At 37.1% G+C, this 144,179-nt stretch overlaps 1 protein-coding gene and 1 non-coding gene across 2 annotated transcripts; both read left to right on the top strand.

Annotated features, from left to right (window-relative positions):
- The first annotated feature begins 58,330 nt into the window (after window positions 1-58,330).
- On the top strand, window positions 58,331-140,186 carry LOC131034290 (uncharacterized). The gene is made up of 9 exons (XM_057965740.2): window positions 58,331-58,584; window positions 58,672-58,741; window positions 99,149-99,216; window positions 137,801-137,862; window positions 138,558-138,639; window positions 138,754-138,987; window positions 139,079-139,207; window positions 139,336-139,397; window positions 139,784-140,186. Exons 1-9 carry the CDS (start codon window positions 58,480-58,482, stop codon window positions 139,902-139,904), a joined length of 933 nt encoding a protein of 310 aa, XP_057821723.2. The 5' UTR covers window positions 58,331-58,479; the 3' UTR covers window positions 139,905-140,186.
- TRNAV-AAC (transfer RNA valine (anticodon AAC)) lies at window positions 113,176-113,247 on the top strand. Its single transcript has one exon. It is a non-coding gene; the product is annotated as a tRNA-Val (tRNA).
- Window positions 140,187-144,179: the final 3,993 nt, after the last annotated feature.

Genomic DNA, 144,179 nt, shown 5'->3' with positions numbered 1-144,179 from the left:
AACTATAAGATATGGAGTGATAGAATGAAAATTTATATCAAGTCTTGGAAATCAATACTGAGAACATGTTAATACTCAATATGTTGCACCTACTAGGATTATGATTGATGATCAGAAGAAAGAGAAACAAGAAAATAATTAGCACTGGAGGCTATTATCAGTTCTTTATCTGATGCTAAATATGTTGATGTTCATAGTCTGGAGACTGCACATGAAGTATGGAAGAAACTTGAAGAGATTTATAGCAATGATGAACATGTGAAGATTGCCAAGGAAGAGATTCTAAGAGGGAAGTTTGATGAAATGCAGATGGTTGAAAGTGAGAATGTCCAATAGTATGGTCAGAGGATAAAATAGATAGTTGGTGAGATTAAGAGTGTTGGTGGTAAAATGGATGATGCCACAGTAGTTAGTAAGGTATTGAGAACCTTGCTACTAGTCTCGCTATCCAAGTAGCAGCCACTCAGGAGTTGAAATCTATTGACAAAACCAAGGTAACCCTTGACTCCATCATTGGTAAGCTTACTGCTTTTGAATTAAATGGTTATGATGGTAATATTCAGAAATTTGAATTAGCATTTAGAGCTTTTTTCTAACTCATCTATAAGAAACATTAGAGATGTCAGTCACAGCTATGAATCTAGATCCAGCAGAGAAGTTGATGATGAAGACAGTTTAGTTGAGCTTGAAGCTTTGTTGGCAAAGCGGTTGCCCAGAGGTACTGGCAAATATAGAGACAAATTACCTTTGAAATGTTTTGCATCCAACAAGATTGGAAACATAGCTACTAATTGTCCTAATGGTGATAATGAGCACAAGCGAGACAAGTTCAAGAAGTAGAAAGGAAAAGGAAAGAGAGATTGTCTTATTGTAGTTGATGGTGGTATCACTGATGAGGAATCTGATGGTGATGCTAATGAAGACATTGTGTTTGTATCTATTAAAGAAGAATCATCTGATCAGAAAGCTTTAGTTTCACAAATGGATAATTCTGATGATTGGATCATTGATAGTGGTTGTTCACATCACATGACCGGTGACCAGAGCAAATTTCTTTCTTTAAAGAAATTTGATGTTGGCATTGTAAGATTTGGTAATGACTCACCCTGCATGGTTAAAGGTAAGGGAACAATTTCTCTTAATGAAAAGAGCAATGTAGATGATGTCTACTCGGTTGTTGGTCTTAAGCACAATCGTTTGAGTGTTGCCCAACTCAATGACAGAGGATATCCATTGGATTTTAAAAATGGTATGTGCAAAATCTATGAGAGCAAAGGTGAACTTATTGCAACTGTGAAGCAGACTAAAGGTAACCTATTTCACCTGAATCCTAAAGTCAGCAACTATTTAATTGCTAAAGTAGATGAAAGTTGGCTTTAGCATAGGAGATTTTGTCATTTGAATTTTGATAACATTGTTAAAGTGAGTAAGTCAAAGACAGTGAGAGATTTGCCTCAATTGAACAAACTGGTCAATGCTCTTTGTAAGGAATGTCAGTTGGGAAAGATGACATCCTCAACTTTCAAGAACAAGTCTTTTTCAGCAAAGCATCTGTTAGATTTGGTTCATACAGACCTATGTGGACCAATAAGGACTAAAAGTATTCAAGGTGGTAGATATTTCATGATCTTCACTGATGATTGCCCAAGGATGATGTGGGTCACATTCTTGAAGGATAAAATAGATGCATTTGGTAAGTTCAAGGCATTCAAGGCCTTAGCTGAAAAGGAGAGTGGAAAGAAGATAAAGTGTCTAAGGATAAATCAAGTCGAAGAATTCACTTCTGAGGAATTCGCTAGATATTGTGAAGAGAATGGTATCAAATGACAACTTTCTACATAGAGGACACCACAACAGAATGGTATTGCAGAAAAAAACAATCGGTCAGTTGTTGAAGCTGCTAAGATGATGTTGATACAAGGAGGTGTAGCAAAAACTTTTTGGAGAGAAGCTATCAGCACAACTGTCTACACAATGAACAAGATTTTGGTAAAAAGAGGTAAGGACAAGACTCCTTATGAATAATGGTATGGTAGATCACCTAATGTTGGTTATTTCAAGATATTTGGTAGAAAATGTTTTATTAAGAGAGGTGACTATATTAGCAAATTTGAGGCTAAAAGTGATGAAGGTATATTTCTTGGTTGTTCCACCAAGAGTAAGGCCTACAAGTGTTTTAACAACTGGACATAGAGAATCATAGAGAGTGTTGATGTTCAAGTGGATGAGTATCCTGAAGTCTCAGGGGAAACCAGTGTGGAGAAAAAGGATGAAGACCCTTGCATTTTGTTTTTGGGACCTAAAACTGGTAAAGAGAATATTGATGTACCAGTTCAACCGAAACAGGTAAATTCAGAAGAAGATGATGATAGTGAAGATGAACCTAAAGATAATGATCATGTTATTCTGAGGTATGTAAGACTCAATCACAATCTTGAATAGATTATTGAAGATAAGGATGTTGGATTGCTAACCAAAAGAAGAATCGGAGAGAATTCTTGCATGATCTCCACTATTGAGCCTAGAACTGCTAAGGAAGCATTTGTTAAGGATCATTTGGTTAAAGCTATGGAGGAGGAGTTTGAACAAATTCAGAAAAACAAAACATGGACTCTAGTACCCCAACCGGTAAATAAAAATGTGATAGGAACTAAGTGGGCTTTTCGGAACAAATTGAAAGAAGATGGTGTTGTAGTTTGCAACAAAGCTAGATTAGTGTGCAAAGGTTATGCACAAGAAGAAGGAGAAGATTATGGTGAGACTTTTGCACCAGTGTCCAGACTGGAAGGTGTCAAAACTTTACTGGCTTTTGCAGCTCATAAAGGATTCAAAGTATATTAGATGGATGTGAAATCTACGTTTTTGAATGGAATACAGGAAGAAGAAGTATACATTGAGCAACTAGATGGTTATGCTTTAATTGACAAGAAGGACATGGTATGTAAGTTTCACATGGCACTATATAGATTAAAGAAAGCATCGAGAGCATGGTATGAAAGGCTTCATTCACACCTGATGAAGATAGGATTTCAAAGAACTGATGAATAATGATGAACAAATAATACCCTAACTGGTACTAAGAGGGGGGGAGGGTGAATCAGTGTAGACAAAAACTTTCTCAACACTTTATCATATTAAAACAATGTTGACCGATTGTCTTCACCATTGAACTTAACCATGGGTATACCGGTTAAACATAGATACTTCAAACAACATTTGATAGATCTTAAATATTGATGACTACTTTTTGATATAATCAAGCATGAGTTGTATCAACAATACCACAATCATTTAGCACTGCATGCATAACTAACTTAATCAACAACTACTCAATCATCACATGAGAACTCACAACCCATAACACACAGATTTTTTCATGTGGAAACCCAAATGGGAAAAACCACGGTGGGGATGAATACCCACAAGCTTGTTTTGAACTCTTTTGAAGTCCACTCTGTTAGGAGCCTAGTCCGGTTAAAGACTTTATAATAAGGTTCTATCAGGAACTGATCCTATTAGGGATCACCCGATTAAGGGATGGCCATAAACCCTTTTAAGGGTTACCTCACTAGAGGATTTAAGGAACTCAATGAACTTAAGTCACCAGGTTAGAGGATTTGCAACAAGCCTGTTAAAGCTACCCGGTGAAGGGATTTTCCTTCTATTGAAATGGTTAGAACTCAACAGGTAAAGCTTTGATTTGATAACAACACTACTTGCTAAGGCAGATCCTTTTCAAATCCTTTCCTCTGCAATCACACTCTGCAAATTCCACACTCTAGTTTGGCAAGTGTCTCAACACACAAACACATCATTTTCCAACACAAACATTAACAAACATCATCAACCTTATAAAAAACAATTAGTTTGGTAGCATAAACCCTAAACCCTAAACATTTTAGGTTTACAATTACAAGCGGTGTAATCTTGACCGTTAGATCCATTGCATAGAATGAAGTGATCTAAAATAGATCTTAAGTCATTTTGCATTGTCCATTCTTCACCACATTTGGAAATCAGTAACCCATCACGTGCACTTCATACATCGCTCAGAACATCGCACATTCTCGAGGTAGACATTCAATGCATTTGATCTTCGCATGCAAGATCCTTAAAGAAATCCTTCATAAACACATAACTGACATGGCACCACGATCTCATCCTTATCTCTTAACTAACTCACAATAGAATGTCATCGGTTGCACCGCATAGGCAAAACCAGAAGCCCTAGAGCTGAACAAAGACTGCCAACTGATAGTCACACTTAGTGAACCCCGACACCGGTCAACTCCATCCCGATTGACCATAACCACTTCCAATCTTCATACCAGTTCATACTGATTCACCTATTGACATCAATGACAACATACATTTTCACCACTTCATCATATACCAACAATCTCCCCCTTTGGCATTGATGGCAATACTCAGTGTATCATTGCTCAACATATACCGGTTCAATGTCAAATAATCACTTCCACCACCACCTACACTGGTCAGTGTGTACATGCTCAATATCTTCTCCTCAAAAAATATATCTTCTTCATCAGATATCTTCTCCCCCTTTGATAGAAATGCCAAAGTGAAGGTACAAGCTTCCAAGCTCCACTACATTGCTCCCCCTGTGGAGTAGCATCCTTCAACACATCAACCCTGTAAGATCTCACATGGTATTACCTAGGTGATGTGGAGCACATAACTTTAGTTTACTTCATGAAGGGGCAGAACCCCTAATTCACCTCTCAAATAGGTAAATGTAGTCTTCGGTAAGGGCTTAGTGAATATGTCTGCTAGTTCCTCCTTATTGGAAACATGTTCTAGTACAACCTCTTTATTCTAAACCTTCTCTCTCAAGAAATGATACTTGAGTTCAATGTGTTTTTTCCTAGCATGCAATACCAGATTTTTGGAAATATTTATTGCACTATTATTATCACAGAAAATACTCACCGGTTCAGATATAGGTGCTTTGAAGCCATTTAGTACATGCTTCATCCAGATTGCCTGAGTGCAATTCATAAAATAGCCACATACTCTGCTTCAGTTGTAGACTAGGAAATACAACTCTACTTCTTTCTCGTCCATGAGACTAGTCTTCCACCAAGGAAGAACGCTCCACCAGTTGTTCTCTTCCGGACGTCCACATTACCTACCCAATCTACATTGGTAAACACTTTGAGACAAAATTTGCCATTGTATGAATACCACAATCTATAATCAACTGTCCCTTTCAGGTATCTAAGAATCCTCTTTACCACTACCAAGTGGGATTCTCTTGGATTCTTCTAAAAAATGAGCTACTATGCCCACTGCATGAGCAATATTCAATTTGTTGTGCACCGCATAGTGCAGCTTACCGATCATCAACCGGTACTCCTTCTCATCCACCAACGTTGTATCATCCTCCTTTGTCAGTTTGTAATCAGTCACCATCAGTGCTCCAACCGGTTTTCTCTCCTCCATGCCAAAGGTCTTCAATACCTCTTTGATATACTTGGACTGGGTAATGAAGATACCCTCCTTCATCTGTTAAATCTGTAGATCAAGGAAGAACTTTATCTCTCAAATCAAAGACATCTCAAACTCTTTCTTCATTTCATCTCCAAATGCATGGCTCATTTCATCATCTCCTCCGAAGATTATGTTATCTACAAATACTTCGCAGGTCAGAACATGATCACCTTCAGATTTCAGGTAGATGTTGTTGTCCTCACTTGTTCTCTGAAATTGTGTCTTCACAAGATGAGAGTGTAACCATTCATACCATGCCCTTGGTGCTTGTTTCAATCCATACAAGGCCTTGTGTAATCTACACACCATGTTACCATCTTCTAACAAAGCAAACCCATCTGGTTGCTCAATATACACTTCTTCTTCTAGGATTCCATTCAGGAATGCAAACTTTACATCCATCTGGTATACCTTAAATCCCTTGAATGTTGCAAATGCAAGTAGCATTCAGACACCTTCTAGTCTAGGAAGGTTTCTCCATAGTCTTCTCCCTCTTCCTGAGCATATCCCTTGCATACTCGTCTTGCCTTGTTCCTTACCATTGTGCCTAATTCATTCAGCTTATTCCTGAAGACCCATTTGGTACCTATTACATTCTTGTGTTTTGGTTTGGGTACCAAGGACCATGTTGCATTCTTTTCTATCTGGTCCATCTCTTCTTCCATTTCATTTATCCAATCTTCATCGATAAGTGCCTCTCTAGTGGTCTTAGGCTCAAATTTTGAAATCATGCAAGAGTTTTCTTTCACCTTTATCCTTGTGAGTATCCCTGCATCTTTATCTCCTATGATCTTCTTCAGATCATGATGTAGTTTCACATACCTAGGAATGACCCTAGTTGGTTCTGCTTATTTTTTCTCTTCTTCCTCCACTTCATCTTCTTCTTCACCTATTGTAGCTTCTACCGGTATAGGAACACTAAGGTCTTTCTGGTGTTTGTGACTTGTTTCCTTCTTAACTAGTTCCCAGAAGGCTACACCCATTTCATCTTCTGCTTGCTTGTTACAGGTTTCCTCAAGCTCCTCAGGGGATTCATAAACCTTGATAGTCATACTCTCAACAATTTTCTAAGTCTTGTTGTTGTAGAATTTGAGAGCTTTACTTTTAGTGGAATATCCCATAAATATTCCTTTGTCACATTTAACATCAAACTTACTCAGATTCTCACCTCTCCTGATATAGCACTTACTGCCAAACACTTTGAAATAACTCACATTAGGAGTTCTCCCCTTCCAGTTCTTATTGGTGGTTTTGTCTTTACCTTTATTGATAAGTACCTGGTTCATGGTATAGACTGTAGTACTCACTGCTTCTCTCCAAAAAGTGTGAGCAACCTTTCCTTGGATCAACATAGTTCTGGCCGCTTCAACTACAGCCCTGTTATTCCTTTCTGCTATGTCATTCTGATGTGGTGTCCTTGGGGCAGACAACTGCCTCTTGATACTTTTCTCTTCACAGTACTTGTTGAATTCATCAGAAGTGAATTCACCTCCTTGATCAGTTCTTAGGCATTTTATTCTCCTATCGCTCTCCTTTTCCACCAATGCTCTGAAGGCTTTGAACTTTCCCAACACCTCAAACTTGTCTTTCAAGAATGTGACCCACATCATTCTTGAGAAATCATCAATAATAATCATGAAGTACCAATCTCCCTGAATGCTTCTAGTTTTCATTGGACCTCACAAATCGGTGTGCACTAGATCAAGTAGGTTCTCTGCTAAAAAATACTTACCTTTGAATGTTGAGGAAGACATCTTCCCAAGTTGACATTCTCTACATAAAACATTCTTTGGTTTGTTCAGCAAAGGCAATCCTCTTACTACCTTGATCTTACTCACCTTTACAATATTATCAAAATTCATATGACAAAGTCTCCTATGCCATATCCAACTGTCATCAAACTTTTCCATCAAGCACTGACTAATCTTGGCATTTAGCTGAAACAAGTTTCCTCTGGTCTGCTAACCGGTGGTAATGAGTTCGCCACTCTTTCCAATTATTCTACAGACTCCACCTTTGAACTCCAAAATGATTCCTTTGTCATTCAACTAAGCAACACTCAAAAGGTTGTGCTTAAGGCCTTCCACCCAGTAGACATCATCCGCACTTCTTTTTCCATTCAGTGAGATGGATCCTTTTCCTTTCACCATGCAAGGTGCATCATTGCCAAACCTGACAACACCTCCATCATATTCTTCCAAAGACAAAAAATTTCTCTGGTCACCAGTCATGTGGTGAGAACACCCACTATCGATGATCCACTCATTAGAGTTGTCAATGCAAGAGACAAGGGCTTTTTTATCAGACACCTCTTCCTTTACAACTACAAACACTATGTCCTCATTCTCTTCATCCTTAGATTCTTCATCGGTAACACCTTCATCTACTACAACAAGAAAATTTCTCCTAACTCCTCCTTTATACTTTCTAAACCTTTCTGATTTATCCTTATTGTCATTGTTAGGACAGCTAACAGCTATATGTCTTATCTTATTGCAGGAAAAACATTTTAGAGTAAGCTTACCTCTGTATTTTCCGGTGCCTTTTGGAAGTCTCTTGGCAAGAAGAGCTTCAAACTCCATCAGAATCTCCTCATCATCCATGTCTCTGTTTGGCCTAGATTCATAACTGGTGCTGACTTCTTTTCCTTTTCTGGTTGGTGCAAAGGAAACAGATGCTCTAAAGGCTGACTCTGTCTTCTAAACACTACCATCATATCTATTCAATTCATATGAAGTCAACTTTGCAATGATAGTCTAGAGATACCTTTTTCTTGTCGATAGACCTTAACTCCTGAATAGCAGCAACCTTGAATGCATAGAATGGTAACAATGATCTCAGAACTTTACTGACAACAATGGCATCATAAATTATTCCACTAGTGCTCTTGATATCTCCAACCACAGTCTTGATTCTTATGCCATATTGTTCAATGGTCTCACCTTCAACCATCCTCATTTCTTCAAATTTTCCTCTAAGGCTTTCTTCCTTAGCCTGCTTGACATGCTCATCACCGCCATAAATGGTTTCCAGTGTGTCCCATACATCCTTAGGATTGTCCTTATCTTTTACATCAATGAACTCAATATCAAATAGGCTACTAATAAGGGCTTCCATGACTTGCCCATTTTCTTGAATCTCTCTTTTATGATCATCAGTTAGAGTGCTAGTGGGGATTACATAGGCATTCTCAACATAGCTCCAGTGTTGAGAACCCAAACTCTTGATATAAATCTTCATTTTTTCCTTCCATATTTTCAATTTATACCTATTGAACTTAGGACCTTCCCTCTTCATCATTAAAGCAGGATCTTTTGCCTCAAGCGGTTAAGCTTACATCACCGAGGACCTGGAGTCGCTATGATACCAATTGATGAATAATGATGAACAAATAATACCCCAACTAGTACTAAGAAGGGGGGTGAATCAGTATAGAAAAAAACTTTCTCAACACTTTATCATATTAAAACAATGCTGACCAGTTGTCTTCACCACTGAACTTAACCATGGGTATATCGGTTAAACACAGATACTTCAGACAACATTTGATAGATCTTAAATCTTGATGACTACTTCCTGATATAATCAAGCATGAGTTGTATCAACAATACCACAATCATTTAGCATGGCATGCATAACTAACTTAATCAACAACTACTCAATCATCACATGAAAACTCACAACCCATAACACAGATTTTTTCATGTGGAAACCCAAATGGGAAAGACCACGGTGGGGATGAATACCCACAAGCTTGTTTTGAACTCTTTTGAAGTCCGCTCTATTAGGAGCCTAGTCCGGTTAAAAACTTTACAATAAGGTTCTGTCAGGAACCGATCTTGTTAGGGATCACCCGGTTAAGGGATGGCTATAAACCCTGTTAAAGGTTAAAACCCTGTTAAAGGTTACCTCGCTAGAGGATTTAAGGAACTCAATGAACTTGATTCACCTGGTTAGAGGATTTGCAACAAGCTTGTTAAAGCTACCTGGTCAAGGGATTTTCCTTTTTTTGAAATGGTTAGAATTCAACAGGTAAAGCTTTGATCTAATAACAACACTACTTGCTAAGGTAGATCATTTTCAGCTCCTTTCCTCTGCAATCACACTCTGCAGATTCCAAACTCTGGTTTGGCAAGTATCTCAACACACAAACACATCATCGACCTTATAGACAACAATTAGGTTGGTAGCATAAACCCTAAACCTTGAACATTTTAGGTTTACAATTACAAGCGATCCAATCCTAACCGTTAGATCCATTGCATAGAATGAAGTTGTAATGACACTTTTTTCAAGACTTAACTAATTATTTGTAGTGGAATCAATAGATTAAATATTAATGTTAAGTTCCTTTATTAAAGGTAATTATAATTAAATTAGATGTAAATAACTAATGTAACTATAAAACGTAATAATTTGATAATAACTATAAAGTAAATTAACAACACAATAAATAGAATAACATAACCAATTAATTCAACCATAATATTGGCAAATCATATATAAAGCATTCTCAATATCTTATAGCATCAAGGTTTTCCAATACTTATCTTTATCTTGAGTACTTGGAATAGTCATTCTCACTCCAAGAAGATTCTAGTGGCCTTGGGTCCTTTATGGCTATGGCACCCCACGGAGGAAACCGGTTCTTACACAAAACCAACCATATTATCTATAATTCAAAGGAATAGTCATAGGTCTAGGCTCTTTTACGACAAGTAAGCACTCCAGGAGGACAGGTTCTTACATAGAACCTCGGCATGCCTTTACGACATGAAATAAACACAACCCTAGTCAGGACACTCCCGAGTGTACACTGTACCCCGAGTTGGACACACGTTGTGTGCTCCTTCTCCAATGCCCATGCCAACCAATGACCTTAACCTTCATTCCTTTGTGCCCTCTACATTCCTATATTTCCTCCCATGCCCATCTCCCACCAAACCACCTTCTTCTTCTTCTTCCTTGAGTGATCTCCATGCCCCTCCCAAGTCTCACATAAATGACTTATATAACCTTTTCAAGGGTAGTTTACAAACCATCACACCCTTTCAAAAAGGTCACCTTTAGTTGTCCTTTAATTATTATAATTATTCCTCTCTCTTAAGAGAGTTTGTCATAAACATTATTTATTAATATTTATTTAAACCAAAGGATTATAATATCCTTTATTTTTATCTCCCTTTTTAATTTTAAAAGGGTTATTTCATTCATTTATCTTCTCTTGGATAAATAGTCACATAACAGAAGCAATCTAAAATAGATCTTAAGTCATTTAGCATCGTCCATTCTTCACCGCATTTGGAAATCAGTAACCCATCACACGCACTTCATACACCATTCAGAACATCATGCATTCCCGAGGTAGACATTCAATACATTCGATCTTCACGCGCAAGATCCTCAAATAAATCCTTCACAAGCACATAACTGACATGGCACCACAATCTCATCCTTATCTCTTAACTAACTCATCACAGAATGTCATCGGTTGCACTGCATAGGCTAAACCGGAAGCCCTAGAGCTAAACAAAGACTACCAACCAGTAGTCACACTTAGTGAACCCCAACACTAGTCCACTCCATTCCAGTTGACCATAACCGCTTCTAATATTCATACCAGTTCATACCAGTTCACCTATTTACATCAATGAAAACACATTGTCACCGCTTCATCATATGCCAACAAGAACCAGTGAAGATGGCAACATATATCTCAAATCTGAAAGAGATAAAATATTGGTTAGTGAAGTGTTTGTAGATGATATCATATTTGGAGGAAATGATGACATGAGCAATGACTTTGCAAATGAAATGAAAAGTGAGTTTGAAATGTCTCTGGTGGGAGAGATAAAAAAAATTCATAGGTTTTCAAATATAAAAAATGAAGAGTGGTATTTTCATCACATAGTCTAAGTATGTGAAGGAGGTATTAAAGACATTTGGTATGAGTGACTATAAACCAGTTGGGACACCAATGGTTACAGGTTGTAAGTTGTCTAAGGAAGATGAGGCCACATCTTTTGATGAGAAAGAGTACATGTCAATGATTGGAAAATTGCACTATGTTGTTCATAGCAGACCGGATATAGCTCATGCAGTTGGTCTAGTTGCAAGATTTTAGAAGAATCCGAAGGAAACACATTTGATAGCAACCAAGAGGATTTTCAGATATTTGAAAGGTACTGTTGACTATGGATTATGGTATCCATATGAAGGAAAATTTGATTTGAAGGTGTAACAGATGCAGATTGGACACGTAATGTTGATGACCTGAAAAGCACAACCGGTGGAGCATTCTTTCTGGGAGGAAGACTTGATTCATGGAGTAGCAAGAAGTAGAGTTGTATTTCACAGTTTACTATAGAAGCTGAGTATGTTGCAACTTATATGGATTTTACCCAAGCTATCTGGATGAGGCACACTTTGGAAGGTTTTAAGATGAAGTTTACAGAACCTGTAAAGATCTTATGTGACAATACCAATGCCATAAATATTTCAAAGAACTCTATCTTGCACGCACGAACCAAGCACATTGAATTGAAGTATCATTTGTTGAGGGAAAAAGTGCATAGTATAGATGTAATCTTAGAGTATGTTTCTACCAAGGAGAAGCTTGCAAATATGTTTATTGACTCTCTGCCTAAGACTACTTTTGAGTATCTTAGAAGTCAGCTAGGGGTTGTACCCCTTCATGAGGTAAATTGAGTATGATGTAGATTACATCAGTCCCAAAGCTACTTGCAGAATTTTACAGCAGGATTAGTGTAGAAGTGGAGTTATTCCATAGGGGGAGCATCAAGTTGCAGGTTGTTGATGCTGCATAGTGAAGTTTTACATTGCAGTTTTACTTTCTATTTGGCATTGTTGTCAAAGGGGGAGAAGAACTATGTGATCATTATGAGCAGAATTGTATGATTGAAAAAGGCAAGATGTACAGCCAGCTAGTAACTAAAGACAAGGAGAGTACTTGGTAAAATGTAAGCCAAGATTCCTATTCACAATCACAGTAATCAATGGTATTGATATTTGTATTGCCATCAATGCCAAAGGGGGAGATTGTTGGATTTGCATGAATATTGCATTAATGATTTGTTATATTGTCATTGATGTCAATTAATCGGTAATGATGTTGTTGTAATATTATTTTGTAACTAGTAAGAAGAGCTAGTGAAAGGAAACTATAATCGGTAGGTTAGTTTGTGGAGTGAACTGGTATTGCTAAGTATTGGAGAGTTGAATAGGTAAACCCTACCTGTTGTTTTGATAAACCCTAACCGATTAAGTTTGGTGAATTGGTTATATTGGTTTATGATCTGATGATGAGCGGTAATGATTATGACACGCATGCATATTGTATGAAGAGAATTTTAAAGTGATTTTGGCACGTTGAGGTAATGATTTTTTTGTCTTGGGAATGAGAAAGTATACTTCATATAATGAAAAGCGCATGATGAGTTACTAAGTTCGATGAAGCGGTGATCAAGGAGCGGCCAAGGCTTTCTTGAATGATGTGTAGAGATTGTTATGTAATCCAATGGTCATACTTGAACCGACTTGTTTGTAATCTCTATGAGAATTAGGTTTTTTTTGTGTTACCGACCTAGTTGATTTGTTTATAAGGTCAATGAGTTGTTTTAGTTTGAGTGTGTTGGAAAAGTTGAATTGAGTGTGTGGTTGTCAAACTAGATGTTGTGTCTACAGTTTGAGTAAAGGCAGATAGGAGCATGAAAAGGATCTGAACAAGCAAGTGAAGTGTTATTCAAACATATAAGAAAACTCATGTTGTTTTCTAATAATTACAGTAGTTAAATACCCTAACCGAGTAAGCTCTAACAAGCTTGGTGTTATTCAAATCCTCTAACAAGGTGATTCATTAGCTTGGATTCTAAATCCTTTACAAAGGTTACTCCTCACAGGGTATTTCTTCTAACAAGGCGTTATAGTCAATCCCTTAACCGAGTGATTCCTAACAAGATCAGTTCTTAATAGGAATTTTTGTAAAAGCTTTAACAGGCTTGGCCCCTAACAGGGCGAACTTCAAAAGAGTTCAAATAGTTATTTTGTGAGTCTCATCTCACTGTAGCTTTTCCCATTTGGGTTTCCACGTCAAAAATATTATGTCAAGTGGTGAATGTTTTTGTGGTTATGTTTCATTATGATTGATTTGCTTAACTACTTAATCCACTTTGATAAGTCATTATAACCAGCAGCAATATGAAGTTTTACTTATATCAGTAAAAGTATTTGGATGTTTGTAAGTTATAAATTGATTACTGTTATATGTTGTAACAGTCAACCGGTTTAGCTTGACAGTTTTTATCTTGATAGAGATATTGCAATGATAGTTCTAAGTTTACTTTGAGAGATTGATTTTGAGATTGGTGAAGTTTTATCAATTTTTCTATCTACTGATTCACCCCCCCACCTCTCAGTAATTGACCGGATCCTTTTTCTTTCATCATACCATCATAACCTAACTGGACTGACTTAAATACCCTTCCCAAAGACAAACATAAATGCCTTATGTCGACTTACAATGATGTTAAAATTTATTTACATGTCGGCCTAACAAAAAATAAATTCATTAAACTTCAAGACCGATGCCTTTGATATTTGCCATGTAGACCTATCAGATCAATCTCCCATGTCGGCCTCATATATCGGTTCCTAGTTTGTTGGTTTCCTTTGCCTGTCGGTGTCAGTTCCTTGTGTACCGGATGACTTGAATGTTAGTTGCCAAATAATGTATACCGATGAGTATCGGTTAAGTAACCAACCCAAAATAGATGTGTGTTGCCAACAATGACAACATAACTAAGCCGGATGAGTGTCAATTGCCAACAATCTCCCCCTTTGGTATTGATGGCAACACTCATGTGAAAAATGGATCGCTGAAGTATTGTTTTGGCTCTCTACCAAAAAACTCCAAAATTGATCTAAAAAACTGTTGGAAGACTAATCCCTCTGAGTTATACATTACTTCTTATGTCCCAATCATTTTTCACATCAACCTCTCCCCCTTTGACAACAATGCCAAAGACCAAGGCAAAAGGAATAAAAAATTAAATTCTGTACAAACCAAAATGTGATTATAGGATCTAGATATACTTGAAAATATCTGGGTAAGCATTCTTCAAAAATCCTAAGTATGTATTCCAACCTGTCTTCAATGTGCTCAAAATGGATACAAAACCATTAAGAATATATGCATGAATCTCTTCTTCTAATAGGTATGTCGTGGTAGGTTTATTCATTAACTCTATGCTTTCCCTCTTGTGAAGTAACAAAGTGTTCAAGCAGGGACTCACCAAACCTCTTAATTCCCTTACACGTTGGATTATCCTATCCATGTCCTTCTCTAATCCATAAATCTTAGACTCGGTTATCAAAATTTGACCATCAATGGTACTGGCCAGTGTCTAAGTACCATCAAAATTATTAGACAAATGTTCTAATCAGGCCTTTGCTACCTTCAATTTCACCTCAAGGTCCACTGTTAGTTTGTCGATGTTAGTACAGGACCTATATATAGTGCTACACTCATTTAGAGCCACACCAATCTTTGTTATCTCATCTGTCAGCTTAGCCTTATCAGATGAAATCATGTTGTCACAAGTGACCTTCCCGACTGCATTATATCACTCAATCAACTACTTGTTTGATACCACTTGAAGAGTTTTAAACTCTTTGGAAATATGCTCTGTCAAACCTTTTCATTTTCCGGATGGGCTTCCAATCTGATCTACCTTATATTCATGTGAAAGTTGTTGCAAAACCAAAATGGCCTGCTCAATAACCTGCTTGTCTTCAGTCCCTTCCTTCCTTAACTTCTGAGCTAGAACATACATCAATTCAAAACTGCTCAGCTACTTAATATTCTTCTATGCAAAATCAACTTGACTGGATGAGTCAAGTGCCAACAATGAATGACTATCCAAAATCTTCCTGGAGGATTCAACCTTATGACTTGCACTAGTGGCTTTGCCACTTGGTACAATAACCTTTTCAGCCTTAACCTCTTCAGTATGTACATTTGGTGTCAGAGGTTCAATATCCTCAACCTACTTATTTTTTGTATCCACATCAATAACCTCTATATCCGGAATGATCTATTCTGGTGTACCATGCGTACCTTGTATAGTTTCAATGTTGTCTACCGGTGTCTCTATATTAGGTACAAGTGGTTCTACCGAAGGAATATCCTCTGTTAGTTTCTATTCAAAAACCGGTGTATCCATTCCCAATATACCTTCCCCTTATCATCTACTGGGCTATCTGGATTTTTACACTTTTGAAGTACTTTCGGTGATGTAAATAATCTTGGTTTGACTACAAATAATTTTACCCAAGCCTCATGAGTCTCCTTAACTATCTCATTTACTCTACCTATCATGAAACTCACATGCTAGTGTTTTCTCCAAAAAATTGATTTATTTGCAAGCTCTAAACATTCTTGCATCTCTTCATCAGTTATGGCACCACAAACAGTTAACAATTCATGTATGTTTATATGTCTATCCTCTTCAACCGCAGATAACCTTCTAGAATCTAGTTTACTATACAAATCTGTCAGTGTCTATTTTTCAATCTCTAAAAGTGCTTTCTTATACATGTTTAAGTATAAAAAAATTGCTTCCTCAATCTCCATTTTCTCCTTATCATCCATATGTACATAGTAATTTTGTATATTACTCAAGATTCTATCTTTAGTTATTTGATCTATTAACTCAGCAACTGAGAGAGGAGGAATGAATTCAATACTCTTACCAGATTCAAGAGCTATATGTACATCTGATTTCTTCTTCTTGTCGGGAGTAGAAGTAGGCTCCTTAACCAATTTCCTCTTCTCTATGGGCTTCCTCTCCTTCGAAATTTTCTTAGGTGTTGTTGGAGGGGTAACCTTTACTTTCTACTTCTTTGATTCCTCAGCCTTCTTCCTTGGTATCCTGATGAAAATTTTGGGAATCTGTGAGGGCACAACATTAGTATCAGAATCGGATGTAACGGGGGCAATATAAGTATCTGGTTTCTTCCTCTTTACTACACCCTTGCCAGTTGTTGCTATCGGAGATGACCCTTTACCTAGTCCAATAATCTGCTTTATCTCAAAGGACATCTTTTGTACAACTTCCCCAACCTTCTTGATCTTTCCTTCCCTTTTCTTCTTACTGAATCCAATTTCAACTTCAGTTTCTTTTTGCTTTGTAGTCCCAAAGGCTTTCTCTTCTTCATCAACCAAGGCATCAATAAGAGTCTTGGCATACAAGTCCAAGATCTCAACATCTACCTCATAGCCCATTTTTGTGATCCAGATCTTCCTAGGTTGCACTTCCTCCATTAGTGTTTCATCCTTCTTTACCATAAAACATATTGCAGTTGAATATTTATCTACAATATGCTTTGGAACCCTTTCTCTCTTCTTCATTTCTTTCTGGAATGATTTAAAATAACCTTGAAGAATGGAGTCCCTATCCTATCCCATATTCCTTATAGCATCTTTGATTTGTTTTCTACTGGTATATCAAAATCCCATAGGGTTTTACCGGTTTTGGGTAACTCATTCAAAAAGAAAAGCATTAAACAGACAACAAGGTTGCCATACCAGAAAATACCCTTTTTCTCACCCTTAATCTTCCCTAGGTTTATTATCAATTCATCACACATCCATTGACATAGATCTAGCTTTTCATTCTCATTAATAATTTTGTGAGCACAGTAAATGCATGAACTGGAAAGAGAGTTCAACCGATTTGATTGGGTTACCTTGTAACCGATTATCACGCTTGCAAATTGAACTACTTTGTCTTTGATAGTGCTAATTCTCATTGACCAGTTGTCAGATGTTATACCAGTTAACTTCTCCACCTCATTGTTAGATATATTCTTCCTTCCAGGGGTTGGATCAGTTTGGGTAAACCGGTGATCGCACAAATTATCTCCTTGGTGATCTTGTGGGGTTGGTCTAGCCATATGAATTCACCATGGACTTGGCTCAGTGCATACCTTCATCTTCAAGTTTTGGCATCTCCAAAATGTCAGTAAAACAATGATCCTTCATAATTTGAAATTATGGTTTCATTGACCCATCCTAGTTCAGAAAGGTGCCAATATACATGTTCTTGATCTTAGCAGAACCCAGAACCTCCAAAGTGCATTGAATGTATGCACGAACATCTTTGATATACAAAACTCCTGCAGGAACCCTAGAAAATGAGTCAATTGAATCATTGACCTTCGCAATCTGAGGGAATTGCTTGAAAACATGGCGTGGACAGTCCTTGATATCGATAACAATAGGGGTAGCCACACCTGTCAGAGTGGAAGATAATCTAGAAGCCATTACAAATAAAAGATAGCTTGAAAATTGATAGAATACCTCAAAACCTTTGCTGGTGAAAGCTTTTGAAAATCCACTCTAAATGCACTGGAATTCGCTTGAAATGCTTTTGATCACTTTGAATTGCCTTGAACTCACTCTATTTTGCTCTGAATGTTGTATGATCAAAAATGAAACAACATTTCCCTTTTATTCTGTGAAAACCCTAATTTCTCATTGACATTAATGCATGTTAGTATATCATATGGGATATGAAATCCATTATCTCAATGCCGATGAATCTGTAGAATGACTTCTCCAAGATCTGAAACAAGCTTTCAGACCTCTACTAGGGGTAATGCAAGATTAATAATTAATTTGCCTCCCCCTAAGGCTAATGCTTTAGTTACCAGATAAGTTTCCTGTCGGTGCAAGACTATTCTGCTTTGTCAGTTGAGTAACCGGATTGATTGTCTTAGCCGGTTGATCTTCATATTTCCTAACTCATTTCTTCTCATACTCCTTCTAGATATCATCAACTTTATGCTTTTCATTTTCATCATTTCCTATCAGATTGTTCTTGCTTCTACAATATTTGGCAATATGTCATATTTTGTTGCATGAATAGCAAGTAACATTGTTCTTCTGAATTTCCTTTATGAGTCCTTGACCATTCTTTGACCTACATTGATTATCCATATGTCCAAACTTACCACATGCATGACATCTCACATTCATTCTACAATATTTTATCCTATGACCATACTTATTGCACTTTGAACATTGACCGGGAACAACATTATTATTTTTGATTTGCTCTGTTTCTGCATTGGCTTTCTCTATGACCAAACTTATTACAAACAAAGCATATACCATTAGATTTATGTACATTTGAATGCCTTACCGACGATTTCTAATTCCAGTTGTCTGGTGGATTCTCCTGATTTGCAGTACCAGTTGATTTGCAGTGCATAACTATGAGTCGGTGGCTATTTCTCAAGAGTGTGGGAACCCATTGATTTGAGTACCAACACTCAGTTTATTGAAGATCAATAAAAGATATCATTTTCTATTCTGATCTCATTTTGTTGTCCATCTATTATATGAGTTTCTTATGCTTACAATATTTTCAACTTGTCTTTTCAAATGAAATTGTATGTGTATTGATGGGTTTCATTTGCAGCAAAGGAACTAAAGTTTGTCAATAACATAGTAACATAATGTGTATGAATAAATGTAACATAATGTGTATGAGTTAATTGATCATTCTATTGATAAATTGAATTGTATTAACACTTACTTGTTGTTGAAATATCAATTGTATAAGAAAATGATTATTACTTCTATATTTAATGAAATTTTCCTTCTCTATGTATGAGTTTAATGTTCCTTTGTCTGAAACCCAATATCCTCCTAAGAACAAGTCATGGTCTTATGGATTCATAAATGTAACATCTAACCTTTTCAATGAATTTTGTTATGGCTACAATGAACGTACTTTGCAAGTCAGTGGGCATTCAAATTTTTAAGAACATGGCATTCTCATTTCTATTAATTAATAAGCATTAGTAATGGCATTGTATCACATACATAAAATCTTATTTTAAGGATATCAATGTCACATCGAGTTTGTTAACGACACCACACTTCATCAAAATTTTCATTATAACATGTTGTTGAAAAGGAAAGATAGAAAAAAATAATATAACATGTCACGTTATTGTGATTTATGTAATTTAACGTATCATATTAGTGTAATGTATGTAATATAGCATATCGTGTTACTTTGATGTATGCAATATAGGGACCAGTGGTGTGGTCTCTCAATTGATATTATTTTTTTTATACATGGAGTAATTTTTAAATTCTTATTAATAATGTAGGAAACATTGAAGTTTGACATGTAGGTTGTACATGTAAGAAAATAAAATAAAAATGGACCAATCTCACTATAAATAAATATTCATTCACAAAAATTGTAGGAGAATACCAAAAATATAAATTTTGTCCATGACAATATACCATCATGTCCCCCTATAAACATAAATTTCAATGGTTTTATTAAAAACCATAGTCATACAGCCAAGAAAGATAATACAATTTTATGGGAGAGACCTCCTCTGTGATGATAATCTTCTTTCAATCCTCACAAACCTCATCAATGAGCGGGGACTATTATGTCCCATGAAGAGTTGTGTATAATCTAGAACCACCAAATTGGTGGGAAAAAGGGCACTAGCGACATCAACGTGATCATCTGAGTGTGGCAGTTGGACCCACCCCCTCCATGGATCTAAATCTTGGCTGATGGTGCATATTATATGCCCCCTCAGGAGAGCCACATGCTGGTGGTCAAAGGGTCTGAAAAATGGGCCATAGCACCCTATATATTTCAGTCCGTCTCCAAAGATGGAACAAAAAGAAGAGTTATGTTATGTGGACAGTACAGTATGTTTGGCCACTATAATTTTTATGTACATTGACCCACCATCCAATGCTAAGGTGAGCATGCATCCTCAGCCATGCAGTCTCTTGGTTGTGCTCTTCCATATGTTGGTGTAACTTGCACATTCATCCAACAAGAGTGCTTGTTATTTAACAATGACAATCAATAAATGCAACAAATATTCCTACAATAAGCATGTCAGTTATTTAACTAAACCATTCAATAATTGTAAGACATTCATACAATAAGAGTCTTACATATTTAACTATAGCATTCAATAAATGTGATACATAAAGGCGCAATACTAAAAAATAAAGTGGCTGAATCAAAATTACAACCTCCTCCTGTCATCGCTGGTGTACGTGGTTGGCATTGCTTTCTAGAAGGCAAATAAATATCTAAAAGGCACTTGCTGAGAAAGATACAGTGTATAAAAACATTGGGGACAATAATATTACAACAAACAAATCCAGTCCATGTTACTAAACACGTTGAAAGATAAAAAGTTGAACATGGAGCTAAGAAAAATGTAGTACGAAGGTAATGAATGACACATGGTTTAAAATACGATACAGATAAAATAGCGATCACCACCTCCCATGCAAAACGAAACAAAAAAGTTTCAAGGTCAAAGAAACATAATGCGACGTGTTACTCATTGCAAAAAAATATACCAAGTGACCTCTATAGCACATCTTAGTTGTTGACACAAATATGAAAACGTCATGTAGTCATCCGTAGATATGAAAGGTATACATAAACAACGTATATCCAAATCTAAACCAATAATACCAATGTTGTATTAGCGAGGGACATTCTGTGATCCTTGTCTGGATTGAGAAAAGTCAAAATCCAATTGTCGGTGAGGACTCCTCTGCCTAGATGTTGAGGGTGTAGTGAACATTGTCATGCCTGTTTGTGGTCCACTTTCACCAACTACGAAATAGAACTACTAAGTAAGCACATGCACCATTGACATGTTTGGAAACCACTTAAATGTGACACACTTGTGTACCAACCTGTATTGACCATTTTGTCTTAAACATGGTAGATTATTGACCATTTTGTCTTTAAAATAGTAGATTATTGAACTTTTTTGTCTTAAATATGGCAGATTATTGACCATTTTGTGGCAAATTATTGACCATTTTCATATTAAACATGGTAGATTATTGACCATTTTCATATTAAACATGGTAGATTATTGACCTTTTTCATCTTCAACATGGCAGTTTATTTACCATTTTGTCTTACACATGGAATATTATTAACATGTTTGGAAACCACTTAAACGTGACACAATTGTGTACCAACCTATATTAGATACTACAATAGAACCTATGGCAAGGACGTGCAATTTCGGTGCTTTATCGAATAGCCTGTTGCCCTTATGTCTCCTAGTAGTCTCTGAGGGGAACTCAAAGGCCTCAGGGTGCATAACATCATCAAAGATCTCAGTGCTCATATTCTGCCTAGGTTGCCTCTGAATCCGACCACAATCCCTACTTGCATTGAACGAAGGCAGCATTTGAACGGTGCTTGTAGCAGCTGGATTGATATGGGGACTGAAATAAAATGCCATGGCACCTGAATTGTCAAGATCAAACATAAACCTCTCCACACAACCTACAAATGCCATTATTTTTTTGAGTGACTGTGGCATTGTTCGCGGCACCATCTTCAACTTTGAGCTCGCTTCATTCCATGTCATGATGTCAGCATCCTCTATATGTGCTTCTGCATTGGAAATGGTATCGACAACCGAAAGAGGTTTTGGGTGTTCATTAACGTTATTAGATGTTGGAGCTGACATGGGAATAGGTTCTGCACGAAACAGTATCTTAGAGTGAAGTGCAGATCTTTTAAATCACCATACATAAACATTGACAAACCAAACAAGTTGAGTTGCACTTGACATCGACTTACCCAAGAGACACAAATCATTAAATGAGTTGTCCACCATTGCAACAACCTTCAAATCATGCTTGCATGTGTTTCCTTGCAAACTCCACAGACAGTCACATATGTACAAGTGATCACCGCATTTCGTAACCACGTACTAATTGCAAGAGGACTGAATTTTCACCTGGTACGAACTAGGATTCGTGTCATCTAGAACAAAATCGACATCAAGAATTTCCTTTTCCCTCTCCATGCTAGTTTTTAAATGTGACAACCTATAGTTTCTAGTAATCCAAAATGTTGCAAAAATCACTTTTTCTTGTAGAATGGTTCCACTTTATAGGCAAGCTTGTGATAAAGATTGTCCATCCTCCTTGTGCACATCTTCTTATTGTCTCTTAGGTGCAGCACCTTCAATTTTCCATGGTATGATTCGTTGGCATTATTTGTGTCCTGGTTAGCGTGAGGGAAATTCCTAAAGTTTTTTACCCACAATGCTATCCAAAAGACAAAAAAAAAAGGAAGATGTGAATGAACAAATGAATGCGACAACTATCGCAATGAAAGACTTAACAAGATAAAGAGGGCAAATCTAAGGTAACGCAAAAATCACCAATGCGACCATCTCGACACCATGTGTTATAGAAGTACTCTAGAAAACGTTGTTGATTAGTGAATTCAACAAAGAAATTGTGCACTTGCTAAGTAGTGCACTCTTCACTTTCATGCATTGCCATCATTATCTGCCCTAAACAATGAAAAATGTCCATTGCTCTTCCCTTTGTCACATACTTGTAGAAATTCTCCAACCATCCTCGCCGCACGTACCAGATACAAAGTATCACACGACATTGAAAAATGGTCTTGTTTCAAAGTCAACGATTAATCATGCCTAATGAATATTAAAAAAATGGTACAACAACATATTTTACTGTTTGATCTGAAGTAGACTAACAATTGAAACATGCACATACTATATCGATTGAATCTCTGCACTCGCATCATTTGTGATAATGCATTGATCCTCCAATCAATCCTCTTTTCCTTTGCTCGTCTCTGCAACTCCACCAACCACACCTCAAGGTCCTCAATCTTGTTCCTCGATGGCATTGCCCATGCAACATGCACCCCCAATTGCTCCTCATCAAACACGAGCAATGAATATAATTGGTAAATGCAAAAATTATTTTCATCTACAATTAAATGCAATGGACAACTTTAAATATGAGGAAGACTCATTACAAGGAGTTTAAGGAGACTTGCCCTGTATTTATTCATTGCAAATATGGAATCCATCGAGATGATTGACTCATGTGAGTATCGAACCATCATGTCAAGCATCCAACATATTTGTATTCCCATAATGAAAGGTGTGGCAACACCTTCTGGTTGCTGAAAAAAAGAAATTGCTCTCATCTTGTTTTTTCCATCAAGATGCTCGTGGCATCGTTTGCATGCTTTCGTGATGGAATGGAGCGGACCCTTTCCACCATGTTCATAAAATTCTTCTATGTTAGGAATGATTCTCTTTTCCTCAACATGCTACAAAAAATAGGATCATAAAGTTGTATGTCCATTATAGCGTCAACACTGACGTCCATCGCCAACAAGCTCTCTATATACGCTTTACATTCATTGGACAAATTTGGTGCAAATTGTGAGTGCAACTCATTGTTGGTATCATGCACACCATGAAAAAATGCACCATTGTTGTCTACATGCAAGGTTGCTTGTATATCAAGATGGCCACATTTTCCCTACCATATAACACCTTGACAATGAAATTGCATGTACAACCTCATTTTTTTGGATACACACAATTTCATTTCAGAGGGGGAAGCTTATTCCTATTGTCTTTTGGTTTGTAAGAACACCAATACCTTAAACATAGAAAATTGTCATATTTTCAACAAGAGTCGATATGTCATTAAACATAGACAAAGCATACCAAAGAATGTGACTACTAACCAACTGTACATCTTTGTCATATAGTCATCGTGCACACTACTATTATCATCTTTAGTATGCCTCTTTCAGACAAACTTGGTTTTAAAACCTTCAACCAATGATTCCCCCTTGAGGAATGCATCCAATCTAGCAAGTGGAATCGCTGCACAAAATCCTTTAGTTGAATCATTGTCAACGCAAATTTTGGTCCACCAAATATCCCATGAAGAGAAGTGATGGAGACCTTCACCACCATCTTGCACTTCCAATCCCAACATTTGTTGCCATTTTCGGTGAATCGACATCCAAGTGAACTACATATCAGCCAATATTGCTGAATTACACACCAATTTCCAAACAATTGCAAGTACACAGAGCATACAAATAGTCGGTTCATACTCAGAGTCATTGATGCAGGAGCATCAGTCTAATTCTTACCGATTGAGCAGTTTTCAGTGGAATTGCTTGAGAGCTTGGCATTTCATCATATTTGAGTGTTTAGCATTATGGTTTTGGGTTTATCCCCTTGTGTTCATGGTCATTATCATGTTTGAGTTTCATAGTTTTTGGCTTTGTTACCAATAGTAAGCAAATTCTAGTATTGTCCTGGATGGTGTGTTCTTACCAGTTAGCTTGCAGTGTGTTGAGTGAAGATGATTTCGGGTTGCAGTTGATCTCCATGACTTATAGATCATTGGAGATGTTGTTTCGGGCCTTGGCTGGTATTCCTGGAGGTTTCTGCATCGTTTGGAGATTGTTCTTACTGATTGAGCTAACATGTTACCGTTACACGTTTCTTGAACCAATTGGTCTTTTGGTCGACTTGATTAAGTTGTAATTATTTGTGGGTGGTATATATATGAAGGTTTGTGAATCATTTGAGGGACAACCAAGGAAGTCACATCAGAGGAGTCCGATCATAGAGGACACATCATAGAAGTTAGATCAGTAAAGTTAGAAGATTGAAGACAAAGCCTTGAGACTGAGAGAAGATGTAGATCTGACAGGATTCTGATCCGGTAGGACTGAGGCTGGAAGGCTGAGGTTTGAGTTAGGGTAGAACTGGTAGAATGTTATTGGAAGTTGATTTTATTTATAGGATGGTCTACGGATCCTGTAATTGCATTGTAGCATTGCTTGTATCCTGGACTGTGATCCAGCACGTGACATGTATAATTTTCCAGATTGTAATAAGATTTATTCACATTGTTTACCGGTTATGTGTTCTGTGTTATTACCAGTTGTTCTATTTGTTGTTTCTAGCATCTTGTTACCGGTTACCAATATGTTTTGCATTGTTTATGTGTTTGGTTGCAAGGTTGGTCTGTCCTTCATTGGATCTCCCTGCCTTGACTGTGTCAAATGGTATCAGAGCTGGTTCGTGAACCTGTTGTTGGACAGAGTGTTGTTTGTGCTCCGGTTGTTTGGAAATGAAGTTGAGGCAACTTTTGGACTTGTTCAAATTGTCGAACGTGAGGCAGAGCAAGGTTTGCAGGTAGACCGTCGATCCTAAAACTTGATCTTGAGGTAGTTAGTGGGTGTCAACTTGAACATGTCACCAATTAAGGCAGGCTGCAGTTTGTATCAGTAGATCATCGTAGAGAGGCCGAAAGTTGTGGTTAGATCACCAAATCCCCTGAGGCAGTTGCAAGTACCTATTGACCAATCACTAAACCAGATCAAGTGATGGGACTCACTTTTCAATTAACCCCGAGAGTCTGATGCAGGAGAATCGGTCTAGTTCTTACTGATTGCGCAGTTTTCAGTGGAATTGCTTGAGAGCTTGGCATTTTATCATATTCAAGTGTTTAGCATTGTGCTTTTGGGTTTATTCCCTTATGTTCATGGTCGTTATCATGTTTGAGTTTCATAGCTTTTGGCTTTGTTACCGGTAGTAAGCAAATTTTGGTATTGTCTCGGTTAGTGTGTTCTTACCAGTTAGCTTGCAGTGTGTTGAGCGAAGATGATTTCAAGTTGCAGTTGATCTCCGTGACTTACAGATCATTGGAGATGTTGTTTCAGGCCTTGGTTGGTATTCCCAGAGGTCTGTGCATCATTTGGAGATTGTTCTTACTGATTGAGGTGACATGTTACCGTTACACATTTCCTGAACCGGTCGGTCTTTCAGCCGACTTGATTAAGTTGTAATTAGTTGTGGGCGTTATATATATGAAGGTTTGTGAATCATTTGAGGGACAACCAAGGAAGTCACATAAGAGGAGTCCGATCATAGAGGACACATCATAGAAGTCAGATTAGCAAAGTTAGAAGATTGAAGATAGAGCCTTGAGACTGAGCGAAGATGTAGATCCGACAGGATTCTGATCCGGTAGGACTAAGGCCAAAAGGTTGAGGTTTGGGTTAGGGTAGAACTGGTAGACTATTACCGAAAGCCGATATGATCTGAGGATGATCTACAGATCTTATAATTTCATTGTAGCATTGTTTGTATCCTAAACTGCGATCCAGCATGTGGCATGTATAATTTTCCAGATTGTAATAAGATTTATTCACATTGTTTACCAGTTATGTGTTTTGTGTTGTTACCGGTTATTCTATATGATGTTTCTACCATCTTGTTACTGGTTACCGGTATGTTTTGCATCGTTTATGTGTTTAGCTGCAAGGTTGGGCCATCCTTCATTGGATCTCCTTGCCTTGACTGCGTCAGTCATAGACACCGTAACAACTATAAAGAGCCAAATTTGGTCCATGGTTGGTCCATGGCAACATACAACAAGGATGCACATACAATGGAAACAAAAACTTCTCAAAATAATATTGAATCTTGATGTCGACATCATTGTGTTTGTGACTAATCACAAACCATTTATACACAAATAATTCATGTAAAGTCTTTCAATTTATAAGAGGCTTGGGGGATAAAGAACGATGGACAATATAGTAAAAAAAAGCACAATTTTCTCCAGATTTATGCTTCTATCGACATAACTCTAAATGAGATAATTGGAATTTGTTGAATTTTAGGATCAGATTAGGGTAATAATATAATTTAAATTTTTTATTTCACTATTTGCACTTAGATATAAGTTAGATATTAATTCAATTATGAGAGGTATGGATTCAATCTGCAATGTGTATATTGAATTCACAGTGAGAGTATATAATGAATTGTTGTATGTTTATTCAACATGTCACAGAATACATAGATGATCCAATCTGCAGAGTTCATGTATGTCCATGACTTCTTCATTAAGACAAACCATTGTATTTAATTGACTTCCTCCAAATTCGTGGTAATCAACTAACTATTATATGTGCATGGACTGTAGTATATTTTTCTCTATCTTATTATATCTATCGACTGATGTATATACTTGCCAATCCCTCCTAGTTCGTAATAATTATGGATTTCTTATACACATATTTCTATATATAAATTTCCTATATTATCACTATTACTTATCAACCTTCCAAGGGAAATGTACATTGCTAATATACAACAACCAATAGCAAAGTATACAACGTGACTCTAGATAACTGAAAGGTGTCTTATAACCTTAATCGGTCACAAATCAATTCATAACACAAATTCTATTATAAGCAAAACAAAAACATAATGATCAGTTATGTAGAACTGATAAACTAAATCAATCATGCCATAATAATCAATGATTAATGCAATCAGTTTCATATCCGATATTAACAAATCATATTTAGTTGTTCATGAATCGACTTGAATATAAATGAATGAACCGAAAAGCAAATTCTATCGATTATGTATAATCGATGATAACAAACAAACATTAACATATCAGAATGTAGATGTTGACATTGGGTATAAAAAATGTTATGATCAATAATCACGATAAGTACTCCGCTTCAATTTCGGTCAATAACATGCAATCCAAAAAGGTGTTATAAAACATGTGTTATTGAGTTTTCCAAAATTTTCAAAAAATCACATCTGCAGCTAAATCTGGGTTGTAGATAAGTGGTTCCCAAAAGGTGTGTCAATAACACGCAAAGTCAATAACATGAAATTTTTCAAAAATTACAGATCGTTGATCATGACCATCATATTTAGATGTGGCTTTGATTTTTATCACCATCTATAATTTTTTAAAAAAATTCATGTTATTGACTTTGCATTTATTTCGTGTTACTGGCATACCTTTTTGGAGCCACTTTGCATGTTATTTCGTGTTATTGACTTTGCATGTATTTCATGTTATTGACTTTGCGTGTTATTTCATGTTATTGAGTTTGCGTGTATTTCGTGTTATTGCATTTGTTTCTCTATTGACATCTTCTTGTTTTTTTTCAATAATGCCATTAACCAAATGGAAGACGCGAATTTGGTTAATGGCAACTGGTGCTCTAGTTCTGGTAGTCGTTCATTTGTTTCAATGATCCAAACACATTCCTTGCAAGTATTGTGTGATGACAGGCTTTTGAAATCAACGATCATTCAATTCTTTTATGTTAATACCAACCTATTAACTTAATTTTAACAGATTATAAGATAAATATGTCAAAACACACACTGTCTAATCCAAGTTGTATGCGGCATAAACAATGCCTATTAATCGTGGACGCGTCTAAACTGGCTCCAAAATAGGGTTATGAAACTTGTTTTATTGACTTTTGAAAGTCAATAACATGAGTTTCGTAACCCCATTTTGGAGCGAGTTTAACCGCAACTATGGAAAGAAATTTGAACGGTCATGAAGAAGCTAATCACATCACTTTAATTTCTTTATATTTATCACCGAAACTTGCTCCATATCAAACTTTGAAAGATATGGCCTCATTAAATTAACTTGAGGTTTATTAGGGTGGGGTAAAACTATTTCCTATAGGTCGAGATGGGGAATTTGGACTTTTGGCTAGTATTAATGGTATTTTTTAAAAGTATATCCACCACGTAATGATACATGTTATAGGAAAATTCTCTAGGTAAAAGATAATAGTGTTACTATTGTAGTAGTGCGGACAATAGGAGTATGGAAATTTAGCCATTTTTCTACCAAAATTCAACCAAGAATAGATAAAAACCAGAGTTGACCATGAGAACGCATACCTTTCACAAATCCAACATAACCCTAGCTCGTGTTGTTGTTGCCGCTCCTATAATCAACGTTTTTAACTTCCTCTTCAAACCCTACCCCCCTGTGCATCTCTCGTCGCTCCTATAACACGCGTCTAATCTTTGATTTCCAACCCTCTGTAAGAAAAAGCCAAAGGAAAAATTCCTGAACATAAGTTGTAAAGGAAAATCGTATGAACACATAAGGAAAAGGAAAATCCTATGAACAATTCTCTTAGCATACCTGGCAGCTTCGACAACATCCAAGCCCTCAGCCACGCTGTTGCTGCTAATCAGGATCGTATAATGCATGTTTAACCTTCCCAGATATCTGCTTTGCTCCTATTTTTCTCTTCATTGCCTTGCAAGTTAATGGCTTTGCATGTTATTGACCACAAATATATGATTGCTCTTTCTTGTGTTCCAAGTTAATGGCTTGGCATGTTATTGACCACAACATATGAAGAGATATATTAAATGTGTTTTTATTGACCCGACCTAACTCTCTAAGTTAATTACCTGTGTGTTATAGTACGATATCAGCTGTGGGAGACAATTGTCTCCCACTACTTTCTTGCCCGCCCAACAAAGCACTCTGCGGTCTCCTTGCGGTTTGACCGATTGCATGTTATACGCCCCTCCAAAGCCAGCAACATGACGTGCTCTGTGGACGTCCTTTCCACCAAGTCCATGTCATCACAACCCCGACCCACATGATGTCTCGTTATGTCCACATCATCACAGTGCATGCGGGGCCCTACCTGCAACTGGGCATGGGTATGCATGCCATCTATACGACGCTAACATTTTGGAGCCACAATAATTGCATCTCCCCCTTGCGGACCCCACCCTGCGTGCGTGGGGCCTGAACCCCTCCCTCATAAATTATTTAAATCTTTAAAAAAAAAAAGGTAATAACAATAAATTAAAAAAATTAATAAATAAATAATAGTTAATTTAATAAATATGAAATTAATAAATTTAAAATTATTTTTAAATAAATTTAAAATTATTTTATTAAAATATAATTTAGAGTTTATAATTAAAATTTATTTATTGTATTAAGTTGTTTAATTTGAAATTTATTTGTATTATTAAGTACATTGGATAAATAAAAGTCATTAGAAATTAATTTGTAATTTTAACTATTATAAATAAGTTATTACGTTATTAAAATTTATTTATAAGCACCTATCAATTTTTTTAATTTATAATCTAAAATTTAATTAAAAGGGGTATTATTTTAAATAAAATGTTTTCTTAGTGTATAGTATAATGGATCATTAAAATATTAAAGAAAAATTAAAGTGGTAATTAATCTTATAGGGAGAAGTCTAACTCAAGTTAAAGACCACCTTCATGGAGTTTTAATATGAGAATTCAAGTTTTAAAATTTGGACTTTCCTTCCAACCAATATTTTATTTCTAAAGAGTTTATTTGGGTTTTTAAATGATAAAGTTTGCATGAGGCAAAAATGGGCAATTAACACATGAAATTCAAATGGATAATCGAACATTAAGGGATTGGTTATCTTGAATTAATCTTTCTTGGGATGTAGATATAACAGTTAAATCTTCTTATAAAATAAATTAATTTGATTTAAGAAAATAAAAGGAAAGGGAAATGATATCACTGTTGGCAAATACACACTCCAATGAGAAATTGTAGGTGATTGAAGGTATTGTCATTGATGGCAACCTTGCAATCCTATGACACTGAAAGGCACCGACACCGACAAATTCTACACCGGCAGATAGTTTACCAGCAGTGACAAAGATGGTTACCGACACCCCAGCCGATAGGATTTTATTTATTACATTTTGTATTTAATTATAATATATTTTTGTAAGCGGACAAGGCGAATTATATTAGGACTCATATATAAGTATGAGATCTTGTAGATGATTTAAGATATGTGGATATGGTCAGATTATTGCAGAAGTATTATGCGAATATTAAGGCAGATTTTGGAGTAAGGTTTATGGTTATTTTGTGAGCTTAAACTGATACTGAACCTGGCATAGAAGATGCTGAACCGAAGCAGTACATGATATTGGATTTGCATAATCCATTTTTGTAAGTCAGTGAGACTTCCCTTTTTGTAATTAAGCAGTGAGCTTTAGGCAGTTGGCCTTCCTACATGTGCAGGCCCCTATTGTAAGTAATATTCATTTACTGGCCAGTGAGTGAATATTGTGGGTCACAAATCCCACCGAGGTTTTTCCCACACCGGGTTTCCTCGTTAAAAATATTGTGTTATGGTGTGCTTTCTATGTTGTGGTTATTGTTCTTATTTACTGCATTAATTCTGGTTTACCGATACATTGTTTTGGAATGCAATTTGTTTAATAAGATTAGAAAATATGTAAATCGACAAGATACTGATTCACCCCCCCCCCCCTAGGTATCTTTGGGAATCCTAAAAATTGGTATCAGAGCCTAGTCCTCTATTTTCAAAAGCCTAACAACTTGAGGAAGATTCTGACACTGGTACAGATGGAAAACTTGAGAAAGTAATTGGAAATGGCTCTTGCAGATTATGATGCAGAAAAGTTGAAAAATATGAAACTTGAAGATGATCTGAAGGCTGCACAGGAAATCATTCAAGGACTTCAAGAAAATCTCACTATTGCTAGGAACAAAAGAAGAGAACTTCATGAGAAGATATAGAGTGATGATGATGAAAAAGAAACTCTTAATGATCTTGTAAGCAAGATGAAGCAAGAAAACATAACCTTGAGAAATGAGATGCAAGATATGACTATGAGGTTTTGTAAAGATATTGAAGACTGAAAGAAGAATGAAGATGACTTGGCTAGGAGAATCAATGATGTTGGAAATGAAAATCTAAGACTCAGTCATGCAAATGATATGTTGAAGATAGATCTGATTCACTTGGAACGTGATAAAACTGAACTCATGAGACAAAAAGATTTCTTAGAAAATGAGTTGGCTACTACAAATCAACATAAGGAGAAATTCAAGAAAAGCTTAGAAGAACTTGATGACATGCTGAAAAATCAGAAACCTAATGGAGATACTAATGGTCTTGGCTTTGAAGTTGGTGAAAGCTACGGTACTGCAAACAATCATGATCACAGTAAACCGGTAAGACAACCTAATGCCTACAAATTTAATGGGAAATGCTTTAACTGTAACAAGTATGGTCATAGTGAAAATCAATGTAGATCTAGAAATTATCAGAACACTAATGCACCCACCGGTCAATGTTCTAAATGCAACAAAATTGGTCATAATTTAGAAAACTGTAGAATGAATGTAAGATGCTATGTTTGTGGAAGATTTGGACACTTATCTAATCAATGCAGAACACATACCGGTATAGGATATGGAAAAGCCATTCAGAAAAATAATGTGACTTGTTATGCTTGTAATAAGATTGGACATATTGCAAAATTTTGTAGAAGTAAGGCATCACCGACAAATAACAAAGGACCCAGTTTGAAAGGTAAAGAGAAGGTTGATGAGGTAAAACAAGAATTTTCAAAACAATGGATTAGAAAGTCAGATCAGAATGGTAATGAAGTTATTCCTTCACCGGTGGAACAGAGTATCACTCCACTGGCAGGAGATTCTTCATTTAACTGAAAAGAAATCCCTTGGGGGTATAGCAACAAATTGAAAACATGCTAGTTTACCCTCAGTTGATGGTAAGAAGATGAAATGCTTCTTTACCGGCAGATGAGTTAAGTTTTCATTTAACCAGTAGGCATTTATTATGGTAGTTGAAGGAAATGACATTATAAAGCAAGTGTTTTTCACTCTTTTTCACTCACCGAGCATTCAAATTTCCTAAGAGCGTGAAAAACCTGAGCGAAGGCATCCACAACGAGAAGTGAAGAAAATCATTCAAGCATTCAAACCTAAAGGCAGATTAAGGTATTTATACAATGGCTTCCTCCTCTGCACCTGAATTCATTGCAAACCCTACTGTAATTGAAGTGGTTAAATGCCCTAGGCCTGTATTTAAAATCATTCCCGAAGTAGCGAAGCAGGATGATACCCTAAGAGCATTCTCTAAAATACCCAAAGGAGTTTCTTATGCTGAAGACCCTAGGATTTATATACATTGTCATATTGAGGAACTTGGTGCTAATGAGATTATGAACATGTATAGGACTGTAATCTGTGATGAGAATGGTAATGTTAAACCAAAACACAAGATAATTGCAACCCTAGGTTTTGTGGAGATACTTAGCATTCTTGATTTTCCCAAGGAAGTTATAAGGATTGTACTTAGCAGAGTTCATGGGGAGTTCTTTTGGCTAGATTCCATCCACAAGATAACAAAAGAAGCAGTTGGGGCAGTGACTAACTTACCTTCCACCGGTAGCAGACCAGAAAAAGGAAAGAAGTTCTCTAACGAGACTATGATGACCCTAACTGTTGCAACATATGACAACAGATCCTTGAGAGTCAATGATATGAAGGATATTAATGTAAGATTCATAAGCCTGATTCTAGGATACAAAACTACACATGCCAACAGACTAAACTATGTTTCTAGTTTATGTATCAAAAGTGCTTATGACATGGTAAATAGTTATGCAAAAATTGACATATGTGAATGGCTGAAGGATGAACTAATTGACAATCTGAAGAAAATTAAGGGTGATAAGAAAGGCACATTCAGATTTGGTAACTTACTTGTATGTCTATTGCTATACATCACTAAGGAAGTACCCGATATAGGTAGAAAAGAATTTGGTTTTGACATACCGATAGAAAAACAACTTTTGGATATCTTTAACAACATGGGAGATGACAAGGAGAAGAACATAATTCATCACTTTCAGGCACTAAAGGCTAGAATGAAGATTAGGGAAAGACTATCTCAATCCATAGTTGACAAATACCAAAAGAAAATATGCTTTGATATAAAGAAGGATGAAATCTGGATGGAGGCAGTGATTCTAAGAACAATTTGGGTAACTGAAATGGGTTATGAGGCAAATGAGAACATAATAGAAACATATGCAAAAGCCCTCCTTGAAGCCTCTAAAGAACCAAAAGAAGAAATATTTGGAAATGCAGAAACTATTGAAAGCAAAGTTCAATCACAAAAACAAATAAAGAAAACAGAAAAAACAATTAGAAAAGCAACAAGACAGGCAAAAGTAATCAAGGAAAATTTGTTGAATATTACTGGTATTAAGGAGAGTGACTTGGAAGGGTTACAACTAGAAGCACATATTTCACTGGTTGCTACCTCCTCTGACAGTGAAATATCGGCAGAATTCAAAAGGGTAGAAAGAAAAAGAAAACCTTCACTGGTACCCACTGCTACACCAAAGAGAACAAAACGGAAACAACAAGCAGTAAGGCCTTCGACAAAGAAAATAACACCAAGGAAGAAAAAGGAAAAACAAGTTATCCCTCCACTTGACAATCTTCTAAATTAAATAACTGAAGATGGAAACTTGTCAAATGTTAGCAAGTTGTATAGAAAACAGTGTTATTTTGCACTTAGATATTTACAAGAAATTTTTGATAGAAGTTGTAGATGATTTACCAAGTGACTTGTACAAAAGATTAGATGCAAGAAGATTAGCAATTGTAGAATTATACAAGAAGATAAAGGTAGAAAAATTACTTGCAGTTCACCTAGTAAAATCAGTAGAAGAAATTGATGAACTCATAAGTGAGGCAAACCAGACTATATTTTCCACCGGTCACCAGCATGTAGCTTTAATGGCAGGCAAAGTGAATGAGATCACTAAAGAAACTGATGAATACTAAGAGGGGGGGTGAATTAGTATGCCAAAAAATACTGTAAACAAACTTTTAAACAATTTAGCAAACAACCGGTACAACATATTCACTAATAAACCAGTTAAGATAAATGCAAACCAAATAGCAAACAAAGCATTCGCCCACAAGAGCACAATCACCATAACACAAGATGTTTGACGTGGAAACCCAAATGGGAAAAACCACGGTGAGCAGAAACTCACAAGTAACTATCTGTAGAATAGAAACCAAACTGGCTAAGGTCAGACTAGTTAAGGTCAGACCGGTTAAGGTGAGACCAGTTACGGTCAAACCGGTTAAGTTCATACAATGTTCTTCACCATAACAGATCCTGTTAGGAATCTAGATCTTTGTTAGGAGATAAGTCCTATTAAAGACTACCTTGTTAAAGGATTTCTGTAAGTCCTGTTAAAGACTACCTTGTGAGAGGATTTCATATCCACAGTTGTGAACCACCTTGTTAGAGGATTTACAAAGGCTTTGCTGGGCCTACTTGGTTAAGGGTTTCAGACTTGTCAAAGATGTGAGTAATCAACAAGTGACTGATCTAGCTAATAGCATAGTTTGCTTAATTAGATCCTTGATAGCTCTTTGTTAATGCATTTCAACATTACTTCAGTCTTCAATATCACCACACTCTACACAGACCTAATTTGCTCTACAATGATCGCACATAACCTTTTCTATCACATCTCTTACACATCATACATGCAAACCTTAGACATGATGTCCTTATAAAGGAAACCGATTTCATGTCGATCCAATAGGATTAGACCACAAGTTCCTAGGTTCGGTGCATCTAGACACATTTGGTAACATGACACAAAATCATTGCCAAAGTGTCAGTGGATGATAACTCATCACACATTACAACAATACTGGTTGGTAACTCATCATAGAGTAATACCGGTTAATACAATATACCGATTACCAGTTGACAAAAATGAAGACTGGTAGATCATAGTGTTCCGATCAAAAGTTAACTACTGCTTGGGTCCTTCGTACCGCTTGCTATCCTCGAACCGCTTGGGATCTCCATACCGCTTGAGCTCTTCAGTCAATCCATGACCGGTAAACATCTTCTGCAAAATACTGATAGTCTAAAGACTATACATTCAATAATACATAATACCGGTTGGAACAATTACCGGTTGAGCATAATTAATACATCAAGAAAGTGTGTGTCCATCAATGACAATCAAAACATCATCAAAATGCCAATAGAAAAAATAGACAAATGGGATATTTTCTTCGTGGAAAAGGAAAAGCAAGAAGATCTTAAAAGACCAAAGACTTTCAGAGTCTATCAAAAGGAAAAGGATAAAGGTAAAGACAAGGTAGGTTGCCCTCCGAGCATAAAAGTAACAGATAACTTGCCCCCACCTCCTTCTGATACTCCATCAATTGAAACTATTAATACACCACCGACAACAGATAATGTTAAGAGTATGGAGACAATGCATGAAGACACCAATCCTGATTCAGAGGTGTTATATACTATGAACATTGATACACAAGGAGTAAACATGGTGGTTGATAAGGAAACCATTGAGAAGAAAGATGTGGCAACTGAGCCACCGACTGAGGATATTACTGTTGAAACACATGTTGAGGATACAGTTCGAAATGTTGAGATTGGGATTGAAACACACACCGAACAATCAACTGATCCCCTAGATACTAGAAAGACAGATACCATTGATGAACACATGGAAACACCTACTGAGGTAGAAATGGATAGTTTAGAGGTACACATAGAGAAACCAGTAGATAACACTGAGACACAATCAGAGAAACCGACAATGGAAGGCTCAGGGAAACCGACAGAGGTACCTTCTAAGAAGCATGAAAGGAAAAAGGTTGAGACAAAGATAGTGCCACCGACAACAGTTGAGAAACCCAAACCTTTGCCAGTAAAAATGTAGACTCAAAATGACCTACTAGAGGTCAACATAAGTAAAGAGGTTACTCACACTGGCGGATTGCAGATTGTTAAGGCAGTTGGACAGTCATCTAGTTCCTCCTTAATAGAATTCAGACCGACAAATGTAATAGGGGTATTACTGGATTCCATCAAGAAAATCACAAAGTGTAATGCACGGGCATATAAGGCAAATGATGACACCATCCCAATTTTGAAATTGATTGCACCCAAGTGCAATGTGGAAAATAAAGATTCTTTGAGTCAATTAGACATATTGTCTAAGTATATCACCGACAATATATTGACTGTGGAACAAATAAATGAAGAGACATTTAAAGAGAAAATGGACAAAGAAAAGGAGAAATTCTTTGATGAGACAATAAAGAAGTGCATGAAACACATTGGCACCCTCTTACTGGCACTTAACACTACAATAATGTAATTTAAGGAACTGTACAGAGACACCTGCAAGACTAATCTTCTGACAGTGGATATTGACAAGGAAATAAAAAAAGTACAAAAAGAAATAAATGATATAGATGACAATATCATTGGTTCATCAGAACCAATATCAGTTATAGAATAGGAGATAGCTGGATTTGAGGAGAAACTTGAGAAATTGGAGAAGGAGAAGGAAAGAATAAAACGCAAGGCAAAAGAGCTAAAATGCAGAATTGGTCCAAAGCTTGATAACCTCATCTCTTTAAGAAAAGAGATTTCTGAGGCACTTGTTCCAGGACTTAAGACACAGGAAGAACAAATGCACATACTCACCGGTACCATCCAAAAAATGGAAGCAACATTAAAGGATAGTGAAAGGTTCACTAACAACCTAAATTTTGCACTAGCAGATCTATATCAGATTGTAACCCACCAGTTACAAGGATCCAACTGAGAACTACACTCAGTTGACATTTTTGACAACCTTTGTCATTGATGTCAAAGGGGGAGTAGTGGAGATGAGAAAAATAAATGACAGAAGAGATCATATGCTCAGGGGGAGCACACAATTTTGGAACAGACACTTTTGGTAAGATTTTTTTGACAACACATTTTGGATACAATTTTGACTTTTTCTCACGAGTGTTGCCATCAATGCCAAAGGGGGAGATTGTTGGAAAATGCACACTCCAATGACAAATTGTAGGTGATTGAAGGTATTGTCATTGATGGCAACCTTGCAATCCTATGACACCGGTAGGCACCGACACCGACAGATTCTACACTGGTAGATAGTTTACCGACAGCGGCAAAGATGGTTACCGACACCCCAGCCAACAGAATTTTGTTTATTACATTTTGTATTTATTTATAATATCTTTTTGTAAGCCGACAAGGCAAATTGTAATAGGACTCATATATAAGTATGAGATCTTGTAGATCATTTAGGATATGTGGATATGGTCAGATTATTGCAGAAGTATTATGCGAATATCAAGGTAGATTTTGGAGTAAGGTTTATGGTTATTTTGTGAGCTTAAACTGATATTGAACCTGGCATAGCAGATGCTGAACTGAAGCAGTACATGATATTGGATTTGCATAATCCATCTTTGTAAGTCAGTGAGACTTCCCTTTTTGTAATTAAGCAGTGATCTTTAGGCAGTTGACCTTCTTGCATGTGCAGGCCCCTATTGTAAGTAATATTCATTTATTGGCCAGTGAGTGAATATTGTGGGTCACAAATCCCACCTAGATTTTTTCCACACTGGGTTTCCTCATTATAAATATTGTGTTATGGTGTGCTTTCTATGTTGTGGTTATTGTTCTTATTTACTGCATTAATTCTGGTTTACCAGTACACTGTTTTGGAATGCAATTTGTTTAATAATATTATAAAATCTGTAAATTGGCAAGATACTAATTCACCCCCCCCCCCCCCTCTCAATATCTTTGGGAATCCTAACAATCACACCTTGTAAAGTTTTGCACAAGTTAAGATAAATAAAATCATTCCAAAGTTTTTGTTCTTTTCACCAAGTATCGCTAGTTAGTCTCAATAAATTCGAATAGTAAATAGATTTCCTCCAAGACATTCAATACATTTCAAATATTTAAGTTCTTCCATTATTGGACATAAAATACCTTTTTATGTATACTTCAATTAGTGTAAAGTATTAAAGGTTAAAAGAATTTACTTCCCAAGTAATTTATGATTAGATTCATATTTACCCTTTTTATGTATTTCAAGCAATATGAAATAATGTTTAGTTAAAGTTTCCCTCAATTTACGAAGTTGGATTTTGATTGTTCTTTACCCAAAATTGGTTTTCAAGATATGGAATATACAAGGTATTTTAGAGTAAGTCAAAAACTAATAATAGCAAAAAATTATCTTCTAGCTTTAAAGAAACATAAAACTAGTAAAAGGAGAGCTTACTTTTTATTAGTATAGATGAATCTATTAGCATTTAAACTTGGTGATGAATTGCATAAGTTAAAGTTTCCACAAAGATATAATCTATTTTGTAGGAACTAGTATTAGTTAGGATGCTAAGAAAGTTTATTTGAAAACCAAAATAGTTTAAGGAAATGAAAATGAACAAAAATTGAGATCCTTCTTCATGAGGATATTAAACTCGAATTATCTGGCCAAACTCAATACTCATCTTTTGTTTGTAATGAAACTTAGTTGGGAAGTCAAATAAAAGTTCGATTTGGTTGTTGTATATTTCCGAATCCTATCTTAATCAAGCAAATGAGTTTTCAAGAATCTTATCTAATGCAGGAGCATCCCTAATTCATAGCAACCTTGCATCAACCAAAAACAATTTTCCTTTTTGTTTTTCTTTTCATTTGCAATTTCAGTTTTCCTTTTTGTGTGTCCTGGTTTTGGCTCACCGGATCCTATGGAGTTGGATTCTACTTGAAGACTTGATCATCTTTCTTGCTTCCATACCGCATCGCATTTGGATCATTTTCCAGCAAGATATCGCTACCAGTTTCCATGACAGTTTCCTGTTATTGGTTGTTCCTTTGTTATCGGTTGCCTGGACCTATTCTGGTGATCTACTGGAACCCATTCCAAAGCTTGTGGAGCCTTGGGAATTTATTTCGATGTTCCTTGGCATGTGGCCGACCTTTTCCTGTGATCTACATTTCATCCTTTGGATTTTCTGGAGGAATCTCTTGGCGGAGGCCGACCTTGATTATTTTGCACGTTAGGTCTTGTTCTTAGGGTTTTTATCCCTTTCGGGCCTTCTGGATCCTTTGGATCGATATATGTATTTCTAATTACACATTATAATATAACAAAGGAGAGAATCAAGTAGCTAGACTATGCATAGAAGATAGATCATAAGATTCAAGGTCCCGGTTATGACCTATTCTACCAAGCCTGTGAGCCAGTATGTTGTAACCCGGTTGTTACTGGTTGGATGTAATCAATTTAATGAAATAAGTCAATCTGTTTTGCATTGCCTCCATCGTATCTTTATGTTTATGTTGTGTTTACTCTTGCTGACCGGTTCAGATTGATCCCTTTAAGGTCTCTCATCACCGATGACTGCTTCAAGTGGTATCAGAGCGAAGTTTTGTTCTGGAGGTTGCATGCCCTAAAATTTTGTTGTAGGGTGGCAGATTGCGGATCTGACTTGCAGTTGCAGAGGACTAGCGTGAACGATGGCACGAAGAGGAGTTAGGAATGGTGGAGTGCGTGGGAATGCATACCCTATTGTGATGGAGATGTGGTGAGGAATAGAAGCCAGGTTAGAAGCTGTTGAGACATCCCAAAGAAGAGGCCAACATATTGAATATGTAAGTGAAGATGAAGGAGAAGAAGCCCTGATAGAACAAGCAAACCTACCAACGGTTGATCCGAACGAGGAAAGGTTTTTGACGGTTTTGAGTAGGGAGAACACTAAACCTCATTTTACTCCACCAAAATATGATGGGAAGCTAGATTCAAATGAATTGATGGATTGGATCTAGGAGATGGAGAAGTATTTTGATTTTTGAAAACATTACAGAAGAGAGGAAGGTGAAATATGTATGTACCTAGTTGAAAGGTCATGCATCAATTTGATGAGAGAATTTGCAAGTTGATAGACAGAGAAGAGGTAAAGAGAAGATTAATACATGGGATCAGATGATTGCTAAGTTGAAGTCAAAGTTTGTGCCGATGAATTTTCAAGTGGATTTGTTCCGAAAGTTGCAGAATTTGAGACAGAAGGAAACTAGTGTGAAGGAGAACATCGAAGCATTTTACAAGTTGAATATCAAATCTGGACATGTTGATGATGAAGTTGAACAAGTTACAAGGTATTTGAATGGATTGTGGATGTCTATATAAGATGAACTCAGTATGATCAAATTGGAGAGTGTTGAAGAGGCTTACCAGTATGCCCTAAAGGCAGAAGAGAAGTTAAACAAAAGACATGAACAAAGACAGAGAGGTAGAGGTGGAAGGTTTACTGGAGGAAGATTTCAAGGAGGAAGAGGAACCAGTATAGATCAGAGCAAGGACAAGGAAGTGAGCAAAGAAGGTAATTCATATCAGAAGGATGATAGAAATTTCTATCGAAGGAGAGAACCAGACGGTTACCAGAATGAGAATTTTGGAAGACAAGACAAGAGGACATTTAGAAAAACCTTCTTTAAGTGTGGAGGAGAAGGACATCATGCATTTGAGTGTAAGAAGACATAAATTACTGGAAGAGCAACAATGGTGGAAGAAAACCCCACCAGATTAAATAATAAACCGGAAGATGGATAATTGTTGATGATGAGGAGAGCTTTGTGTCATACCAGAGGAGATGAAGAGCCCTTGCAGAGGAAAAATCTGTTCAAGACTAGATGTAAGGTATCCGATAAGTGTTGTAAAGTTGTTATTGATAATGGTAGTTCATATAATCTTGTTTCAGAGGAGATGGTGAATAAGTTGAAATTGGAGAGATTGAAACACCCTAAACCTTATTAGATAGCATGGATTTAGGATGAACATAAGTTGTTAGTAAGCGAACAATGTTTGGTGAAATTAAAAATTGGGAATTATCATGATGAAGTCTTGTGTGATATTATGCCTATGGATATTTGTCATCTTTTGTTGGGAAGACCTTGGCAGTTTGATAGATAGGTAGTAAATGATGGGAGGAAGAATACATACACCATTGTGGCCAATGGGATGAAGCAAACCTTGTTGCCTTTCAAAGACCCTTTGAAGAATGAAGTCTATACAAATGCTAGAATCTGTTTTGCATTAATTCCTAAGAAGATTGAGAGACCAGAATCAAAAAGAGAACACCCAGAAGAGATAAGAGATTTGCTGACCAAATATGAGGACATCATTTCAGATAATGTACCTGATGGATTGCCACTTGTGAGAAGTATTAGTCATTGCATGGACTTGGTTCCCAGAGCTAGTTTTCTTAACAAAGTCACACACCAGTGACACCAACATATAATGAAGAACTGAATAGACAAGTGCAGGAACTATTGAAGAAATGTTTGATCAGGGAAAGTCTGAGCCCTTATGCAGTACCAATAGTATTAGCACCTAAGAAGAATGGAGAGTGGAGAATGTGTACTGATTCAAGAGAAATAAACAAGATCACAGTGAAATATTGGTTTCCTTTGCCTAGGATGGATGACATAATGGACTATTTGAGTGGAGCCAGATACTTTAAAAAGATAGATTTGAAGAGTGGATATGATCATATCGGGATCAAATAAGGTGATGAGTGGAAGACAACCTTTAAGACAAATGAAGTAATGTATGAATAGTTGGTTCAATGCCTTTTGGATTGACTAGTGCACCAAATACTTTTGTGAGGCTAATGAATGAGGTATTGAATAAATTATTGGGTAAGTTTGTTATTGTGTATTTGGATGATATTCTGATTTTTTGTAAAACAAAAGAGGATAATTTGTTGCAGTTAAGACAAGTTTTGCAGAGGTTGAGAGAAGAGAAGTTGCTGATCAATATAAAGAAGTGTACTTTAATGAAGGATGAGTTAGTCTATTTGTGATATGTGATATCTGAGGATGGTTTGAAGATGGACCTTGAAAAAGTAAAAGTAATTGTCGAATGGCCTAAACTGGAAAGCATTAAAGAGGTAAGTTCATTTCATGGATTGGCTAGTTTTTATCAAAAGTTTATCATAAATTTCAGTTCAGTTTGTAACCCTATTACTGAGACCATGAGAGGAGATTAGAAGGAATTCAAGTGGACCACCGGAGCAAACAAAATTTTTGAACTATTGAAACAGAATGTGACTGAGCAACCTGTGTTAGCTTTATTGGATTTCAATAAAGTATTTCAAGTGGATTGTGATGCAAGTGGAATAACAATATGAGAAGTCTTGAGTAAAGAAGGAGAGAAACAAGTAGCTAGACTGTGCGTAGAAGATAGTTCAAGCCTTGAAAAAGTGGAGACATTACTTGTTGCCTAAGGAGTTTGTGTTGTATATATATCATCAAACTTTACAGTATTTGAATAGTCAGAGTAAGCTGAATCAGAGACATATGAGATGGGTAGAATTCTTGCAGAGTTACACCTTTGTGTTAAAGCATAGAAGCGGGAAATGTAAAAAAGTTGTTGATGCATTGAGTAGGAGAAGAAATTTGCTGACAAAGATGAGAGTGACAGTATTGGGATTTGAAGATTTGAAGACCTCATATGATGATGACCTGAATTTTGCAGAACCTTGGAAAGAATGTAGAGAACCGGTTATAGTAGACATACGCAAATGGTTGGATTATTTCATTCAGGATGGGATGTTATTAAGAGGAGTTCAGTTGTGCATACCTAAGAGTTATATGAGAGAGAATCTGATAAAGGAGAAACACAGTGGAGGACTAGCTGGACATTTTGGCATTGACAAAATAGTGCATTGGTGAGTGAGCAACACTTTTTGCCCTAGATTCATAAGGATATTAAGAGATATGTGCAGATTTGTAGAGTTTGTCAAGTTGCAAAAGGTAGTAGTTAGAATGTGGGATTGTATAAACCTTTGACAATACCGATAAGACCTTGGAAGGATATAAGCATGGATTTTGTACTTGGATTGCCTAAGACACTGAGAGGGAATGATTCTATATTTGTGGTAGTGGATAGATTCTCAAAGATGGCTCATTTCATACCTTGTAAGAAGGCATCAGATGCATTGCATGTAGCAGACCTATTTTTCAAGGAAGTGGTGAGATTGGATGCATTACCTAAGAACATAGTTTTAGACAAAGACACTAAGTTTGTTGGCTATTTTTGGAGAACACTTTGGAAGAAGATGAAGACAGATTTGAAGTTCAGTTCTACTTTTCATCCATAGACTGATGGATACACATAAGTTGTTAACCAAAGTTTGGGAAACTTGTTGAGATGTTTAGTGCGAGATAAAATCGGAAGTTGGGATTCGATCCTTACACAAGTAGAGTTTGCCTACAATAATTCAGTGAATAGAAGTACCGAAAAAACAACTTTTGAGATTGTTACCAGAGTACATCTTAGAGGTATTTTAGAATTGAGAGACATTGGTAGTGAAGACCGGAGGAGTTTAGAAGCAAAAGACATTGCAAATCACATGGCAACATTGCATATTCAGGTTAAACAACATTTGGAAGATATGAACAACAAGTATAAGGAGAAGGCAGATGAGAAGAGGATACATAAGGAATTTGAAGTTGGCAATGAAGTGATGGAATATCTGAGAAGAGAAAGATTCCTAGTTGGAACTTATAACAAGTTGCAGATGAAGAAGTTTGGACCTTGCAAGATTTTGAGGAAGTTCAGTTCTGGAAATGCATATGAAGTGGAGTTATCGGATAGTCTAAGTATTTCACCTATATTCAATATTGCAGATCTTCATGAGTATGATGAACCAGAATTCAGTGAGAATAGTGTTGCAGACTTGGAGAAATAGCTACCCCGAAAGGAACCAGATTAGATTGAAGAGATTTTGGATAGTAGGATTGGGTGTAGTACCCAGAACAGTGAGTATAAGGAATATCTTGTGAAGTGGAAGGACATACCAGTTGAAGATTCATCTTGGATTTCTCAGGCAGAGGTAGACTGCCTTGGTTTCCCTTTGACCTCGACAAAGTGAGAGGCTCACTTTTTCAATAACCTCGGATGTCTGATGCAGGAGCATCCCTGATTCATAGCAATCTTGCATCAACCAAAAACATTTTCCTTTATGTTTTGCTTTTCGTTTGCAGTTTCAGTTTTCCTTTCTGTGTGTCCTGGTTTTGGCTCACCAGATCCTATGGAGTTGGATTCTACTTGAAGACTTGATCATATTTCTTGCTTCCAGATCGCATCGCATTTGGATCATTTTTTGGCAAGATATTGCTACCGGTTTCCATGACAGTTTCCTGTTATCAGTTGTTCCTTTGTTACCGGTTGCCTGGACCTATTCTCATGATCTACCGGAACCCATTCTGAATCTTATGGAGCCTTGGGCATTGATTCCGATGTTCCTTGGCATGTGGCCAACCTTTTCCCACGATCTACGTTTCATCCTTTGGATTTTTCAGAGGAATCTCTTGGCAGAGGCCGACCTTATTTATTTTGCACGTTAGGTCTTGTTCTTCGGGTTTTGATCCCTTTTGGGACGAATGGATCCTTTGGATCGATATATATATATATATATATATATATATATATATATATATATATATATATATATATATATATATATATATATATATATATATATATAATTACGCATTAAAATGTAACGAAGGAGAGAATCAAGTAACTAGACTATGCGTAGAAGATAGATCATAAGATTCAAGGTCCCGGTTGTGACCTATTCTACCAGGCCTGTGAGCCGGTATGTTGTAACCCAGTTGTTACTGGTTGGACATAATCAATTTCATGTAATAAAACAATCTGTTCTGCATTGCATCCATCATATCTTTGTGTTTCCATTGTGTTTGTTCTTGCTGACCGGTTCGGATTGATCTCTTTGAGGCCCCTCCTCACCGATGTGTACTTCACTATCCCATGTTCACTTAGAAAAATCAACAATAATTTTGGTTGTAGGAAATTTTGGAAACAAACATTAGCTCTCTTCTAGGAATTTGGAAATTTATATAGTTATCATTTGTAGGAAGTACCTAAAATAAAGTCAATGTTACATCCCATGGAAGGAATAGTTAGTTTATCTCCTCATAATTTTGTAAAGGATTTGGCAATAACCCAAGAACAAATAGAAGTAGATTGATTAGAATTGTTTATCAGGGGACTAAGTATTATTTACATTGGTTAAATAGCAAGTGTATAGACTCTTTTCAAATCTCCTTTTCAAACAATTAGTAATTAAAAAAAATTATTGTTATTTTGAAGCTTATTATTCCCTACGAAAAGTAAGTGTTAAGTTCATTTCCAAGTCTTGCTATTTAATCATTTAATTTTTCTTTCAAGCAATTTAGTACCTTTCAAGTATCAAGATTCATACTTAAGTGTAATGGTTTTGTTCCCAAACATTTATGTCTTGCAAGTAATTCAAATCATTTTCATAAGCTATCTCTTACAAGTATTATAGTTTTCAAGCGAATAGTACTTCATATATTTAGTTCAAGTTTTGGGATTTTAATTATTATCATAGTTTTCTTTCAAGAAATTACTATTTCCAAAGTGGTTAATTTGTTTATTTCCATTATCATCAAGCATGTAAAACTTATATCTTAGTTTTTAATTTCAAGTCGTGTTCCTTGCATATAAGAGTTTCTTTTTCATAGTTGTTTTAGTGTAATGTTTATTTAAGATTTTATGAATTCAAGGTTAATTCCTAGATAGAAAAACTAAACAAGAGGAGTTGGAAACAAAAACCCTAGCAACGTTCGGTATCTATGTTGCCTCTGGGTCACGCTTACGGGTAATGTCGTCGTGTTGAATTACTGCACTTAATGCCTAATAAAGCTGCAACAATGACATTTGTGGCATCGTCCCTCTAAATTGCCGGGGAGAAATAAGGGTCATTTGGAAGTTAAAATCCAAGGGGGCAGGTAATCCCCCTTGGATCGATAATCTAAAAAGATAAATCTTAAATGAATTTACATCCGCTTAGTTAAACCTTAGAAAACCCCATTAGGGTTTGGTTGTGTGATATGATTTTGGAAATTTATTTTATCTCAAGGCGATTTCAGTGGATGATAATAGGTCAAGGGTGACGTATTTAATAGGAAATAGGACTTAGTTGTTTTAGGCCACAAGCAGAAGGCCACCTTGAGCCTTTTTCTATAGAGCTACCATCGTGGGTAGCAACCGCAGAGAAACTGTCTGGGATATAGACCCTAGAAAGGGTTGCATACCCACCAAATAGTTTACATTAAACTATAGCTAGAAACCAGAACTACATACTTTACGCCTTGATCCCATGCCGAAATGGGTATGTAAGCAGTCTAGGGACAGAGTTGTCCCTTGTACTCAAACATTCAAGGATGGGGATTAGGATTTGGTTAAGGGTGAGTTGATCAAGGTTTTTGAAGCTCCTTAAGCCCCTCAATCAAAGGGTAAAGATTATGTCAACTGGAAGATAAGATTAATTTAATGCATACTCAGAAGGAATCCCGCATGGATTCACTTGACTTCCCGAGGCTTTAGGCCGAATTCTGAGGCGGAACTCAAGCATGTTTATGTAATTATTTTTATACTACTAAGGACGGCGACCTCGGTGCACTCGTAGTAGGGGAGTGTAGTCTTTAGCGAGTGACTCAGGACCCGGATGGTCCTGATGAGTCTAAAGTCTCTGTCCAAAGCATTTCCTATTCTTATGAATAGATGCCTACTTCGTTTGGGTAGATGCTTATCCCAGATTGGATAGATGAAACCTCCTGTCCCGTATGGATAGATGCCTAACCTATATGGTTAGATGCCTAACCCGTATGGTTAGATGCCTAGTCCTGTATGTATATGCCTAACCTATATGGTTTGATTCCTAACTTGTATGGTTAGATGCCCATCCCGGTTGGATGAATTCCTATCCCATTTGGATAGATGTACTCGAGTATGCAATTGAATCAAACACAAGTAAGAATAAATACATAAATAAAATCAGTTGAAATTTTGGGTTAAGTTAAGTGGGTTATTACAGATATTGTGGGCTCACAAGCCTAAATGTTTTCTTTCTATTTTACAAAACAACTATATTTGTCTATCATGCGCTAAAAAAAGAGACTTATGTGCTAGAAGATGGAGTTTATGCACTATTATGCATCACCTAAGCGCTACACTGATACTTGAATGTGCTATTATGAAACTCGTATGCGCTAAAGAAACAAAACAAAGGATGCGTTGGACTTGGACTTCTATGCACTAATTTAACTTTTAGATGCTCTAAACAGTGAGACAGATGCACTAGAAGATGGAGTTTATGCACTAAAGTTCCCTACAGATGCGCTATTTTGATATTCTAGCGTGAATTTGTCTTCAACCTACGTGTAAAATGATTTCAAATTTGGGGATGTGCCCCACGGTGGGTGCCAAAAATGTATGCAAGATTTAGTGTAATCAATCAATCAATTTAAAAACTAGAAACTAATGTACCAATGAAACTTTTGGATATAAAGACTAACTAAGCTAAACTAGTTAAACAAGATACTCTTCCAAAGTGTGCCTCATTGATCTCTATCTCATAGGATTCCTCAAGTCAATGGTTGCTCTCAGATCATTGAGCAACTGACCTTTGGAATGACAACTCCAAGAACGAGTGATAATGGATGAAAATGATCTTATATGCAAGATGCACGTAAGATCTATATGAAAATGGTAAGCTTATTAGGATTAAGATTAATTATGATGAAAATGATGCTATGATAAAGAAACTAACAAGCTATGCTAACATGATATATGCTAAACATGATAAAATGCTATATTAATATGCTTCTAAATGATTAAGATGATGATTAACAAAGAGAGACAATGCTTGATAAAGTAGACTATAATCTGGATGTATGAAACTTGGATATCAATAGTGAGAGAAATGAGACCTATTTATAGAGGAAATGGGCAATTGGATGGTTAAGATTGAGTAATATTAACAAGGGTTAGGATTGAAGGATACTCAATCCATGTTTACAATTTTCACCAATGAAATGGTGACAATTGTCAACATGAGATGGCTTGAGAGGAGAGAGAAGAGGCATTAAATGCCTAAGAAGACATGGTGGTTACCCTAGGGGGCAAGGTTAGGGTTGAGTTATTGGATAATTCTTTTGTCCAAAGGATAAAACCTTGTGCAAGGGTTAATGGATAACCATGGTCAAAGCAATGAATGCTTGAAGAGACCCGTCGGTTAAAGAAGGGTTAAGTTAGAGAGAAAGTCTCTAACCAAGGGTCAAGTTTGAGTTAACCATTAATGGTTATTGAAGACTTTGGAGGTTAGCTTATTGAACACATAAAGCCTTTAATGGTTTATGAAGACTTTGAGGGTTTTTGAGAAGTGACTCTTTTCTTAAGGATTATGCAAATGCTTAGGAGGGGACTAGGCTTAATTAGAATGGATTAGAAGAATCTAGAAGGGGGATTAGACATGCAAGTGGATTTTATTAGGAAGATGCAAGTGGCAGGATTTTTGGATTTAATTTGAAATAAAATGATTAATTTCAAAAAGATGGATTACAACTTGCATTGGAAGGATATTTAAATAAATATTGATTTATTTAACTGGGAGAGAGATTTTAATTAAATTTATAAATGGGAAAGGGGGCTTTTAATTAAAAAAATATGATTTATTTAATTAGAGGTTAGAATGTGGTCAAATGAATTAATTGAATATGATTTAATTAATAGAAGAATTATTTTAATGGATTAAATAAATATTAAGTATTTATTTAATCAGATGGTTAAATTTATACGTCTACACTTACAAAGGAAAACTTGCTCAAATTTGTGCTTGTCTTTAGTGGATTAAAGATGGTGACCGTAGGTCCAAATTTTTCTTTCATTATCTTAATAACAAGCATAAAGTGGAGCGCATCTCTGCAATTAAGTATGCCAATGGTTCCCTACAAAAGAGTCACATTGACATTATGAATACCTTCTATGAACACTTCAGAAACCTTTTTACTGATGATTTGGTTATTGACATTCTCCTCCCCATCCTTGAAGAGAGTGTTGTTGGTTGTATTCCCCATAAAATAGACCTTGAGTATAGAAAGTTTCTTGACCACCTTCTTTCAATTAAAGAAATTGATACCACCCTTCAATGCATGGTCTACCTGGTGGAATTTTATAGATCTCTTTAGCCTTACATTTGAGAGTATTTCTACAATGTCTACCTTGAGGGAATTGAAACTGACTCGCTAGGAAATGTGATTAATCAAGGTCTAATTAAACTTATTCCCAAAGGCAAATAAGGATACATTGTTAATGGATAGTGGTCAATTACCCTTCTTAATACTTCATACAAAGTAATAGCTCAAGCGCTAGCACGAAGAATCAAACACATCTCCCAAATGATTGTGCGCCCATAACAAAATGGTTTGTTGGGAGGAAGATTTATCTTAGATAATTTAGTTCTTATGTGAGAAACGATTGAATGGGCTCACCAATTTGCTCAAGATGCATTAATTATTAATCTTGTTTTTGATAAAGCTTATGACCTCATCCACTGACCTTTCATCCTTAAAATGCTTTAATGGCTCAAGTTTGGACCTAAAATATGTAAACAAATCAATATGTTATTCATGGGTGCATTTGCTAGAGTGGCTATTAATGGTGTGCTTTCTCCTTCATTTTCCTTACAAAAACCCATTTGACACGGTTGTCCCCTTGTCCATTTCTTTATGTCCTTGCGACTGATGCACTTGGATATTTGTTTCAACATGCTCTTTCAAAAAAAGCTTATTCATGGCATCTCACTGCCAAGCAATGCTACAACACTTAATTCTCATTTTGTAGATGACAATATTTTTTTCATACAAAATTTTTGCAGAGGAAGTGACTAATATTTTGGACATTTTGGAGATTTTTGTCAAATTTTAGGCTCTAAGTTGCCAATTCGTAAAACTAAATTCATAATTACTCACCCCAATCCTTGACCATCTTGGATTCCTAGTGAATGACATGAGGTGAAGCATGACACTATCACGAGATACCTTGGTATCCCTTTTGGTATTATAATCTCACTTAAGAGATGTGGAGATGGTTCCTAGGTAAAATAAAAAACAGACTTCTGAACCAACAAGTTCCTTTCCATGGCTAGTAGAATCCAAGTCACCAATAAAATACTTTTAGCCAATCATGTTTACATCTCTTCTTATTGGCTTCCCTCTAAAACCTGCTATAATCAATTGACTTAGCTTATTAGTAGTTTCCTTCAGGCTAAATGTGGAAGTACAAAATGCCTACCAACTACCTCATGGATTCATTGCATCCAACCAAAAGACAAAGAAGGATTGAGAATTATACCCCTATACTCAGGGCATTTGCCTCACTATGAAATGTATTATGAGAGATTTGAATGGAGATGCTCCTTGAAAACATCTTGTTTGACACCGCATTCAAATGACTACTGCTGGACAATCTTGGAATTTGCTTAGTTGGAAAGACAAGCTCCTTCTTGCTCCTTATTTTAAAACCCATGTTTCAACCCCCTTCAACTCCATTTGAATAGCTTGACAAACTGCATAAAAAAAAAACTAACTTGGTATGATTAGACCTTGAGTCATGGTTCAACTCAGTGATTTTGAGGCAAAGAATAAAGTGTAAGACATCTAGATTGACAATAAGAGTGCTCAAAATGGAGTTCCTTGAAGTTCACTGTACTATGCTATGACTGGTTAGTTTTCTTTCTCTACTGAACATGTTGTTCCAACTATTATAGACTACTTTGTGACCATGTGTACTAAGCTGAAGAAGTATAAATAACAACCATATAATTTCACCAGTTCAAATTTATAATTTCTTTCTCAAAATGTTTGTGTACTTTATTTTTTTCATTTATGTGGTGGACAACATTCTAATCTTTTTTGTAACACTATTTTTCTCTTACTACTTGTTGGGTGAATATTTTGTCACCAGCGTACTAATGACAAAACATAAAATTCACACAACGCTATGCTAAGAAATTAATCTCTCCTCTCATCAAGGGGAGGTTCCCTATGAAATTTCTCCTCTAATTAATCAAGAAATTAAAATGGTGGGTTGGCGTTGGGCATATAACTCTCTTTTTTCAGAGTTTATGTATTCTCCCTTCGCCTAGTTATAGTTTCTCTACCTCTTCAGATATTCAAAGAAAAGAACTATTAATCTAATAAACTATACTAAGAGTTACTTTTAAGTAGCACAAAGTCTCCTTTATGGTAACATTGATTTACACCGATCGTTACAAATTAAACAAGTAGAAAATTAGCTTAAAGCTCAAAGTCTTTAAGTAAAGTCTTTAAGTGTAAATTTCTAATCAATTAAACTACTAATAACCGCGGCAATACAAAGCTTGCTACAAGTTACTTCCTTTATCAACAAATTTCTCAAGCATGCTAAGAGCACAAAGTCTATTGGCAAGATTTGAGAGCTCTTTAACCATGTAGCAATACCTTAAGATAATATGTATTCAATGGACATAGGAACATTAAATAATATAAACAAATTTATTGATACAACACAAAGTGTGCAATCAACAAAACCATTTTCTTTATTTGTTTGATTGAATTCTCATCACAAAAGCTCAAAGTCTTTATTGGGATAAAAATCCAGCAGAGTTTTGCTAAGCATTAAAAAGATAAAAATATTTACAAAAAGGTCCTCCTTATATAGGAAAAGAAGTTGAGAAAAAGGTGGGCATAGTTGACTTATTCAACCGCACAGTCCCACTTTACTACAACTACTACATAAAGAAAACGTGTAGCTGCACAAAAATTTACAACATCTATTGGTGTAGTTGCATGTAGGAAGAGTGTCAAAAGGGGGAACTTCATTCTTGAGATTTCTGAAAACCTTCGAACTTGGCGAGGATAGCTTTGACCTCTTCTTCATTTGGCATCAAGGTAGAACTCGTGATGATTTGAACGTGGGATATCACATCTTGGATCTTCACTTGCTTCTTCTTAACATCCTTTAGCATGGATGCGAGTACTTCAAAGCTGACTTGAATTTCCAACAATTTGTCAAATGTATCAAGGGAGAAATCTTGTCCCGTGCACTGGTCCATCAAGGAAAGAAATTCTTGGGTGACGACCTCAACAGTGACGAGATTTTGATCACCATCATACAAATAGCAAGGGAGATCGCCTACTTTAGCAAAAATAAGGTCAACCTCATCATCACCTTCTTTCTTTTCACGATCCAGTTCTGCAATCATTAATTTCATCGTCTCTTGTTTATGAGACAATAATGACAAGATCTGAATATACTTCTCTCTTATGGGAATTACCTTGTTTTCAACCATGACATCTATCCTGAAATCCTCCATTTTGCTCCAAAGGGTAGTGCTTTTCACAACTTCCTCAATTTCCTGGGATAAAGAGGTTTTGAGTCCTTGCATCCGACTCTGGATCACTTCATAATCAGACAATAACTCCACCATTGAACTCAGGAGATGAGAGCCTTTTGACCTTAGCCGCAAGATCCATTCGTCCATTACTCGGCCCTTAGCTCCTACCTGCTCAATCTTTTTAATAGCTTCAGTGTCTATTGATGATCCTATAGGTTCAACCTCTTGAGAAGATTGTGTTACCTTTAGGAGGACGTTGGTCAACTGCTCACACTTCTGCTTGAGGATATTTTTCTCGTCCCTTTCCTGATCCAGTCTTCTTAACAAAGAATTAAGGGTTGTTTGAGAATCTAATTTCACACTTTCATGTGTCTCTACTCCGAGCTCCACAACCTGCATGGTATAATCTTCTGATCGTATGCTACCTTTGTCCTTATCTGACGATGGCACCATAACTTTAGCATATTTTCTTTTGGAAGCCGAGTCTACTACCACCCGAGATACTGTCTTTGGCTTCTTTGTTCCCTTAGGCTTTGGAGGAACCAAAAGTTCAAAATCAAATTCATCAGGAGATATTACCTGTTTCTTTCTTTTAGGGGCCACTACTTCCATCCAAAGGGGTAGTTCTGGATTGGATGATGGAGTAGTGGCTCCTTGCTAACTTGGGGTCGAAGATTCTGGAATAGGTTGACTAGAACTTGGAGCAGTTGCAAGTGTAACTGATGGTGCTGATATTGAAGCATCTAATGGAACATCTGCTACTGGTACCTCTTCAATTATTGGTGGAAGGGTTGAGGGTGCCGTCAGGGTAACTTCAGAGCTCACCAATGAAGGGATGGTTGTGACAGTGGTAGTAATGACTGGTAAATCTACCGACACCTATTCTACAAGTGCATCTTGCAAAGTTTCATTAAAATCCATCATGGTAGATTCAAAAGTAGATGAAGGGATATCATCTAAAGTAGAGAAGTTGGTTATTGTAAAAAATTGACCAGCAGTCTCTAATTGCAGCATGCCCATACTTAGATCTCCATCTTCATGAACATCTTCATCTTCTTGATCAGAATCAGAGTCAGAATCAATAGAGTGAATGACTACTTGTGAAGTAGTTGTCATATCTACCTCAACTGAATGTGGTACTTCTTCTACCTGAACTTCCTCTTGTTGAGGAATTTCGCCTTCTTCAACCTCTTTACCCTTTCCAGCTTCACTGATAGGTGGTTGTTCTGGCTCTTTTGCCGCTGCCTCCTGTGACACTGATGATGATTTGCCTTGTTTTGACCCTTTAACTGTAAATTTGATTTTAGGCCCTTTACCTTTTGATTGTACCACTGGAGCTGAAGATAGTGCTTGTGAGTTTGCCCTATTCTTGGTTCTAGTTTCAGCTGTCGCTGTCTTGCCCAATGGACCATCACTATTGTCATCATCTCTCGAAATGGTGGGAAACTGTTTCATCCTGAGATGATTCTTTAGCAACCGAGCATTGGTGTTTGTTATAATAGGAGAGATCCTTTGAGTAATGGACTTGCTTTCCTTCTTCGACCATTGCACAAGTGGGAGTGGGGAGTCAGCAATCTTCTTCTCATAGTAAATAGGATCCACTATGTCATATGTGTCTTCCATAGTCATTGGGATCTTAGCTAGATCTAGATTCTCAATTTGTTCCAGAGTAAGGCGGCTGAAGTCCATCCTCCTTATATCCTCCTCATCATGACAGTCTGCCCAAACATCTTCAAACCTATAGACATGAGTGTATGTCCTTTTGAGCTTGCTCTTTATGCCCCAAAAATCAAAATCAGTTCAGGCTTTGAATCTTCGCATGGTATTCCACTGCATCTCCTCCTCCAAATTTTTGGCTTTGGGGTTAGTTAGCACGGAATACCTACCAATTGACTCTGGGAATTTCAGCCCAGTCTTGTGTGCTTGTGATTGTTTCTCATGTACACTAATCAGTTGTTTGCACAGCTCCATAAGGATAATTTTATCTGAAGGAAACCTTGGAAGAGTAAAGGGCTCACCTGAGAAGCATCCAATCCGGATATAGGTGAATGTGGGGAATTGAAGGAAGACACAACCAAAGTGGAAACCCTGTTGTAAGCGGCCTCTGATATTCTTCTCTTATATAGGCCTTTATAAAAAATGCACTTCCAAACAACAAAGAAAGCATCATTAACCCTCCTGTAATGATTACCTTGATTTTTGGTAGTGAGTTGATCACAGTATTCCCAAACAGGCACTATTCTTCTGTCACCCTTAGTTGACAAACCTGGATATTGCCTCATAGAGGCAGCTGCGTAAACCAGGTATGAGGTCATATAAAACTTTAGTGTTACCTTGACCTCTTTTAGTTGAGCGTAAAGCGCATCACTGATTTGTTCTCCCCAATCAATTCTTGTAGCTCCCTTTCTGATTATATTCATATAGTAAATCATCCAGCTTTGGAAATAATGAGAGTCTTTTAGTCCTCTCACTCTGGATAACATGGTGACCATGTCATTATATTCTTTATTAAAATCACTCTTGTGAAAAGACTTAGGCCATCGGGAAGTGAGGGAGGATCTAGCAGTTGAAAGATAAACAATATTGATCACCTTTTGCATTTATCTTCGTGTTTCTCGTAGTACTTTTGAGCACTCTCTTGAGAAATATTAGCCACTTCTTCTGCCAATGAGCCTTTGAAAATACTATTGAAGAATATGCTGTCTAGAGTCATTATGACCTTCTGATCATCATCCCTTACCTGTGTTGTGCTTGGATCGAAATGATCAGCCACTGCTAGTACAAATTCAGGATCTTGAGCCGCAACTGGGAAAGATGCATACTTATGCAGCTTAGATTTGATCAAACTGGTCAGGTGTGCAGGAGCCTTCTGAACCCGATCAAGAAATTCTTGCATGTCAATGTGGCCAATTTCAGTGTGCCTGATCTCTTTAATGTTAGAATCCATTGAACTTTCAGGGTACATATTCAAGTACCTATCATACTTGTATTTCATCTTTTTTGATGATGCCTTACTCGAAGAAGGTTGTCCTAAAGAAGACTTGGGCTTGCTATGGGAGAGCTTTGACATTCGTGCACAATGACTGCATTCAACACTGATGATTAGCTATTCATCATTATCAAAAATCATTTTTTTCTTAAACGGATCAAAAAACGGGACTCAAAACAGGCCAAGGAGTAAAAACTACTAAAACAACAGGTCGGAGGAAAAAGTCCGACCTACTTCTTTACCAACAAAAATTTGCACATCGGACTTTAAAGTTCGAAGTGCAAGTTTGTGAAAGGATATCAACACATCGGACTTTAAAGTCCAAAGTGCAACTTTGGGGAAAAACATTTACATATTGGACTTTAAAAGTCCGAAGTGCAAATTTGTGAAAGGATATCAACACATCGGACTTTAAAGTCCAAAGTGCAACTTTGGGGAAAAACATTTACATATCGGACTTTAAAGTCCGAAATGTAAAGGAAAAGACTTCACACAAGCACATCGGACTTTAAAGTCCGATTTGCTGACTAGAAAAAATTAGGGGCACATCGGACTTTAAAGTCCGATGTGCTTCTTAGGGGAAGGATAGCTGATTTGCATGTCGGGTTTTAAAACCCGACATGCCAACCTATACCTCTTCGCATATCGGACTTTAAAGTCCGATATGTGAAGGTTAATAGGTCGCATATCAGACTTTAAAGTCCGATATGCGGAGGATACAACTGTTCAGCCGTATATCGGAGTTTAAACTCCGATATGTAGCTTAGAATAGGGGAGGTTTTGGAGAATGATCGGGTTTTGAAATCCGATTGTTTCTCCAAAAGCGAAAACCGAAAACAAACAAACAAGGGGAAAAAATGAAAGTAAAAACATTAAACAATAAAAACCCGAAAATGAGCACATACCTATTCCGCTGTGGAGATTGTGAAATCCGGATATGGGCAATTTGATCGAGCAACGAAGAGGAAAAATCTGGGTTGCAACAAGGAAAAAGGAGGTGGAGGCGCGCGATAAAAACCAGGAATGTGGATTAAAAAGCAAGATTATCATTTAAAAACAACTTTAAACAAAAAACCCTAATTAGCAATAAATGCTAATTAATACAACTTGTAGTTGCATGTCGGGTTTTAAAGTTCGACATGCGACCTAGGGGTACTTGCATGTCGGACTTTAAAACCCGACATGCAACTAACATAAAAATCAAATGTAGTTCGAAGAAAAAAGTCCGAACTGCAATCCAAAACAAATTGCAGTTTGGACTTTTAAGTCCGAACTGCAGTCTTAAGCAAACAGCAGTTCAGACTTTAAAGTCCGAACTGTGGTCAAAACCAAATGTAGTTCGGACTTTAAAGTCCGAATTGCTGACTACAACAAAACTCAAATACACTTCGGACTTTAAAGTCCGAAGTGTAATTATTTACAAAGACCCTTGCAGTTCGGACTTTAAAGTCCGAACTGCAGGTTAAAATGCAAACTTAAAAAGCAAAGAAAAATAACAAAATTGAAAGGTGAAGAACAAAAAGAACTAACCGACCAAGTCGATTAAGCTCTCTTGGAGACCATAAGGTATGAAACGGACCAGTTTCGTAGGATTGCCTCACGATTTTGGCCAAATTGAAATCGAGGACAACACTACTTAAAACATTTTAATCTAATTTGTTTGTTATAATTGCTTTCTCTTGATATCCATACAACACCCGCCTCAAGGGCGAGTGTGGTATTATTAGCCAACCAACCCTTTTTTTTAATAAGTGCTTTCTCTTAATTCAATAACTATATATTTTAAGCTATGTAAATAGCATTATTAGATTAAAAAACATCATATAAAACTTAAGCTGAATTTTCTTTTTGACATATTTAAAGATCACCGACATTCACTTTTTAAATAGCCTCTCCATAGACCTAACATATCATCCTTACACCTGGCAGGCAAAATAAACCCAGACGTTTGATGACAAGAAAAGGTCAAACTCTTATAAATTATTATTAGTTAAATTATTGTTTGCTCATCGAAGTTATAAATTAAATTATTATTAGTTAAATTATTGTTTTCTCATCGAAGTTATAAAATATATTATCTCGTGGCTGAATTTGAAGTTTTCGAACTAGAGGCAGGCAAATGAACTCGTAGCTTGTTTTCTCGCCGATAGCTCGGTCAGCAGTTCGAATCTCACATTCTCATGTTACTTGACAAGAAAAGACAAGAGTCAGAATCTCTCACTCATATTAATTAAACGAAAAGACAATGGAATTAACAAGTGAATTTGTTATTGTGAATGCCCGCCTTTGCGCGCAGAAAATTATGGCGATTTTGGACGACAAGTTTCTTGCCATCACTGCAATCGTTACTGTAAGTAAGAATTTTAATTTGTCAATTGCATTCTGGTATTAATAATTTAACCTGTAAATGTTTTAAGCGGCTTAAATTTTTTTTCAGGTTGCATATCAATTGGTGTTCTTCATAATAACTGCTGCCTTCAGATTCGACAAGTTAACAGACTTTGCAGGTTGGTTTACTGTAAATTTAGCTTTCAACACACCTTTCGAATAAATGAAATCTAGGCCGTCGGATTCTAAAATCGTTATTTAATGATATACTTTTCACAAAAAATGCAAGAATTTTAACTTGTTTGAATAATGTTTGGCAAAAGAGAATTGAGAGACTTTTTATGGACTTCGTCAAAAAACTACATTTGTTTCTTTTGTGCTTTGTACATTTTTAAAAAGCCGAGAAATGTTTAATGCAATATTTCCAGCTTGCCTTAAACACTCCTTGAACAATTGGCGTTCTTGAACATATAAGAGTCCATGAAATCTCCTTCCTAGTTCTTCCACGGCCCATGAACACAGTTTTTCCATGAATTTTTATCAAAAGCAGGGAAAAACTTTTCCAAAACTAAGTGTCCCTTTAAAAATTGCATAAAAGTTGAAAGGTAAAAGAGCATTCTAGAAAGCCCTCTGAGAATCAGTATGAACCTTTAGTATCTTTTGTTTCCTATTAATTAAATGTTTAATATCATGATATAAGAACATACTACTATAGCTTTGAAGTGGAAACAGACATAATCAATTTCCATTGCATTAGCCCTTTGAGGAAAGATTATGTAAATTTCAGCAGTATAAGGATATGCAAATTAATACTTTAAAAGATGAAAGAAAGAAGAATTACACACAAGAGAAGAAACACCAATATACATAGGAAAAGCTTTTCAGGTAAAAAACCCTTTGCAACAAATAAATTACAATACACTAGCTTTTCAGGTTAAAAACCCTTTGCGTTAAATAAGTTACAATACACTTGCAGGTTCATAGCCTTAACATGGAGACTTACATCTTGCTCTTCTTTGGAGAAACACAAACATCATAACAGTAGCATTGAATTCTTCAAACTATCATCCAATGGTGAAATACAACTGGCTAGGTGTCAAAAAAAGCAACTCCATCTTCAACAAAGAAACAAGTTGAATAAATCACATCATCAATGGCTCTAACTTCATCCTGCATATCCAAACAAAGCTATCCTCTTCCTTGGGTGTAAATCTTCAAAGAAAGCTTCCTCCAAGAAAAGATAAAAGCAAAAAATTGCTTTCTTTGCTTTTCCTATTCAGGAATATAAACTTGCACAGCAAGTCTTTCTTCTAAACATAGGAGTTTGTCAAATTTGTTTTTATCTTTAACATGAAATATTTGACTTCAATCCTCTAAATCATAGGAACTCCAAAGTGGGCACCCATTTTCTAAAAGATAGGGATTACACCATATTTGTTTTCTTACACAATAGGAAACATGCCATTGACTTCACCTGCCATGTAGGATATGAACTCTCCAAGAGGACCCACAAAGTGAATGGAAAACTTAGGAAATAATCAACTTAGGATAAATAAATATGCACCAAAATAATCAATTAAATTAATTATCAATGTTAAGACTCAAAGGTTGAGACACCTTAATCTCAACATTCTCCCACTTGTCGAAGACTTGTCAAGAGTCTAATGCAAACCACAGAATACTGCCACAACTTTATTGTGCTCATGATCTTTACGGAAGCATCAATATAACTTCAAACTCATTATCAAAACACAACCTTGAAGTCTAAAAATTCTCCAAGAACAAGATCAAACACGAATGTTCAAAAAAATCTTCGGAAACAACAACCATAATTGATTTCTCACATCCAAATTGAATAAAAAACCATTTGATTGGAAAAAACAACAATAACAAATACTAAACCATCCAATTATCCATGCCTCTAAGGTATCAACAACATTAGTAAACTCATGCCAACAAAATGAAATCCAACCCATAAACCACAATTAAACTCCATGTGCAAACCTGTCAATGAAGAACATACATATCTAGGAACTCCCACTACATGGGTAATGCAAGTCTAAAAATAACCAAGGTGTGATGCCCCCTACTAGGAGGCTGCCAGTTTACCAATAATTAACATATATCATTAAATATTATTATGCCTTAAATTAAGTGTTTGAGATTAGAGAACAACTAACTCTTCATAATCAATAACCAATTATATTTAGGGTTTATCCTGTTGACGATTGTAGCGGCAAGAGTCTCCTTGGCTGACTACATCCAAATATGCAATTAGCCATTGGCTTTGCATATTTGTTTAAGCCGACCCTAAAATCCCGACCTTGCAAAACTCCGCCACCCTTGTGTAAAGTTGGCTTGTTTCAAAGGAGGCCGACCCTTGGTGAAAGGGTGTCTTCAATTGGATATAAATGAGGATCGGATCTCTTCCCATAAGCATCGAATGAAATCAAGAACAGTTCGCATACCTAGAGCAAATAGTGGACTCTCAAGATCAGATCAAGTTATCTATCTTTCTTCAAGGAGTGAAGTGATTCATATTGGTCCTTGTATTTGACCATTGTATAAGCATCTTGCTGTTCTTATTTGATAATTATAATAGAGATATTTGTTGCTGGGTTTTTCTCCCTCATGTTGGAGGGTTCTCCTTGGGTACATGCAGTGCAAATTTGATTAAATTGTCTTACATCTGCTTACCCTAAAATCTGATCATAAAATAACATGGTATCAGATTGGGTTTAAGAAGATCTTGATCAGATTTCTCTAAAGCAGTGAAGTTCTCTACTCTTCTCATCCTAAGGAGTAATTCTTAGCAATCGAAAATGGTGAACGGACTCAAGATTGAGGATAGGATTGAAGGTGCATCAAACTTCACTTCGTGGAAATATAGAGTCCTTATTGCACCAGAAGAAAATAATCTTCTTGAGTTCTTAGAAAAGGATGAAATATCTGAACCAGCCAATGAAGCTGAGAAACAAATCAAAATGGCAAAAGGAGAATCAGTCATATCATTCTTCATGAAGATTATTGAGTTGAGGGATCAATTATGTGCCATTGGAGATCAAGTTGTAGATAAAGATCTAGTCATGTTGGCATTGAATGGTCTCCCTCAATCTGGGGAACCATTTATTCAAAGTATTAGTGGGAGATCCAAATTGCCCAAGTTTGATCGTCTTCGTGCAGATTGTGTCCAAGAAGAATCTAGGTTGGCTGCAAGAGGAAATGGCCGAAGCTCTCACAATGAAGACAATCATGCTCTAGCCACTCAAACTACAAAGAAGAAAGGAAGAGATGGGAGAAAAGGCAACTTCAAGAGAAACAGAGATAGAAGATCAGATTCTGCACCTAATTCTAAGAAGAAGAAAGACCTCTCCCACATCCAGTGTTTCAGGTGTGACAAGTATGGCTACTATGCAAGAGATTGTTTGACAAGGCCAAAGCAACATGCTTCTATGGCGGATGTTGGTGAAGTATCTCCTCAAAAGGAATCTAGAACCAACAAGGAAGAGTTTCTATTCATCTCTACTCTATCAAGCAATGTTCCAACCAACAACAACACTTGGTTGATTGATAGTGGTGCTTCTCGACACATCATGGGTTATAGGGAACATCTTTCAGATTTGATGGAAAGGAAGACCAATCTTCAAGTGATAACTGGAGATGATGCATGCTACTCCGTGGAAGGTTCTGGAGCCATCTCTCTCAACTTAGAATCTGGCATCCCCCTCCATCTAAGTGATGTCTTGTTCATGCCAGGAATCAAGAGGAAACTTGTATCCATTTCAGCCTTGGAAGACAAAGGTTATCAAGTTGCATTTTTAGAAGGGAAAGTTCTTGCTTGGCCGAAGAACTCCAACATCAAACAACATGTGTGATTGACAACCGGCATGAGAGTCTGTACAAGCTGTCCATCTGTCCAGTTCAGGCACTTCTACATAACTCTTCTAGTTCCAGTGAGCTATGGCATAGAAGACTTGTTCATTTGCACTTTAGGGCCCTTCCATCATTGAGAAAATGGTTAAAGGCATACCTAAGCTCAGCCATGAGCATGATGGCACTTGTAAAAGTTGTGCCATGGGTAAAAATACTAAAAAAGTAGGTCAAAAGAAATTTTAGATCTTGTACATTCTGATTTATGCGGTCCAATGTCAATGGCATCCCTAAGTGGATTTTTGTATTATGTAATTTTGATAGATGATTACTCTAGGAAGACTTGGATTTACATTTTGAGGTCTAAAGAGTCTGAAGAAGTCTTATATAGATATAAAGAGTTTAAGGCCCAAGTAGAAAACTTGTTTGGAAAAAGGATCAAAGTCTTAAGGTTTGATAATGGAGGTGAATACACTTCTGCAAGCTTTCATAATTTCTGCATTGAGGTAGGAATTAAGAGGGAGTTTTGTGTTCCTTACAATTCACAACAAAGTGGGGTTGCAGAAAGAAAGAATAGGTACATAGTTGAAGCAGCTAAAGCCATGATTCATGACCAAGACCTACAAACCTTTTTTTGGGTAGAAGCTTCTAGAACAACAATATATGTTCAAAATAGGCGTCCCCATCGAATATTGTAGAATATGACTCCAGAAGAAGCCTTTACAAGGGTTAAACCTGAAGTTAGTCATTTAAGAATCTTTGGTTGTCTAGTGCATGTTCATGTTCCTAAAGATAAAAGAACCAAGTTAGAATCTTTTGGGAATAGAGGAATATTTGTGGGCTACAATGAAACTTCAAAAGCCTACAAGATTTACATTCTAGGTCAGAAACAGATAGAGGTTAGCAAAGATGTTACATTTGAAGAAGATGGTGCATTTAGGAGATCTAAAGGTTCATGCATGGAGATAGATAATGAAGATTAGGAGACTCCTCAAGATATGGATGTTGATCATACTCTTGAGATTCAAAGGGAGTCTACTGAACCAATAGAGCCCTTGGAACCTATTGATGGTTCAAGAGACATTGTCATAAGTCGGAAGAGACCTCTTTGGGATAGGAAAACTACGTAGGAGGCATAAAATTGCAGCTCCTAGAGGCACATTCTGAGAAAGCAAAAGACCTCAGAAGTTTTCAAGCTATGTTGCATTAATGAGTGATATCATTGAATCTGAACCTTCCAGTGTTGAGGAAGCTTCAAGTCAGCATGTATGGAGGGATGCTATGGATGAAAGATATCAATCTATTATCAAGAATGATGTCTGGGACATTGTTTCGAGACCTGAAGGAAAACCGTTGTGTCTTCCAAATGGTTGTTCAAGATCAAGCATGCAGCTGATGGAAGTATTGAAAAGTACAAAGAAAGATTTGTGGCTAGAGGATTCTCTCAGAAAGAGGGAATAGATTATGAGGAGACATTTGCTCCGGTTGCTCGCTATACATCCATCAGAACTATCATTGCCATTGCAATAGCAAAGGGATGGAAGCTACATTAGATGGATGTGAAGACAACATTCCTTAATGGTGTGATCGAAGTGGAAGTTTACATTGAGCAACTTGATGGTTTTGTGATTCATGGGAAGGAGTCTCATGTTTGCAGTCTAAAGAAGGCTTTGTATGGCCGTAAGAAGGCTCCTCATGCTTGGTATGAGAGGATTGATCGATGGGCTTGGGGTTCTTCAAGAATGATGCAGATCCAAATCTCTACTTCAAGGTAATTGATGGCGAGGCTCTTATTTTGGTTCTTTATGTTGATGATTTATTTATTACTGAAGAAGATCATCTCATTGACAAATGTAGGGAGTTAGCTTCTGAGTTTGAAATGAAGGACCTAGGTCTTATGCATTACTTTCTAGGATTGGAGGTATGGCAAAGATCCAATGAGATTATTCTAAGTCAAGGGAAATATACCATAGATATCTTGAAGAGATTTGGAATGATGGACTGCAAGTCCATGTCTACACCCATGGAGTCAAATTTGAAGAAGTTGAGTGAGTCTGCAGCTAGTTCAAATTTGGTAGATCCTACCATGTACAAACAACGGATTGGTTCATTGATGTATCTAGTCAATACTAGACCTGATATCTGCTATGCAATGAGTGCTCTTAGTCAGTTTATGTGTGAACCAAGACATATTCATCTAGTTGTAGCAAAACATATATTGAGGTACTTGCGTGGCACTATAGGATATGGGTTGAGATATACTTCCAGTGCAGATTTGAATCTACAAGGTTACACTGATTCTGACTAGGCCGGTAGTGTAACTGACAGAAAGAGCACATTTGGTTGTTGCTTCAGTTTGGGGTCTGCTATGATTTCTTGGTGTAGCAAGAAGCAGTCTTTAGTGGCACTGAGCACCACAGAGGCAGAGTATATTGCAGCATGTGTGGCAGCTCGAGAAGCAGTGTGGCTTCGGAAGCTCCTTGCAGGATTGTTTGGACAATCAATAGAGGTCATTCATTGTGACAATCAAAGTTGTGTGAAGCTTTTTGTCAATCCCGTGTTTCATGACAAAACGAAACATGTGGAGATCAAATATCACTAGTGACTTCAATTAGACATTTGCTGATGGTTGTTCTCTTGCGGATAAGGTTGACAGTTGGATTGATATGTCTCTTGCCAATGTTCGTCGTCTCAATGTTTCTTAAAGGACGTCGGGGAGACTTGGACTATCGATTTGAGATCCCAGATGTTCGCCGATAATGTTCCTCTTGGCGATGAACTTGAAGGTGGACAGTGGTTGAACGGGCGCTGACTTGGCTGGATTGCTGATGTGTACGATAGACGTTGGAGGATTGTACCGAGTTGGTAGTGACTGTTCATGATAGGATGATGAACAGGGGTGATCGATAGATTGTATGGACGTGGAATACGGTTTGTCCATGGTGAACTCTGTTCCACCCTCTGGGAGTAGCCATGGTGGATGTCATTCCATGACACAGATATCAGGAAGGATTCCTCCCTAGCTAAGAGGGAGTGTTGACGATTGTAGCGGCGTGAGTCTCCTTGGTCGACTAAATCCAAATATGCAATTAGCCGTTAGCTTTGCATATTTGTTTAAGCCAACTCTAAAATCTCGACCTTGCAAAACTCTGCCACCCTTGTGTAAAGTTGCCTTGTTTCAAAGGAGGCCGAACCTTGGTGAAAGGGTGTCTTCAATTGGATATAAATGAGGATCCGATCTCTTCCCATAAGCATCGAATGACATCAAGAACAAACTGCATAACTTCAAAAATAGTTCGTATACCTAGAGAAGATAGTGGACTCTCAAGATCAGATCAAGTTATCTATATTGCTTGAAGGAGTGAAGCGATTCATATTGGTCCTTGTATTTGACCATTGTATAAGCATCTTTCTGTTCTTATTTGATAATTATAATAGAGATATTTGTTGCTGGGTTTTTCTCCCTCATGTTGGAGGGTTTTCCTAGGGTACATGCAGTGCAAATTTGATTAAATTGTCTTACATCTGCTTACCCTAAAATCTGATCATAAAATAACATATCCTTATTACATCCCTAATCCTAATGGAGGACGGGGAATAACTATGCTAGGGCGCTTGGAAACCAATCTATAAGTAGGCTCCCTCAAGGTTTCAGGAACACAGGTCCATACCTCATTTTGGGACTTCTCCCTCAAGGTTTTAGGAACACAGGTCCATACCCCATCTTGGGAATTTTCCCCCAAGGTTTTAGAACACAGGTCCATACCCTATCTTGGGCCTTCTCCCTCAAGGTTTCAGGAACACAGGTCCATACCCCATCTTGGGAATTCTCCCTCAAGGTTTCAAGAACACTTGTCCATACCCCATTTTGGGACTTACCCGTCTTGTGAGGAATTACTCTGCCTCTCCCTACACAAACCAACCTATCCTCGCAAAGGCATTAGCGAAAAATCAAGGACTAGATTGTTTAATATATTGGTATTTCATGTACTATGAATGCATATGAAATTAATTATCACTGTCATACATATTGCAGTCTATATTAATATTACTATTAAATTCTGCATAAGAACATTATTAGGCATCATATATTAAGCACATCCCCATGCGTACCACCAAGAACAAGGACGTTACTGCCTGTAATTTAATAAAAGTTCTGATCTGATTTGATCGATGGTGATGTCATTGGATGCTATTGATTCCTTTCCTTTATATCTCTCAGTGTGAGGGAGAGGTCACAACTCTTCATCATGTATATCAGGCATGAACCAAACACGGAGCAGACACATGGATATATGCAAACACGGAGCATACACATGGATATATGCAAACACAGAGCATACACACAAATACATGTATTGTTACATTCCTTCTTATTGACTAGAATGAGTCCTTGATTTGTCTTTACCCTGTAGGATGGTAGGATCAAAGCTCTGATACCATTTGTAATGTCCCCTACTAGGAGGCTGCCAGTTTACCAATAATTAACATATATTATTAAATATTATTATGCCTTAAATTAAGCTTTTGAGATTAGAGAACAACTAATTCTTCATAATCAATAACCAATTATATTTATAGGTTATCCTTATTATTTCCCCAATTCTAATGGAGGATGGGTAATTACTATGCTAGGGTGCTTGGAAACCAATCTACAAGCAGGCTCCCTCAAGGTTTTAGGAACACAGGTCCATACCCCATTTTGGGACTTCTCGCTCAAGGTTTTAGGAAAACCTGTCCGTACCCCATCTTGGGACTTACCTGTCTTGTGAGGAATTACTTCGCCTCTCCCTACACAAACCAATCTATCCTCACAAAGGCATTGGTGAAAGATCAAGGACTAGACTATTTAATATATTGGTCTTTCATGTACTATGAATGTATATGAAATTAAGTATCACTGTCATACATATTGTAGTCTATATTAATATTACTATTAAATTCTGCATAAGAACATTATCAGGCTTCATATATTAAGCATACATATTAAGCACATCCCCATGCATACCACTGAGAACAAGGATGTTACTGCTTGTAACTTAATAATAGTTTTGATCTGATCTGATCGATGTTGATGTCACTGGATGCTTTTGATTGCTTTCCTTTATATCTTTCAATGTGTGGGAGAGGTCACACCTCTTGATCATCTTTTCCCTTTGGCAAGAGACACACCCTTTCACCATCATCATCCTTTGAAAGAGTGCAACTCTTCATTATTTCTGCCCTTTGAACGGGACACAACCTTTCACAATCGAATATGCACTTCTTATTTAAATTAGATCTACACTTCTAATTCCCCAAGTTATCCCCCCTACAAATGAGTTCTCTTCTCCCTTTTATACCTCATATTTGGGGGAGTCACAACTTATCATTTCATGCCTTTTGACCATTCATTAACTTTAATCAAATTTTAAATTAATTTTTTATTTATTTTATTTTAATTTTATTATTATTATTATTAAAATATATTTAAAAGTGGGGACATTACACAAGGCATATCAGGTCTACCAATAGCATCACATTGAAGGTGCTTACCAAAATCATGTAGTACAAAGGAACATTCACAACGATATGTAAAGCTTGCAAACAAAACCACTGCAAAAACATCTCTCACAACAAGTCTCCAAAGCTCTCCCAAGTTCTTCACACCCAACAATGGAAAGAGATAATAAAAACCTTTATGTAATTACCAAACGAACAAGTGACAACACATGACCAAAAACTAGTGATCACCATGGCTCCAATTAAACCTCAAAACCAATGTCATGTGAATCCAAACATCTAGGATCACAACCAATACCAAAGAGAGAAACACTATAAATCAATACTTGTAGAATCTTTCTACATACACCTCTAAATGCAAACTATGTCAGTTATGATCTTCATAACTCCCCAACAGAAAAAGACATAACAACATCCAACTTTTTCAATCACCAAGATCAAACATAATATATGTATCATGTAACCAACATGGATGAAAGGCTCTCAAACCAAGAAGATCAAACTCAAACTAACCATAATAAGGAAAGAGCTTCTGGATTTGATTGTGTAATATTTTTAACATCAACATTTCAGATCACACTCTGTGATCCATCATCATGATAAATGAGAATTCAAGGAGATGAAAGATAGCAGGTTGCAGACTTGGGTAAGATATAAAGAGAGATGAGAGGGTGGGTTGGCACGAAGACCAAAGAAAGAAGGGGCAACGAAAAGAAGAAAGGAAAAAATAATAAATAAATCAATGAAAATCCAAAGGAGAAGACAAGAAAGAACAAAAACAAACAAAAAGCAAAGTAAGAGAGATGTAAAATGAAAACTAAAAATAAAAAAAATAAAACTAAAATAAGAGATAAAAATAAATAAAAACCAATAAAGATAAAAATATAAAAATGAAAGGAAAAAAGAAAAACAAAAGACAAAGGAAAGAAGAGAAACTAATTGATGCACGCTAAAAAGGATGCACAAGACAAGTTCAAATCGTTAGTATGTTAGTGACAAAAACGAAATACAAATGAACCTATGATCCTAAACATGCATATCAAGAGAGGTATAAAACAAACAATAAGAAGCATACAAAAATGGAAAAGGGAAAGGAAACTCCCCAAGATGCTCATCACAATGCTCATAGTTACTCCTCCCTTGTTCCTCTCCTCTCCAAGTTCCACATGAGTGTAGCTCTCATCTTTTTGCACTATTCATGGATGTCTTATGAAGATTCAAGATTATGAAACTAAGAACAAATGCCTATGCAAGTGTAAATAAGCTATTATGAGAAAGCACCTAATTAGTCTATGTTAATTTTAGCAAAATAACAAAACAAATGCTCCTAAATGTTCTCTCAAAATAACTATAAGTTTGATGCATAAAGATTTCTGGATCTTTTTGAAAAAGGAATGAGCTCTATTTATAGGAAAAATGGAGAAATGGATGGTTGAGATTGAGTAATCTCAACAAGGGCCAAGATTGATGGGTTTGTGATCCATGTGATGGCTTTCAACCCAATCCCACAATGACAAGTGTCAACATGAGATGGCTTGAGAGGAGAAGGAAGAAGCATTAAATGTTTGAGATGACATGAAGGTTACCTTGGGAGGGTTTGGTTAGGCTTGAGTTAGTGAATAAAGCTTTTATCCAATGAATAATGCCTTTATCCAATGGACAAACTCTAGTGCAAAAGTTAGTGGGGATAACCATGGTCAAAGCAATGAATACTTGAAGAGACCTATGAGTTAAATGAGGGTTGAGTTAAATGGAAAACCTCTAACCATGTGGGTGAGTTGAATTTAACCATTAATGGTTATGTAAGAGCCATAAATGATTATGTAAGAACCATTAATGGATTGGAAGACTTTAGGGGTTAACTTGTTGGAGAATAAAAACCTTTAATGATTTTCAAAGACTTTGGAGGTTTTGAGAAGTGACATCTCTTTACTTAGGAATGTGACAATAATTAGGGGGGGGATTAGGCTAATTTGGAATGGATTATAAGAATCTAGAATGGGTTTAGGATGCAAGTGGGTTTGGTGGGTGAGAGAAAATAAGATTTTAATTAAAATAAAATTCATTTATTTCAACTAAAATTATGCAAGTTGCATTTGTACGAGAATGCAAGTGGGGGGGGGGAGTTTTAGAGATTTTAAATAAATATTTATTTATTTATTTAATATGAGGAAAGAGGTTAAATTAAACAAATATGCTTTATTCATTTAATTAATTGTTAGTGTGGTTTAATGAATTAATTTAAATAAATTGAATAATTTATTTAGTTAATAGGAGAAGAGGTTGAGGATGAATTAATTAATGGTTAAATAATCATATAAATACTAAATATTCATTTAATTAAGTGGACAGATTTATGTGTTTACACTAACCATTCTCATGTCAAGAATTCAACCCAATACACCATCTCCTATGATCCTCATAATCAATGAATTCCATCATAAATGAATCACAATGCATTAGTAGATGAACTATCCATCTTTCAAAATGAATCCTCCAAAACCATCTACTTGTAGCTCAAGATGAAAAAAAACTCATTTGAACTAGAATGGGCTAGTACCTTTTTAGATGACAAATTGCTTGAGAAGGCCAAGAGTGGGAATGAGAATACTCCTCCAGGATAACCAAGTCAACATGAATCACTCCAAGAACAATCTCCTCTCAAGTCCATACCAAGTGAAAGCTCTTTGCTCTTTTTATCGAAACCACCAACTATCTCAAATAAGTGTCTCCAAACACAAGAACATTAACCTCACTTTAGTCTCCAAGTATCCATGAGCACTTGTATCAGATCAACCCATGTCAAACTCCAAAATGCAACATAGCATCATCATGAAGTAATCAAGCAAGTGATCATGTACACAGTACCAAGAGAACCACACAAGATCAACTATCATTGTTCCAACTACACATCTCTAGAATGAAAACATGAACATAACCATGACTTCATGATCTAAACATTTCCTCCTAGGAGATCATATGTAATAGTGCAATCATCTTGGTCACAAGAAAAACTATATTATGTCGAAACTCAAATCTAGAATCAAGAGTGTACCATGACACAATACGAGGCATACTATAAATCGATAAACATCTCCAATCACATGAAGGTAACTATCTTCACATGGGGAGCATGCAAATGTGAAAGAAGCCTTTTGCAACAACAGGTTCTAAGATCCCCTCCAAAACATTTGCAACGCTAAAGAAGATCATGCATCACCAATGATGCATTCACAATCACTACTAACACTCCCATTGAACCGCGATATTGAGCTCTCCAAGCATCATGATAAAAGCTCCTCCTAATTTGAAGATCATCCAGGTCTACACACATACAATTGAAATTTCAATAACACCAATGTAAGACCAAGATTTCCAAGCTAGGAAGATAAACCATCACTATCAAAAGCTCCCATTGAAAAGTATAACCAATGAAATGAAACCAAGCTAACATGACATCGTGATAAATATGCTTCTGATCCCAACAATTGACTATCCAAGTACTAAAAAATTATCCATCCTCTCATCCCAAAATACCATACCAATATGAAAATGACCACAAACAAGGCCAACTACCTGAATCTACATTAAAAATGTTAAAAGATCTGTGGATATAGGCAATCCATATCGACCAATGCTAAAGACAATCCACTAAACTGCACAACTCATAGATCCCAAATAGTACAACATGCAAACTCACCATCACATTAGTAACATGTAAAATTGAGATATTAAAGAAGATAACATGTAGATTTCAAGACTCAAACACCAAAGCACCAGTAGACTTGATTTGCTAAACAAATCAACAATTGAGCATCATAATCAAGTAATAAAAAGCATTCTTGCAAATTTGAAATTGTTTCCATCCAAAAATCTCTAAGAGTTAGAACATAACAAGTTTCCATAGATCTACAAACCGCAAATTTTTGTTAACATGCAAAACTTGCAAAACCATCTCTGTGCAAATTTGAATCCACCAAGAATATTCCAAATCTACACAAACCTGCAACTATTAGTAGAATAGGGAAATTGTAGAACCTTCAAAGGAAATAGGTTGTCCAAAAACTTTTAAAATATAAAGAACAAATCAACTTCACAACCTATATACAAACATCTTGTCATTGAGAAAGCAACAAACCTCCTCACACCATGCAAAAAAGCATACATGCAAATCTGCAACTATTTTGCATCCAAAATTACCACAAGGGAAATATAGATAGCTTATATGCAGGTCTACAAAACCATAAGTTTTGATTAATCGTGTAAAACCTATAAAACCACCATGTTCGTGAACACATGCAAATCCATATCCACTTATCATTTGGAAGACTCACAAGTCTGAAAAACACCAAAATAGTTAAACAAAACAATGGAATAGCATAGATAAGCATAACCATAGATTTTGAATGGAAAATCTATAAAACCCTCAGATCCATCCAACATGAAGCTAAGACATGCAAGTACAATCAATCAAAAAAGGAAGAGGTTTAGGAATTCCAGGCCCATTTGTAGGCCAACTCCATAACCACCATCATGTACATGCATACAAAGGAGCGAGGCTATTAGAAAAGCTTTTAGATCATCCAATGATCTTCATAACCTACATGCATTCGGGGCTAATGAAACAATGCCTTCCAATGCCAAGAACTTAATCCAAGCACCCAACATAAGTACATCACACCATAGTCATGACAACCCAAGTTTCTCCATATTGCCAAGGAGCCTAGAACAGACACCCAACATGAATACTCTGTTGCATACAAACATAGAATGTAAGAAAACCACCATGCATCAAGATTATTACACATTGTCAAATAGGAGCTCCAGATCAATATCACATTAAATGAATGCACATGATCAACACCATGAAACTCCATCTTCTCCATCCTTCAAATGTCTAGTGCAACCCAAAAACAAGATCAACTGCAAGACTTCCACTCCAACAAGGATTAATAATTAGTCAATTCCTTCACAATAGATTCCCTCAAGCTAGCTAGGATAAGAAATCTTAATAGAAGAATTACCCAAAACCTTAAACACCATGAAACCTTCACATCCAATACGTGAAAGCAAAAACAGAAAGCACTTGAAAACCATGGAATTGGAGCTCTAATACCAATTGAAAGGAAAAAGTACATCCCAAAAAGACCTCTGAGAATTAATATGAACCTTCAATATCTTTTGTTTTCTTAATTAAATGTTTAATATCACAATACAAGAACATACTAGTACAGCTTTAAAGTGAAAACAAACATAGTTAATTTTCCATTGCATTAACCCTTTGAGGAAAGATAATTCAGCTCACAGCTCTATGTTAATTGCAACAGCATAACTGTATGTAAATTTTTACTTATGAAAGAAGAATTAGATAGAAGAGAAGAAACACCAATATACGTTGGGAAAAGCTTTTCAGTTAAAAAACCCCACTCTTCAAAGCATCAAACCAATGTATTAATCTGCAACAAATAAGTTACAATTCACTTGTAGGTTCATAGCCTTAACATGGAGAGTTACATCTTGCCCTTCTCTAGAGAAATATAGAGAGCATAATAGTATCACCAAATTCTTCAAATTGTCATCCAATAATGAAATACAGCTCAAGCATATAATGCTTTACAAGCTAGGTGCCAAAGAAAGCAACTCCATTTTCAACAAAGCAAAAAAGTTGAATAAAGCACATCATCAATGGCTCTAACTTCATCCTACATATCCAAACAAATCTATCCTCTTCCTTGGTTGTGAATCGTGAAGCAAAGCATTTCAATCCTTAACTTAGCCCCCAAGAAAAAATAAAAGCAAAAAACTGCTTTCTTTGCTTTTCCTATTCAGGAATAAAAATTGTATCAGGAATAAAAACTGTACAACTTGTTTTCCAAAACCTGCAAACAGATTCACTAAAAAAAAATGTTGAGAATTGCAAAAAATATAAATAAATTTTGCCTTTGAAATTGAAATTTTTCATACAGAAATGGATTTTTGTATAGGGTACAACTGTACAATAGAAGGTACAAGCACATTTTTTTTTTTTGGCAAAAAGTCGAAGTTACTGATTTTGATGAAACAAAATGCTATTTTTTTGCTTGAGCTTTTCAAACTCAATGGTGATGTTCATTTGGGTTCACAATGCTCTATTGATAGGGCTGAGTATTGAATTCACCAAAATGTAAGAAGAAACTTGCAATTCATGGCTCTAATACAATGTTGGAACAATAGAGATCTAAATGTAAAATTCAATGATATCTTCCACAAGTGAATAATGAGAAAAAAAGCATTTCTATCAAATAAAAATGAGAGTATGTGTTTACAATGAGAGCCTTGCATATAAAGGAAACAAAGAGGAGATAGGAAGGTAGGATTGAATGTTTGACTACCCCTCCAATTGTGCAACACATGTTAGCTCACATGAGATCAATGTGAGGACATGTGTGAAGTCCACATGCTATAAGACAAATGAATTGATAATCTCTAAGTAAACTTAAGCTATGTGTGAATGGGCCAACCTAAAAAAGGTGATGTAATGGTGAAAATATTAGGGTTTCCACCATTAGATGTATGAAAACCGCTGATATTTATACTTAGGGTCCACCACATTAAAAGAGGGGTAAACCCAATAGGTCTATCCACAAATCAGCAAGGATAGGGCTAAGAATCCTTTTTTGATTTACTGGATTTGAATTGATTGCCCTCTTTTAAGTTGAATTGTAAAATGCTGAAATTAGGGTAAATGTGCAGAAATTGAAGTAATTATGCGTGAATAGTGAACTACAGCCGTCGGATCGAGCCACAAAACTGGATTTGAGGAATGTAAGTGTATTCAGATTTGTTCCCAGAAGGAGCTCCTGAAATGTTAGTACTAGTATGCCCATCGCACCGGTCCTCTGCACTTTTCGCCGTCCAAAGGGAAACCTGTTTGTCACTGTAAATAAAGTCAATTTTGAAGATCGTAGCTCTGTACCTGCTTCCTACACACAGAAAGAAGGGGAAATAGGTTGGGAATAGAGGTTTGCCTAAGTCAAACCCCGGTTTAGGAATTAACCTTGAATGAAATATTACAAATATTGAAATAAACAATGGAAAATAAACAATGGAAAGATATACCTCAAATTTGCAATGATTGATAATGATGCTTTTCTTTTTGAATGTAATTAGATATGTTGTATGAAATGGCATGAACATGACAAAACCCTAATCACACACACATGCTTGCATATGAATGGTGTAAGTTTCCTCCATAATGGTTGAATGAAGAGTATGCAGCCTTGAAGATCTTTGAAAATGTTTGATGATGAGTGCTTCAATGCTTGAATGCTTGAATATGGAGACTTAGCATGAATAGGATGAAATTAGGTTGATCAAATGCTTTTATATAGGGGATCCTAGGTCAATTAACCGATTAGGTAGACCTCCAATGGTCATATAGAGCCACCAATTTCATTTCCTGTCGGAGAGATAGGTCCCATCCTCCTCTTGAAAATTGGGCCCCATTGAGGGGACCAGGGTGCCTTGGTCCTCCTCAATCAGGGACCAAAATTTAGACCCAGAGTGGAGGATACCCCTCGAAAGAGTCATTTGGTAAGTGAATATGGCATCAAAACTGGAGTTAAGGCATTGAACGGACCCGAATAGGAGATGAGGGGGAGGCGTGCTAAAGTAGGGGCACAAACATGAGGTGTAAATTGGGCTGGTGACAATTTATGACACTACAGGTGATAAACTAACTAGATGATAATGACCTTATTTACACGAACAAACCTGTCTTGTGATGTGTCCTAACTTTCTTTCTTTGTACAGTCCAATGTATCATTTTTCCTTCTTCCAATCTGATAGCCCGAGGGTCGGTGGTATTCAAAAATAGCTTAAGCGAGTCATCATTAGGTTGCAAAGGAGTTCACATAGATCAACCCCTAGAAAAAGCAACAATACTTAGTTATGCGAATTCTCCTAGGAATGCTCATGCTATGCTAGATTCCTTTTAGTTCACCAATTGAAGTGTGAACAATCAAGTGATATGTGAATAAGCTCTCAGATCTTGGAGTCCTTGATGTTTCAGAATGAAAGCATTGAATGCATTTAAATACAATGACATAACAATGTACCACAAAAATTTGTGTTTAGTCAACATTATGTAGGAAGTGACAAGGTAGGAGTTGGCCAAAACTTGAATTTTTGAAATGGGGTGGGATGAGTATGTTATTGTGGGGATGGCCCCACAATTGCAAACTTGTCCTAAGATAACTAAGGGGCCTAATTGAGGTGGAAAGTGTGCATAGAAAGGTGTGACTAGGTCATGAATAAAGCAAATGTATAGGGGTATGCAAACATACGAATGTGATAAGGGGTAAGATTGACAAGAATAATGCTGAAAATAGGTGCACAAGAATGAGTGTAACTATTGGTAGGTCTGGATGACTTGCATTTTATGGAGCCAATGCACCACACATGAACCACCAACAATAGTAATTTTCCATGTTCCAACAACATTCATGCAAAACGTAACCCCCCTTTGTGATTCCAGCAATATCACATCAAACCATTGAGTTATCCACACATCAAGACCTGATAGTAGAAGTCTTGGAGTAACCTCATATGATCACATAGCTTAGCATTCAAGAGGATTTTGTTCAAGAGAGGATAAAATACTTTGTATTTTATTCTGTGTATGAAGTGCTAAAAAAACACATCAACAACAACTATGTTGATTCCATTATAGGCAGTGATTGACTTGGTGAAAATGTGCAATTAAAATATGATCAAGCAGTGGTGAAGTCAGAACAAACAACAATACTGCATAGCCCGATCTTATATTAGATGCAGCGATATGTATATCATTAAGAAGTATATAGTCCAAACATAAGCAGCAATTTATAAAACAAAGATAAAAGATGCGATTACAGGATGAATTGGTGCGAATTGATTGCAAGATGAAAACAAACAAACAGCAATTAAACTAATAAGCAGCAATCTCCTACAAGTTCAGATTTGTTTGACAATGGACAGCGACTTCAACCAATTTGTTAACGTGCAAACAATGACTAAGAGCAATGTTTGTGTGAAAGATATAATTCCTTAATTATAGACTATGGAAGTGACTTTATGTGCAGCGACTTGATTAGTAATGGTTGATTTTATTATCTACAGCCTATGGTCTACTGAGACAGACGATTCAAGAAAAACGACTATGATAGCAAACCCATTTCATAAATCTAAATCAGAAACCTTCGATTATGATAGAAACAAAGTCATACATCATAAAGAAGTTTGTTTTGGAGATGGCGGGTTAATGAAGCAAGCGATCCATATATGCAATCTCAGTGATCTTCCATTATGAGCAGTGATCGGTTTGATAAAGAGTCATTAACAAAAAGGCATGAAAATGTTTAAAGTCAAAGCAACGAACTGTCACTTAAAAGCAGCAAATGATCAAAGGATGTGATTAGAAAGTGATTACAAAGTAGTGCTTGGTAAATGGTGTGATTCTATGTTTGAAGGATGCGATTAGCAAGTGATGAGGTGCAGTTGTAAAAAGTTTAAAATAGAAATTATTTTAATTAAGAAAAGTCGCTACCAGTGGTTGTCTTCACATTAAAAAGTCACAGCCTTTCTATGAAAGGTCATATGAAAGATATAAAAGGGAGATGCGATTCATTGTCTGATGTGTGCTAAAAGTGTGTGGTGTGTATGAAATGCTCAGACATATCTGCAGGCAGATTTGTAAAAGAAGAATAAATGCTAGATAAATGAGAAGTCGTGAATAAATGAAGTATGCAGATTTAAAAAGAGGATTAAGAAGGGCAGATTGGGAAACCAATCTTTGTTAAAGTTAAAGAGTGTATAGTTGAAAGGATGTGTTGTTTTATATGAACATCCCATTTGAAGATTACATATATTTGCATTGAGAGATGAGAGTTTTATAGAGAAAGAAGATCTTTAGGAGTCTGTGAAGTATGTGAATGAAAAGAAGACAAACCAAGTACATACACCAGTTTGAGAGAGAGTTTCCGTGGCAGATTTATGACCAGGTTATAGCAGATTTGGGAAGGAGATTATGACAGTTTGAAGAAGTGAGCTATAGCAAACTTGTGAAGAATAGGATCATCCATCATTCGTTAAAAGGTGGAAATTTGAATGAGGGCTTGGTGCCTCTAGTGGGTTGATACCTACAAATTTGTAAAAGAAGTTTTCTATATATAGGGAACCTATTTTATAGTGGTTTTCTCCTATAAAGGTTTCCATGCATATAGCTCGTGTTACATAATAGTAAGATTCATGTTAATGTTAATATAATTTGAATATGTTAATGAGATCAAGTTAGATGCTTATAATATAAAGTTGAAAATGTAAAAGTTTGCTGCTATATTGTTTCACCCTCCACCCCCCCTCTCAGTATAATTGTGTTCTCAACAAAGGAGTGGTTATATGAGCTCTTTTACAATATAGGAGACCTAAGTCCTATAAATAAGTATTATGTCTCTTTGGAACAAGATTATAGAATTGTAGCATTTTTGAAAACCAATATGGTATCAGAGTTGTGTGTGATTGTTTGGTAAATGCTATTAAATTTGCTACAAATCTTCCTCCTATGGATGGATAGACTGCCACAAGAGTATCCTCTGCTATCACATTTGAGGAGGAGAATGAGATTTGAGAACTTTGCAATTATCATCATATATTTCATAGGTATTGTACATGTCATAGCACTATCTGTGGGAACTTGCTAAGCATTGTTACTATCGTACTACGGTTTGCTCTTGCATTAGTTGAGATCTATCCTCATTTCCCTTTCAACTTTTGTCTAAGTTTGGATCTATTTGAGAAGGAAAAAAGTGGTACCCATTGTGCTTGACATTTTGCTACCATTGTTGATTGTTATGTGCACATTGTGCATTACCAAAACTACATAAACAAACTGGTTGATATCCCTAATGATATTGCAATGCTAAAGAAGTAATCTCAAATGATATTGCAGTGCCAAAGAAGCAATCCCAAATGATATAGCAGTACTAAAGAAGTAATCCCAAATGATATTCCAGTGCTAAAGAAATATGTTATTATCTATAGTGATCTAGAGAGTGATAAAGCGGTGAGAAATATGTGGAATGGCATTCATATATGGGTATGAAGGAGTTCGTATGATACCATTGATGAGATTGAAGCATATACCATTCAGGCTGAGAAAAAGAGGGCCATGGAATCAACAACATTAGAAAAAGGAGGACTGTGTTATTTCTCAAGTTATTATAGACATTAATCCTCAAGTGGACATCATGAGAAATACTATCATATCCAAAGATAGTTTCACATATATGCAGATGAGTTGGCAAGGGCATCTGAATTGGAGTCATCCAAACAAACCTCAAAAGATATCTATGTGGGGGGGAAAACACTATTCCAAGTTGGCAATTCAGGGAATTCAGCCTTTGTAGCAGCAATCACATGGTGAATGTGTTGTGCACCCCAAGTGAGTGCTCAACACACAATTGTTAAAAGAATAAATAATGAAAAGAACAAGAATAATTAAATTATTTATTAACAAACAAAGAAAAATTGTAATATTAATTGACAATGGTAAAAATAGTACCATAGTTGTTATAGCTAATACTAATGATACTTGTTGTATTATGTACTTTGAGTGCATGATTGGTGGTACTCAACACTTACATGGTTTGTTGAAGAGAAGTTCACATCAAGGGGAGAGGTTATTCTTTCCTCACATAATGTGCAAAAATGCTTCAAGTTGTCACAAGTGACTAGAGAAAATGAAGATTTGGTCTATAATTGATGGTAGTGAACCTTGTAAGCGGTGATCTACTCTATTACACCTAGCATTTGCAATGATTGGTGATCCATGCAATTTGGTAGGGGATGAAAATATTACCATAAGTATTCCCTTGGTTGAAAAAGAAAGCTCAAGGATTTGTATGAGTAAATGAAGACCTATACCCCACTTTGTGTGAATAGATGTGTTTGTTCCCAATAATAAGAAGAAATGATGCAATTGGATGTGTTTGTCTCCAATCACAATTGTTGTGAACGAATGTGTTTGTCCCTATTCATAATTTCACTTTGGATGTGTTCGTCTCCAATCACAATTGTTGTGAATGAATGTGTGTGTCCCTATTCATAAACTCACCTAGCCAAAAACATCATTCTTTGTGATTGTTTACACCCGTGACACTCAATCTCGTCACAGTTTTCTAGGTATTTTCACATGGGTGTTTCATATTGGTGTTTATATCACAAATTGCTAGTTTATAGAATGATTATGCATTCAAAATTTTGTAACAGCAGTTGAAGGTACATGGATTATTTATATCAAAACTTTATGACAGCAGTGTAACACTAATTCGCATGTTCATGTTGATGATTATCATTAGCAAAATTAAAATAAAAAAGTCTAGGGTGGTTAGAACAATCCTTCCTCTACTATACAAAAAACCTCAACCAATGTAGATACATTAAATGCACCTACAAGAAATATCAAGAAAAGCCAAGCCCCCCCCTTCTCCATGAATGGACATAATGTGAAATGGTGCTTCTCATGCAACGAATCATCTCTGAATGAGAAGCTATCTTGAGATGATAAAAGTCCTCCATCCTCTAATGCCTCCAACCTCCAATATGATCTTGCTTTACACTTTATCTATTTGCATTAGATTATCCAAAAGCACAAGCATGGTGAGAAGGTTCTAGAAGATTGAGCATTCAAGTGCCTAGGGTTTTTGTGACTAGGTGTATTTGTGGAAGCGTTGGCCCTCCTCCATTAAGGTTTGGTGGCTTCCTCTATATGGTATCCTCCTTGTCCCTATTGTTTTTCCTCATGATTTCTGTGTTTATGTTTTGAAAGTTAATGTTTTGTTGTTCAGTTGTGCTCTCCATTTCTTGCGTCCATTTATTGTGGGATTGTTTACTCTGCATTTACGCTAGTGGGTGTATTTAAGGCTGCAATACAAAGCCTTTATGGAAGTGGGTACTAGCATATCTAGTGACCCACTTGATGGCTCGGAAAGGGCATTTGGTATTAAAGATAAAGGGCATTTGGTATTAAAGATAATGGAAAAACGTTTTGTGATGTGGTTGTGGAGGAAAATACCAAGGTTTCAGCCTTTGCAAAATTTGTCACAAGGATTGATGGCAAAGGCATCGAGGATGGGCTAGAGGGAGGATGAGAAGGTGAGTGTCCTCCCACTGGCCCTTGGCTCTTTACTCTAATAAGATGCTTGTTGCGTTAAATAATGAAAAGACTAGATTAAAAAACATTGCCATTTTTCTTGCAGTGGTGGATTTTAATAACATCCATGTGTAGAAATTTTTAGATGAATGGCTAAAGAGTGTTTGGGCTAAAAAATTGGGGGTTCAAATATTATTTTGTAGAATGATTCAACGAGGTCTCTTTTTAATATTTTTTAAGGAACATAAAATGTAAGAAATTTTTGTTGGCAAACACTATTGGAACATTGGGAATTGTATGTTCTATGCCCTAACCTGATTGCCAAATTCCCTAAATGAATAAATGATTGCATTAACTTGCCCTCATTGGGCAACAGTTAAAAATGTACCCCCTCTGTTGTGGGATTTTTTACCCTAGATGCTATCCCCTTTTGGGAATGTCCTTAGAATCGATGAATCTAAAACCATTCTCCCATATATGGATGCTAGGGCACTTATTTCTTTGTTGCCCAGTGTCGAAATCTATGAGGTTATAGATATGAACATTGAAGGAACAACCTTTTCCTGCAGTATTGAAGTTTTGGAAGGGCTAAATGCTTGCTATCTTTACAGAAGAGAAGGGCATATTAGGAAAAAATGCACAATTTTAATTAAACAGACCTGACAACTTTGGTACTAAACAAAATCAAATACCAATGTTCCCTTGACTAATTTAGCTGACAAATATTTGCCCACAAATATTGTGGGGTCTAACCCTAATCTAGAATCTCCTGATAATAGTGCTATTAACATAAATGATCACATTCCTGAGGCTCAGGTCACAGACTTGGAGCTTGTTTCAAAAGATAGCTCCATGGATAATAATGGTGGTGTGCTACTCATTGGTTGCCCTAGCCACCCAATTGATTCTAAATGTGACTCTCTTGACAACCCTGCCTCAACTACCCCTACTAAATTGGGTAGGGTTGATAAATCTAAAATTGATATTCACCTAGACAAAGTTGTATGCGGACTTGCACTAATGTTTCTTTGAAACCAGCTACCTCAATAACCCTAGAATCTAGTATACCTTCTTTGAAAGCTAATATGAATTGTACTTTGACTGACTCCTTGGATGCTGTAGACACTAGTACCTCGGTCCCTCATAGTCTTGTTGAGAATGTGCCTAAGAAATTGGATCAAAACCCTCAGAGGGAGATTGAAAATGATAGAGATTTGGAATCTACCTTAAAGTTATAGAAGAAGAATGCACAACAATTCGCCTTGGACAAAATTAGGCATAATATGACCTTAAACAATAGTAACAATAAGAAAAATGTTGATAGTGAAGAAGCTGTTTTTGGTAAATTTGAATTCTTTTCCCCAATTGAGCCTAACTTGAATAAGGACAATAGTAAAAGAAGTAACAAACCTTCGTTGAATAGTGGTTCATCCTTAGTGGTCAAGAACATTGTTTAGGAAATTGAAACCAAGAATCAAGTTACTTGGAATCTACTAAATTCTAGTGGTTTGTCAATTTCCTTTAAATCCAAAGTTGACAACAGACAAAAGGAGTGTTCAACACTTTTAGGTGGCCCCAAAACCATTGATGGTTGAAGTATGAGTCCCATGATGTTTTTAGACGAGTCTACAAATAGACCCCAAAATTATTGAAAACACTAGCTTGAACAAAGAGGGTTATGGTACTGAACAAATTCATAAAACCTTGTAGACTTCAAGTAGCCCGATAAAGGATAACAATGATAATGCTCTCTATCTGAACTTTGCGAATATACCCAAGCATGGGCATAATATTGCATGTCTTGGATGTAGGTGGAGAGTTGCAAATAGACCCCAAACTTGTACCAAAGTTGTATAAAGTCTCATTGAAATGGAAAAAGATGATCAAGATCTACTAGCTAATATAATGATATCAAATTTGCAAAAAAATAGGAAATAGTACAGAGATCCTTGCAAGAACTATTGAGTCACTGCATAGTAAGGAAGCCACATAAAGGAAACTAGTTCCTTTTTCTATATCTCCCTCTATTATTGAAATGGCATTGAAAATAAGGTCATTCCAACTAGAAATGGTAGGTTGAATATTTCAAAACATAAGAGGAAGAAGAGGACTAAGGACTCCCCAACACCTTCCTCCAATAGGAAAGAGACTGAAGAAAGCATTCCTAAACTGGCATTGAAGGATAAGGTCATTCCCACTGGAAATGACAGGTTAAATATTTCCAAACATAAGAGGAAGAAGAGGACTAAGGAATCCCCAACACCTTCCTCCAAGAGGAAAGAGAATGAAGAAAGCATTCCTAAATGCTTTCACGACTTTAGGAAACAAATGGACACCTTGTAAGGATTGTTTGAATGGACTTTCGTTTGACCTCTTGGAATGTCAAGTCCCCTGATAGGAAATATATTGTTAGGAGATTCTTAAACCTAGATAGACATAAGGATGTAGTCCTTTTACAAGAGGTGAAGGCTGCTAATTTTGCCTTGGAAACAAACCTTAAATTTATTTGGAAGGGTTCTTTTCATTATTCCACTATTCATGAAAAAGTTAAAGGTCGCTCTATTATATTGCATTCCAATAACAGTGCACAACATGTGATTGATTATGGAGCTTCTCCATGCAATAGAGCTGTGTGGATTGCCATTGATAAAGGAGATATCAATTTTGGCCTTTGTTCTATTTATGCCCCAAATGAATATAGAGATGGACTTGAATTATGGAAATGGATGTGTAAACTCCGAGACATCCCATGGCTAATTGGAGGAGATTTTAACATGGTCGAAAACGATGAGGATAAATTTGGAGGTATGGAAATGGGCTGGAAGGGTAATGAAAAGTATATCTGGTTCCAAATGAAATCCAAACTCAGCCTACTTGACCCCCTAGAAGTTCAGAAGAAGGAAAATAAGAATGTATGGTATACATGGTGTAACTCTCAAAAAGGTAATAGAAGAATTTATTGTAGACTTGATAGGTGTTATGTCAACAGAGGTTTCTTTAAGTTTGACAAAAATGGTGATGGTGGTAGGGTAAGTGTCTACACCTACTCGCTATCAGACCATCATCCAATCAAAGGCAAATGTGTTGATTAATAAAAGTGGAAGTAATAAGAACAAAGAGAAAGGCATTTTTATGCTCAATGCTAATCTGTTAAGGGACGATGAGTGTAATGATGCTATCTTCACCCTTAGGGAGATTAATAGATGGATGCTAAGAGACAAAATAACCATAGAGAGATGGGAACATAATCTAAATGGGTGGAAAACAATTTTCCAAACTATTGGGAAAAAAAGAGCCATGGATAGAAGAGAAATTGAAAACAATTTCAATGAGAAACTTCTAAAAGCTTAAACTCATCTGTAGAATGATCCCACAAATGTTGAGTTGAATGAAGAACTGACCAATGCTAAGGACTCTACAGGCTTATAAGATTCAAGGCCTTAGAGCGAGGGCTAAGTTGAACTGGTTAAGTAATGGTGATAAAGGTTCTAAGTTCTCATTTAGATTTATAAAAGATAAAGGAATCAGAGAGAAAGTTGATAAAATTTGGGTCAGAGATAACATTATAAATGTTCCCGAAGAGGTTAAAAAGCAATTTTTTGCTTTTATAAAAATCTTTTCACCTCTGAAGGTAATAACCTACAAAATCAGAATGCTGGAGATTATTGCAAGCAACTCATTCCAAAAGAATCTCCAAGGACAGTGCTAAGGGGTTAAACAAAGAGGTTTCCCATGAGGAAATGAGGAAGGCAATCAAAAATACTAAACAATGATAAACAAAGTTTTAACGGGTTAAACAAAGTGTTGAAGATATTATAGCTACGGTCGGATTCCTCTGATCAACGTAGCTAATACAAATGTCTCATTGGCCTATTGGCCTTAGACATTTGTATATTTGATTTACTTGCTCCTTTTATAATTTTCGTACTTAAGTTGCAGATCAGTTAGACTGTTTGTGTTTATAGATTTATCATATTAGATTATTGAATTGCATTGCATAATCGATATTTGTTAGTATCGGTTCTACATAACCGATTCCATTTGTTAACATATTGTCTAATGTTGGTTATATTTGAATCGATTTGATTCCAATGGTCATCGGGTCTATTAGTGAAGAGTCATGACCTCTTTGAAAGTCATGAGGCATCATATATTAGTATTATTCATTTGGAGCGTGACAGAGATAAGATGGATAGATGGAAAAAGTTGATAATATCCATACAATGATAAATAAGATATTATTATACAGCAGTCCATGATAACACAGTTCGTGTTTATTGTCAACTTGGAGTAAGCCGATAACCTACAGCACTTAGTGAACACAGCAGCTTGTGATTATCGTCAACCTGTAGGAGGTCAATAATATACTGCAATTCATCATCACTAAAGATCGTGGCTATATATATATAAACCCTGAAGATCGTTTATATATTGTGACAGATTGAATTGATACCTTACATAGTTTGAATTAACATCAAACTGAGATTAAAGATTCAAATAAAAGTTAAAAACTACCTGCTTATTAAATCTGATCAAAACTAACAGATTATTGCAAGCAACTCATTCCAAAAGAATCTCCAAGGAGAGTGCTAACGGGTTAAACAAAGAGGTTTCCCATGAGGAAATGAGGAAGGTAATCAACATACTAAACAATGATAAATCTCTGGAGGCAGATGGTCTGCCTGTAGAATTTTATAATAAGAATATTGCTGGGTGAGGATCTGCTTCAAATCTATAAGGAAGCCATTGATAGAGGATGCTTCGGTAGCAACATCAATAAGGGGTTTATCAAACTGCTTCCCAAAGATGGAGACGAGTCTCTTATAAAAAACTGGTATCCTATCACCTTACTCAGTGTCTCCTATTAAGTCCTTGCTAAGGTTTTAGCCTTGAGATCAGGTGATATCCTTTCAACATTCATAAGCAGTACACAAATTGGTTTTATTAAAGGAAGATATATTCTGGAGAACCTCCTAACTAGTTGGGAGGCTATGGAACGGACTAGGCAGTCCAATCAAAACTCTCCCATGTTCTTATTAGACTGTGAGAAAGCTTACAACAAAGTGGAATGGTCTTTCTTGCAAATGACTCTTGAGGCCTTTGGATTCCCTGACAACTTCTGCCATATGGTTAGCATACTGCTAAAAGATTTAGTAGCTTAGATTGAGGTTAATGGATCTTTATATGAGGTCTTCACCTTGGAGAGGTCCATAAGGCAGGGATGCTCTCTTGCTAAATCGATTATGCTCAGATAGAAGGATACCCCCCAATTGGTTTGCCAAATATGATTTCCAGTGGGGAGGGACCGACAAACAAGTTAGGTATCTGGGGATCTCTTTTGCAATTAATCCTTGTTTAAAGTATATGTGGATGTGGATCAAAGGTAAGATTGATAAAAAACTGTATAACTAGAATAGACAATTTTTATCCTTGGCTGGTAGGATCCAGATATGCTAATTTTTTTAATCTTCATACAGTCTGTACTACTCTTCTGTTTGGCTCTTTAATAATTATCAAAATAATGAAATACAAAAGAAAATTAGGAACTTTCTATAGTCTGATGGCAAAGGTAAGGGGAAAAAACACTCCGACAAACGAGAATGGTGTTGTCTTGACAAGATTCAAATTGGTTTAGGATTGAAAGATTTAATGAAGCATGAAATAGATCTTGCTGTTAAATGGATCATTAAAGATTTGGAAGGTGATTAACCATGGAAGGTCCTTGTTAGGAATAATATTCAACTTGCTGTTCCTAAACAAGCAAAAGCCTGGAATGCTTCTTTTTTGTGACTTGTTGACTTGCAAACATTCAGTAGTTTCTGCAGGCTCTAATGTTTAGAAGTATTTGAAAGGCCTGGGAATTGGTAAAAGATAATGTTGGAAATGGTGATATTCTTGACTGTAGTAATAATTATCTGCATTCTTATAGATCTATTTAGTGGAATCTCAATTATGAAGGAAAACATTTAGTATTTCTATAGGTCTGCTCAGCTAAAAATTGGTCCTCTAAAGGGATCAAATTTTTTAACGATATCCTTAATGAGGGTCATTAAAAACTTGGGCCTCATTAAGTTATGAATATGATTTGCCTCCAAATCGGAGGACATATTCTACTCTTAGGGAGGCTTGTAGAGTTCTTTAGTTGCCCACAGGCTGTATACAAGAAATTGACAATTTTAATGGACTTAAATTGGTTGATGTTACTGTCATTCAAAAAGTGAATACTTGGATTGTGTATAAAACATTATGCAACAATGTTTCTACTATTGACAATATTAATAAAAGTTGGAATTTGAAATTATTTGATAAATAGTGGCAAAAAATATTTAAAAATCTGTGGTCTAATACTCTTGAGTCCAAAAAGGCATGCTTTAAGTGGTTATTTATCCTTTAGAGGCTGCCCAATAATATTAACTCTGCTGATATTGCTGTTTGTAGCATTTGCTGGAAACCTGAAACCATAAGGCATATTTTTTTTTTCTTTGCTGAAGAAATATGGAATTTGTTTTGTGCCGATTTAAAGGGTTTGGGGGACAAAGGTGTTATTAATTGGAAAAAAATTCTTATTGGTACTGTTAGTCATTTGAATAAAGAATGTAGTTTCTTTTGGCTTATTTTCTCTACTGAAATTTTGTGGGTAATATGGAAAGCAAGAAATAAAGAAAAATTTTAAGGCACAAAGAGGACATTTACTGAGTCTATAAAAAGACTCACGCTTCAAAATGTTTCAATGCAAGTTACACTAACTATGGAGGTGTCCAAATTCAAGTTCATGAAGCTGCTAAATGAGGGCACCATGAGAGTGAACAAATCTGAGATAAAGTATGGACAGATGTGGTCCTTTAATAAATCTGAAAACACTCCTTTCTTGAAAGGGTACTTGAATTTCTAGTTGACAATGACACTGTCCCTCTTCAGAAGCTAAAAAAGGATCAAGGATCACAAGCTGGAGCAAAATTTTATGTCAATCAAGGAGAAGAATCTGTAGAGGTGGTGAGATCAAGTGATCAAATATTTTCTATAGATCCTCCTATTGGGTGGAGGGATATGGATCAGTATAGTGATAGCACGATTTGCTAAATCATAGTTTAGATATGTGATTAGGGTTGTATGTTTTTTTGTATATCTCGCCTATATATATGGCTCTATATGTTTTGTACCAGCTGCAACAGACTGCCATACTTAGCCGGCTGTTTTGGTTTATCTCTGTCCTTCATAGTTTGATCAGAGACCATGTGTGGTCTGGCATTTGATACTTAGTCTATGTTAAAATGATTTTGTAAACTATCTTTAATATATATAAAAAGCAAAAGCATGTTAACTTTTGAAATCTCTGTTAGGCATAACATGGATGACTTCACAAGTACAAGCATATGGTGAAATATTCATTTTAAAGTGTTGAACTCAAATGAAATTGCATCTTTATATATATATATGAATTTTAATGTAAAAAACACAAATACTATGAATAAGTCTTTGTTATATGCACACACTTAATGTCAACCTTATGTGGCAAGTCGATTCTGAAATCTGAAAAAAACTTATGTGGCAATCTCCAAACAGCATTAGAATTCAAATCCTTCCAATCATGCACTGTTTAAATGCCTAGCAATGATTTTAGATGCTTGAAAGTTTACATTCCTGGAAACAATCTTGAAATTGGAATGGCTGGTTCACCTTTTGGTGTATTTCTTCAAACAAAATCTTCAAATATTATGTTTGAATTGCATGCCCAACAAATTCCATCCTAGGCACACAAGAAGATATCCTCACATCAATTATACTCTGCAGCAGTGATGGACTTGTCTGCTCTTCGTAGCAGTGATGTACTTGTATGCACTATGAGTTCTCCTTTGAATGCAAATCCCATGATTTTGATAGGAAATAGTTGTTGTCTATCATCCCCTAGATGTGAGATGGCATTCTACACAATTCAATCTACCTTTAGTTGGTTGGGATGGTAGCGATAGATTGAGTCAGTCTTATATACTATCGATCTTGGATTGGATGTGCATGTAATTATAATATTTACTCTACCATTTCGATAAAGTCCACTAAGAACAATTCAAATTCGGAATGGTCAAGGAACATGATCCTACTATCTGGCAGGAGTGCTGCTCCGCTCTCTCACTCTTGTTTCTAGATTGTTGAGTGAGATTCATAGAGCAGATTTTAGATCCCATGACCACTATGCTTTTTCACAATAATGGAAATCACATATATTTCATTCTCTGAAATGAATCATGTCATGTCCCTTTTGTAGATTGGGTGTGGGGGTTGGGATGCAGCTTGATACGTACCTAGAAATTGCAGGACAGGAACTAGGGTGCAGGTTGATGTGTCCTCTTTGCAAATCAGGCATCGGGGATTAGGGTTGTAGATCAATGCTCTACAAGACAAAGAAACAAGGATAGCGTGTGGAATGGTGGGCATAATGGCAGTGTGTGGAATGGTGGGAAGATTACAAGGCCATGAGGCCAACCTGTGGTAGTGTGTGACGTTCAAATTTTGGCCTTGGAGCCATCTTGGGTCTTGGCTGATTAATTTAGTCTTTGAATGGATAGCATATAAAACTAGGAAACTTTGCGATTGTAAGGGCCATGGATGTTATAATATTGTATCTATTGGGCGCTTGTGTTAAGTGATCTTCTTTGGGTGGAAACCCATAGGAGGCTGTGATCAATGAACAAAACCCCATTGATTGCTAGGGTTAGAGGATGAAAACCCTTTGGTTCTATGAGGGTGTTCTCACTCAAGGAGTGCAGCGGAGCTTCAAGGCATTGTAGGAAAGTTTAGTTAGTCATTGTGAACATTATTGCTATTGTGGTATATTGCCGTTGTAATGATTGTAAACAATCCCATTTACTGTGGTGATATCAATATAAGTGTTGCGATTCAATTGTTCAAGTCATGTGTTGATGAGTTCAATTAATTTTCTGCTGTGGGATATAGTTCATGTGTCTGTTATTTGGCGAATTTTGTTGCTTGTGCTTCAAATCTATTATTTCATTATTATTTTTTGAAAAAAGGGACATTGCAAATCACCATTATTTTCATCCCCCTTCTATTCTTTCACAGACACAAGAAAGATAATCTCTAATTTCATATTGAAACTGGTAGAGCAAACAAAATGTTGGAAAAAATTAAGCAATTGTTGCAGAAATAAAAAGATGTATTGATTTGATTCTTCAGGACAATTTTTCAGTACAATCAGTTGGCTTTTTAAAGCCTTTCATTTTTCCAGCAACTACCCTAGGGAATATGACTTCCCAAAACTAATTAAACCAAGAAACTAACCTATTTTTTTTTATAAATTAACATCTAAATGTTATTTTATTTTATTATTATTCTAATCTAAAAATATCTAATGATGTAATAAATCCAATAGAAGAGGCCTTTGGCATGGCTACCTATGTTGAGTATGACATGGTCAATATGAAGGAAGCCTTGAAGTATTATAAGACCAAGAATTCCCAAGCAGCCAAGTATATCAATGACCAATGTCTAATTACAAGGAGGAAGTAAAAAAAAAGCCAGCAAAGGTGATTCGTTGGAGTGATTTCAAAGAGGGTACCCATGGTGTCATCACTTTATTGAGTAGAGTATTTTGCAACCCTAATGCCAAGAACTTCTTGCCTTGTATGTGCTTCTTCATATTGTCTATTACAAAGGAAACAAAAAGTATGTAGCAATCACAAACATGCATTTAACGTAAACATCTTAGACACTCAAAGGATACCACCATGGGATCCATACAAATTAATGGAATTCGCGATGCCTAATTGTGTAAATATGCTTTTTGTGCATGCTTTTTAATGGAGCTAAAAATGATTCTTTGCAAGCACTTAACAGTAATAATATCTTGTATTTGTAGCTTGGCTTTGAATCTTTGGATTAAAGCAATTATAAATGGGGAAGCTATTATAATCCTTACTTCATGATGTTTTCTGTGAGGTACTACTGAATGCTCTTTGAAGTTGACACATAAGCTTGGTTACATGATCTCTTGGTAGCAACCAATGGTGAGCTTTTGATCCATGATAATGGTAAGATCTAGATCAAGTGCTTAAGATTTATATCATTGGCCACACCCTTGGAGGATGCCACAAGATTGGCAAAGAGTTCACAGGCCAAGAAAAATTGCATGACGGTCTTTTGAATGATCGTTGCTCAGGCCAATGATCGCCAAATTTCTTTTCCATCGATGCCAAGATGACCTAGTTTTTATTGGGACCAATAGCACAATCACTCGTTGACATCCTTATCGATGTCTCCTTGATATTGTGTGATTCGTTGGATGATAAATGATCAAATGGTTTGCACAATCTTAAGAGATTGGCAGTCTTCGAAATCGTTAGGGATTATATGGACCACACGTTGCACGTGAGATCCAATTTTTCAGTGCAATCCCAAAAGATTGTAACTTCTAACACCATCTTGAGAGAGTGTGGATTTGACATGTTGCCTTTTTTAAAGTTTTAATGAGTGGCTTGACAATGATGACGTGGACTGTATTGACCAAAGAAATGGGACTCGGACTCGGCTCGGACTCGGGACTCGGCGTCAGACTCGGCTGGACTTGGGAAAGTGAAAAACTCAAGAAATTTAGAGATTTTTAAAGATTTAAAACTTGTTTCAGGCACCCTTTATTGAATACACCTTAAAGACACAATAACATCATCAAACTCCGCTCATTTGATTACATACACAAGTATACATCAATCACATAAGCATAAACGCAAATTGTAGCTGAAGAAAATAACAAACATAGATATATAAATATTGTCAAATGTATACAATAATACAAAACTCATGGAATAAAAAATCCATGTCATCATATGATCATCATCAAATGTTTCATACAAATACCAAAGGTAAATACAACTACAAGCCTATGGCTTAGAGGAGCCTGCACCCTCCGGCCCCGGCCCACTGCAAAGGCGTCTAAGGTAGGTCCTGGATGATTTGACAACCATAGCCGCTCCCCATGACACCATGCCATGCTCACCAACATCAGGAACATCCGTGTCACTATCTGCCTCTGAATCTTCTGTCTGTGCTCGTGCTCTCCGCTCCACCTTTGCCATGGCTACAGTCTCAGCCTCTATATCTACCTGGTCGATCCAATCAGTGTCAGACTCAGAGGTTAAATTTTCCCTACTTCTATCGATGCAGTTTCCCCCCATATTTTTCGACAGGGGTTTAGGGGCAGCGCCCCCAAGGTGGGGTCAAGGGGCAACGCCCCGAGAGGCCAAAAAAACTTATTATTTAATAAAGCCGTCGGGTGTTATTTTTCTATTGGCTGGCATGTTGTAACCCTAATTTTTCTCATTCTTAGGCGGAGGTTGTAGTGAACAAAGACGATACCATTCATTTTAAAAAAACTGTTTAAAATATTTTTTTTTGTCATTTTACTAACCTAGCCAGTAGTCGAGTTTGGGGCTCAGGACTCGCCGAGTTTGGCAAGTTTGAGCCAAACTCGCCAACTCGGCGAGTTTGGCGATTTTGCTCGCCAAACTCGGACGAGTCCGAGTCCGAGTCCCAGAGACTCGGCGAGCATGACTCGGACTCGGACTCGCCGAGTTTAGGCGATTCATGGCGATTTTCATTTCTTTGGTATTGACCAATGATGCAACATCAAACTAATGCTTTGGGAAAACCTTCAAGAGGCTGCATGAGCCATAGATTTAATTATGATAAAATGGTTGATGTATGTTTGCTGCTATATTTGATAAATTAAATACAAGACATAATAATATACATGACAATGCATACCAGACACAACAGTAAAATATATCTTTATTCGTACATGCACTTATTACAAAGAAGAAGACCAGACATGGTTGGCCAAGTATTACAATTAATGAGAAACTCATAATGAACTACCCATGGTAATTGCTGTTAGCAGGTCATAGTTCTTTTGTGATAACCCCCTACGGTTACACCTGATGTAAACCTTATAAATATTCCAACATGGATAATAGCATTAATAAAATAAAGAAATTAATTATAAAAGAAATATATAAAAGAAATCAATTATTAAAATAATAGATTAATAATTAAACAATTAAATGAGGTTAATAATGTTATTATTGTTTAATACATTTATTGTTATTATTGGTTAATAATGATCAAATAATGTTATTATTGTTTAATATATTTAAATGATGTTGAAATATTAAATAAATGGAGAATTGCATAAAGTAAAGTGAGTATATTAAGTATGTTAACGGGGATATAACCCAACACGGGGAACTAAATGCCACGGTGGCCCCCCCGCAGGAAGTGGTGGGACGGGGGCTGCGACCACCGTCACACCCCTTCTTGCGGAAGAGACCCTGTGGTGGGTCGCGACCCTTCCCCTCCATGGGATATAAAGGAAGGTCTCCACAGAATGAAGGGGGCACAAAAAGGGAGCGATACGGGAGGATAGCAAGCGGGCTACGATCTAGGAACTTCAACAACAGGCTGCGGACTCCGACAGGTAAGTGAGGTCTACGGTTCACAGAGTATATATATGTGTGTGGACGCGTGTGCCACACACACACATATATAGTAATGAATATTTTTAATATATGTTAATGAATAGTTCTAGATATATGTTAATGAATATTTATGAATATACGTTAATGAATAGTTCTGAAAATATGTTAATGAATATTTGTGAATATATGATAATGAATAGTTTTGAATATATGTTAATGAATATTTTTGAATATATGTTAATGAGTTTTCTTGAAAACATGTTAATGAATATTTTTTGAATATATGTTACCGAATACATGTTAGTATAGGAATATGTAAATGTAGATTATGGAATGAAAAATGATAATAAATTTTAGATGGTAATATGAATGATGTGGCTATATGATGGAGGCTATTGGGAGGAAATTCCCTTAGCCTAATGCAGGGATTATGATAATCCCTGGTAGGCAGTATATACTGAGTATCTATATTCATATATGTTATGGCTTGGGTGACAAAAACTCATCCAAGAAGAGACGGATCTAGCTGGTCCTCTCTGGTAGACTTGGATGATGAGATGCATCATCCAAGGCAAGGAATTGATCATATATGATGGTCTTCCTCTAAGTTACCGGTTCGGGTTCGAAGAACCCGGTATGCCGGTACGACAAAATTTTGAAAAGGGGTTTGGGTTCGTTAGTACAAAAACATGTAAATTATATATATATGCAGCCTATAAGCATGAATTAAGATTAGCATGTCACATAGCATCATATAAACAACAAAACCAACATAAACTTGTAATCATAGCATCATGATCATACCATAATAGCATCATATACATCAAGTTTAATATCAAAATGATAAAATATTCAAGTTTCATTGTTTCAACTTTCAACAATTTAAAGTTTGATCATCAAATGGATTCTTTAATAGGGGTTAGGAGCAATGCCCCCAACGGGGTCAAGGGGCAGCGCTCCTTGCGGGGGTTTGGGGGTAGCGCCCCCAGCGGGGTCAAGGGGCAGAGCCCCTTGCAGGGTCTCGGGGTAGCGCCCAGGGCACGCTCCTTGTTGTGGTACAGGGTGGGGTCGAGGGGCAGCGCCCCCGCCGCCAACACCAAATTACAACCTTCAAACCCACACGGAACTCCATGGCGTGCATCAATTTTCTGCTTTTTTAAGACGTTAGGAACAAGGCCAAAGAAGTCAAAATTCTGATCAAGGTGCATTCTCTCGTACGGGAATTGTGTTTTCTGACTTGTTCTTTCGTACAAACTTGTGCTTCTCTCTTGGTTGTACGATGCATAGGTGTGTGGCTTGAGACATAGGGTCATTTTAATTTTTTATGTGGTGGAATTCAAAAAAAAAAAAATTGCAAAAAAAAAGTCCATTTTTGGGCTGTCAGACCCCTGGGTTCGACTTGGGTCCTCTTGGGTTCAACCTTGGGTCCTCTTGGGTTCGCCCTGGTTCGAACCAGGCCTGTGAACCACGAACCCTGTCCAAACCATAGGCGAACCGGACCCGAACCCCAAACCAGGACCATACCGGACCAGTACCAGGGGTCTAGGGGGCTGAACCCGGTAACTCAGGTCTTCCTTGGTAGGCTTGGATGTAAGATGTTATATGCAAGACAGGATTTGAATCATCCTTCGATTTCCTAGTATGGCTTGGAACCAAGAGTACCGCACTCATATCATTTTTACTAAATAAGAATTGAGATTAGTTTTAATTAAATAATTGAAGTTTAATTGTAAATTAGATTAATTACATATATGTATTTGTTGCTTTCTAACAGTCTGTTTTGCAGGTCAGTGATCTCTAACTAGTAGGGACATTACATTTTTACCACATAATATGGATAATAGCTGTAAGCTATTTTAAAAAACAAAACGGGTTTGGTTTTAGGTAGCTTGGTTGGGATGTTACACTTCGGTATTCCTTGATGAGCATTACCAAAACGTGTATTAGTTTTTTCATAGGGATTGATGATGGTGCCAGTTATTCTCCCTTTCTAGGCCCCAACAAAGATATTTGATGAAATTCATACTCTATCCTTCATGTCTTCATCTTCTCTTGCTCTTTGTGGATTTTGTTCCTCCCACATGGTTAATTTCTTTTAGTTTCTTAACCATTTGTGTTAGTGTTGCACTGCTTCATTTTGTTTTTAGTGCTTCCATTGCTTTATTTTGCTTTCATAGGATATTTTCTTCTGAGAACTTTCTGCTCTAAACTGATGTATTGTCAAGTCCCTTTGACCTAGTTTTGGTTACTCGTGGACATTGATATACTTATTTTATTTGTCTCATTTGGGGCTGCCTCTTATTGATAGATCTGCTCTAGATTACAGCTTTGCCATACAATGATCTGCCAAACATCTTCTATCTGTACAATCACGTCAGGTTCCATCCATTCTGTGTCCTAGCTTCATATCTTCACTATTTCACTCTTCTTTCAAATCACTTAAGTGGTTGCCCTGTTCCAATCTGTCTATTTAAAAAAGTCTGCAAACTTTGTGTTACTGTCACAAGATAGGTTGATGTTCCTTCTGCACACCTCACCAATACCGTTCTTTCTACTCTAAGTGTAATGTGTTCCACTGCTTACATTTCATTCATTGACATATCTTTACAGCATTGAAATTATGTACCTAATTTATTCCAGGCTTCATGCCATGTTTTTTTTTCGTGGAGGTATCAATTGTTCGTCTTCTGTTAGTTAAAAAAAGCTTCACAGTACCATTTCATAATTGCTTCCTTATTCTGTCTCAACAAAAAACATTTGATCTTTCAATGTCTATAAAACAACCAAAACATCACTGTATATCTCAAAAGAAAAAAAATGAAAGAAACCCAATTTCATGTGTCAAAGGTGTTCTTTATCACAAGTGTTTCTCATAAACTCATTTTTTAATATGCAGCCTCTAAATCTTTTTTAGGAAATTACTCGATATTTCTTTCAACTAGGAATAGCAATTTCACAAGTAGGTACAATATCTGGTTGCAAACTCTTCATCTTCCCCTCTTTCCATCACAGCAACAGGTTTCCTAGTGTCCTGGTACCATGTGTTTGCTCGACAAACCCTATGTGCAAAAGTATAAGAAACAAAACATAAACACGAACACATTGTGGATGAGTATCCACGAGCCTTGTTATTCTGTGAAACTAAAATATATAGAATACAAGTGATTGCTTTATCTTCAAAATTCCTTCCATCTACCTATCATGCTGAAGAAAGAGGTGAAATGGAATAATGAATTGGATTTGGTAAGAGTAAGTTGTTCTTTACAGTTGCATTTGTGAGATTCTCAAAGGAGGAATGGAGGTACTTCATACAACTAGATGACAATTACCTTCGCTGCCCAAGACAACTTGTCCACTGCACAAAGGTATCACTTTGGATGTGTAAGCAAATGCCTCTGCTGCGCAAGTGATTGCCTTGTGCAAGACAATAGCTGCCACAAACAAGATTGTTGAACTATTCAGATCAATTTGTTGCTGATGAGTGAATAAGACACCAAGACAATAACTACCACAAACAAGATTGTTGAATTATCTAAACCAATTTGTTGCTGATGAGTGAATAAGACACCAAGATCTATAACAGCACTACAAAGTGGGTGCACATTCCAAAGAGCTGATGGTTGTTTCTCAACAAACAAAATGTCGGAGGATTTGCTGAACAGCTAAGACACTTGGACTGAAATAGAATAGGACAAGATTGTTTTAGAAGCCGTTGAATAAATTGTTCAGGAATAATCTAGGTTGTGAGTCTGTCTAATGATTTATTATAACAAGATGTTACCTCCTCATACTTGTATAACATAGATTCATAGGCAAGCATTAAGCATTCTCTAAAATTCAGATTTGTATCTCTGCAATTATTTTGTGTTCCAGACAGACTTATTATTTATATTAATATCAAAACAGCTGTTTAAAGAGTGAGTTCATGTTCCATGCATTAGTCTGATTGGGAAAGGTTCTACTCGAGAGGATTGGTGTTTGGCTTAGATTTTCTTTCTTGTTGTGTGTGTTGTTTATGTCAATTCTGATTTGATCAGTTAATTATGATGTTGTAAATGTTGCATTTTATCATTCTACTTCCACTTTTCAATATAAGATTGCTGTTATTGCCATTCTTCTGATTTGATTAGTTCAGTGTGTTTAATTTAAGTGCATCCCCTTTGCTGGTTTGCAAGTAGAATTAGTAATTCCTCTCTTCTTATTTTTTTCTTCTAATCCCCAATTTAGATCAGAAGTGCATTTTCATGTAGAAAACCGAGTCTAAAGTATAACTTGTGGTCTTTCATATATTTTTCCAACATCTGATCAAAACTAATGTTTCCTAGGATTTAAATGATATTAAGTGTGCCCAACAACTAGGAAGGCTGTAAATACTAAATACTACTGAACTGCTCTTCCCAGGTCCATACCTTAAGTAAATCTGAATAGTCCCCTTACTTGGTTAATGTCCAAGCAGCAAATGTTCTAGAAATCATCAAAATTCACCTTATAAAAATCACATGAAATATGTGTCCTCCAAGGCTTGCAAGTTCCACTCCTGAAAACTGTTCTCAAACAGTTGATGCCCATAATTCCATCTTGCTTATACCAGTGGCCAACATCCAAAATGTAAGAGAAAGGAACAGATGCCACTGTCAACAGTGCCTACTTCACTTCATATTCAGTGGCAAAAATCAAAATGCCATATACTGCAAGATTACCTCAAACACCAAATTAAATGCACAAATTTGCTCAAGCAAAATTAATCTGCAACTCCACAGAAAAACAGATGCAATAGAAATATGAAACCGACTCCTATTTAACCAAAAAAAAAAGATGCCTTGCTGAAATAATTCATCAAAACAATCGGTAAGGGGGACTCAAATTCCAAACATTCCATCCAGCCTACAGTAATTAAAGGACTTCACAATCTACTAACCGCTGGTTTTCTAAAGTTCACTAATCAATTCTTCTTGGAATTCCAAGTCAATGGAGTCAAATCTGTTGTGCTAAAGGAGACATTAGAGGACAAAATTAGATTACACACTGCCTGTACATCATAACATCCAAGAACCAAATCGTTAAATATCTACCACTTTATGCATGGTTAAAACTGTTTTCAAGTCTTGCCTCAAAATGTTGAGAACATAGTATTGCATTTGTATTGTCTTTTGTTTTTGTATCTTGGTGACTGGAGGACCTGAAGAATAAGTATTTTAACTTGTAGCATTTTCTTTTGTGATAGTTTTTTATAGTGCCACTCTATGACTGCTATGCTTAATCTTCTGTTTGTGGGCAGTCCCCAAGCCATATCAGGGATTTTGTAATTTGTAACTGTTATGTTATGCAATATAACCTCTTTCATCAAGATAATATAAATTAATGAATACTTGCACTACTATGAAACCTACACACATCTAGAACAAATATTTCTCAAAAGCTTCGTTTAAACTAAATGCTCAATTTTGGAGATAATTTAAACTTAAAGAACATAATCTAAGAAGGAAATCATAAAATTAGTTTTCTTTTGATTATTGGTTTTTTGTATCCTAACTTTTAAATGTTGTGCTAAATTAATTTAGGAGGCACAAACTTTGTGGTACTGGCTTTGTTGACAGCAATCTTGAAAGGAACTTGGCACTTTAGACAGGTATTATGAGTTGTGAATCTGTGGGAAGGATTCCAACATGTTCTTGTAATTTTTCATTTGGATTTCTTTCCCAAAAATATCTGAATAGTATAGTTTAAAAGGTATTTAGATTCATGTTAATGGATTTAGATCAAATTGTTTCTTTGGTTACAAACTATTTCTTATGATAGATTTCCTAATAAAATGTTGTGAAAAATATTTTTTTGAAGTTATTCTCTGCCTTGGTTTTATCATATTTGATAAACAGACTCTTTTTTTATATTGCCTATTAGAAATAAAGATTTTTGTCAAAGCTTCAAGCATTATCTACTGAAAGACTTGTGGGTAACATGTTTGTTCATCATCATGGCAATGGGGCGTTGTCTAATCTTGAAGTTAGTTTCTATAGTTACATAAAGTCAGCATAAAGTGTTTTTTTATGCAGTTGATCTAATTTTTAAACTTTCTAAATCGGTGCTTTTGATCAGATGTTGGAAAAATATATGAAAGACGACAAGTTATACTTTAGACTCGGTTTTCTACATGAAAATGGACTTCTGATCTAAATTGGGGATCTCCGGTAAATTAGAAGAAAAAAATAAGAAGAGAGGAATTACTAATTCTACTTGCAAACCAGCAAAGGGGATGCACTTAAATTAAACACACTGAACTAATCAAATCAGAAGAATGGCAATAACAGCAATCTTATATTGAAAAGTGGAAGTAGAATGATAAAATGCAACATTTACAACAACATAATTAACTGATCAAATCAGAATTGACAGATGTTGGGCACACTTAATATCATTTAAATCCTAGGAAACATTAGTTTTGATCAGATGTTGGAAAAATATGTGAAAGACCACAAGTTATACTTTAGACTCGGTTTTCTACATGAAAATGCAGTTCTGATCTAAATTGGGGATCTCCGGTAAATTAGAAGAAAAAAATAAGAAGAGAGGAATTACTAATTCTACTTGCAAACCAGCAAAGGGGATGCACTTAAATTAAACACACTGAACTAATCAAATCAGAAGAATGACAATAACTCTAAACATAGAATTATAATCGCACAGTATATTCTTGGGTATTGAAAATGCTTCAATAATTGAAATTTTGAAATATTGTAAAGCTTCTTCTCATGAGCCATTTGACAATGAATAAACCTTGCTATTTTAATTGCTTTATGATTATCCATATTACCAATAAATGCTAATGTAATTTATGTCTTCTACATAGGGATTGATATTAGGAGCTAAATTTCTTTCTATTTTTTCTTAATAGACATCTCTATGGCATCAATATCCACCTGCATTGAGGGTTTAACTTCCTTCGTAGTTTTCTAAAATGAATGAAAATTAGAAAGAAACATATTCTTTCCACTATAATCAACTATCAAAGGGAAGAGGGACTTGTTGAAGGATAGATAATGATGTTGGCTAGTGAGGGATGCTAACCATCTTTGCACTCATGTCACAACCTTCAATTGATAGTTAGAAAAGCTCTTTGCAATGAATAAATTTTATTGTGGACATATTTTAATCATTTTTTTTTTTGAACAAGATTATTATATTGAAATAAATGTAAGTGAATTTTCATTTCATTTAGATTGGTTAAATGCAACTGTTCATCAACTAGCATTATGATATTTTCATTTAATTACTGATATTATTTTGATTCACGCTAACTACCTATTAGTTTATTGAGGTGGATGCAAGATAGCCACCCCGCAGTGGCGAGACTTAGAGGGAGAGTTACGCCAAATAAGAGGGAGGTGTTTCAGAAGAGGTTATGAGAACCATAACACACCAAATGCTTGGTTCAATGAAATATTATTATTTGACTTTCTTATTTTATTTGGTTATGTTATGGTGCTTGTTTGAGTCTATGTTGAATGTGTTGTTCTAATATCTCATTAGTTGTGATTGTTTTAATTTAACTACATGTAGATTTTGATCAAATTTGCAGTATGAATTGGTTGAATTACTCAAATCACCCATGACCGTTAGTCATTGATCTTTAAACAATGGTCCCAAAGCAATTAAGGTTGTTTAATTGTATATGATGAACGATATGAAAATATTGTATGTACCTTAGTTGCCTTTGACTAGTGATGTTAGAATTTGTTGTCTTTGACTTACATATCGATATTTATATACATGCCATTGTGTGTGTCTATGTGTGTGTATACATATATGTATATATATGTATACATATATACATATATTACATATATATACATATATATGTTATTGGGTCCTTCTAGAAAGGCCATTGTACTTGGGAAAAAGTGTTGGGTTTTAGTTCTAGGTTGGGACAATATGGGGTCTGCCTAGGGTCAGCCTCGAGAATCTTGGGTAAGGATCCACAGGGTACCTAGGTTGCATAGGGTGGGTCTTGGGTAAACCTGCAAAACTCTTGGGCAGACCCATGGGCCATTGACCCCCAAATTGGCTAGAAATTCATGTTTAAAATTTTTTTAAATTAAAAAAAATTTAGTATCCTAATGTCACCCGAAAGTGATTACTATTCATTTCTTTTGCCTAAAGTCAAACATTTCTGCTTCATTTCACAAATAGAAGTGACCAAAACAATTTTTTGCCTCCAAGATGCCATTTTTATTCTTGATGGTTGTATATTTCTCTCAAGGTGAAGGCTACGGGAGAAAAAAATTTGCATGTATATGAGAGAAAGAGACCTACAAGATTTATTTATCAAAGATGAGTTTATCTTTTGTTTTTTTCTGAAGTTTCCCGATTTCTTTTTGAATTTCTTTTGAAAGTAAATTTGAACAGTTTCTAAACCTTTAATATGTATTGTAAGGGTTATAATGCTGTTTTTGGTTTTATTATTCATAGAGAATGGATAGTGTTTCTAGTTTAGTTGCCCTAGAGGTAGGGAACTTGTTCAAATTTGATGCAGTGCCACCTATTTGATGATATAAGTGCATGATTGTTCGACTTCTTGGTGGTGGAGGTTATCATTGGCATTGTAGCCGATTTGGGATTGAGTATAAGAGTTTGTATACTCAAGTGAAAGCTCAACTATGTGCCATAATTGACTTACAAGTAATTGTTTGTCTAAAGCCAATAAAAGGGTTGCCAAAGGAACAAATTATGGGTTATATCAAGGAAACAGAGGATGACAACATTGTAAGTAATAGAGTAGAGGAAAGAGTACATCCTCTTTCTAAGAAATGATTGTGCTAATTTCCAACTAACTTATTAGTATTGGCTAGCTCACATTCTTCCATTCCACCACTATTTTCTCAAGAAGAAAATACCCCCTTTCTTTCTTGTAAAAGAAGCCCATTGGAAAAGGATTTCAGGAAAGAGGTGATGGAGATGGTAGATGAGACCAATGCCTTTTGCATTTATAGCAACATGCCTTCTTTCCACCTTGTCAAATCACCATATTGGTGGAATATGGTGACAACAGTTGCCAATGCACCTATTGATTACATTAGATACAATGTTCCACGGAAACACGTTCCCCCCTCAGGTCCAAGTCCCCCCGTCCTCAAAACCCATCCCCGAAACTTTTTCCCTTTGTTCCCCCATCCCTGCGCCCCCCCGTCTCCCTGTCCCCAACGGCCATGGAACACTGATTAGACATGATGAAAAGGTGTGCAACACTTTATTGGCCAAGGAAAAAGATTCTATAGAGGCATCATTGAGAGAAATCAAGGATACATAACCCAAAACAAGAGTATCCATTGTTTTTTTGGATTGAAGGATCGCAAAAATAGATCACTAATTAACGTGATTATAGTGTCTTTTGAATGGGGGAAGATTTTGAAGGTATTTGATTGTGATAGGTGAGTGAAGGATGCAACCTTCATTGCCAATATCCTCATACAATCTATTGAGGTGGTGGGTCCCAAAAACATTGTTCGAGTCATAATGGAAACACTAAAAATTGTAGGGTAGTTGGTTCAATAACATATAGGAATATTTTTTGGACACAATGTGTTGTCCACTCCCTCAACTTGATAATGCAAAAGATTGACATATATAATGACAAGGTCAAAGAAATCTACATGGAGACTAAAGAGATTCAAATGTTTGTGACAAGTCATCATATGTCACAAGCCATCTTTAGGACTATCTTCATTTGGAGTTGTTGAAATTTTTTTTTCCATTATATTTTAAAATTTTTTTGGAGTCTACTTTTTATTTTTTACTCCATGTTAGGTTGCCAAGATTCGATTCACATCACACAATCGTCTTGGGACAACTTGTGAAGGTGTGAGAGTGATTGAGTGCTATGGTCATCAAAACTCTTTGGAGTGTATGGAGCTTATTAGGTATACAGAGCAATCAAAGAATTGATCCTAGATGATGAGTGGTGGGCTTGTGTAGAATATATTTTAAGTTTCACTGAGCCCATCATGAGTATGAAAGGTATGCCGATGAGGATTGAGCATGTTCAGATTAACTTTATGATGGCATTTACTCCATGGTCGAAAAAATAAGGACCATAATAAAACCTAAGGAGAATGACTCTATTGAAACTTTTTTCAAAAGAGTGCAAAAAGTCATTCATGGTTGTTGGAACAAAATGACCACACCCTTGCATTTCCTAGCATTTACTTTATCTTCAAAATATTATATCATAGAGATCTTTCCTTATCAAGGAGGGTGGCACTGTTTAGAGATGAAGAGGTTGGTATTGGATACAAGACTACATTCAAAATAATATTCCCAAATGTAGAAATAAAGTGTTGTTTTGGGTGAGTTGACCACTTTATATATTCAAGGAATCATGATGTTTGCACTTTTTGAGACAAGTACAAGAAATATGCTCATGAATGGTGGTTTATACATGGGCAATGCTCTATTTACCCATAGAGTCTTGCAATAAAATCCTCTCTCAATTGTGCATTTTTTAATCTTTTGACTTCCTCACTTTTCACTTGCTACTATATATTATAAGTTATGTTTTATAAGTGTAAATGTCGTATTGAATCTATATGCAATTTCAATAAGTTGTGAGTTCTATAGCTGAGTGAAATTGGTATAATCATATACCTACTCCTTTATACACTAGTTAAGTGCAGCCAATTGGGTGCAAAAGAATGAGGATTTGGTTTATGTGCACTCCAACTTGCATATCTTGTCACGTAAGAAATCTAATTACAAGGAGGGGTGATGAGAAATTGAAATCTAACACTTACGTGTGTCAACATAGATGTTATTGTTGTACAAATTGTTGAACACACCCGAATGCTAAGAGGGGGGTGAATTAGCTTAAACTAAATCTTAACCATTTATTAACTTTAAACCATTAAATCAGATCTGGAGAAGTAAAGAACGAAACACAACATGCACCACACAGGAACACCAAGATTTTACATGGAAAACCCAAGGAGGGAAAAACCACGGTGAGGACCAACTCACAATATATGAAAACAAGTTTTTACAAAGTTTGTTTTAGGCTCACTGCCAAGGAAGCTCACTGCTCCCTAAGTGGACTTGCAGGCTAAGGCACAATACCCTAGGCCAAGATACGATGGACTTACAAACTAAAGATCACTTCTCCAGGGTAAGATAGAATGAGATTACAATGGAAAACATAATGTGAACTGATGTAGAAGAAGCATCTGACAAATTCTGATAGTGTAGTCCTCTTTGTAGCCCAATTATTCTATCATATTGATTTTGTACACTTCATAATCATCTGATATATCATTGATTTATTTTGCACATCACAAAACTTCACATCAACTCTCACATCGTAAAAAATGAATTATCCTTCTATATATATCCTTCGCAATACCCCAAAACTTCAATTATGTCGGCTCAATCGGACCTAATAAATGAAACGTGTGACACAACATAGGTCGGTCTTAAATGTATTAAGCATCAACACAAAATAGGTTGTGGATCAAGCAACACTCAATCTAAACTTCAAATGTGTCATATCATATCCTTCAAAGCAAATGAAATAGGTCAGGGTGAAACGCAATTGAAAGAACATACCTAGTCGGCTTAGATATCAACAACACTATCAAAATTGCTAACATGTTTGTCTTCTTATCCTCAGAGAGAGACACAAAACATTGTGTAGACCAAGATGAAGGCACTAAAGACTCTCCCCAACCTTTCTAACAAACATCTCCTAAAGTGACTAATCATTAAACATTGGTGCTAAGAAAGTTATTCACTGAATTGGAAATCACAGTGCAGATTGGATAGATTGTGTGTCGTCAACATGATAAATATTACCGGTCTAGTACACCATCCTTAACATCTTCCCTAAAACTGCATAGCCAAACCAATCTCCGCGGTAGAATGTGTTCTGTCTTGTGTTGTCGGCATAAATTGCCTATTGTTATGTTTGATAATATTTGTTATCTGACAAGGTATTAATTAATTGTATTGAGTGGGTTGTCAGTCTCAGGTGGTTATGTGTCGGTTGGTTGATGGTTGTGTACCTCTTGGCAACTGTCGGGTCCTTTAAATATGTCATGTATTGTCAAGGAAGGGGGAGCGTATTGTCAGATCTAGTGTAATCCTTGGCCAACCATCTTTGGTCTCTTCTCTGTAATAATTGAATGTGCGAATAAAGATATATTTTCTGCCGTGTCTGGTATGCATTGTCATGTACATTATTATTTCCTGTATTTAATTTACTAGTTGTACTAGCAAACATTTGGCACCGTTGCCTTAAAAGAAATCGGGTCAGCCTTGAGTGATTCATGTTCGTAGATCCCATCAAAGGTGAGAAGAGGCCACAAGGTGGTCAAGACCAAGTGATTAGGTGATCTGCCGACCCTAGGATGGAGGGAGCACAAAGACGAGTCGAAGCCTGGAAGTACTCAGAGTGTTGGGATGCTGGAGGTGGACGTGTAGAGGATACACACGTGTCCGAGAGTGCAAGGAAAGCACCGGAACGTAGCAGTCGGAACAGTTCACTCAGGTCCGACACACCTGGAAGTACTTGAAGTGTTGGGGACGCTGAAGGTGGATGTGTAGAGGATGCTTGCGTGGTCGAGAGTGTAGGGAAAGCATCGGAATGTAGCGGTCGAAACAGTCCACCCAGGTCCGGCACACAAGGCGAATACAAGCGTACCTTCCGAGTGAAAAATAATGTTGAACACCCAGGAGAAGCAGAAACTACCGAAGTTCACGGGAGATGGGTCGGAGGACCCGGTACGACATTGCAAAACATGCATAACCATTTGGGAGGCAAATGGCCAAGATGGCAGGGACTACTGGCTAAAAGCATTTCCCGCCACCCTTTGGGGGATCGCCATTGATTGGTACACAAACCTCGACACCCAGCACAAGACGAGATGGAGTGATCTGAAGAGGGCGTTCCAGGAGGAATTCAAACTCTTGAGGGCTGATAATGAGATCGTGGCCGAAATCTATAATACTAAGCAAGGGAAAAATGAGAGTGTACTCGCTTACAACCGTAGGCTCAAAGAACTGTTGAACAAGATGGAAAACCAGCCAGCCGACGGGTTGAAGAGGTGGTTCAAGGGGGGATTGATACCCTCACTGTGCAAGAAGATGAAAGTAGTGCCTCCGTCCTCATACGCCGATGCGTACAATCAAGCGATGGACATCGAGAGTGAAAATAAAACCTCCTCCCGAGAGAAGAGGAAGACTGATGATGATGAGAGCACCAAAGGTAGCAGTGACGAAGAATCCAAAACCGTACGAGCCTATAATGTCCTCACTTTGAAATAAAATTTAATAATAAATGATAATAATAAAATTAAAATATTTAAAATTAAATTAAAATATAAAATAATATAATTAAATATGATTAATTAAAAATTAATAAGTTAATGAAAAGTCAAAAGACATGAAAGGAAAAGTTGTGACTCCCTCAACAATGAGATATAAAAGGGAGAAGAGAACCTCATATGAGAGGGGGGATAATTTGGAAATGAGAAGTGCAGATCTAATTTAAATAATAAGTGCAGATCTGATTATGAGAGGTTGTGTCCCTTTCAAAGGGCAGAAATAATGAAGAGTTGCACTCTATCAAAGGGAATGGTGAAAGGGTGTGTCTCTTGCCAAAGGGCATACATGATGAAGAGGTGTGACCTCTCCCTCACATTGAGAGATATAAAGGAAAGGAATCAAAAGCATCTAGTAAGAGCACCATGGATCAGATCAGATCAGAACTGTTATTAAGTTACAGGCAGTAACATCCTTGTTCTTGGTGGTATGCATGGGGATGTGTTTAATAAGTATCCTTAATATATGAAGCCCAATAATGTTCTTATGCCGAATTAATAGTAATACTAATATGGACTGCAATATGTATGATAGTCATACTTAATTTCATATACGTATTCATATTACATAAGAAATATATATACTTATAGTCTAAATCATGTTATTACTTTCCGTATTTAAGAAGATGGGATTGAGATGTTCCAAAGAGGGGCAGTCTAAATCCAAGCAATAGGTTAAGGCCCAAGATAGGGTGGGGATAAGTGACCAATAAGCCTTGAGGGTATAGACCCAAGATAGGGAAGGGCTTGGATTTGTAAACTTTGAGGGAACTGTTGATGTGTATTTTGTACACGACCAAACACAGAATAAAATACCTAGAGGTATCTTATCCTCTCTTGAGCAAAGTTTCCTGACTGCTGAAGATCTCGCTGAAGGATCAGTCGAGGCAACTCCAAGGTTCTTGTATGTAGGTTCTCTACTCGTGGATAAGCCCTTTGTGGTATGATGTGATTTTGCTGGAATCACAAGGGGACTTACACTTGATTACTAAACGTCTGATTTGCTTTGAACATTGCTGGAACACAGGATTGCACTAGCCTAGATTTTTTGAAAAAAGGAAAAAAGGATGAGGGCGAGGGAAGGATCTAATTCTAATACTAAGAATGTAGGAGCAATGAATGACCTTCGATGAAATTCTAACTAAGTCTTGTCTTGACATCCCAGGACCATCTCCACAAGGTTAGTGCGATCTTCGGAGGAAAGTTTTATGATGTTCAGATCATCTCTACAGGCATAGACACCATCAGGCTGATGCATATCAATGAAGAAGCGACAATTGAAGTTAAGCTTAAGCTGAATGATTCCAGTTGACTACACAAGGCAAGTCTGCAATCAACAAACTGCTAGTAGTATGGATATACAAATTTCACCATCAATCAAACACATTTCTTCCACTCATCTAATAACATGAAATCAAATCTGAGAAGTATAGAGACCATGCAAATTGTTGAATCGACCCATAGATTTCACCATTTCTTCAATGAAGTTTTACAAGTCTTTTACAACAACATCTTGGCAACAATCTTTGCCTTCTCTTTCTATTCTACTCTAATTACTATTCTATCAATTGACTATTCACTATTAGCTAACTATTCACCTACTATCAACTATTGACTCACTATTAGCCTTTACAAATGAGGAGCTAGGGCTTATATAGTGCCCTCAATACAATTCGATGGCTCAGATCAACTTGAGATCAATGGCCGAGATTTTACAATGAAAACCCTAATTAGGGTTTGTTACAACAAACTCAATTTTGGCCAATGAAATAATTGCATTATTTGGACACGTGTCTTCTTTGGAATATTCGACCAATGGATAGCCGAGGTAGGTACATTGAAGTTTGTGTCATCTTTGATGAGTCAGGTACATTGAATTTGGACACGCTGAGGTGGACCAACCCAACTAGAGGAGTGATGATTGGGATGCCACCTTGTCTGACACTTGGTTGATGCTCAATTTGATGATGTTGCGAAGCTAGCTTTAATTAACTCTTCTGAAACTATCTGCTTCTTCAACAAACCCTTGCTTTAAACTTCCTTTGTCTTCGATGTGCAGGATGGATGGTGTACCTTTCCTTCGAATGCTGGACTGGAAGAGGTCGTCCTTGATGATGCTGGACCGGAGAAGGCCGTCCTTGATGATGCTGGGTTGGAGAAGGTCGTCCTTGTCTTGCCTTGGTCCCCTTTTAACTGCAAGACAAACAAAAAGATGATTAAGGACACATAATAAATTCATTTCAACATAGCATTTTATACCTTAAATCATCAACAAGAAGACATCAAAATTAAGTTTGGTCAAGAGTCTTTCCAGGGACAGGCCCTATAAGAATTTCGCCTTGGACCCTCTGGAAGGGTCAGGAGCGAATTTTGCACTTTTGGACAAATTCCATCATGTCTCTATTCCAAAATACCTTCCAAGGCAAGCATACACTAGTCTTTTCTCCATCAAGGCCTGGGAATCCATTTCTTGATCGTCATTGTGAGCAATTTAGGTGATACTGGGAATTTCGCTTTGGACCCTTTGGAAGGGTCAGGAGCGAAATCCAAGCTTAGGTCTCAATTCCTCATCTCCTTCACTTCAATTCATCTTGCAGGGCAAAGTAACATCATTTCAACCTCAACTACGCCTTAGGACTCCTAGTCTTGACTTGACACAAGGAGGAAATAGGCAGATGAAGAATTTCGCTCTGGACCCTTTAGAAGGGTCAGGAGTGAAATTCACCTTTTAACTCAAAATTCACACTTTTGAAGGTCAAACATCTTTCCAAGGCATTCCAAATAGCTTTTCTCACCCTAGTCTAGGCCTGACTTGGCACAAAATTTGGAGGATAAGATGGTTTTTAGGATTTTCGCTCTAGATCCTTTGGAAGGGTCAGGAGCGAATTTTTTGCTTGTAGCTCACTTCTCCATCACTTCAAATCACTTCACAAGGCAAGGAAACACTTCTCTTCTCTCATCCAACTCCAGTTTGACTTAATTTTGCAAGGAGAAAAGGTGATTGAAGAATTTTTGCCTTGGACCCTTTGGAAGCGTCAGGAGCGAATTTCCTCCTTTGGCCTAAAATCATCACTTTTGGAGACAACCATCAACTCAAGGGCAATCACAAGGGCATCTTTTACCTTGGTCTAGGCTTGGCTTGGCACAAATTTTGGAGAAAATGATGGGTTTTAGGATTTTCGCTCTGGACCCTTTGGAAGGGTCAGCAGCGAAAATCTTGTTTTAGGCTCATTCCTCCATCATTTCAACTTGAACTCACCTCCAAGACTAAGGACACATTGCCTCACTCCTATCTAGGCCGTAAAAATCAAAATGTTAACTTGTCTTGCAAAGAAAGTAGGTGATCCTAGGATTTTCGCTCTGGACCCTTTGGAAGGGTCAGGAGTGAAATCCTTGGTTTGGGCCAATTTCCATCATTTTTTAAAACCAACTAACTTCAAAAGGGTAGGAACATGTCTCCTCGCACCCATCCAAGCCATGAAAACCTAACGTTTGACTAGACTTGCAAGGAAAATAGGTGGTTTTAAGATTTTCGCTCTGTACCCTTTGGAAGGGTTAGGAGCGAAATTTTCATTTTGGCTCAATTCCTTCAAACTTGATAATTATTGACCATTCAAGGACATGCCTAAGGACTTCTTTAATCATGATCCACACTAGATTTGGCATGAAACTAAGGGAAAAGATAGGGTTTACACAATTTCGCCCTGGACCCTTTGGAAGGGTCAGGAGCGATTTTCCTTTTCTAGCCCAAAATCATCATTTTTTCAATCCCAATCTTCTTTGCAAGGTGAAATTTCATCTCTTTTCGCCTTAGGAACAAAGTTTTAAGCTCAAGCAAGGTTAAAAATATATGCTTGTAAGGAATTTCGCTCTTGACCCTTTGGAAGGGTCAGGAGCGAAATTCACCTTCTTGGCTAGAATCCTTCATTTTTTCAAAGCTTTCAAACATTTCCAACGTCCAAACATGTCTACTCTTCCCTTCAAAATGCCTTGCAAATCAAAATTTGGTCAAATAAGGCAAGAAATGAGTCTTAGGTTGATTTTCGCTCTGGACCCTTTGGAAGGGTCAGGAGTGAAAATCTTGATTTAGGCTTTAATTGCTCATTTTTCAAACTTCAATCTTCTCCTAGAGGCAAATATAGATTGTTTTCCACTTGAGGAACCAGGTTTTAAGCCCATTCAAGGTAGCAAATGAGGATTATAGTGAATTTCGCTCTGGACCCTTTGGAAGGGTCAGGAGCGAAATTCCTATTCTTGGCTAAAATCTTCATCTCATCCACCTTTACTCACCTCCTAAGGTCAGAACATGTCAAAAATGCCCCAAACATGCCTAAGGAACTATGAAATTGGTCTTGACAAGTGATAAATTGAGGTGCATAAGGATTTTCGCTCTGGACCCTTTGGAAGGGTCAGGAGCGAAATTCCTAATCTTGGCCAAAATCCTTCACATTTCTATGTTCCATCACCTCAAAAGGCAGAGACATGTTATTTCCTTCCCAAATTCGCCCATGGAACAAGGTTGGTATCCAAAACAAGGGAGCAAATGAGGCTTATGAAGAATTTCGCTCTGAACCCTTTGGAAGGGTTAGGAGCGAAATTCCTATTTTTGGACAAGATCCTCACTTTTCAAAACACTTCTCAAGGCAAGAACACATCAAGACTCACACACAATGCCTAATAAACCAACGCCCATCCAAAACAAGGAAGGAAAATGAGGGTTATAAGGATTTTCGCTTTGGACCCTTTGGAAGGGTCAGGAGCGAAATTCCTCTCCCAAGCTAGAATCCATCATCCCAAGGTCTAAAATCTCCTCTCCAAGGCAAAGTTGCATCAAACCTTCTCAATTATGCCTCAAAAGTCTACAAACTTGGTCAAGCTAAGGAGAAGAATAGAGGAAATATGAATTTCGCTCTGGACCCTTTGGAAGGGTTAGGAGCGAAATTCGCTTTGGACCCTTTGGAAGGGTCAGGAGCGAAATTTGACATTTTGGTCTCTCCGTTAGGATCATTTTATGGAATATAACATTTAAGTATAAGAAAGAAGAAAGATATAAGGAAATGTGAAGAAAGATATAATATTCCATATATACTTATAGGATGTTTGAGAGTGGTTTCGGACCTCCAGGAGTTATATTGCAAAATCTAGTTTTTGGAGGATTCTTTGGTTTTCTAGACTTAGTCAAATTTCAGGTTTAGGACATTCCAGACTTAGCCAAATTTCAGGATCAGGGCATTCTAGACTTAGCCAAATTTCAGGGCATTTGAAGATCAAGATGACATTCTAGACTTCATCATTCACCAACTTGACCTAGCTCGGACCTTCAAGAATGATACTTACTCACCAAGCAAGACACAATTAGCAATAAGAGCAAAACCAAGCCCCAAGGAAGACTTTCAAAGAAACCCTAACCTGGAGCATCTATTGACTCAACCTAGCTCAAGTAGAGCCTGCTATCCAGTGATCCCCCTAACAACACTCATCATGCAAAGGCTAATAGACAAATCCCTAAAAGACCTAGAAAACAAACCCTAGAAAGCAAAAAGTAGGGGTCCCCATTTGCAATTGGGCGATGTGTGAATACATCACAACAGGAACCTATTGTAGTTGGTCTCTAAGCGCTTTGGTAACATATGTAAACCCTTCTCCCTTAAAACTAAAGTAGTAGCAGGGTTTGATATCTATATTAAGAACTATGAATAATGAAATTAATCAGCTAATGAGGAAAATAGACAAGCACTTGTTAATAACTTGTTGAAGAAAATCCATCAATTTTAGTATATTTAAATAGATCAGGTAGGGGACATTACAGAGCCCTTCGACAAGATATGTTGAGAATGATGAAAGAATTGGAGGCTGAGAGAGGAACCAACAATGAAGGTAATGAACTATGGTGTATTGAGTGCAAAAGGGAGGGGCACACGAAAGGTAATTGTCCTAGAAATATGTTTTGTGAAATTTGCCAAGTGCTGGGGCATTCAATCAAGGAGTGTTGGTGTTAAGCCACACTCGGACCGACGATGGACTAGTCCAAGAGGGGCCAGTAGCTCAGTGGTAGAGCACTCCAGCAGCGTATGGAAGGTCTTAGGTTCGAGTCCTAGCTGGTCCATGTCTCAACATGATATCAGAGCCAGGTCCAGGCTAGGAGCCCCAAGCACACGAGAGGTGTGGCTTAAGGGGGGGTGTTGGTGTTAAGCCACACCCGGACCGATGATGGACTAGTCCAAGAGGGGCCAGTAGCTCAGTGGTAGAGCACTCCAGTAACGTATGGAAGGTCCTAGGTTCGAGTCCTAGCTGGTCCATGTCTCAACAAGGAGTGCCCGTACAATTTGAAGATGAGAAGTACACAAGTACTCTCACATAGGGAGAGTCCAGCCCATCGAAATCACAAAATGTATCGCCAAGTGGTTATGGAAATCAATGAGGGCGAAACCAAATATAGTATGACTCCAGAGGACGTCCTATCATACAATGCCGACAATGTAGTGAATGGGAACACTTTGCGAGAGACTGCCATAACAGGAAAGACAACATACAATTATTGTGCAAATGGTGTGGACCAGGTGACCATGAACACACCAACTGCCCGAATCAGAAGGGTATTAATATGCTGGACGTGGAGGAACAAGAGGACACAGTTTTGGCAATCACAAGAGCACAAACAAAGAAGGCAATGTATTCAAACTCTGGTATAGAAAAGGAACAAGCCGAAGTAGAACAAGTGTTGGCGAAGGAACAAGTAACTTCCAATGGAATTGCAAGTATGTCATTGCAGGAGTCAGAGAAGAACATAGTCCGGTAGGTGCTACAAACAACCGTACCCATCAAGGTGGCAGACCTTCTTCAAATTATGCCACAACTGAGAGTGGCAATTGCCAACACAGTTAGTGACGACACAGTCATCCAGAAACAATGTAAGCCACACGAGGAGAAATGGACGGGAAAACCATCAGCTAAAGGGAATGAGTCTAGTGATCCAATGTTGTTGACGATGAGCATCGGGAGGAAGCCGACGGTTGTCAAGATGGAAATAATGGGGAAGAAGTTGACAAACACCATTGTTGATGGAGGCCTGGGAGTAAATGTATTGCCAGAAGACACATGGAAATGTATGGGGAAGACAAAGCTTTGGCCGCCAACCTTCCACTTGGTAGGTGCCGACCAGCACGACATCCAGCCGTTGGGAACATTGATGGCACAAAAAGTAATGATTGGGACACAACAATTTTTCTTGGACTTTGTAGTTATCCGGTTATAGAAGAAGGTGTACAATGCACTCCTCGGGAGGGGATGGTTGGTTATTGCCAAGGCGAATCATAACTGGAAGCGAAACACACTCTCGATCGAGAGTGACAGGGGGAAGCACGTCATTGACTTGAGGAACCAAGAGGTGAGTGAAAAATTGGCACCCTCAGACTCTGAGTCTGAGGGTGGAGAGAGGTATGGATGGAGGAAGGAAAGGCATGAAACCCAATGATGAAGGGGTGCTCAAACTAGAAGATTGCTTTGAGGATGAGATGAGTTCTCTTAATGGATTATTTCACTGGCATATGGAAGATTATGAAGTTTTCCACCCCGACTGTAACATGCTACAAATTGGCCAAATTGAGGAAGTACAAAGTCCCTCGTACGATATTCATCTGTGCACATCCGACGTTGGTGTGTCTGGACTGTACGAACAGTTACCAAGTGAGCCTGTATCGTATGAACAGAGGCCGCCAAGTGGGAATGGGGAAGTATCTAAGGTGTACGAAGAAGATTCACAGGGCGAGGATCTGAAATTGGATGCTGTAGAGCCTGGTGGAGATGCCCCGAAGAAGTTAATACTATACGCTAAACGGTTCACATCAGCCCAAAGTAGTTCATCCGTACAGTTCAGAGCAGACAAGAGCAAGTTGGCTCCTGAGTGTCCAGGTTGCGTTGACGTGATGAGGTTACCACATGAAACTAAGAGCCCCAGCTACACTGTACAAACTAGAGAAGCCGAGTGCTGGAGATCCGTACGGTCAAGGGAGAGCCGGGGAAGCAGACTTGATAGCACGACAAAATCAAGAGAGGGAAGGAACATTCCAATCCAGCCACAGGAGAAGCCGAATTTGTACGGTGTAGGTGAAGAAGCAGAAATACCGTACAGTGTACGGTCAACAAGTACGGTCGACACATAGGTGTAGAGCAAGGCGAGGAGTCTGTACGACGTACAACAGAGCACTACTCCATACGACGTAGCTCACACGTATGACGTACCTCGTTCAATCAACTCGTATGGCGCAACTGATCCACCCATTTCGTACGACGTAGCTCATCCACCCATTCCGTACGGTGTAGTCCATTCATTCGACCCGTACGACATAAACTACATAGAGAACATGGTATGGTGAAACTGTACAACGGATATGGCACACGAGACATCGTACGACATACATGGAAGTTGTACGGACATCGTACATGAGGCATCGTACGGTATACAGGGATGCAATCAGGGAGAGGTCTTTCGACCACGCTACAAGTACGGCAACCAAAGGCGGAGGCCGTATGGCAACCAAGAGAAATCCGTACGGACCACACGAGGAATACTGTACAATCAAGGAAGCAGTATATCAAAAAATCGAAGGCATCAGCTTTGAGTTGGATGAAGGGAGTCTCAAGCCACACACCTATGCATCGTACAACCAAGAGAGAAGCACAAGCCTGTACGAAAGAACAAGTCTATACGCAAGGAGGATAAGCCCATATGAAAGGAGAACAAGTCAGAAAACACAATACCCGTACAGGAGAATGCACCTTGATCATAATTTTGACTTCATTGGCCTCGTTCTTGACGTCTTAAAAAAGCAGAAAATTGATGCACGCCATGGGGTTTCGTGTGGGTTTGAAGGTTGTAATTTGGTGTTGGTGGCAAGCGCCCTGGGACCCTGCGAGGCGCACTACCCCTCGACCCCACAAGGGGCTCTGCCCCTTGATCCCGCTGGGGGCGTTGCCCCCAAACCCCCCAAGGGGCATTGCCCCAAACCCCCATTTGATTTGGCAGGTACACTACAAGTTGGGTTTGTCCAGTCGAAGTCGCTGTTTGTCGTTAAGTCTTCCTGAATATTACTTGATGTTTGCTTGTCGTCTGGAAGACGACTTTTTCTTTTGGGGGGGATGATGTTGTCGGCATAAATTGCCTATTGTTATGTTTGATAATATTTGTTATTCGACAAGGTATTAATTAATTGTAGTGAGTGGGTTGTCAGTCTCGGGTGGTTATGTGTTGGTTGGTTGACGGTTGTGTACCTCTCGACAACCGTAGGGTCCTTTAAATATGTCATATACTATCAAGGAAGGGGGAGGGTATTGTCGGATCTAGTGTAATCCTTGGCCGACCATCTTTGGTCGCATCTCTGTAATAATTGAATGTGCGAATAAAGATATATTTCCTATCGTGTCTAGTATGCATTGTCATGTACATTATTATTTCCTGTATTTAATTTACCAGTTGTACCAGCAAACACCTTGCACACATTCCTCGTTGTCGATAGGGTCTTGTTGTGACGTATTCACACATCGCTCCATTGCAAATGGGGACCCCTACTTTTTTTTTGCTTTTTGGGGTTTGCTTTCTAGGTTTTTTAGGGTTTTGTCTGTTAGCCTTTGCATTTTGAGTGTCGCTAGGGGGATCACTAGGATGGTAGGCTCTGCTTGAGCTAGGGGGAGTTAGCAGGTGCTCCAGGTTAGGGTTTCTTTGAAAGTCTCCCTTAGGCCTAGTTTTGCTCTTGTTGTTAATAATGTCTTGTTTGAGTTTCAGGAGGTCAATGAAGCTTGGTGAGTGAATATCATCTTTGAAGGTCTGAGTTAGGTCAGGTCTGAGTGATGAAGTCTGGAATGTCATCCTGATCTTTAAATGTCTTGAAATTTGGCTAAGTCTGGAATGTCATCCTGATCTTTAAATGTCTTGAAATTTGGCTAAGTCTGGAATGTCATCCTGATCTTGAAATCTGACTAAGTTTGGAAAATTGAAGAATCCTCCAAAAACTAGATTTTGCATTATAACTCTTGGAGGTTCGAAACCACTCTCAAACATCCTGATAGTATATATGGAATATAACTTATACTTAAATGTTATATTCCATATATGAATCCTGACGGAGAGACCAAAATTTCAATTTCGCTCCTGACCCTTCCAAAGGGTCTAGAGCGAATTCCTCTATAGGACATTTTACTTTAATCCAAACTTAGAACTAACTCATTCCCAGGCATTATTGAGGGCAAAACACTTATTTGGAGTGAAGAAATATGAAAATGAAGTCAAGATTTGAGCCTAAATGTGAATTTCGCTCCTGACCCTTCCAAAGGGTCTAGAGCGAAATTCTCCCTAGACACTATTTTCTCCCTTGTTTGGGCTATCATCCTTGTTCCTTGGACATGGTGGGGGTAGATTGATATGTTCTTGCCTTAGGAAGTGATTGAAAGCATTGAGGAATGAAGATTTTGACCTAAGACATGGATTTCGCTCCTGACCCTTCCAAAGGGTCCATAGCGAAATTCATATTTCCTCTATTTTTCTCTTTAACTTGACCAAGTTTGGAACTTCTAAGGCATGGTTTGGAAGACTTGGATGCATATTTTCCTTGGAGAGGAGGTTTGAGGCGATGAAATGATGGAAATCAACCTGGAAGGAGAATTCGCTCCTGACCCTTCCAAAGGGTCTAGAGCGAAATCCTCCATTTGACCTTCTTTTTTGCCTTAGGCCCTAGGTTAGCCTTGTCTGGAGCTAGTTTGATGGTGGATTGCCTTGATTATGATGAAAGGACCTTGAAATTGATCAAGTTTGAGAGAGAAGTGGATAAATGAAGTGGAAAATCAATCAAGAATGAGGATTTCGCTCCTAACCCTTCCAAAGGGTCCAGAACGAAAATCCCCATAACTCTCATTTCCTTCCTAGTTTTGGCCAAGTGTTGGTTTCTAAGACATGTTGGAAGGGGGATTGATGTGTTCTTTCCTTGAGAGGTGGTTGAAAGCATTGGAAGATGAAGATTTTGCCTAAAGGATGAAATTCGCTCCTAACCCTTCCAAAGGGTCCAAAGTGAAATTCATTATAAACCTCATTTTCTCCCTTGCTTAGGCTACAAACCTTGTTCCTTGGGTGGAGAGTGATGTATTTTTGCCTTCCAGAGAAGATTGGAGTTGAAGAGATGAAGAGTCAAGCCTAGAGTAAGAATTTCGCTCTTGACCCTTCCAAAGGGTCCAGAGCGAAATTCCATAAAACCACTCTTTTCTCCCAGTTTTGTACCAAGTCAAGTGTGGGTTAGGGTGAGATAGGATTGGATATGTCCTTCGGAATGACTTTGAGTTGCTAGTGATCAATAAATTTGAAGGAATTGAGCAAAAACTAGGATTTCGCTCCTGACCCTTCCAAAGGGTCCAGAGTGAAATTCCTAAGATCACCTATTTCCCTTGCAAATCAAGTCAAACTTTTGGTTTTTATGGCTTAGGGAAGAATGAAGCAATGTTTCCTTAACCTTTGAGGTGAGTTGAAGTGAGAGACATGATAGAATTTGTCCTAAAATGCAAATTTTGCTCCTGACCCTTCCAAAGGGTCCAGAGCGAAATTCCTAAAATCCACCTTTTCCTTTCATTTTTGTGTCAAGCTAAGTGTGGATCAAGGTAGATTGAGCTTGGAAGGACCCCTAGGCATGCCTTGGAATGGATTGTGGCCACCAATGGCCAAGATTTCGAGCTAGGACAAGGATTTCGCTCTTGACCCTTCCAAAGGGTCCAGGGCAAAATCCTGAATAGGTCCTATCCTTGGCCACGATTTTTAGCGAAATTATGCTTTCTAGCCATTTTGAGGGTCAAGCAAGTTTTGTCATGTTGAGAGAGGGATCCAAAAGTGAAAGTCCAGGTATGAAAAGTGAAAAGAGTGGACTTAGGTGAAGGAAAACAAGCAAGTCAAGAATTTTGCTCCTGACCCTTCCAAAGGGTCCAGAGTGAAATTCTCAATTTCACCTAATTTGCTCATGATGAAGGTCAAGTTGTGGATTCCCAGGCCTTGGTGGAGAGAAGACTAGTGTATGCTTTCCTTGGAAGACAATATGGAGTGGAGAAATGATGGAATTTGAGCTTAATCAAGAATTTCGCTCCTGACTCTTCCAAAGGGTCCAGAGTGAAATCCTTAAAACCTCTATTTTTTTTCCAATTTTGCATCAAACCTAGTGTTGATTGAGATTAGAGGCATCTTTAGGCATGCATTTGAGCAGGTTGTGATCACAAAATGTGGAGATTTTGTCCTAGAATGCAAATTTTGCTCCTGACCCTTCCAAAGGGTCCAGAGCGAAATTCTCTATAGGTCCTGTCCTTGGCCAAGGTCCAAAGCGAAATCCTCTTTTTTGGTCTTTTTGGAGGTCAAATCAATGATGTCTTCAGGAGAAAGCAATTCAAAGGTCAAGAGAAGTTCAAGGCAAGGAGATGATGAAATTTGAGCTAAAATGCCAGGATGAGGACGACCTATTCCAGCCCATTCGTCCTCATCCTGGCTTGTCCCTAGAGAGGATATTGAGCGAAATTCCATTTTGATGTCTTCTCATCAATGATTTAAGGTGGAAAATGCTATGTTGAAATGAATATGTCATATGTGCTTAATCATCCTTTGGTTTATTTTGCAGATGGGAGGAGACCAAGCCAGGATGAGGATGACCTATTCCAATCCATCCTCATCAAGGACATTCCAAAAGCATAAAGGTGGACTCAAGGTGTTCTAAAGCGTTGGAAGACTACAAGCGTTCAAGAAGTTGCCAAAACCTTCACCTCACCACACTAAGGAACCGCATGATGACAAAGAAAGGAGTTGCCAGCACTTCAAGGCGAGGTTTGCTACTAGAGAAAGAAAACTTGACAGTGAGGAGGCCTCATCAAGCACATGGGAGTAAAGGAGGTACATCATTCATCACGTCAAAGACAGAGGAGGATCAACCAAGACACAAACGTTAGACAAGGTGGCATCCCAGTCATTTTTCCTCCAGTCGGATTGGTCCACCTCAGCATGTCCAGATTCAATGTACCTAATTTATCAGGGACGACACAAACTTCGGTGTACCTACCCCCGCTTCCTATTGGTCTTTACTCTTGGAATGTAATTTTCTAATTGGCTAAGGAAGTTTGTTGTAACAAACCCTAATTAGGGTTTCTATCCTGTAATCCTAGCCATTGATTCTACATCAATCAGAGCCGTTAATTTGTAAAGGGCTCTTTATATAAAGCCTTGGCTTCTCATTTGTAAAGGTTAATAGTTAATAGTCAAAGATTAGTTAATAGTTAGGAATTAGCAAAAAGAGATAGAGATAGCATTTTAGAGTAGAGTAGAAAGAGAAGGCAAAGATTGTTGCCAAGATGTTGCAAAAGACATGTAAACTTCATTGAAGGAATGGTGAATTCTATATGTCGATTCTACAATTTGCATGGTCTCTATACTTCTCAAATTTGATTTCATGTTATTAGGTGAATGGAAGAAATTTGTATGATCAACGGTGAAATTTGTATATCCATACTACTAGCGGTTTGTTGATTGCAGACTTGCCTTGCGTAGTCAACTGGAATCATTCAGCTTAAGCTTAACTTCAATTATCGCTTCTTCATTGATATGCATCAACCTGACGGTGTCCAAGCTTGTAGCGGTGATCTAAACATCATAAAGCTTTCCTTAGAAGATCGCACTAATCTTGTGGAGATGATCCTAGGATGTCAAAGCAAGACTTAGTTAGAATTTCATCAAAGGTCATTCATTGCTCTTACATTCTTAGCGTTAGAAATAGATCACATTCCAACCCTTATCCTTTTTTCCTTTTTTCAAAATCAAGGGCCGGTGAAATTCCACGTTCCAGTAATATCCAAAGCAAATCAGATGCTCAGGTCATCGAGTGTAAGTCCCCTTGTGATGACAGCAAAATCACATCATACCAAGAGAAGCTTATCCACACGTAGAGACCCTACATATCAGAACATTGGAGTTACTCCGACTTATCCTTCGGCAAGATCTTCAGCAGTCGGGAAACTTTGTTCAAGAGAGGATAAGGTACCTTTAGGTATTTATTCTTGTTGTCCTCATTTTTGTTTTCAAAAATGAAGGACCACTACATGAAGTTTTTGTGAAAAAATGAAAATTTTTATTCTATGGCACACTTTTCGAGGCAAAATTTCAACTAATCCTTGGACTGGCTTAATCCTCAGTCCATCCTCGAACTGCGTTGCGAATTTTGTCAAATTCTGGGTTCGTTTGCTATGTCTTTCCTTCAATTTCGGGTTTTAAAATCCCGACTGCAGGTGGAGAATTTTCTTCAAACTGCAAGTTTTAATGATATTCATTGTTTTGGTCTTTGTAGGGGAATTTTTGACTTATTACATGTGCACTTTTATTTAAAAGATGTTACTTGTAATTTGTTTTAAATTTCCCCTTTGTTGTTTTTATCTTTTTTATTGTTTTTAGTCTTGTTTAGTTAAAATAGGGATTTTTTGGCTCAAATACAAGTAAACTTGCAGTTTGGTCTATAAACCCCTACTTTAATGGTTTTTACATGTAATAGGGATTTTAAATCCCCATTACATATGTGCAAGTATTTCTAACTTGTTGTAGGGATTTTATTTCCCTTTTACAAATAATTAAAACTTGTATTCCTCTCTAAAAAACCCGATTTTGCCATGCAAGTGCATTTTTGACAATTTTAAACTTGTCATTTGTCTAAAAAATCCCGATTTTGGCTTGGTGAGTGAAAAAGTGAATTTTAAACTTGCTATTTGTCTTAAAAATCCCGATTTTGCCTTGTAAGTGGAAAAAGTGAAATTGAAACTTGTTTTTCTCTCCCAAAAGCTTGATTTTCATTCCCTTGTGCAAAATTGAACTTGTCTTTTATTCCAAAAAACCCGAAATGGAGGGAAAAATGGTTTTTGACCATTTCAAGGCAATTTTTGTGGAGAAATTGTTGGAGGAAGGTGTTTTGGCTTGCATCCTATTCTCGTGCATTCTTGGACACCTTTCACGCCATATGGAGGTTGCATTAACTGGTTTTTCGCCCTAGATCAGCAATCACGTTTTTCTTTAATGCCACATTTTGGTTGATTAAATCTCCAACAAGCTGCAATCTCCTAAAACGTTTTGCCCTCTCTCACCTAGGCGTGGAGTTTGTAAGGAGTTTTAAGCTATTTAATGATGCCATTGAAGATGCAAATGGTGGCCACGTTTTTCTCTACGCGATTCCTTTGGCTACGTTTTGCAAACACTTGTCACTATTTCTTCTACTCCTCCTTAGGCGTTTTGTTCCAATCCTCTTAGGTGTGCTCTCTCATTAGCATTTTGGTCCTCCAAATTTGGGATTGCTGTTACATTTATCAATTTGGAGCATTTTTGCAAAAACATATTAAGGGTTTGGCATTGCGGATTGCTTCTATTAATTGGTTTTCCTTCTTTCCAAAAATTGGTTGCATTTTTGGAGAAGCATTTGCATTTTCAAGAAAAGTATGTTCTCTTTCCTTTCTTTCCTTCTTTTTGTTATTTTCTTGCTCTCTTAGTTTTCTTTCTTAGTTGCATTTTTGGCATGTGTTGTTCTTCCCCCAAAAATCGGTTTTTGTGAGAGAAATCTTCCCCTTGGTATGCAATTTTCGAATTGCATTGTTCTTCCCAAAATTCCCTCTTTACTTGTATTCGAGATTTTTAATCTCGATTACAAGTTCGCTGGAAATTCTTGTTCTTCCCCTACAGTTAAGGAATTTAACCATTTTTGGTTGAAATTCCAAGTTGAAAAGTGTGAAATACCTCTCCCTTGCAAATTCAGGTTTTGAAAACCAGATTACATGTTGAAGAGTTCTTCCCATTTTCGTGAAAATGACTTTCCCGGATTTTCCCATTTGTATCCATCCATGTTCCCCATATCCGTACTTTCCATTTCCGTCATTTTCTACAAGTCAAAATCTCATTTTTCGTCCATTTTTTCATTTGCGAATTTACAAGTGTACTTGTATTCGGGTTTTAAAACCCCAATTGCATGTATATGTCCTTTCCAACTTGTATACTTGTGAAAATTCTCCCAAGATCCGAAATTGGTCAAAGTCAAGATTTTCCCATTTCTACATATTTCCCCTCTTCCTCTCACAAAATCGTAAAGTTCAAGAATCAAAGTTTTACCCATTTGGAGAAGGAAGAATGATATTTGCAGCTGACTATGATGTTGCCTTAACTCTTTTAAGTCTTCATCACAGTATCCCAGGTTCACAATCAATGTCAGATTTGCCGGCATCTCCAACTCCAAAGAAGATGAAATACAAATATGACAAATATCAGAACAAGGTTACACCTTCCCAGGTTTCTTCTCCTTTGGATCGCATCAGAGACACGGAAATAGGGCACGTTGATATGCTAGAATTCGTCAAAAGGGTAGAAGATCCACAGGATAATAACTTGCAGCGGTTGTTGGACAGCCATATCCATCATGCATCTTCTTCCCGGTGGCTGCCCTAGAACCTGAGTTCGTTATTGCATGTGCCCATCATTTTGACAAAGAGTCAAGAGTCATCAAAAATGATGATGGCGAAGCTATAATCCGTCTTGATGCAGATATGATCGAGAAGGTCTTTAGAATACCTCCTGCACCTGTTTATATGGAAATTTCCAAAGAAAGTGCAGCGGAGTATTATGTGAAGAGGGAAAAAGATTGCAAGCGACACATCAATAGGTGGATCCAAGAGCCACGAGCCTCCTTCTCAAGGTGGGCGAAGTTGTACCGCTGTGATTTCAAATGGGAGATAGGAGACACCATCACTCTTCTCAGCAGGATGATGGGCCTTGAGCATTCCAATGTCTTTGAGCCATGGATGTACCAGTTCATTATGTTCATACGACAGTCTCATCACATTTCATGGGGAGAAGTCATCAACGATGCCTTGTGCGAACAACTTGCAGCAGTTCCTACCACCATGACCTTTTTCATGAATTCATATTTGGTATATTTGGCAGCATCACTTAGACACTTTCTAGGTCTTTCTACCAAGGGTGATCGCTCACTTATACCAGTTTGGGAATATTATGACCAGTTGGCATTGAGACCCAGTAGACTGCATTTCAGAAGAGTCCAAGATGCATTCTTCGGATATTTCATGTGTCAGTTTGATAGAAATCTCAGGAACAAGAGAGTATCAGATGAGGCATGGGATAAGGTGTGCGAGTATGGATGTTTGTTTCTGCAGTTTCCCACCTTCACCTATATGAGGATCGGATGCTATGATGGTCAGCCATATATGCTTCCCAGATACCCAACTGATTATGGAGTTGGGAAGACAGATCATGGCTGTTCACACTTTTCAGTCTGCTAGGCACAAGGTTGGAATGGGGATCTCTACCACAAACTCATTGAAAATTGGCCGGTACTCCCTTGTCACATCTGTGAAGGCTAAAGCCATGGAGACTGAATTGCAGGAAATCAAGCTCAAAAGGTTTAAACCTAGAGCTGATTTTGATTATAGGGGTATGAAGGAGAAGATCAAGAAATCCTTTGTGCATGTTCATCGCATTGAAGACATTTGGGTAGATCTCCGCATAGAAGCCGAAGTTCTGAAGATGGATTATTGCAGGCTCATTGTTGAGCAAATTGTTGATTTGAACTTGGTGGATATCCCACAAGGGATGATTGATGACGGGCATATACTTGATCTTGAATACACTTCACGGAGGGTTGAGGAAGCTCCACTTCCTTTGATCCAATGGTCACACAAGGAGTGCATATCCATCCTTGACAGATTTCAGCCTATCTTGGCCAACACCAACGCATGGCTGAAAAGTAATGCTGTTAGACTTATAAAAATCAAGGTTAGTAAAGAAGATGATTCTACGGGGCCTCTTGGACGAAAGTCTGAGATTCAGATTGACAAGAAGGAGGGTGCTTCGTCTTCGGGTACAAGGATCAAGTTGCATGTCAGTTGTGCAGTAGTGCTTCCTCCTGAGGAGACAACTGTTCGTGGGAAGGAAAAATCACGATTCCATGTTCAGGTAATTGATCTGGATAATCCAGATGAGGGGCAGCAATCTGATGATGCTTCTAAGTCTCCAGTTTCAGATTCGCCTCATTAGATCATTCCACCAGTTTCCATTGAGATGCCTCTTTCTCCTCCTGATTTGCTTGTCGATGAATCTCCTCAGAATGCAATTCCCATTTCAGCATACGAGCCATCTCCTGATCATCAACAAGAGAGTGTGTTGAAAGTTCTTGAGAATATTCCTACTTGCATCCACTTATCAGAAATTGATACTTCCACTTCTGGTTTTGAGGAATTCATGAGGCAATCTTCATGCCCTTTGGTAACTGAGCAAACCGTGGTCGCTGTCCAAATAGATATTCCTCCCAGGATGACCACGGTGAGTCAAACAGAAACTGCTTCTCCTTTGCCTACGGTTGCTACTGGAAGGGAGTTGATGACTTTGCCTCCATGGCTTAGTTCTTTTACCCCTAAAAGGAAGAAGCAAGAAATCTCACCTGATGCCTTTGATTACTAGCAACTCAAACAGTCCAAATCCAAAGTTGCTAAGAAGGCCAAGACTATCTCCAAAGTAACTGTTGACAGTAACAAGATGAAGGTAGCTGAAATTGTGGAACCTATTGCAGATAAGCCACTTGATGAAATGTCAGCTGCTGGTTATAAGGTTACAAGGATAGAGTTGGGCAAGCAAACGCATGACGTCATTAAACATGATGCTCAGTTTTCTGTTGCTTCACTGGTACAAAGGTGTGATGATCTTCTAGCAAAGAAAGACAAGCTAGAAGAGGAAAACCGACAACTCATGGCAGTCGTTCATAAAATTACAGAACTTGCTGCCGAAGGGAGTAACTCCATAGGTTCCTTTGGTTCCCAAGAATCAATTCGTGGAGTGGAAAGGGTTGCTCAAAAAGTACAAGCACTGGATTCCTGGGTTGATCAACTTCATGATCAATGTGTACAGGTAATGAAAGACATTTTTCAGATAATGTCTAAGTTGGAGACTGTTGAGGAGAAACTGGATCAAACTTCTAATACTTTCAAAAAGAATCTGGAAAGTGTTGAAGAAAGTTTGACAATCTGGCGTACCATGCCCCAACAACAGCTGAGTGTTCTACAGGAGCACGCCATCATCTCTTCCAGGGTGATGTACTTGGAATTTGAAGAACTCCTGGAAAACAAGAGCCTTGTTCTTAAATCCCTCATTGAGGAGATCGGTGATGCAAGGAGATTCCGGGGTGAAGTTTTCTGAGATATTGTCTCACATTGTGAAAGGGCCTCTTGCAACATAGTAAGTAAGTCAGGATGGAGAGCTAATTCCAGAAGAAGTTCTTGCTGATTTACAGATGAGGATTCATAATGAATGGAGAAGCATACAATTCTCGGCCGCTTCAATTCAAGCATTGATGAAACACCAAGCCTTTCTGCATGAAATCCAATCTATCCTGGATAAAAACAATTCTGCACTCCTCCGCTATCATGACACTATTGTGAAGACTATGGTTGTTGCCAAGAACACCCATGAACCGAATCCCGATGAACTACAAGTGAGCATCCAGGAATTTCAAGGATTTGTGTCTTCACAAAATGCAATTTAAGTGTTTTTCAACACTTGTTTGAATTTTCCCTCTTTTGTAATCTTTAGTTGTAATTTAGTTTTGGCAAGTTACATGTAAAAGTATTTTTTGTAAAATGCAAGTTACACATTACTTGCACTTTTGTAATTACATGTAAGACAACTACAAGTTGTGTCCGATTAGGACTGTAGTTGGAATAAGTCTTAGTTAGTTGGAGTAACTCTTAGTTAGTTAATGAAGTCTCAGTTAGTTATTGAATGAATCTTGGTGGTTGAGAGAATCTCTCAAGTTAGTTAGGATCCTCCCACCTTTTTCTCAAGGCTCCTCTTCTATAAATACTTGAGGGGTCTTGTAATTATCATCTTTTGGGAAAGCAAGCAAAAACTCTGCCAAATTTACAGCAAGAAGTCTTTGAGCTTATGTATGTGAATTGAAGGTTTTGAAGAATAATAAAGATGGATTACTCAAGTTTTGAGTCTTTAAGCTACATGTTTGAGTTTGAATCTTTTTATTTCTTCTATGCAATGTGTTTCTAAAGGAGCTTAGTCCAATCTGATTTGAAGTCTTTGAGCTGCAAGTAGAGAAGATTAATTAAAATAGGAAAATCTCTTGAAGGAGCAGCAAGTCTTTGAGCTTGCGTCTATTCTTGAGGAAAAATTACTGTTTGATAAGAAATATCAGCAAGTCTTTGAGCTTGCATTAGTTCTTGTCTTTGTGTTGAAATAATAGATTATTCCAGTCTTTGAGCTGTTGTCTTTTATTCATTGTAAAATTTAGTATAGCAAAGGGTAGATAGGATTTCCAATAGTCAAGTCTTTGAGCTTGATATTGCTGTCCCGTCCCGAAGGAAGTGACGGAAGTCTTTGCGCTTTCAGGAAACTTCATTTCCTTTCTCTCATTTCACTTGAAAGTAGTTACTGCTGTTCATATTCAATCGCTATCCTTTTCTGTGAAGAGAAAAGGATATTGTTTTTCTTGAAAAAAGAAGGAAGACTGCTGTACCATCCTGTTTTTATTTCAGTTTTAGTTAGATAGGGGGAGCCTTCCCTTAATTAGGAGAGTTTTTACTCATGTGCTGTGGTTGAAACCACAATTTTGTATATTTCCCCAAGTGTACAAAATTTTCAACCAACAATTCTGTGTTTGGTCGTGTACAAAAAACACATCAACAGGTCCCCCTTTGTTGCCTGCCTCTGTGAGGTCTTGAGTAGGAGTTTTGTTTAGTTTGCAGAGTTAGATGTAGTATGGATCGGTCTGGTCTGAAAACGCCATGGGATTTGGAGAGTTCTTGCATTTTCGGTTTCGCAATACCAAGCTTGATCCTGAAAGGCGATGAAGATTTTAAAAGGAAAATTGAAAATGGGAATTGCACTGTTACTTCTCAAAACAAAACTTCCCTTGAAAGATAAAATCCTAAAGAAAAGGACGTTGTTCAATTTTTTAGAAAAAGTGCTGAGTTTGGGCATTTAAAAACATTCTTGCAATTCCCTTCAAAAGGCCGAGTTTTGGCATAGAACAAGGAGGCGCCTTTTCCAAAACTTGCATTTTGCCTTTAAAAACCAAATTTCTATCCTCTAACGCATGTGATGGTCAAAACATGAAGAAAACCCGATGTTTTAGGCGAATTTGCAAGTAGTGATAAAAGTAGTTTCACATTTCGCCTTATATTGCCGAATTTTTGCCCAAGGCAAAGTGACAAGTTAAGAGGATTTTCTTTTAAAACGAAAGTTCACGATTTCCTAAAAAAACTGAGTTTTTCCCTCCAACGCAAGAGATGGGTTAAGTGAAAGAACCAAAACAATGAAAAGAAGGGAGACGTTTTTTTTTTAAATTCGTACATTTTGCTCCCAAACCCAAAATTTTCCCTTAAGTCGCACACAAGAAAGAAGCAAGGAAAGCTAATATAAAGGGGGACACATTTCATGAAGTTGAGAGATATTTTCGCATTCCCCTTAAAAAAGCCGAGTTTTAGCCTATAATAGGGGGGCAGAATGAAGTCAAAATTGGAGTTTAAAACATTGTTGCAATCTTCCTAAAAATCCTGAGTTTCTCCCCAAGCAAAGAAAAAGACCAAAAAAGAAACAAGAGGGCATGGGTTTTGCGGTAGATATTTTCTCATTATTCCTTTAATCACCGAATCTTGCTCTTGGGGCGTGAAAGGTGAAAATAAGAGAAAGTTCGGAATTTTTAGCAAATTTATGAGTTTTGCGATAGGTCTATTTCGCATTTCTCTTCAAATCACCGAGTTTCTCCCCGAAAGTCACAAGCCAAGGAAATGATATAAAAGGGCGTCTACAAAACCAACGGTGTACTTCGCATTTCTCTTTGAATCATCGAGTTTTGTTCTTTGGAAGGGCGAGGGTGAGAAATAAGGGCAAAGAGAGCGCCTCTAATCAAGTTCGCGCGTTCTTCTTTGCAAACTTGGGTTTTCTCTCGAGGGCTAGTGAAGGAAGGGATATAGAAATTAAGAGGACGCGATTTTCTTAAAGTCCTCATTATGAATTTTGCTCTTTGCTCGGATTCACCAGCAAAGGATCTAGTGCAACATTAGTCGAAGAGAGTCTAAGGCGTGTACCAAAGCCTTCCCAATTTGCCAAAAGGGCGTTAAAACCCAGTCTTCTTTTCTGTAATTTCAGGTATGCACATTTTTATCGAAGGTTAGAAGTTCTTTTGGTTAAGCACCATTTTATTCAAGTCTTAGGGTTTGCATATTCTTTGCAAGTGTTTTGATTAAAAAAAAAATCCAACCTTAGAATCCACCATAAACCCTATCAAAATTGTGCCCAAATTTAAAATCACTGCTTTTAAATTTTCAAACTTGAGAAAATTTCAGGAATGTTAGCTAAAATGAGAAATTTTGAAAGAAAACATTTTTCAAAAAATCTCAAAAAGCCAAAAATCTCCCCTTCAACTAGCAAGCGAACTCAAAACTTAAACACCTCTAGGAAACAACGCTCAAACGATAAGATGCATCTGAGCCAGCAAAGTTTAAATTCAAACCAATCCAAATTGCTAGCCACGTAACATAATTTTGAAAACAAGGACGACACATTATAACAACTTTTCAAATTTCATGCTTCCTTGTTGATTTCATTACCATTATGCTGATTACTCCGTGATTTCACTAATGTCGTTGTTGGGCACCGCTAACCGCTCTTACATTTTAAAAGTATGCCTCGTAATTTGCATCCTGATGTGCAGGATGGATGCCACTTAAGGTTGCAAAATCCTCCAAGGCACCTGATGTACCAAGGACATCCCAGGCACCCAAAGTTGACAATCCTCGCAAGTTAGAGAAAATGAAATATCGATATCAAGGGGTGATACAAGATTCAAAAGTCTAGAGTAATTGGGAGAATGTTGGCGACACTGATTTTGGGCATGTTGATCTCCAAAATTTCAAAGACAAGGTGTATGCTTCAAATGCATTTGGAAAAGCAAAATGGATGGTGGAAAGTGGTATTGCACAAGCGGCAAGTTTCCCACAAGCTATCCAGAATTATGAGTTTGTTGTGGAGGCCGCTAAACACTATCAGCTGGATAGCTGGGTGGTGGTCGCGAATGGAATGATGATGACTGACTTCACCCTGGAGGCCATTAGAGAGGCCTTTGACATCCCACTCCCTGAGGATGCGATTGCAGTAACGATGGAAGAAGCTCAAACTGCTTATGACATAGATCCTAATAAGTGCAAGGGAAAAGTAAATGAAGAGTGGTTTAAGGAGAGAAGGCCCCCTAGCACTAGGATTCTCAAGAAGACCTACAAAAGTGATTTCATTGAGGAATATGGAGATATGATAACACTACTTAGCCGAATCATGGGACTTCCCACTCCAACCTATTTGAGGAGTGGATGTTTTATTTCACAGAGCAAGTCTTACTGGGGAAAGTCAAGTTTGATTAGGCCCAAATCATAAGTGATAACATCTATACCCAACTAGTCCAGCTTGAGGAAAAGAGGTACTTCATGATGTCTTCCTTTTTAGTGTACATGTTTGCAAGGCATCCAAAGCTTCTAGGTTTGATTCGCTTGGGGGAAATTGGAAATGGGCCAGGATAGGTGAAAGTGTATGACTGCTACCCTTAGCTGCATTATTATAACACAAAATAGAGGGAGAAAAACAACATCGTCTACGTAGTGGGCCAATATGAGTGCGTGAATGACGCATTCACCATGCGCATGGTCAGGATGATGCAGGAAGGATTGCGTCAACGGTTATCTAAGCAGGCCACTACACTAATATGGAAATATGGAGCATGGTATATTCAATTCCCCCGCTTCTCCTACCTAAGGATCTCAGATTTTGAAGGATCTCCCTTCAAACTCCCATGCTACCCTACGGACAAGATGATTCTCTTGGAGGTTGCCAGACAAGCACATCCAACAGGGTAAATCCTCAGGGACAAGAAGATATCAGGACTCACGTTCCCAATGATTATAGGGGACAATGATGTATATTTTAAGACTTTTGCACATGCTGAGCAATCCTTCGAGGAGCTAGCATCCTATTGCCTACAAGAGCACCCCTTCAGGAAGAACTTCAACCCCATTGGATTAGGGAGGAAAGCTTATGGCAGGCATTATAAGTATAAAATGACTACAGAGGATTACTGGGCTAGCTGCAAGGATGACTTTGAAGTCTGCCAATGGGAATACTCGAGGCTTAATGTGCACCAAATCAGGACTTTTGAGTATGCCCAAGTCCCAGATCAGCTAATCGTCTATGAATATTGCTTGCAATCCCATGATTATGAAGCAATGAAAGACCTCCCACCATCGATCAACTGGTCTCAAGATCCAATCACTAGTTTCGAAGCTATAATTGAAGGCCCTAGGAGATACGCATATGCCTGGCTGTACCAACAGATTCAGAATTTAACCCATGATGGGATGCAATTCACCTACAACGTGATGGGAGGTTTTGAATCTCACTCGTCAGAGGACGAAGAGGCATCAAGTGCTGCGAAGGGAGAAGAAGTTGAGAGGAGGCCTGAAAAGAAGAGAAAGAAGATGAAGGCCAGCAAGGGAACGTAGACATTGAGGAGGTCTAGGAAAGATCCAAGCCAGTCACCTGAGGCCCTTGTGCAAGAAAAGATACTAGTAAGAAGGCCTGTTGTTGCCACCTCGTCAAAAGACCCTGACTTAGCAGAGGATGTAGTTGAAATTGAGCATCTACCTACTCCCTTGCAAGTGGATTTGGTTGTCATTGAGGCATTTGATCCATAGGAGCCCAATGTGCAGGAGGTAGAGACATAGATCAACGATCTGGATAGGCCTGGGAATCAAATCAAGGAAGGGGAGATTGTGCCAAATAAAGAAGGTGGTGCAATAAATGATGACGCAGCTGAAAGGGATAAGGAAGAAAACAAAAATGAGGAACCCCGTGAAATTGGAGAGCAATAGGTATTGGAAGTCACTTAACAGTTGCTCAGTGAAGTTGGTGAAAACTTAGTTGTGAGTAAAGATCAGGATACAATGCCAAATCAGCCTTTCTCCATGACTGACCAGCCACGAGTATATCGTGAATCCGCTGAGGCATCAGGAGAGCAAAGTAGGGAATTAGTAGTCACTTCAGGGCAGACTATCCCTCATGAGTGGTTACAGGCCCGAGCTCACAGGAAAGCTACTGTGAAGCCACGACCTATTCTCTCGAATAGGAGAGTCTCAAGATAAAGGAAAAAAGAAACCGAAGACATATTCCAAGATTACCAAGGATGCTCAGAAAAACCGGACAATACATATTGCTGCTCCGCCCGAAGGCAAACCAATCGAGGAGGTTACACTGGCCAATTATAATGTTACGTCCATCCCATTGGGAAAGGCAAAAAAAGGATAACAAGTAGAAGAGTTCAAGGATTCCGTGCAGAACATATTGAGCCAACTGGAAAGAATGACTGTTGAACGAGAAATGTATAAAGCTTGTGTTGAGCAAGCCGAGGGCTATATAGATCATCTGCTCAAGCCACTGTAGCATACTATCGAGACCTATGTTCCCCCCTTGGCATTAGTGCAAAAAACCACAACAAAATTTGAGAGTGTCTGAGACATCGCCAAGGCCATCGGGGAATGGATGGAGGACATTGCAAAAATAGGAAACCAAGTGATTAATAATTTGGTTTACTGGGAGCGGGATGCAAAGAGGACCTTCAAAACAATTAAGGCACTCAGGAGTAACCTCGAGGCAACGCGGAAATCAATTAATAAGCTATTACCCATCATGAAGGCGCTATTCTGGACTCACTTCTTGATTCCTACGACACAACAGATTTTTGAACCTCATGGTCCTGGCACCTTTGAGGGCTGGTTTCGGGTTATGGTATTGAAGAGTGATGTCATGGACCTCATTGATGAGGGATGGGAGGATAGTGAAGCAATCCTGCTTCGTGTCGGGAATAATTGTGTAGATATCCTAAAGTTGGTGGGTGAATGGAGCCCAAATATGGATGAAAATGAATTTAGAATGCGTTGGAAGACCCAAGTGGAGAAGGAAGGGGCTGCATACACTAAAAATGATTTAGTATGCGCCAATAGATTCCACGTAGCCATACAGGATTATAAGACCAATGGGTCCGATTGGCTTCAGTAGCTAAAGGAAGTAGATGATCGCTATATAGATACTAGCTTTCGGATGAATACCCCACCTATGCCTCCTCTTCAGGAGATAAAGGCCGTCTACGTGAAGTTTCAAGAGAATGTTTGAGCAGAGCAAGCTGCAGGTCGAGACATTTGGAAAAGGTACCTAAATGAGGAAAATGACTTTTTATTGTAAAGGGGAAAATATCTACTTTGGGATAATAAAAAGTGCATTCTCAAAGTTAGTTATTTCTCCCCAACTACCGAAGTACAATTTCAGTTTTCAGGTTCTGTGCATTGCACTTTTTGGGGGACAACTTTATGGTTGGTAGTTAATTAGTTAGCTGAAGGGTCTGCCCCCTTTTTAATTAGGCATGGGAAGCCATGGTTTTATGGATGAATCTGGGCCACTTGTATTGTTTAATCTGGGTCATTCATCCAATTTTAAAAATCTATTTAAAGGGATTGAGTTTCGTTATTCTGGTAAGAATTCCAGAATTGTTGCAAAAACTCTGTCGAAATGTATACAGATTTAATGAAGTTAAAGGCTGTTCATATTTCCTGTGAGTGCATGTTTCTCTTCTTCACCATTTAATTTCTGTTATGTATTTTTGCTTTCAACTAGTATATTTGGGTTTGTATTTGATAGAGGTCTTAAGTTCATACCATTAAAGATTGATTGATCGTCAATCCCTCTGTATGGTTAATCTGAACATGTTCATATATTTAGTTCGGCTGTTAAATGCTAAATGGGTGAATGTTTAAATTCAGCATTTGCGTTTAAAAGTTTGAAAATCTAATTCCCCCTTTGAAGATTGCATCAAGTTTCATTTAGTTGTGTTGAAAAAGGCTAGAAAAGTGAAACCTGGTTATTATAAGATCTCTGCCTATTTACCCAAATGTGCTATTTTAAATAAAGTAGTTAGTATCTCTCTCTTACTCTCTTTCTCTTTGTTCCTTTTTAAAAAAAATTCTGAAACTGCAGACAGTAAAATAGCATCATGAACATTGATAATCTGATGAAAGTAAGACTTTTAGAGTCTTAGGGATATTATGTAAACCTTGACGCTTATTCTATCTATTAACGTAAGTCCCCTTCGTGTCTACTAGCAAGACACATGAACCTCTGAGCCATCCCATAGTCAAGACCTGGTGAAATGAACCTTGAGGTTGTTTTACAGTGATCGTTTCAGTAGCACTGGAACTACCTTCTACAAGAGATAATGGGATTGCTAATAGATTTTATTTTGTGTTGACCGGAAGGAGTTGAAATCTGACTTTAGCCACGTTGACAGAATGCAGAGCATTCTAGTGAGCCAACTGGAATATCTTATACTGACAAACTATGATCAGGAGTTCAAATCCTTATAAATTTTTATGCAGAAGGTTTTATGACTTGAAAACATGACAGTAGACCCTTGACACACAAAAAATCCTAAATCCTAAACTGCACAACCAGAGAATGTAATGTGATAAAATGTGAAGCAAGATACCGGTTCACAGACATAGGAAAAAGCATTGTTTCAACACTTACACAATTTTCTTCAAACACCAAGTATGAGATTAGTCTCAAACATCATTCCATTGACTTCCTGAACATGTAGACACCAACCAAGTTGACCGCATCATGTAACCAAAACATAAATCATGTGCATCAATACATACCATAACTCTGGATTGACATATCGCCATCTGATGAATCTCTGGATTGCCTTCTATGTCTTTGTCCAATCTGACATGCTACAACTGCCCAACACACATCATCTGAATTGATATAGCTGCTCTCGAATATGCATCATCTGATTCACCAATGACCATAGCTTATACTCCATTCATCCATTTGAATGACAACACATATTGTCAGACATTAGGTTGACATCGATGATAATACATATTGCCAACAATCTCCCTCTTTGTCATTGATGGCAACACCACAATTAATGTCTGCAAATCTACATCTGTACATACTCTCCCCCTTTCACCAGTATCCCTACCTTATAGAATCTATATGGTATTTCTCCCCCTTTGACATCAAGGACAAAGGGCATAATATCTACATCATCCAAAATAGTACTACATATACTCCCCCTAACAATGTGCAATCATTTCGAAATTCTCCCCCTTGGATGGAGATCCCTCAACAAAAAATGATACTATGTACAAAAATCTTCAACTATATACTGTAAACAATTGCAAAACTGTACAACAAAAAAGGAACTATCTCATCTATGCCTTATCTGCACCCTTGGAAGGTAGGATGCCTTTATATTTTACTTTGAGATCAACCAAAGTTGCATCCCAAGTAGCCTTTGCTAAGGAGAGAATTCGGTTTTGACATTCAAACTACAAGTCCTTATATCAATACTGTCCAACCCAAATCTTGAACAGCCAATTGTAGAAGGAAAGGGCTGATCTAAGGCAACCACAATATGCAACACCTTGATCGGAATGGAAGGAGCCGAGCTCAGGAAATTAATGCCAATCCACAACCAAGGTGACACAAACCTCCCAAAAAATGATGCTCTGGACCACTAGATATTACCACACTTCAAGCAAGAAAATGGACCAATGATAAATATCCGTTGTGAAAGAGGAATGTTTTCGGCCAAGGAAGAAATACAACTTTTGATCAAAATTGCTTACTTTCACATTAATCAGGCCCTCTAGTGGGCCAATAGATAATATAAGCCCGTCAAATCAATACGGGTTTCAATCAAATGGAAATGTTGATTTGAAAAGTGATGTAAGTCGCTGGAGATAAGATGCTACATGGCTGATTCATGCTAAGGCTTAGGCCAACAAGCCGTGCACATAAAAGGAACCGGCTAAAAATATTGATGGAGCTGATCAAGTGAAAAATATGCCTGCAATTTGCATGTGAACCAGAAAATAGAGAAGGTGCCGCTAACCAATACAAAACAATGAGCAGATCTGCCAATATTTTTTGTAAACCACACATCAAATGAGATGGCGATGTACCTAACAGCGAACTGTTTGGTCAAGCAGAGAAACTGCCACCGACAGCAAATACTGCCAAGCAATGACAATCATATTGAGCCCGCAGATAATGAGGAAGCCACAAGCAACATATGGCTAAACCCGTTTGATCCAGGCAAAAATCGGGCCAATAGGATGTAGCAATGCAATCACGGGCCTACCAAAATATGAAGTTGTTTGATTGAACAAAAAAGCCATTGACTAGTACAAGATCCAACCGGATTTGGCAAACAAAATAAGGCTATCCAATATAATGCAAAGATGACCATACAAGGCATTTGCTTGCTGAGTACTTTAAGCCAACAATATATTGCACCCCAAAATAAATTGATTGCACGAATACCATAGATTATTTCCAAAAAAAAAATGACAAAAAATAAATTTCCATACTCTACGAACTCAGGAGGGGCCAAACAGCCCTTTAACTAAAACATTTTTGCTGCAGAAACAATTTTACCTGAGTATAGGCATATTATAGTGAAAATTCATCGGTATGACCTCTTGGACGCAATCATGATGCCCACTCAGCCTCAAACTACACCCAACAACAGCTTCAAGCCAAAACACACCGCTCAAGGGAAGGTGTCTTCGAATTTGGAATGCTCCAATACCATGTTAGAATATCAGGTGACTATACAACACCCCCAGGATCTTTGAAAGACCAAAATAACTTCCACAAGAGAGAATGGCAAGAAAGGTTGCGTTCACAATGCAAGATTGATGAATATTGCTAATGGACATGAAAATGTACATAATGAACCTTGCTTATAAAGGCAAGGTGAATATGGAGGATTAGACAAGATGTTGACAAGTGTCTTAATCCTATGCAACTGATAACCTATCACCCACATAAGGTGGAAAAGTGATAGTGTGATAAGTCCTTGAAAGGTGGAAGTTCCACTTGAGGTGGATTAGTTATATTGTGATAATACCACCCAAAGTGGAAACGTTCCTAAAGTGTAAAGTTATCATTTAAGTGATGTGTAATAAGGACCTAGGTGAAGACTAGACTAGGTACAACACCTTAATTACATCAACAGTTCCATCAGCACATTCATTTATATGTAACATTTAAAAGATAACATTATATGCTGTACTTTTAACTTTTGGGAAGATATTTATAGCCCTCCAAATTATTGGAGTGAAACTCTTAAGTTCACTCCATGAATAGCTCCGAAATAACTGCAATCTTCTGGGAAAACTTGCTCCTCTCTTAAGATGCCAAATACACACAAATATTGGCCGAAGAGTAACAAAGGCATTCTTCTTTTCTAGCTAGTTGTTATTGATGGCAAATATAGTTTTCAAAAAGGAAGTATCTGACAATGTATTGATATTTTCCATAATCACTAAATCATTGAATAATCATTATGACATGGCACATAGTTCAATCATGTTCACTATATCTGGATTTATTTTATGTGTCTGAAGGATTTTTTAGCAGTAATTAAATGGTTTCTTGGGCTTTTACTATGCTTATCTTAATCCATTTGTCCTATGTAGGCTATAAAATTGATAATAAGCATCATAAATTTTCTTAAGCATCTGGTCAATTAAATTTTTGGTTGTAATGTGATATTCCTTCCATACAACATTTTAATTATTTATGGTAATGATAGTACATTAGTCAAGTTTTATTGGAGAATTCACAATTATGATGTATACTGTTCTTTTGCATCTTACTAATCTATGTTGTTTTACTAACCTGAGTTTCAGGTTATATTGACTCTAATGGTACTAATATGGGGGCTTCGTCTAGCATTGTTTCTGCTTTTACGGTACGTTGTGAGATATTCTGCTTATTCACCCTAGTAAGATTAGCTATATAAGATCAATATGGCTTATGACTAGGTGTCATATAGTGAATAATAATTAATAAATATAAATGTGGTATTTAACAAGCCTCCAAATTACAAAGAAGAGCTGCATTTTGTTAAGCTGCACAAATAAAAGATTTTTATTTTGAGAGAGAAAGCAGGTCAATGCCGAGAGACTCCATCTAAACTTTATTCCATTTTCAACATTAACTACCCTAGGGCCTAGATAAAAAATTCTTTGAAGTTATTTATAAACAAAATTAACTACATGCCTTGGATCATATGCTTGAAAAATTAAATGAGTCCTATGTCAATCTTTTCTTGCTCTTGTTGTGGTTTTTCTTACAAACATTATTTAGTGTTTGTTTGAAGTAACTTTGAACCTTCGGTTTCGTATTTTATATAAAGTAATATTACTGAGATGTATAAGTGTTTGGAGAATTTTCTGGCAAAAAGTGCACTAATCAATATCTTTAGATTTACTTTTAAAGAAAAACCACAGAATTTGGGAACAGATTGTCATTGATGTTTGCTGTGGTGTTGATGCCCGCATTTTAATTTTTTAATCTTTTCATAGCCTTCTGAATCCTCTGTTTGGTGTGTCCATTTATTTTCTTCCCTTTTTTAAAGTTTGTGTTTTAATATTTTCTTTTTAGTATATTGCAATGGGGTGAGGATCGACGATTGGATAAGATGCGCAATGATTTGAAGAAGTTAGCTATATTCTGGAGCTTGCAGGTGTTTCTCGGCATATGTCTGTGCTTTTATAATCTTCTGTAGCAGTAAATTTGCTCAAGAAACAATATTTGCAAAGCCATCAAATTATACAATGTTAACTTATTATTTGAATAGGCTATATGGGTTTGGACTGTAAGCTTGCCAGTCACATTGGCCAATGCAAGCAATAAAAACCCCAGCATCCAGGCCCAGGATATCATAGGGTGGATGATGTATCTTGCTGGTTTACTAATAGAGGCAATATCAGATCAGCAGAAACTCCAATTCAGACAGGACTCAACAAATAAGGGAAGGTGGTGCAATATAGGCTTGTGGAAGTGGTCTCGCCATCCAAATTACTTTGGCGAGGTTGGTTAGTAAATAATTATGAAAAAAAGTTAATAGTTTTTTTTAGTATGGTTTCATGATATGGGAATTTCCTTTCAATGCACTTTTTCAGATATTATTATGGTGGGGAGTATTTGTAGCTTCATTGGCTGTACTTGGAAGCTCGAAGTGGATAGCAATTATTGGACCAATCTTCATCACACTTCTGCTACTCTTTCTGAGTGGCATACCATTGCTTGAGGTAACTTATTGAATAATTTAAATGGTCAGCATCTTTGCATGTTGGATAAGACATTTTTCTCAGAGAAATATTTAAATGAAAATATTTCACATGGTTGCATTTTTGTGTTTCTATTATGGTGATTTCAGTATTCAGCAGATAAGAAATTTGGTGGCTTTGCTGAGTACCGAGAATACAAAAGGACAACCAGGTAATTTTCTATAAGTTCTTGTACTAACAGCCTTTTTTTTCAACCTTTCCTTTATGAATACATATATCTGTCTACCAGAGGATCCTTTTTAGCATTTCACTGATAGTTATAATTAAATTTGGTTAGTTGGTTGTATACTAGGAATAAATTCATCACCATAATTTTGTTCTGTCTATCAAACCATGATTATTTTGCTTAGTCTCTTTAAGTGTTTTTCCAGTCTTTCTTTAGCAGATAAAATCGTGGAATGTACTAAATCATGCTTTGGTTTCTGAATAAAAATTGAACACTGAAATTGAGCAAATTTGGAAGTTCCCTTGCTTGATTTTTTCCTTAGTTGGCATAATCCTGTTTGATAATTTGATGTGATGTTATTGCATTTGCAGTCCATTACTTCTCCTTCCGCCAGCAGTTTATGCAAGACTGCCAACACTGTTCAAACAAGTTTTTCTTTTTGAGTTTCCCATATACAGCCGAAAGCTGTCTGCTGAGACGACATCTCATTAAAAAAAAAAGCTCTATGTGCTCTGTGCTTGTGGCTGGTACCATTCTTTATTGCAGAAGAAATCACTTTGTCTTTGCAATTATCTTCATGGGCGAGCTGCATAAAATTATTTGGTGATGTTCAAGATCCTCAATATTTGTGTCATTTATTTGGTGGCAGAAAATCTGTACGGTTATTCTTTTAATGGGATTAATTCTCATGCAAACATTAAACTTAAAACATAAGAAAATTACATTGTATATAGGTATAAAATGGGAATGCGATGATTGCTTCATTTTGAATTAGATCTTGACATAATACCATGGACTCTAGACCACTTTAAGATATAAAAAATGAGTAGAATAGTGTCTTCCCTTCCCCTATAACATAGCTTGACAATCAGAAAATAGATTACAGTGGAAGAATTCAAGAAGATCTGCTCAAACTCTACAGATATATGGAAGTATCAAATGCTTTTTAGTATTTCGGTACTTGAAACCTGGCCTTTAAGGACATGGTATATGCCCGTTTTGAACCCAAGCAGCTGGATTTATGTATATACAGGCACATACATTTACCAGGCCCTGTTGCAAAATAGATTACAGTGGAAGAATTCAAGAAATCTGCTCAAACTCTAAATGCTTTTTAGTATTTCTGTACTTGAAACCTGGCCTTTAAGGACATGGTATATGCCCATTTTGAACCTAAGAATCTGGATTTACGCCTATACAGGAACATACATTTACCAGGCCCTGATGACTCTAAAATGCTCCTTGCCGAGGTTGTACCAAGGGCCCCACAACCCAGAATTATAAACAAACTATATTGAAAAATATAAAAACATAAAAATATAATAATTTGTCCTAACCTTGAAAGAAACTAAACCAAGTACACTAACACCACTCACTAATGTGTATGTTTCATGCAAACCATGGCTATTTTTTTAATATTTTAGTGGCTGCACCCAAGCCCAGGTTAAAATCGGCAAAAATCCCGAAAAAATCGGATTTTCAAAAAACATAAAAAATTGTAGAAAAAGAGAAAAAAACTATTTTTTTAAATAACTTTAGGGCATTTCCATAACATAGAGATATAAAGAGCAAATAAAACAGAGTTTAATCTGTGAATTGAAGAAAATAATTTTTGTTGTTTATATTCATATTACTGATTACATAGACAAATAATGAGTTAACTTTTTATTAACTTTTTAAGAGGGCAGTCACAAATACACCAAATAGTTGTCTAAGTCGGATCAAATATTAACTAAGTCTATGAATTAACATAGATCAAAAGTTAATAGACAAATAGTAAAAATGAAAGCCATTTTGAAGTGATCCAAGAATTTCATTGTGATTGAGGCAAGGAGTTTTGTAGGTTTAATTCAATATTTTAGAAAGCTTATCAAATCATATTCCACTATTGCAATGCTTTATATCATAGTAATAAAAATCATTTGGGGAAAAAATGGCAAACCAAAAGTATAAGATTTTTTGAAAAAGAAGGTAAGAAATTGGATTTTAAATAAAATAGAGTTTAACCCATGAATTATAGAAAATATATTTTGTTGTTTATATTCATATTGCTGATTACATAGGCAAATATTCTTTTAACTTTTTAAAAGGGCAATCACCAAATACACCAAATAGTTGTCTAAATCTAAGCCTATGAAGTAGCTAAGATCAAAATTTATCAGACGAAGACCCAACTATTGTTAAGAATTTAGAAAAAGTGGAAGCCATTTTGAAGTGATCCAAGATTTTCATTGTGATTGAGGCAAGGAGTTTTCTAGGGGTATTAGCTAAGTCTATGAAGTAGTTGAGATCAAAATTTATCAGACAAAGATCCAACTATTGTTAGGAATTTAGTAAAATTGGAAGCCATTTGAAGTGACCCAAGACTTTCATTGTGATTGAGACAAGGAGTTTAACCCATGAATGGTAGAAAATAGATTTTTTTTTTTATATTCATATTGTTGATAAATATTCATTTAACTTTTTAAAAGGGCAGTCACCAAATACACCAAATAGTTGTCTAAGTCTAAGATCAAAGATTAGCTAAGTCTATGAAGTAACTGAGACCAAAACTTATTAGACAAAGATCCAACATTTGTTAGGAATTTAGTAAAAGTGGAAGCCATTTTGAAGTGATCCAAGACTTTCATTGTGATTGAGACAAGGAGTTTTCTAGGGGTAGTTCAATATTTGAGAAAGCTTATCAAATCATATTCCATAGTTGCAATGCTTTATATTCCCTAATGACAATTGGTAAGTCTTTTATATGGGGTAGAATTCAACAAAAGGCATTTGTTTAGCTGAAGTAAAAGATTAGCAAGCCACTGGTTTTGACAATACCTAGCTTGCAACTGCTATATTAGGTAGAGACAAATTTTAATGATTGTGTGTTGGAGGCTCTTTTATTACAACTATGTAAGCTTGTTTGTTGTTTTGTGGAGCACTTTAGATATGTTGCTTACATAATGAATTGTATGTCTTTGTTTGAGCAAAAATTAACTATATCAATTATAAATTAAAAATCGTATATCTATATCTACATATATTAAATATGTCTTTGAATGTTTAGTGTTGTGGTAAAAAAAATCCATTGGTGAGGTAGCCACCAAGGTTCAAACCCCTACTGGGTCATTGAGCTCATGGGCTTTCTACCTTTCTTGGGTCATTGAGCTCGTGAATTTGAACAAGTGTGGGGAATGATGAACCCCCTGAAAATAGCCAAAATAACAAACTTTTTCGACATTGATTCCACATTGACTCTGATTTTGTCTCAGACCAACCCTATTTCTAAGCAATTTAGTAATTTCACTCTTTTTTCTAGGGTTTTGCAAGTTTTTACAATGATATAGTTCACTTTTTTGTCATTTTGGGGGTTTTTAACATGATTTAACGTGATTTAAATGCAAAAAATCTTTGAAAATTGGGTCAACGCTTGGTCAACATTTTTTTTTCATGAATCAAGATTTTTTCAGGGAATAAATCAGCTAGCTCCAAGATTCAGGACTAATCGGGTATAATCACGATTTTTTGTAGACTATTGCTTCATTGGTTAAACAATCAGTTAACCAACAAATACTCAAACTCCAAACCTGTATTGGAATCTGAACCCAAACCAACAACTTAGTTGTTGAACCGCTTATGATGTCCTTTGTCTATTGTTCACCACTGTAAGGCCTTGGGTCTCATTGCCTTTGACATGATTTGAATATCGCAATGTATTGTTAGCATCCTACCTGCTAAGCATATAATACATGAGCCATACTTGTTTACCATATAATATATGAGGTAAGGATTGTTTCACCTTTAAGCAATTATTGTTGATATTGTCTTGCTTGCAACCATCGCTCTTTGTGATACTGTCACTGTTCATGATAGGATCAATACTCAATTGTAAGGGCTTGCACATTTGCAATGTTAATAACATAAAGGTGTCAATCTTAACCAACTGATAACCAATAAACTAGGCTCTTCCCTTTCCTGGCCAGTTGAGCTTTTTGGCATCGAAACAATTATTTTTCTGGTTAGAATGGCTATGAAATGCTTCACTATTGTTTCTGTTTGATGGAATGCTTGGAAATCATTTGTTAGGGTTTTTGTACCCATTTCTATATTGGAAGCATTTCCACACATAAAAATGCATGAGAAGGAGGGGGCAAGGGCAGGCATTTCAGTGACAAAGTTTAAGAAGTTGTGTACATATCCTTTATTGACTTATTCTATTCTCAATTATATCTTCAATGCCTTTATGATGCAAATTAATACTTTGTTTTAATCAAGAAAGTGGGGCTTAAATAGGTCGCTCAACCCATAAAAGAAAAAGAAAAAGAAAAACCAAGGCATTAGCTTGCCAAAAAAGGTTACCTTGTACTGGAATTTTTTGTTTTAATTTTCCCTTTTTGGTCCATTCCAACATCCTTGGAAAGTTCCAAGATTCTTGGAGAATGCCATCTTTATTGGAAATGAATTTTGCCAATGTCAATGAGATTAAGAATTCGAGATGAGCTCAATAGTACTTTCTGAATGAAGTTTCGGCACTCTGAGAGCTCTCCAAACTTCTTGGAGAAGTTTGTTATTTTTGGAAACCATTGATTTTCATTAAGTTCGTCATATTGCAAGCTTAAGATCATTTTGACATGGTCGAATTCATATTTGATCCTTTTTAATATTTTCTGTAATTTTGGTTGGATGTTAGAAAATAATTAAAGGATTAAATAATTAAATATTAAGTAGTTGAAAAATAAAATTAAAAGAAAACTGACATTAAACTATTTAAAAGGGGAGACATTA

The sequence above is a fragment of the Cryptomeria japonica genome, chromosome 3, assembly GCF_030272615.1.
Source record: "Cryptomeria japonica chromosome 3, Sugi_1.0, whole genome shotgun sequence".
In the NCBI taxonomy this organism is placed as follows: domain Eukaryota; kingdom Viridiplantae; phylum Streptophyta; class Pinopsida; order Cupressales; family Cupressaceae; genus Cryptomeria; species Cryptomeria japonica.
This window is presented reverse-complemented; position numbering and strand designations above follow the sequence as displayed.

What these genes read in the sequence shown, in the direction of transcription:
- LOC131034290 (XM_057965740.2), top strand. Translation starts at nt 58,480, where the DNA reads ATGGAATTAACAAGTGAATTTGTTATTGTGAATGCCCGCCTTTGCGCG. An exon ending in CAAGTTAACAGACTTTGCAG is followed by an intron (nt 58,742 to 99,148) that starts GTTGGTTTACTG and finishes AAATTAATTTAG; the next exon opens with GAGGCACAAACTTTGTGGTA. An exon ending in GAACTTGGCACTTTAGACAG is followed by an intron (nt 99,217 to 137,800) that starts GTATTATGAGTT and finishes CCTGAGTTTCAG; the next exon opens with GTTATATTGACTCTAATGGT.